At 42.9% G+C, this 137,500-nt stretch overlaps 13 protein-coding genes and 1 long non-coding RNA gene across 19 annotated transcripts in view; 5 read left to right on the top strand and 9 right to left on the bottom strand.

Moving 5' to 3' along the window:
* Window positions 1-16,324, top strand: part of LOC134087472 (fibulin-2-like) — a 49,779-nt gene extending 33,455 nt beyond the window's left edge. For both annotated transcript variants that reach the window (XM_062540983.1, XM_062540984.1), the window contains exons 8-17: window positions 1,193-1,294; window positions 2,591-2,725; window positions 4,766-4,903; window positions 8,447-8,590; window positions 8,991-9,119; window positions 10,274-10,399; window positions 10,964-11,080; window positions 11,619-11,747; window positions 12,624-12,747; window positions 13,464-16,324. In XM_062540983.1, coding sequence (XP_062396967.1) covers window positions 1,193-1,294; window positions 2,591-2,725; window positions 4,766-4,903; window positions 8,447-8,590; window positions 8,991-9,119; window positions 10,274-10,399; window positions 10,964-11,080; window positions 11,619-11,747; window positions 12,624-12,747; window positions 13,464-13,821 — 1,502 coding nt within the window. In that variant the 3' untranslated portion in view covers window positions 13,822-16,324. The remainder of the gene's footprint in view (window positions 1-1,192; window positions 1,295-2,590; window positions 2,726-4,765; window positions 4,904-8,446; window positions 8,591-8,990; window positions 9,120-10,273; window positions 10,400-10,963; window positions 11,081-11,618; window positions 11,748-12,623; window positions 12,748-13,463) is intronic.
* Window positions 16,325-43,948: 27,624 nt separating this feature from the next.
* LOC134087471 (protein Wnt-7a) lies at window positions 43,949-51,247 on the bottom strand. 2 transcript variants are annotated; one of them, XM_062540981.1, is made up of 4 exons: window positions 50,945-51,247; window positions 50,093-50,319; window positions 47,497-47,768; window positions 43,949-45,482 (listed from the first exon to the last, which is right to left on the bottom strand). In XM_062540981.1, the coding sequence occupies exons 1-4, from the start codon at window positions 51,013-51,015 to the stop codon at window positions 45,000-45,002; spliced, it is 1,053 nt and encodes a 350-aa protein (XP_062396965.1). In that variant the 5' UTR covers window positions 51,016-51,247; the 3' UTR covers window positions 43,949-44,999. The 2 variants fall into 2 exon arrangements, with proteins under 2 accessions (XP_062396965.1, XP_062396966.1); XM_062540982.1 differs by lacking the exon at window positions 50,945-51,247 and having other exon boundaries at window positions 50,097-50,295.
* Window positions 51,248-54,539: 3,292 nt separating this feature from the next.
* Window positions 54,540-60,929, top strand: fbxw12 (F-box and WD repeat domain containing 12). The gene is made up of 10 exons (XM_062540980.1): window positions 54,540-54,713; window positions 55,292-55,329; window positions 55,435-55,604; window positions 55,993-56,114; window positions 56,278-56,484; window positions 56,768-56,932; window positions 57,163-57,382; window positions 58,009-58,184; window positions 58,450-58,580; window positions 59,097-60,929. The coding sequence occupies exons 1-10, from the start codon at window positions 54,621-54,623 to the stop codon at window positions 59,194-59,196; spliced, it is 1,422 nt and encodes a 473-aa protein (XP_062396964.1). The 5' UTR covers window positions 54,540-54,620; the 3' UTR covers window positions 59,197-60,929.
* Window positions 60,710-67,765, bottom strand: ptpdc1b (protein tyrosine phosphatase domain containing 1b). The gene is made up of 8 exons (XM_062540234.1): window positions 67,723-67,765; window positions 66,241-66,424; window positions 65,512-65,592; window positions 65,161-65,279; window positions 64,724-64,861; window positions 63,345-64,414; window positions 60,950-61,135; window positions 60,710-60,721 (listed from the first exon to the last, which is right to left on the bottom strand). Exons 1-8 carry the CDS (start codon window positions 67,763-67,765, stop codon window positions 60,710-60,712), a joined length of 1,833 nt encoding a protein of 610 aa, XP_062396218.1.
* Window positions 67,766-70,057: 2,292 nt separating this feature from the next.
* adtrp1 (androgen dependent TFPI regulating protein 1) lies at window positions 70,058-74,136 on the bottom strand. Its single transcript, XM_062540968.1, has 6 exons — window positions 73,935-74,136; window positions 73,584-73,733; window positions 71,954-72,055; window positions 71,615-71,730; window positions 71,141-71,322; window positions 70,058-70,592 (listed from the first exon to the last, which is right to left on the bottom strand). Exons 1-6 carry the CDS (start codon window positions 74,100-74,102, stop codon window positions 70,576-70,578), a joined length of 735 nt encoding a protein of 244 aa, XP_062396952.1. The 5' UTR covers window positions 74,103-74,136; the 3' UTR covers window positions 70,058-70,575.
* A 988-nt stretch (window positions 74,137-75,124) lies between these two features.
* Window positions 75,125-99,237, bottom strand: mybl2a (v-myb avian myeloblastosis viral oncogene homolog-like 2a). Of its 3 annotated transcripts, none has more exons than XM_062540978.1 (9): window positions 99,123-99,237; window positions 86,089-86,176; window positions 81,881-82,133; window positions 81,629-81,700; window positions 79,383-79,475; window positions 78,785-79,005; window positions 78,373-78,484; window positions 78,031-78,099; window positions 75,125-77,756 (listed from the first exon to the last, which is right to left on the bottom strand). In XM_062540978.1, exons 2-9 carry the CDS (start codon window positions 86,163-86,165, stop codon window positions 75,762-75,764), a joined length of 2,892 nt encoding a protein of 963 aa, XP_062396962.1. In that variant the 5' UTR covers window positions 86,166-86,176; window positions 99,123-99,237; the 3' UTR covers window positions 75,125-75,761. The 3 variants fall into 3 exon arrangements, with proteins under 3 accessions (XP_062396962.1, XP_062396961.1, XP_062396963.1); XM_062540977.1 differs by lacking the exon at window positions 99,123-99,237 and adding an exon at window positions 87,788-87,915; XM_062540979.1 differs by lacking the exons at window positions 86,089-86,176; window positions 99,123-99,237 and adding exons at window positions 83,737-84,023; window positions 84,713-84,773.
* Window positions 89,994-91,882, bottom strand: LOC134088281 (uncharacterized). The gene is made up of 2 exons (XR_009939943.1): window positions 91,559-91,882; window positions 89,994-90,736 (listed from the first exon to the last, which is right to left on the bottom strand). It is a non-coding gene; the product is annotated as an uncharacterized LOC134088281 (long non-coding RNA).
* Window positions 99,238-100,914: 1,677 nt separating the features above from the next.
* Window positions 100,915-106,177, bottom strand: sgk2a (serum/glucocorticoid regulated kinase 2a). Its single transcript, XM_062540976.1, has 13 exons — window positions 105,917-106,177; window positions 105,143-105,204; window positions 104,963-105,027; window positions 104,717-104,774; window positions 104,448-104,531; window positions 103,646-103,777; window positions 103,411-103,523; window positions 103,267-103,303; window positions 103,081-103,167; window positions 102,684-102,779; window positions 102,273-102,428; window positions 102,085-102,174; window positions 100,915-101,714 (listed from the first exon to the last, which is right to left on the bottom strand). Exons 2-13 carry the CDS (start codon window positions 105,158-105,160, stop codon window positions 101,553-101,555), a joined length of 1,098 nt encoding a protein of 365 aa, XP_062396960.1. The 5' UTR covers window positions 105,161-105,204; window positions 105,917-106,177; the 3' UTR covers window positions 100,915-101,552.
* Window positions 106,178-106,483: 306 nt separating this feature from the next.
* l3mbtl1 (L3MBTL histone methyl-lysine binding protein 1) lies at window positions 106,484-116,987 on the bottom strand. Its single transcript, XM_062540971.1, has 22 exons — window positions 116,893-116,987; window positions 115,947-116,105; window positions 115,695-115,861; window positions 115,336-115,462; window positions 114,962-115,157; window positions 114,637-114,769; window positions 113,719-113,767; window positions 113,419-113,510; window positions 113,070-113,174; window positions 112,822-112,957; window positions 112,462-112,553; window positions 111,625-111,776; window positions 111,162-111,238; window positions 110,980-111,065; window positions 110,033-110,143; window positions 109,499-109,637; window positions 109,048-109,150; window positions 108,457-108,651; window positions 108,223-108,272; window positions 107,848-108,005; window positions 107,469-107,531; window positions 106,484-107,381 (listed from the first exon to the last, which is right to left on the bottom strand). Exons 2-22 carry the CDS (start codon window positions 116,080-116,082, stop codon window positions 107,247-107,249), a joined length of 2,502 nt encoding a protein of 833 aa, XP_062396955.1. The 5' UTR covers window positions 116,083-116,105; window positions 116,893-116,987; the 3' UTR covers window positions 106,484-107,246.
* On the top strand, window positions 108,388-126,365 carry snx21 (sorting nexin family member 21). 2 transcript variants are annotated; one of them, XM_062540973.1, is made up of 5 exons: window positions 122,017-122,147; window positions 122,241-122,339; window positions 123,582-123,861; window positions 124,136-124,293; window positions 124,387-126,365. In XM_062540973.1, exons 3-5 carry the CDS (start codon window positions 123,597-123,599, stop codon window positions 125,212-125,214), a joined length of 1,251 nt encoding a protein of 416 aa, XP_062396957.1. In that variant the 5' UTR covers window positions 122,017-122,147; window positions 122,241-122,339; window positions 123,582-123,596; the 3' UTR covers window positions 125,215-126,365. The 2 variants fall into 2 exon arrangements, with proteins under 2 accessions (XP_062396958.1, XP_062396957.1); XM_062540974.1 differs by lacking the exons at window positions 122,017-122,147; window positions 122,241-122,339 and adding an exon at window positions 108,388-108,657.
* Window positions 117,322-121,935, bottom strand: srsf6a (serine and arginine rich splicing factor 6a). The gene is made up of 6 exons (XM_062540975.1): window positions 121,741-121,935; window positions 120,738-120,916; window positions 119,406-119,524; window positions 119,058-119,260; window positions 118,570-118,671; window positions 117,322-118,251 (listed from the first exon to the last, which is right to left on the bottom strand). Exons 1-6 carry the CDS (start codon window positions 121,845-121,847, stop codon window positions 117,747-117,749), a joined length of 1,215 nt encoding a protein of 404 aa, XP_062396959.1. The 5' UTR covers window positions 121,848-121,935; the 3' UTR covers window positions 117,322-117,746.
* Window positions 126,366-127,095: 730 nt separating the features above from the next.
* wfdc2 (WAP four-disulfide core domain 2) lies at window positions 127,096-128,441 on the top strand. Its single transcript, XM_062540970.1, has 4 exons — window positions 127,096-127,200; window positions 127,540-127,683; window positions 127,846-127,983; window positions 128,144-128,441. Exons 1-4 carry the CDS (start codon window positions 127,110-127,112, stop codon window positions 128,275-128,277), a joined length of 507 nt encoding a protein of 168 aa, XP_062396954.1. The 5' UTR covers window positions 127,096-127,109; the 3' UTR covers window positions 128,278-128,441.
* Window positions 128,442-129,073: 632 nt separating this feature from the next.
* Window positions 129,074-135,685, bottom strand: pigt (phosphatidylinositol glycan anchor biosynthesis, class T). Its single transcript, XM_062540969.1, has 12 exons — window positions 135,257-135,685; window positions 134,792-134,969; window positions 134,523-134,650; window positions 134,036-134,136; window positions 133,499-133,585; window positions 133,178-133,265; window positions 132,396-132,493; window positions 132,080-132,236; window positions 131,504-131,704; window positions 130,966-131,131; window positions 130,644-130,727; window positions 129,074-130,371 (listed from the first exon to the last, which is right to left on the bottom strand). The coding sequence occupies exons 1-12, from the start codon at window positions 135,654-135,656 to the stop codon at window positions 130,122-130,124; spliced, it is 1,938 nt and encodes a 645-aa protein (XP_062396953.1). The 5' UTR covers window positions 135,657-135,685; the 3' UTR covers window positions 129,074-130,121.
* A 1,058-nt stretch (window positions 135,686-136,743) lies between these two features.
* The window catches only part of phactr3a (phosphatase and actin regulator 3a), a 29,222-nt gene continuing 28,465 nt past the window's right edge, over window positions 136,744-137,500 (top strand). The window contains exon 1 of the mRNA XM_062540967.1: window positions 136,744-136,924. Coding sequence (XP_062396951.1) covers window positions 136,819-136,924 — 106 coding nt within the window. The 5' untranslated portion in view covers window positions 136,744-136,818. The remainder of the gene's footprint in view (window positions 136,925-137,500) is intronic.

Here is a 137,500-nt window from a genome sequence, read left to right as displayed (position 1 = left end):
AAATATCCCACGATAATCCACTCGGACTTTTCACAGCTAATAATAAATCACTCCGCGATACAATGTCAAGTTGTGAAGTGTAAAACGAACTGTCACGTTGCATCCAAGCTGAAATACAGACACTCAGAACGTAGAATATGACGGAGGTGGATATTAGCTAGTTGGATGGCATGTAGGCTAAGTAAAATAGTGATGTTTCAAAGCTAAAAGCATGTCCTAACCAGACGCAATGCGAGCTAACGTTTATTAGGCTACATTGCTTGACAACGGGAGAGATAGAACTAACGACTGGCTTTTGGCCATAGCAACGTGCTTTTAGAACTAACGACTGGCCTTTGGCCATAGCAACCATTTAGAACTAGAAACGTGGCGGAGAGAAGTAGTTCTACAAACAAGACAGTTTTAGCGATTTAAACGTTTACATTATAATGGGAAATTAGCGCAAAAAACAAGTGCTAGAATTGTTGTATAAAAGCAATATAGCACTCGTGATCGTGGGTTGTTGCTGGATATTCCCACGGGTGTTGTTGCCTGCGCCACTCGGCCTCCGGCCTCGAGGCTACGGCCGAACAACACCCGTGGGAATATCCAGCAACAACCCACTCCCACTCGTGCTATATTGCTTAAATAATACTCATCTTCTGTGACTTGACTGCCTTATTTTTTCGGACGCCTTGCATTACAATGACATCCCTGATATCATGTAGTTATTGGACAGTGACATCTGGTTTTATCCATTTATAAGATGTAAAAATATGGTAACCAACTCTAAATTATTCATGAATTCAAGAACACCTATCCATTCGCTTTTGGGTGGCCATGAAAAGTGTTGCACTGTACTTATTGAACGGAAAACATGACTCACAATTCCTCTTTCATAAATCTTTGAGGATATGAATAATGCTTTCTACGATGGATTGTTTCTGAGTAAAGGTCATGTGCTATTTGTGCTAGTTTGGAGTGTTTGTACCGTGCGCGAGGGTGGAACCCCAAGTGGGTTGTGTCAGAGTTGGGAACATGTTGGAAGTACAGTTCGCCAAGGCCAAGGTTGTTTAGAGGAAAGAGGAAACGAGAAAACAATTTCTGTAAATCACCCCAACTTTTTATCGCACACGCCAAGGACCAAACACAGGCGTTATTTCTTGTTCTTTTGTTCAAACTAATTGCCATGACAACTCTTGTTGCCGTTCAGGAAATGGGCCGTGCGCGCAGAGATGCACCCCGGTGGAAGGGCGTCCACAGTGTTCCTGTTTTCCAGGATTCTCTCTGGCAGCGGACGGCCTCTCATGTGAAGGTACGGTATGCTACCGTAGAACAGCACCACTTTGCTACCAGCTGTGTGGAGGAGCCCGTAATGACATTAGGGAGAAAATGTCAACTTACGGGCAATCAAAAGAGTTATTTTAACCTGATAAAGCACCAGCACTAATCAGAGGATGAAGAGACGCATGGTCACGGTCAGTCATAAATCACCCCACAAGCTGTCATATTCGTAAACACACACACACTCAGACACGTAAACAGACAAGCACGAACACACACATACAGACGCATAAACACACACACACACACTCACACACACACTTGCCCACGTACATTACACAAGTCACACAAGGTCAAAAACAGCTGGTCAAAGTCACACAATCCATCAAGCACACATTAACACATCACCGATACCTACACACACACACACACACACACACACACACACAGACGCTACACATGCTCACACAAACACCAGACATGCATAAACAGACACTTGTTGGGTTCCAAAAGACACAACACCCCAGTGTTTTCCCCCATAGACCACGCTCAGGCAGTCAAGCAGTTGAGCCTGCTGAGGAATGTGAATGCTTTGGCTCTACTCTCTCTCTCTCTCTCTCTCTCTCTCTCTCTCTCTCTCTGATGTTTGAAAATGCCGTCCAGACTCTCGGCGTTGGCCTCGCCCACCTGAATACCTGCAAAGCCCCTCCACTAATCCCTCCATCTATCAGCGGGCTGATTAGAGGCCGCGTCCTCTCCTCGTTTATTTCGCTCCCCCCCCCCCCCCCCTCCTATATAATAGCCGTTATTAAAAAAACAAACGCCACAGAGAGTCTCCTCTTATCATCCGCCCTAATTTGAAGGCCGTCCCGCTCGGACTGAGTCGGCTGGAGTTGGCCCGGCTGGAGTTCCCGCAAAAACGGGGAAGCGAAATCCTTCTGAAATGGGGGTGTTGTTGTGACATTCTGAATTGGGCCGTTTTGCTGACAGATTGTGTATTGTTTGGGGGCTTACAGTGCGGAAACGCTCTCAATTCCTCAGTGGAGCGCAGTGTGTGTGTGTGTGTGTGTGTGTGTGTGTGTGCGGGGCTGGTGGCGGGCTAATCTGGCCAGGGTCTGCCTCTCAGTCCCACTGATTTAGAGAGAGGCCGCACTGGGGACGCTACTTTTTCACTAATGTTGCTGTCCTCTCTCTCACTTTCACTTCTACTCTCTTTGTCTCTCACTCTCTCTTCCACCTCTCCCTCACTGTATGTCTTCTGTGTTTCCCTCCCTGCATCTCCCTCTCTCTCTTTTCTTTTTTCTCTCTCCCTCTCTCCCTGTTGTAGATGTAAACGAGTGCTTGCTTATGTCCCATAACTGCCAGCTGAATGAGAGGTGTGTCAACACGGCTGGCCAGTACTTCTGTGAGAGACTCATCGTCTGCCCTGCAGGCTACCAGGAGAACAACAACGTCTGTGAAGGTACAGCCCTATGGCAAACATCAGACTTACATCTGTCATTCACTCCAGAAGACAACAACAACAACAACAACAACAACAGGATTAATGATCATTTTGATGATAATAATAATAATAATAATAATGATACAAATGATGATAATAATAATAATGATAATAATGATAATAATGTGGAAAATGTTCTGGTTTCTGACATCTATTCATGGATTCCATCATGCAAAATTCGAGATTCTAGGTAAATAAACACTAAGGAAATGAAGTTAAAAGCCTCCCAGAAGAGTTTTGAGGCCAGTTCTGGTACATGGAAGATTCATTGTGAGCTCCACAGGCGTGTAGGAGAGTTGACGGTGTAGGTGGGACACAGATCCATTTCTCATCATTTCCATGAGGCCCACGCTTTGGCCAAGCCTGCCGAGCTCAGCTCAGCTCAGCTCAGTTCACAAACACATTCATTGTGTTTGGTTGCTGCCGAGGCATTGTAAAGAAAACACACACACATGTTTACCTCCGCCAGGAAGCAGCCCTGGTGTGGGCTCGGCTAGGACAGGAGAAGGCGGTCCAGTTCTTGTCCAGTCCGGTCCAGCCCAAACGCAGGCGGTGTAAAGGCCACTGCTGGGTGAGCTCATGGCCTATAAGTGGCACCAATATGACCAGATGAGGTGTGGTCATGTGGGACACACCCGCTTGGACTCCACGTCTCCCACAGGAACGGCTTGGGGAGGGAGAGCTCTCTGTGTGTGTGTGTGTGTGTGTGTGTGTGTGTGTGTGTGTGTGTGTGTGTGTGTGTGTGTGTGTGTGTGTGTGTGTGTGTGTGTGTGTGTGTGTGTGTGTGTGTGTGTGTGTGTGTGTGTGTGTGTGTGTGTGTGTGTGTGTGTGTGTGTGTATACAGTATGTATATGCACATGCATATGTATATCGATATGTGTAAGTGTGTGTGTGTGTGTGTGTGTATTAGCATAAGCATATGCGTGCACGCCACGTCATGCCACGTGTTCTGCGTGCATGCTTGTGTGTGTACGGGCATGCAGGGCCGGCTGCAGTGTCAGTGGTGTGTTTCCTGCCCGTGAGCTGTCGTGCTTTGGCGCGGCTCATCAGCAGCAGTGCCAGAGTGTTGTCAGCAGCGCTAAGACACTTAATGGCTTTCTGTAGCTTAAGCGCAGCACTCCCCCAGGGCCTCCTCCATGACTGGGGCTGCTGCTGCTGCTGCCTCCTACTGCTGCTGCTGCTGCTGCTCCTATTGCTGCTGCTTACGCCGCCGCTGGTGCATCTGAACTCCGGTTAGCGTTTACAGAGGCCACGTAACAACAGATGTGCTCCTGTTGACTGACAGGTCCAGGAAAATCCCCTTTTAGATAACTGTGTGTGTGTGTGTGTGTGTGTGTGTGTGTGTGTGTGTGTGTGTGTGTGTGTGTGTGTGTGTGTGTGTGTGCGTGTGTGTGTGTGCGTGTGTGTGTGTGCGTGTGTGTGTGTTTGTGTGTGTGTGTGTGTTTGTGTGTATAGGTGTGTGTGTGTGTGTGTGTGTGTGTGTGTGTGTGTGTGTGTGTGTGTGTGTGTGTGTGTGTGCATGTGTGTTTGCGTGTGTATGTTTTCAGTAGGTATGGATGTTAGGCTGCTATATTCTCTTAATACGATGATTTTGATAACAGTGTTATGTGTGACTTTACGGTGCAGAGATAAAATCTCTATCAAACGAAGCAGAAATTGCTATTTTGCTTCTAGCTCCTCTAAGGTAGCGGGGAACCATATAAGTGATTTATCAGTCTTAGGAAACCCACACTGCTTAGGTGGACAACACGTATAGAGAGAGAATGAATGTAGAAGGGCACATTGCAGTATCTTTGATGGTGCTCTTGTGATATATTTCCACGGCTTGAACCACAGTGCCACCAAGTGGTGGTCCTGCACAACACACCGAGTATCAGCCATCAAACAGTAGCAATCCAGCGCTGTTATGTTGCGTGAGAATAGAAAATGGCAGTGTTATTTTGGTCCTTCCCAAGCGGCTTGCTAACACGTTACCTGCTCTGCGTTGTTTGGCCTCAGATATCGACGAGTGCGCGCAGAGGACCCATAACTGCCGGATGGGCTACGAGTGCCGAAACACGCCGGGCTCCTTCACCTGCCAGACCATGGCCAGGTGCTCCAGCGGATTCACCCAGGACGCCATTGGGCACTGCGTTGGTGAGAGCTGAAGTCTGACTGTGGCCCGTTTTGCTGTGTGTGTGTGTGTGTGTGTGTGTGTGTGTGTGTGTGTGCGTGTGTGTGACAGTGTGTGACGGTGTGTGTCTGTGTGTGTGTGTGTGTGTGTGTGTGTGTGTGTGTGTGTGTGTGTGTGTGTGTGTGTGTGTGTGTGTGTGTGTGTGTGTTTGTGTGTTTGTGTCTGTGTGTCTGTGTGTCTGTGCATGTCTGTGTGTGTTGGCGTGTGTGTCTGTGCCAAGGTTGTCTTCTTGGCTTCACCATGGTTGTGTTCCTATCTCTGCCCACTCTTATTTAACTGTCTGACTTTTCAGACTAGCTCTCTCTGACACTGTGTGTGTGTGTGTGTGTGTGTGTGAAAGAGAGAGAGGGAGAGGGAGAGAGAGAGACCAAGAACGAGCTACAGAAAGAGAGAAACCTTGGCTGTGATTGTGACTGGTTCTATAGGTGACTCTTGATGTATTGTGGTGGCTTTGAGCTTGTCCTCCAGGCTCTTGACGGCTTCTGTGTGACTGTGGCTGAGTTTCTCTCCAACTCTAACTGTGTTCCTGTGCTTAACTCTTTTCCCATCTGTGTTCCTGACTGACGGACAGAAGCGTTCCCCCTGCAGTGACTGTGTTTACTCTATTAGGGGTCAAATTGGGTTGCTGAAATTTTGAAAATCACAATTCCAAATTTGACTAATTGGTATACATCAAATTAATGGTCCTTTAGTCAGGAGTGACGTTATGAGCTTGGTTGAGACCATACAATAAGGGAATTTATTATTTTTTGCCATTTTCTTAACTATGTCAAGTAAATGTGTCATTACCATCACATCATCAAAAAGATATAAAAAATGAAGCTTAAATGATAAATCAATGCTTTTAAAACATTTTCTGGTTTCTAATGAAATCTATTTCATCTTTAGCTCAATGGTATTGTTGTTTTTTACTTGCAAGATGAATTATAGTCATTTTAGTATCTACATTTCTGATTCATCAATCTACCCTAGTTTTGAATATAAGCTTATTTTAAGGAAATGCCATAAATCAAAACTTTTTTAATACAGTGATCATTTAGACTGTCAAACATTGTCAAAATATATAATTGTTGGATAGTTTTGTAATTTATACCTAATTTATTGGCAAAAATATGTATGTGATGGTGATGACACTGCAGCTCTGGTAATGACAGTTTGATGTGATAATGACAAATCACTGATAGTAAACTAATACAGTGATCATCTAGACTGTCCAACATTGTCAAAAATACATAATAGTTTGATATTTTTGTAATTTATACATCATTTATTGCCAAAAATATGTATTGTGATGGTAATGACACTGCAGTTCTGGTAATGACATTTTGTGGCGGTGATGACAAATCACTGATGGAAATGTGCTGGTAATGACTGTGCTGGTAATGACATTTTTGTCAAAAAACTAGCTTTCCAAAGCAGAGATGATGACTAAGCAAGTGTAGCTAGCTTTCTATGTGTAATGTACACAATTTAACTATTAAAGTGACAAAAAATAATTAAAAAAATATTTAAAATACAGAAATACAACACGTATGGTAATGACGCATAATAAGTGTACATGCCCAACACGAAGAATAAAGAGTGGATTTAGTCACTTTTCTGGACATTAGGGCATCTGTCTTGCAGCTTGAAATCCATGTGCTCCACTATGATATTATGTTACCATGGCTACCAAATACATTTTTGATGAAAAAACAGTAGGAAAGTGCCTCTATGTAGAGTGTGATGGTAATGACGGCAAAACCATGGGACAGGTATAAATAGAGCAAAATAGAGTATAAAATGCATATATATGCTTAATCTGTGGATGTAGTCTATTAGTTCAGGTAACATTTAATTCATATGCATACTTTTTTTTATCAATTTGTGATAAATAATGTTTGAGATATGACGTGACATCTAAAAACTCTAGTGTGGGACAACACCAAAACATAGTTTTTGTACCATAAAACATCAATAAAATGTGTTAAAATCATTAGTATGAGCAACCATAAAAAAAGTCTATGCTTGGTTTTGTTTATACTAATTAGTGGTGCTCAAATTTATTCGATTTAGTTTGTTTTTCATATAATTACACCCAGGGGACATAAATTGACCCGAATTCTGGGAAATGCCCATACGCTGTTTGACTCTTTGACTGTTTGCCTGCATCTCTGTTTTCTGCATGTGTTTGTGTCTGTGTTCCCTTGCCTTCCTGCTCCTGCCTCTGACAGTGTGTGTCATGTGTTTGTGTTGCTACACTGATCCTGACTATGGCAGAGTGTGTCTGTGTATGTTTGCGTGTGTTTTGTGCTCCAAACTCTTCCTGCCTACTGTGTGTTTGTGTGTGTGTGTGTGTGTGTGTGTGTGTGTGTGTGTGTGTGTGTGTTTGTGTGTATGTTTGTGTGTGTGTGTGTGTGTGTGTGTGTGTGTGTGTGTGTGTCCCTTCCTGCCTGTGTGTGAGTGTGTTTGGGCGTTGCGGTGTCATATCCGTGGCTTCGTGTGCCTGTCTGCTCCTCTCTGATCCTCTCAGCCTCTGGCTCAGGGCGTCAGATCAGGTCTGCATGCACTACCCTGGGCCCTTCTCTCTCTCTCTCTCTCTCTCTTTTGCGCTCTCTCTCTTTCTCTCTCTCTCTCCCTCTCTCTCTTCCCCTCTCTCTCTCTCTTCCTCTCCCTCCCTCTTTCTAGCAGAGCTTAATGAGTTAAATACCACACAGGCAGAAAGAGAGAGAGTGTGTGTGAGAGAGAGAGAGAGAGAGCAAGAGAGAGAGGGAGGGAGAGAGCGGGAGAGATGAAAGCTGAAGGCGCGCGGGGCCAGGCGGCGGCTGAGGCTGAGGCTCTGGCTGCCGTGGCGGAGATGAAAGAGCCACTTTCTCTTCCTGCATTCTGACGTCTCGGAATTATCCCCCCGGGAAGGGAACTGGGGCATGTCGAGGCAGCCCGCAGTGAGAGAGAGGGAGAGAGAGGGAAGGAGGGAGAGAGGGAAGGAGAGAAAGGGAAGGAGAGAGGGAAAGAGAGGTGTTGGAGGGGAGAGGCGAAGCCAACCAAACAGATTAGGCACACAATTAGGGCAAGCAGAGCACAGGGGATGTGACACTGGATCTGGCCGTGGTGATAAGACAGAGTGTCTAAGATGGTGCCCATGTGCTTGTGCCTTCTTCTCCTCTTTTCCCTCTCTATCTCTCTCTCTCCCTCTAGCGCTCTCTCTCTCTCTGTCTCTCTCTCTTTCTCTCCCTCTCTCTCTGTCTCTCTCTTTCTCTCCCTCTCTCTCTCTAGCGCTCTCTCTCTGTCTCTCTTTCTTTCTCTCCCTCTCTCTCTCTGCTGTTCGACACAAAAAACATAAACACTAAAACAAGCAAACACACATTGCAGTATACAGTACACATGAACACCTCCACACACACGCTCTCTCTCAATTCAAAGGAGCTTCTCTCTCTCTCTCTCTCTCTCTCTCTCTCACACACACACACACACACACACCCCGCTCCTCATGTGTCGGTGTTGTTTGTGTGTGTGTGTGTGTGCAGATGTGGATGAATGCAACACTGTTGCCCAGCCCTGCACTCCTGGGTTCAACTGCATCAACACCGTGGGCTCGTACACCTGCCAGCGCAAGGTCATCATCTGTAGCCGTGGTTACCACGCTAGCCCTGACGGAAACAGGTGCATAGGTGAGATTCTGACCTCCTCAGAAGGTCAAAAGGTTAAGGGCCTTCGCAGAGCTTTTGTTAAGCTGTCAGGTAAAGACGTAGTAAACACAGGTGGCTTGCTGGGAGAGGCCAGCATAGTCAGGGCCTATACCTCTCTAGCAGGTCTCTCAACTTCTTTTCTGACTGCTTTAGAAACGATTTGCTATTTATAGATTGGCTTAATTACGGAAACAAAAACACTTCAGCAAGTAATTACTTTCATCGTCCTCAGAAGGTAAATAAAATGGGTATAGAACAGAACAGGTACCCGACTGTACATTATCTTTGTCATCATCATCAAGCTTCTTTATTAAGCAGACGCTGTGTTTTTTTTTTTCTTCCCCCATCATGAATCTCCCCGCTGTGGCAATTCCTTGTCCAGATGTGGACGAATGCCAAACCGGAGTCCATCGCTGCGGAGACGGGCAGACGTGCCAAAATCTGCCTGGCACCTACCGCTGCGAATGCCAGCCTGGGTACCAGTACGACATGTTCCGCAAGACGTGTGTGGGTATGTACTGTACTGTACTGTACTGTACGGCAAGAGGGGGCAGGATGATGAGCTGAAGTGTTTATATTTACATTTGACGTGCGACGCGTCATTAGTCTCACTGCACCTTTTCACCCAGACGAGCTTACAGGACAGGGGAATTTAGTGGGTTTTTTTTGGTGTTTTAACCCCATCTCCACTCAACAGGGAACAGTATGCAGTGCACCATCATCATAATCGTGATCAGAAGTGTCTTGAGATCAAACCCAATTCTGACAACAGATAAGAAGAGGATTTTTAGATGACTGAACCCCTCTGAGTAACATTGTAGTGTACTTTATAGTCTCAATACTAGCAGTAGCATATCCCTTGGAAGTCACATTGCATAAAAGGGACACGTCTCCCATGTCCAAGGATGAAGGCCTTAGTTAGTTGAGTGCCTGCCCTCTGTACCCTCTCCAATGCTTGTGTGCTATGCAGATGTGTGACTGTTGGCAAAAAACGCTGCCAGACACTAAAGTTGAAGTTGGTCTTTCTCATAATGTTTCTCATATGCCATGTCTACACCCGGTCCACCCCACCACACCCCTCCCAGATACTGTATGTGACTGTTGGCAAAACACTTTCAGGCACTAAAGCTGAAGTTGGTCTTTCTCATGATGTATATGCCATGCACCCCCAGATGTGAATGAGCGCTGGCGCTACCCAGGCAGTTACATGTCCCTTAGAAGTCACATTGGATAAGGGGGCGCTGTGGTGCAGCAAGCTACTGCGCCCGTACCATTTTACCGGTCCGAGTGCCTTTGGGGACGAAGGTTCGAATCCGGCCTGCGGTCATATCCCAATCCCGCCCCATCTCTCTCTCCCACTTGTTTCCTGTCTACCTCTTCACTGTCCTATACTAATAAAGGCAAAAAGGCCAAAAAATATACTTAAAAAAAGAAGTCACATTGGGTAAAAGAGACACGTCTCCCTTGTCCAATCATGAAGGCTTGCAAGAGTTACTAGTGTCTGTACCCCCCACCCCCCCCACCCCAGATGTGAACGAGTGCTGGCGCTACCCAGGCAGTTACATGTCCCTTAGAAGTCACATTGGATAAAAGAGACACGTCTCCCTTGTCCGAGCATGAAGGCTTACTAGAGTTACTAGTGTCTGTACCCCCATGCCCCCCCAGATGTGAACGAGTGCTGGCGCTATCCGGGCAGGCTGTGTGCGCAGACGTGCGAGAACACCCCCGGCTCCTACCAGTGCTCCTGCACCGCCGGCTTCCGCCTCGCCAGCGACGGCAAGAACTGCGAAGGTATGCGCTTCAGATGAGGCAGAGTTGTAGAAGTGTGTGTGTGTGAGAGAGTGAATGTGTGTGTGTGCGTGTGTATGTATGAGAGGGAGAGAGAAAGAGAGATGGAGAGAGAGAGAGAGATTGATGTACTGTATGTGTCAGTGTGGTACTGTGTGTGTTTTATGTAATGCCCAATTTTCTTTCTTAATCCATTTGCACAACAAACACAAGTCTGTCAGCACTGTGTCACTGTTATTGCAAATTTAAAATGATTGTGTTGCACCATTCACAGACATTGATCCCATGGCACACAGCCATCGCAAATATTACCAAATGAATCATAATAGCCTCTCATTATTAGACCTACAAAGTCTTCCTCCACTACTCTTTTAAACCACCCACTGGCATCAGAGGACTACCGTGTTTCAATAGACATTGACTGCCTAAAACCAATAGACACTCAATGACATCTGTATTAAATACATTCTTTGGCACGGCTTAAGATTCATTTCCACGGCACAGTGGTTAAGAAAAACCTTCCTGAAAGTCCTTCCTGAAAGTCTTCCATGTGTTCCCCTGCTCCAGATGTGAACGAGTGCCTGAACAACCCCTGCAGTCAGGAGTGCGCCAACATCTACGGATCGTACCAGTGCTACTGTCGCCAGGGCTACCACCTCCAGGAGGACGGCCACAGCTGCGATGGTGAGCCAGCGTGTCACCCAAGCACAGTGATGTGGGGCCACGGGTGGACCGGAGAAGGATGTCGTCGTTAGAGACGAGCGAAAGCATCTCGCCTGTGGCGTTACTCATTTCCTGACATAGTCATTGTTTATTCAAGGAAGGAGTAGATCCTGTGCGCTTCTGCAAACAACTGGTGCATCCACGGCAGGGGACAAGCTGATCAACTGAGGAAGGCTACCGGAGCAGCACAGACGTTTTTTGAGACTTAATTTTCTTATGCAATGGTGCACAGCAAAAAAAAGACAAACTTTTCGATGTTGATTACGTCTTCGTCAGAGTCACGACGAAGATGTAATCAACATCGAAACGTTATTCTTTTTTTTGCATTTTAAAATGAAGTCTCAAAAACGTCTGTGTTGCTCCGGACCGGTATCCTCCCTCATAATCATTGTTTATGTTTTGTAATTATTGATTGTAATATTGTATTATGCCTCACGGAAACAAATCCACTTTCTTCTCACGAGCGGTTTGATGTAACGCTATACTCTCCTCCCCACAGACATTGACGAGTGTTCCCAGAGCATGGGACACATGTGCACGTTCAAGTGTGTGAACGTTGAGGGCAGCTACCAGTGTGCCTGCCCAGAGTACGGCTACACCATGTCCGCTAACGGCCGATCCTGTCAAGGTGAGACGTCACCACCGTCACACTCAAACCCCTGTTAGGCCACACAGTGTCAAAAGGTTGTTGTAAGAAAAATTCAGACGGAGGCAGGTTTAAAGAAAACATGGTAAGACATGTATTAGTTAACAATGTGTCAAATCTACGAGCCCAGAGGCCCAGCTCACCTCTTAAGGCGATAGCCGACTGCGTGTTCTCTCTGCATTTCTTGATTGTGTCAAGAGGAAAGGCCTCATCAAATGATCAGAAGGTCACAAGAGCAGTTGGTTGACGAGGTTTTGTGTGATCGAAGGCTGGTGGTCATGAATAAAGCAAATGATGAAATATTTCTGCAACAAGGTTTTGTTATTTTCAGTAAAATTACACTTCAGTATCATTCAATAAGTCACCAACTTGGTTTTCACTAACTGTCAATGCACATTAACAGCATGTGCAATGAATGTGACATCCTAGGCGGTATGAATAATAGTCACTATCAGGTCATTGTATATCTATATCAATGGAGATTAAACAATATCTATTACATTAATTGAGGGTTCAGTTAGAATGTTACCTAACCTTTTGTATCATACAGGCATGCAAACTCCTTACCTTTCGGCGAAATTCACCGTTCGGAATCAGAAATAGGTGATTTACATGATTTGTGAGAAAATATTGTGGGGGGGGGGTCAATGTGAATTGAATTTACAACTGAGTTTAAAAATCACGTGCAGATATAAAAGCATCTTGAGGTGTTTCCAGAGCCGCATTTAAAACGTGTCTGATCAGCAACGAATGGGTGAATGTAGCCCCTATGCGTTTAATACAGTATCACATAACAGGCCCATATTTTCCACCCACAGCCCTGTTCACCCTCACAGTTCTGCTGACTCTGTTTTGCAGATATTGACGAGTGTGCTATCGGGACTCACAACTGCTCCGTGTCAGAGACCTGCTACAACATCCAGGGAGATCACCGCTGCCTGTCCTTCCACTGCCCCGACAACTACCGCCGCGTCTCCGACACGTACGTGTGCCACAGAAACAGTGACAGTGCACACACACACGCACGCACGCACGCACACGCACGCACGCACACACACACACACACACACGCACACACACACACACACACACACACACACACACACACACACACAAAATAAGTCTTTTCATTACTGATAATGCAGGCATTGTCAACACTGCCGGTGTCCTACTGCTGTGTTTGAGACCTAGAGGGAAATAAGACAGCTGGGCTTCACAGCTACTGCAGGCTTTACTGCGCTTTAGTTGCCACAGTTCCTCCTTTCTCAGTGTACATGTATGTCAGGATTCAAATATGAAATTGTGAATAGCATTTGAAGGCTTCAGGACATTATACATTGTATTCAGCATACACAAAGAATAAGTAAGTTAGTATTTGGCGGTAAGTTGACAGAACCGTATTCTGTTTTGTCCTACAATAAATACAATGAAAGTAAAAGAAAAAAACCTACATAGTATTAGGAAGCCCTAATATTGCCACTATAACAGCATCATTCATTTTTTTCAGCTTCTATTGTCACTATTGTCATGTCTATGTCTATTCTATGTCTGTTGCTGTCAACCATATTCATACGTGAATTGGCTGTAAAACATTCCTATTGTGTATCTTCACTATATGGCAATAAATTTAACCTTGACCTTGAAAGCCTTTGTATTTGCACTGCTGTAATTGATCATTTTGTGTTTCGACTGTCACAGACGGTGTGAGCGGATGAACTGTCCTAACTTCGTTGAGTGCCAGAACTCTCCTCTGAGGATCACCTACTACCAGCTGAGCTTCCAGACCAACACCATCGTTCCAGCTCAGATCTTCCGCATCGGACCGTCGCCGGCCTATTCCGGAGACAACATCATCATCAGCATTCCGCGCGGCAACGAGGAGAACTACTTCAGCACGCGCAAGCTCAACACCTACACGGGCGCCGTCTACCTGCACCGACAGCCGCGCGACCCGCGGGACTTCCTTATCGATGTGGAGATGAGGCTGTGGCGTCAGGGCACCTTCACCACGTTCCTCGCCAGGATCTACGTCTTCATCACAGCACCTGCCCTCTAACCGACATATCCCTACGCCTTCATCGCAGCACCTGCCCTCTAACGGACATATCACTACGCCAACAAACTCAAGCCCTCTAACCGACATGCCACTACGCCTACAAACTCAAGCCCTCTAACCCACATGCCACTACACCTACAAACTCAAGCCCTCTAACCTACACGCCTCTACACCTACAAACTCAAGCCCTCTAACCCACACGCCACTACGTCAACAAGCTCAAGGCTTCTAACCAGCTACCACTACACCTACAAACTCAAGCCCTCACCAATCCACTAGCATGCCACTATGCCTTTGAGCTGTGGCTCTCAGTTACCCACATTCCCAGTTTTGGTGATTAACCTTTCTCCCTCTCAGCGAGCTTTCTGTCATGCCCAGCTCTACATAACAGTGGAGCTCCCTCCTGTTCTCTAAGTTCTCCATCACACATGCCTGGCCACGCCTGCTCGATCTACTTTCAGGAAGATACTAGTCTGGAACATGATAGTTCAGAATCAGAATCAGCTTTATTGGCCAGGTTTGCGTAAACAAACAATGAATTTGACTCCGGTTCATCTTTGCTCCCAAGTACAACACTCAACAATAACATAAAAAAAACAGTAAGAATAGAATAAGACAGTCAGAAAATTGGACAAACGCACAAAAACAAACAAAGTACTAGAGAGCTGCATTGGGAGAAATGCAGAAATTTATTTACAGCAAAGCTCGGCCCACATGTATTGTTTACTGACTGATAGTGCTGTTTATTGTCAGTTTGTAAAGTTTAGGCCGAAGTACAGTAGCAGGTCATTTTAGGAATATCTGATCAATGTTATTGGTAAGACTGGAGCAATGAATTTCAAAGTTCTACGCCTGTCATGCTAGCTTGTAAATCCCAATTATGAGTGAGCAGACTCTATTCACTGGTGAATGAGTTGGGTTTTCCAGGCTAGTAACACCTAGCTGACACCTGTAATACCTTGCTCAAAAGAGAGAATCTTTAGAACGAAACATGATCACAAGAACAGGGCACAAACAGGATCACAAGAACAGGGCACAGGGCACATTTACCATCCCAGTGTGTGAGCAAAGAGTAAAGACTGACAATATACCGAGGAAACGAAGGGTTTAAATTCTTTGGGGCTAAGTATGAGGGTTTGAATGCTCTGGGGGGCTAATCATGACACACACCACAAGGTGAAACAAAATCAGGAAATGAAAAAAAGGACCAACAACAGAGAAACCAAGAAAGACACCTTCCTTGAATCTCTATATTGAACTTCAGGCCACTGGTGGTGTGATGACGAACATCATTCTGATGAAGAGGCTTGTAAGCTCGAAGCATCACCCTTCTTGTGAGAAGTTTAGTAAGAAATTTCAAAAGAGCCCTGCACTAGATTTTCCTTTTTCTTTTTCTCCTGATTACGCGGTTCTCACTTGATTGGGTTAATCAAGGGCATCGTTATCACCCCACGGTATCACTCTCCGTAGCTGTAGCACACAGGGATATAGCGAGAGCAGGTTGAGCGCAGGAAGACCCTAGGAGGTGGATTGAGAACCCCTTTAATCAGACCAAAGCCCAGCAGGGCAGCGCTGGCCCAAAGGACATTATGGTGCAAACATGTCATTGTGTGGTAGCAGATCTGCCGCAGTGATGTCACTCTGAAAGGCCGGTAAAAAATACACACACCAATGTCCTGAGTCTTTGGTTTAGGACTTTATGGGCAGGATAAGACCCATTCACTTTGTCTTCGAAGGCAATGAACAAATCCTAAACCATATAATCAATATTTACAGTACACGTGGAACTATTTTAAACATCCTCCCTTTAGAGTTTCATTATTACTTTTTTGTCTAGAAGTATTTTGGCAACTCAGATTACATGTTGCAGTAATCCTGGACTGGAACTCTCAATAAAGAACTCTCCTCTCATTGAACTGTTCTCCGCCAGGTTATAGGAAAGAAACCGTCCAGGGGTATTTTGACTTTACCCGTTAAGACCGGATGTGCCTTACAAGTGTTTCTCCCTTTAAGGCCGCATGTGCCGTCAGAGTGTTTCATAAAATGCTTAGGCTTTAGGGAGCCTTTTCAATGGGAACTCTATCTTAATAGGTTAAACCAGCCTACAACTGTTACCTGTTATTGTCTGCCGAGATTATGATCATATGCCTTTAAGAAGTAGATTGTGTACATTATATTTATGCTGCCTACTTTTCTTCTTACCTCATAAATGGAATGATACTGGAAAGGGGAAGGCTCTTAATTTGAGATGTGTGTTGTTCAAGATGAAAGATGAATATGTTTATAAAATGGGCATGTTGAAACTTCTGCTATTTATCCCCAGCACATGCACCTCTGTCCTTAAAAAAGCTTTCGAGAGAATTCTTTTGCTAAATATTCTATTCTGTTCGCACATGTATTTGTGATTTCTGGCACATTATCATATGGATGTATAAAATTTTAAGCTGTTTCCATGAATTCTTATGATTTTTGGTAAAAAAATAAATAAATACATTAAAATGTAGTCTCATCACAACTTGCCATCATTTTAGACGGAAATGTACCTTTTTTTTCACACAATAAGCCCTGTTCATATCGTGATAAATACAGACAGGCTGCATTATGAAATAGTTTCTTATGTTTTTATAAGCCATAATCCACAGGGATCGAGAGCATTAATACCCTGATGACATTTGATAAGTAGCATATCAGTGGCACTGGCTCAACTTTCAGCCGTATTACACACAGAGCTGATCCTCCCCATGTCAGGACATGTCTGTAAAGCAATGTCATTTGGATCTACCATCATCACCTATGGAAAGTTAACCTCCACATTATTAACATTATTTTACTTTTCAATACTAATTTGACTGGTGATAACCCCCCTCTGCTGATACTGTGACATTTAGAGGCCTGTAATATCTACCGGCAATAAATCATGGCTTGATACACTGGTGTGTACAGTATTTGCATAGTGGATGAGATTCATTCTGGAAGCTTCGCACTTGGCTTTTTTCTACTAAAGAGTAACATTGCCCCCTGCAGGGGAATCTGTGCTCTGCAGCAAATAGACAGACCCTGTTGAAGAAACATACCGCTAACTGTTGAGTGTTTCAGAACAAGTGGCCTAGGTGATGATTCCTCCATCTTGACTTAAATAGGCGTTATCCCCTGCATAATCACTATTTAGATGGCTGAACTATAATCAAATCAACATCACCATAGCTGGGAAGATCAAAACATCAGACCGCAATTATCCAAATGAAAGATATTAAACTAATTTAATTAAAGTAATAATTACTTCACTTCAATTTTGCTGAGTTAAAACCTTGTCTGTTTAATAAAGAAGAATATAAATATAAAAATATATACTGTATAACAGTGACTTAACATGTCCAAACAATGATTCAAATGTCATCTAGTCTTATTACCTCTTTGACATAAGGGACCTCCCTCACCATTGTAAATATCGGAAAGGGTGTGGGCCACGCCTTGACAACAGAATTGATGTACACCACACATCCAAACACAAATGAGTGCCAATTATCTGCTCTGAAGAATGAGTTATGCCAAGTAGGGTCATTACAACAAAAGAGCCTTAATGGCTTTTTTTCTTTTCTTCAAGCGGCTAATTTTAGCACTGACCCCTTTCAAGTGACTGCTTGCACAGTAATATATATATCATTATTCCCCTCCCTGTCATTCCCAGCAAAACTGCAATAAATGTATTGTCCTTACGATAGTCCACCGTGGAAAACACAAATGCAAGACTAAAGGTTTCCAGTCTAAGGCCAGAGCAGGCACAACCCTTATCCTGATATGAGACAGAAAAAGCACACAAAAGAAATGAGAAGCAGGGTTAAAGGTCAAACAAATATCTACGATATAGAGACCCGGAGCAAAGAAAAACCAAACAACCCAAAGGCTCTTAGAAAATGGTGTGAACTAGTATTAACAAAGTACAGGAAAGAAAAGGAATAAACTCCAGGCCTCAGCCAGCCTACATCTTACAATTCTGTGAATGCCTGAAAGTCTTTAGCCCTTTTCAGACAGAAATAGGCTATGATGTAAATTTTGTGATGATATGGCAATCATCTAATCATAGCCTACATATCACATAACCTTAACAATACTAAACCTTAAATTGATTGGCACGAGGCATGCCCGGGTCATGGGTCAATCCCGAATTCTGAAATGAAAGCGTCACTGTGTCTGTCTGCTAGTCAATTGGAAATACACAGGCCTGGCTGTTTACTCTACATAGAGACGTTTGACACCGTGCAAGCAAAAGCACGATCAGCAGGTTGAGCAGAAGAATCGAGCTGGCCGCGTGCCGTGGTTCTGGTCGGTGAGTCATGAGTCGCTCTTTCCTCCTCGCGCTCTGAGCACTTCCGTCTATTCAGGTGCCATCCCGCATTCTGTGCATATCTGCGCGGGAGCGGTCACCCGTGACGAATGATCCCCTTCCCCAATTAGCTTTATCATCTCCGCGGCTCTCGACAGCGTTTCAAGGACCACACATCTAGGCAGACAGAATAGCTGAAGATGGACACAGTTATTAGTCGTCTCTGGAACTCGGAGACTGAAAGAAGGAAAATAAATATATTTGATATTTGATATTTCTTTCTATTATAGGCCTATCGTTATTACATTTTACTTATTTTTGCAGGCTCCACATGCAGGAGTAAAATAAAAACCATGAAAGCATCGACCTAGCCTTCCATTGTAATGGAATCCTTCCATTAAAAAAGAAGAAAAACAGCTCGGTATGACTACTGTTTGTTGTGGTGCAGGACCTTTGAGCAAATGCATACAGTAACGCACAATCCGGTTGAAGTCTACAAGCAGTGCTAACATCATGTTATTATGCTAGCAGCCCCTCTTAGGCCTCAGGGCACATAGTAAGGTAATATCAGTCATGGACTGACTGCTATGCCGGCATATTTCCAGCAGTGAGCTCACAGGCTAGATGACTATCAGCAGACTGGGGAAAGATGTGGTCTGGGGAAGGATGGGGAAGGGGGGGAGGTCGAGGGCGAAGCTGGCTTTCATCTCAGGTAGCTGCTGAGTGTAAGACAGGTCTGGCCCAGATGTGGCCCGGGTTAGCGCCAGAAGAGGGGCAGAGCCACTTTTGAGTCTGTCACTATCTGGGTTCCTTTCCTTTGATAGCTCAGGTGGTCATCACCTGAGGGTGGATTCAGTACAACTGGGCATTTTCAGAGAGTGACATGATCGGGCGTGTACGGTATTGCTTTTGCCATTGATCTGAACAGAGGAAAATGTGACATTTTGCAGGGTAGTCTTACCCAATACAAACATGGTTACAAACATTGCTTTGCTTGTGTTGAGATAGTTGACTTGGTTGTCTTTTGGATTAATCTCTGTAAGGTTGTTTGTTGAATCAGCATTTTTCTGCCCATGTGTCATAGCTAGATGCACTATGACTGATGTGACGGGGTTTTTTCCTCTGTTATGGTTTTGTCTCAAAACTCAGAAAGCGTGACATAGGTTAAAATGAACCACTTCTTTGCAATGATAACAGAACTACAAAACAAACACGTCTTAAAAACAAATTCCATATATGTGTGTCATTAGTTGTTTAACTTGACGAAAAAACTGAGGTAAGACAATATATTCATTTGAGTTATTTTAACATTGCATGCCTCTGATCTCATAAACAGGAACGTGTTTCAACATGAGCTTGGAGAAGGTCTGGGGAGACACTCAGGGCCGTAATTCTACATCTAATTAAACAGACAGGCTGCCTCTCTCTCTCCCTCTCTCTCTCTCTCTCGCTCTCAGACGCGCACACACACACACTCTTTCTCTCTCCCTCTCTCTCTTTCTCTCTCTCTCTTTCTCTCCGACACACACACACACACACACACACACACACACTGTAGAACCACAGAGAGGAATAGCCAAACTTCAACAGCCGAACACCAAAGTGTGTGTGTGTGTGTGTGTGTGTGAGAGAGTGTGTGAGTGTGTGAGAGAGAGAGAGAGAGAGAGAGAGAGAGAGAGAGAGAGCGTGCGTTCGTGCGTGTGTGTGTGTGTGTGTGTGTATAGGGGGTTTAGAGATGCTGGTCCCAGGGGAAGGGTGAGAAATGAGTGGAATTTGCCCAAAAGGAGAACGTATCAGGTATGTGAGGAGGATGTCTGTCTGTCTGTCACACTCTCCAAAGAGCTCCACCGCAGCTTCCCCCATTTGTGTGTCTGTGTGTGTGTCTGTGTGGGTGTGTGAGAGAGAGAGAGAGAGAGTGTGTGTGTGTGTGTGTGTGTGTGTGTATGTGTGTGTGTGTGTGTGTGTGTGTGTGTGTGTGTGTGTGTGTGTGTGTGTGTGTGCGTGTGCGTCTGTGTGCGTGTGTGTGTGTGTGTGTGTGTGTGTGTGTGTGTGTGTGTGTGTGTGTGTGTGTGTGTGCGTGTGTGTGTGCGTGTGTGTGTGCGTGTGTGTGTGTGTTGACTGGCAGGTGGGTACAGTATCTCCACACTAACGGGGCCTGCAGGAGTCTGGCTTTTACTGCAGTGCGGGTGGGTGGGATGATTTACTGGGGTCCATAAACTCGGGTCCACACCCCCTGAACAGAGAGGTCTGCTCCTCACACTGCTCAGAACAAAAGCTTTATCACTATTGGAATCACGGGACTAATTCCGGTTCCAACCCCTCTTAGTTCTGTGCTCATACTAATTAGCAAGCTACTGAACAGACAGGAAATGTGCCATTGCAGATAAACAGCCAATAAGTCTTACAGCTGCTAGACTGAGAAGGCAAATGAGAGTCTATAGGTGCTTCTCATGCAGCATTTATACGTCCTCCCTCGCTCCTCGGGCCTCGATCCTCACTGATCTGCATAAAGAATGATGGGGCGGCAACAATCTTCTATCTTTCTTTATGTAGATCAGTGAGGATTGAGGCCCGAGGAGCGAGGGAGGCCGTATAAACGCTGCATGAGAGGCACCCTATGCCATAAGCCATAGACTGTGTCACCTGATCAACCATCAGCATCGAGGTATGTCTACATACTGGCAGTTGCAATCCGAATAGCTAATGTGAAATTACATCAGTGAAGTCTGGCCTTTTCTTTAATCATTCCAAGTAGAGGTGCTTTTTAGCTTCATTGGATTAATCGATATCAGTTTTTTTTTTATCAATCAGTTTTATTTGCAAAATGAATCTTTCCACATTAGTGGTCAAGTAACTTAGTGCCACCTACTGGTAGGGAGTATTGAAAAGTCCGGCTGTTTCAGTATATTGAGTTAAGTGCACTCTGTATCTCTTCATAATGTGACTCAGTGACTAATAACACGGCATCCCCTAATAACCATTTATTGACTTCCCATAATACACTTTGGATCCATCATTCCCACTGGGACACAGTGAGTATTTTAAGATATATAGCCTGGTTGCATTAGGATCATTAATATTTCAGACGTCACCACTGCACAGCATGATTAGAAGGGTTTATTTGTACATTGTAGTTATACTTTTATAGGTCTAGTGTGGCCAATGTCAATTTCTGTTTACTGATGATGATGACCTCGCAGGGGAATATTCAGGTACAGGAAGTGCTGTTAATGTCTGTGTGGCTCGAGGAGTGAAATAGAGAACAGAATGAGGGTATCTTATGGAAAACTTTGGATGTTGCATGTCATATTCCAGAAACTACACTTGCAAGATGCAACAGGTAGCGCTTTTCACGACTGCCTGCATACCATGGTGACCGCAGTCTAACGATTGCTCCTTCATCTCCCCCCTAAGGCTCAGTGATAATATCCTGTGTACTCCTTCCAGAAAGATCTCAACTTCCATGATATGCATTGATTTGTTTGTGTTTACCCCTAAAGCAAGTTTTTTTTTTTCAACACAATTTAAGAGGGATTCTGCAGTCGCAGAAACTCTTGGCGGACAAATATACTTGATTGGAGCAGTTTGCCTTCTGCTGGTAGTCTTGCCAAATCATCTAAGAACCATTTGCGTGTTTTCCGTGGTGAGCAGAAGAAAAAAAAATTGCTACCCTCAAGTGATCCCAATCAGCCACAGAATCTTCAAACATCACAAAGACAAATAAACATGTGGACTTGTTTATATTTGCTGCCCCTTCGTATTATTGTTCACAACCACAGTGGTTATGATTGATGTTTTTCCATTTGGTTAAGATAACAAACAAAGGTATAATCAAGGCAAACATGGCATTAAAAAGAATCATGTGTAAGATATTCTCATTAAATCTCTCCGCAATTCTTAAAATTTGATATCAAAAAGATATCAGATGTTGTTAGCCCCTAATTTTCATATCATGCGAATAAAGCTTATATTGAAAGCATACACTTAATGGCCTGGGAAAACATGGGTTTAAGAATATGCCAGAAGCAAATATCCAAAGACATATCAATCACAAACTCCTGTCTTGCACAATGCACAAAATTCTGCCTTATAGTTGACAAAAAGATGGATGACAATTATCTTACCAAAATCAGTCATTCTCCATGAGCTGCTGTAAGACTGTTAATTCAAACTGGCTCAAGCTAATAGAGTTATATTAATGGCCCAGTAAGCGATTGTCCTCAAACAATTTGTAGAAACAAATATCCAACAAAAGTAATTCATATTACATTACTGTACCGTAATTTCCCGACTATTAGTTAATTAGTACATTCATTTTGCTAAATTTCTTCAGCTAGGAGGCTAATACAGGGGGGCAGTTAATATGGTGTTAATATGGTTTTGCTTCTTTTAACCTGCATAAAACACTGTCCTGTGGCTTATACAAGTTAACCATACAATAATAGTATGACTGTAACCACATCCCTAACCTTAACTACAGATCTAACCAAATTTGGTTTGATAGTCATAGTCCATAAAGAGGGTTAGACCCTGATGGACACCTGACAGGTTTATTGGATGATGTGGCATGATCATGATTGGATGATTTGACACTAAAAATCACCTTACTGTACTGTAACTGACCCTTGGCAGATGGGTTGGGCCCTTGAGTCGTGGATCTGTCCGAGGTTTCTTGCTATATGTATCTCCCATTCTAGGCAGTTTTCCTCGCTGCTGTCCCTCATGGGCTCTCTCTGACTGATAGGGAACGCTGATGATGGGCTAGACCCAAAACGTTTGTTTCCCATTTGTTCTGTCTTTGGCTCATTATATATTTCGGTTTATGTCTTCAATACAAGTTCTATAATTCAGCTTTTGTGTGCGACTTCTTCTCTTTCACTGTACTTACTATTTTTTGGAGTTACGCACCAAGCGACACACAAAGAAAGACAAAGGCGCGGACGCCACTTTTACTTACTTTACTCTCTCTGACTGTAACACTCATAAAGTGCCATAAGACATGTGTAATGTTTTGGTGAAAAGTGAAATGAAATTAAAAAAAAAATCATGTTATGATATTGGTATGAATAGAGTTTGTTGTTCTCATATAAGATTCAATGGTTTGTCTGTTAATGACAGGCCATCTAAATATACTTGTGCTTATGCCTCTCGAGATGTGAGGCTGGTCCAGTGGCGGTGGTGGGTGTCCCTAAGCAGCACCTAAGCAGCCGTACTGGGACTGGGTGACCATGCTGCACCGCCGGCAGCAGATGGTGCTGTCCTGATACCAAGGGCTGAAGCCACAGGCCCATCCATGGGGGCAGGAGGCAGGACCACACACAGCAGCAGGGACTGTGAGGGTTCACTGGTAGCCATGTCCGTCCGCCGGACAGGACCCCAGCTGTCAGTCAATCAATTACGCCAATCAAACATGGCTGTGTACCAAAACCAATGTAGTGTAATTTGAGCTTATCATTTTGAAGATGATTCTATGAACTGGGTGATAAATGTACTGTGTGAGAAATTGAACAGGATCCACGACTAATGGTGTCCTTTGAGAGGACAAATCAAACAGCTGTCAGTCCATCATGACAATGAGACATGACTACACCCAGACACCAAAACCAATATGGAGCAATCCGAGCTAATCATTGTGAATGATTAGGACAGTGAATATCTGGGAAACTGGTAGACTCAAATGGCTATACATCAGTGTGGCTGCTAGTGTAGTTGTTGATGCCTTACATATGGTTAGTATAGCCTGTGTCCGATTTGGTTTGGTAAATGTTGCTGTCGTTTTGAATTAGCCTGCCATTGTGTGGGCATTATTTACCTGGGGGACTACCTCACCCTGTCGGAGTGAAAATGAGGTCAGGTCTCAGCCGCTGCATTTTAACAAAGGCCATACTTTGGTTGAGGTGCGCGTATTACGCTATGAAAGAAAACATTCCTCAGATAAAAGAGGAAAGAAAATGACATCTCATGAATGTGATCATTGTTTCCCCCCTCCTCCTCCTCCCCCTCCCCCCTCCCTCCACCTTAGCCTACTGCAGTCTCACATCATAAACCCTTCGGTATGCGGCCACATCAGCGTTTGAGCTTCTCCTAAGATCCATTCTCGTTTGCTTTTGTTGTGCACTGACTCGCTCGCTCGCTCACGTCGCGCTCGCTGGCTGCGGCGGCGGCCTCCCTCTCCTCCTATCGGCACTCGTGTGATGACCCATGAGCCTTTGCTCCGTTGCTGATAAGAGGCGGCGGAGACTGTGATTCCCATCTTTCACAGCCCTCTGACACGCTTCGCTGCGGCCAAAAGGCACGGTTTTGTCACTCGGTTTTATTATCATTTCACTACTGAGACGTTTGAGGTTTGTGTGCGTGTGTTTGTGTGTGCGTGTGTGAGTGTGTGTGTGTGTGTGTGTGTGTGTGTGAACGCGTGTGAATGTGTGTGTGGAAGGGTGTGGTTTGTATGTTATACAGTATGAATTTGTGCGTGTGTGTGTGTGTGTGAGCGTGTATGTGTGTGTGTGTGTGTGTGTGTGTGTGTATTGCCATAATACCATACCCACAAGCAGAGCGATCACATTCTTTTAAGCAAGTACATTTCTTTAATGCCAAACATACTTACAATGTGATATCTAACAGATAAACCAGCCAAAACAATGACTAAAAAAAAATAATACTTCTAATTCCAAAGAATATGATGAACTTGACTGTCAATCAACTTTGAACAAATAATTATTGCTTTAACTACCCTATTCATGCACTTTGATTGATTGGGATGACATTTTTATGTTAAATGTGTTTTCAGTTCAAGATATACTCTTATCCTTTAAGGCCGTACGAGCAACAGTAAATCCCCCTTCCTTAAGACTTGACAAAGACATTAATTTATACATCTTCATTCTGACATCCATCAGAGTTTGTGGTGACGAGCTTATTGGGTGAAGTAAGGCTTGATAATTAACTTTAAAGGAAATTCCCGAGTCCAATTAGGGAAAACCTCAAACCACACTGTTTGCTTCGGTAGAGTTTTAGTCGAGATGTTTACTCTACGATTTGCCAGGTGCGAAGCCTCATTAATTGTAGAAGTTTGGTCTAAGGCTATGGTGACGCATGGGGATTTCCTTAAACAACTTAAAAAAACACGACCCAGGTTACATATTGATAAATTAATCTCATGAATGCTGACTTTAATCATGACTCTATTCAAAGGGACTTGAGCCTTCCAGAATGCGGACGACTGAGGAACGGTTTTGTGCCAGATCAGGGCCAGCTCTCTTTCCACATCTGCCCTTATCTGACAATACACTGGGTGCTACTAGCATCAAGTAGACCACCAACACATTGGTCAGAACATACCACCAAAAAAACTATAAAAAATAATTGGAATTGTTAGGGAAATGTCACTAGATAACACTGAATATTTCACATTTATTCTACGGGCTCTATACAAATTAAATTGGAGTGTGTTTGATCACGTAACAGCTGTGAATATTCTGTTCATTCTTGTTGGCTGTTTAGGCATGTTTGTTAGAATCATAGCTGTATAGTCTTTGTGCAGTCAAATGCCATGTCGTGCAGCTAACTTGGGAGGGACCTTTGGGTAAAGAAAAGATTAGCTTGAAGCAACAAATTAGCAGCAGAATTCAAGGCATGCTGAACGGGCATTATGCTCTAACCCTATGCCCTGACTATTATGAATTATTTGAGTTTGTATGTATTGTTTCTCTTAATTTGAGAATCACCATAACCCTTCGTTTTCTATTATTATGACCCAACCATGTTCATGTTCCATGATATCTTATTGCTATCTACAGATTCCATGCAACAGTTCCTGTATCCAGTTATCCTATGATGTAAAAACAAACACCTCTGATAACCTTTGACCTTTTCCGTCTTCTTGAAATAAGCGAACATTGTGCCCTTGTGTTTTTGAGCATGGTGGTAGCCACACGGAAATTCTTGATATAAAGCTGAGTTTCAGACACTTGGAAGGTTTAGCGCTGTGCGTTAAGTGAAGCGTTCTTCCTTCCACAAAAGGTTTGGAGCCAGCTTGGAACAAACACGGCCTCGGGGTTCATCAGCTTGCAAAGCACATTCCGTTCTGCCTGAATTAAATAAAGGCTCATCGTTTTATGAATTAACATCATCAAACGATGTGCATTTCGTGATTGTACAAGGAAACAAGCGTAAAAGCCAACGCGTGATCGCTCTCCTGACAAGGGTGGAGTGGCTCGTGATGTCGGAAGACATGAGCGTTCAGTCACCCAGCAGGCCTTGTTGTCGGAGTGCATTGGGAACGTTACACAAAACGGTGTGAAGATCTGAAAATCGTCAGACCCTTTTTTTTCCCCCCTTCCAGGCGCTGCAGTAAGCCATACACACTTCAGTAGTTTTAACTCGCTAAAGTATTCAGCACTTTAGACCTTTATCAAAGCACATCTGATGGTTGCATGTGCTCAGACGGAGTGCCTGTACTTAAAAACAGTGTATGCATTCAGTGAACTCAAGGTCAGAATGATAAACCCTTCTGGTGTATGCATGCATGGTTCACATAGTCAGAATACACCCATATGCTTTTGATAGCTATCACCTACGCCACCGTTCTGATAATATCAGGAGTGCAGTTCAATTTAGACAGTGTCATGATTTATTAAGGATGCTTAACGCAGCAACTGGGAATCAGAACAACAAACACATGGATGATTACAACGCTAAAGATAAAAGAGTGATTGTGTGCAATCAGTCATCACTTTACCTGCGTCCTAAATGCTGCTGCCTTTTAGTCACCGACGGCAACTTGCGTACGTTGCATGCCGCGCTGGCGTAGCCCACCGGTGTCCATGGAAACGAGGACCTGTACGGCAGCCAGCGGCCGCAGATGCGTATCTGTCCGACACTGGATCATGGGCACACCTGATTGTGCACGCATTGAAATGTGCTTCACTGGAGCAGACCGAGAAGAGAGGACCTGTATGCTGACTCCTCTGTGAGTGTGTGTGTGTGTGTGTGTGTGTGTGTGTGTGTGTGTGTTTATGTGTGTGTGTGTGTGTGTGTGTGTGTGTGTGTGTGTGTGTGCAGAGGAATTCTGGTGCCCCTTGTTAAAATTGCAGGGAGGGAATAGCAGCAAACGAGGTAGTACAGTGACTAAAACATGTATCCCCACCGTTACAAAGGAGAAACCCAAAACTCCTTTCACCATCTCTCTCCCTCTGACTCACTTCTGTGGGGCTGCCTGCCGTTACAAGGAAAGTACACATCCAGCCGTGCCAAACTGCAACCCAGATAGCTGTCAATGTAAGTGGCTTTGGCACTGACAGAATAGCAGCGCTGGGTGAAATGGCCTGTTCGGGATTTTGCTGGTTCTCTCTGGGCAAACAGGGGAGCGTGCTCATATTTACTTTGGCTTTAGGCTTATCTGCCTCCCATGCGAGCTGCTATGAGAGACATATTTGTGGGTGGCCCCGGACAGCTTTGCGGTTTCTTCGAGTTTCTTTGATACAACTGTCCCATCTGGATCATTTTCGTCTTAGTAGAAAAAAGGCTTTGATGTTGGCCCCAGCCAGAAGCTGGAATCAAGCAATCTTTTGATTCATTGCGCTCGCTGTACAAGATTACCACTCAGCGCACTGAGACGTCAGCAGATGTGATGTCATGACAGAGAGTGTTGTTCATTTTAAGGCTCATTTGGGATTAGAAGTCAGACATGCCGTACCTGTGTTAGCCAACCGCAGGCTCAAAAACATCACTTTGGTGTGAAAAACACAAACAAACAAACAAAAAATATTATATGTTATATATATTAGAATAACAATAATACAACAAGATATGTGTAATTATTCTTAAGTAAAGAGCAGCATGCCAGTTTGAGCAATCTTTTCTGCTTCTGCTCTGGGCACAAGCCCTTTTGGGTGTGCAGAATTTCTCTAGTCACAGTTACACACAGACACACTTGTACAAGTAATGCTTAAAACAGTTTATTGAGGCTTATTCTCTTTATGATCATCTTTTTATTAATTTTGTCAATACAGTGAAGGAGGACGAAGTGTCATACTCTTAAGCGGTTGTTCAATCGTTGCCCATAACAGAATGACTGATGTAGCATGCTGGTTGTTGAGGCCACAGGAGACACACAGGCAGCCGCAGCAGTCTATCATCAGCACAATTATGCTGTGTGCAGCAGTCTGACTGGCCGTGGTCAGGTGATGAAAGACCGGGGTCAAAGGGCAATCCTCCCAGATGTTTCCAGGTCTTGAAAGTGTTGTAATCCCAGTGGTAATTTTGGACTATTGTTTGGTGATTGAGAGTGTACAGTATCATTGCCTGTGTGTTTGTGCTCAGTGCAGCTAACAGGGTGTAGTGATCAAGGCGATGCAGATCCTGATTTTAACAAACGCACTGCATAAATATGTTGATGATTTATGGACATCTTTAATAAGTGCACATTTACGTAAATGTATGATTTACACTGCTACAGTGGCTTGTATGTTGCCAATAGGAAAGTGCAATTAAGTTATTATGGTTATTTATATAATAATAATAATATATAATATATATATTTAGCTCTTAGTATTTACACTTCTCTGATTGACTGCAGAGCTTAAAAAAGTGAGCATTCCTCTCGTGATGGATTACTAAAGTCAGACTTTGCTGGGAGATAATCACTACCTGCAGGGCTCTGTTTTCCTCTTCTGCCTGAGTGCGTGCCATATGGGCTTCCTCTCTTGCCTATCTCCCAACTTGTTCCCACAGGAACAGATAGCTCCAACACTGTTTAAGTGCAGTCTGGAAGTTGAGGAGGCTAAAGAGGAGGTCTCTGTTGTGTGAGCTGACGGTGAAGTGCGTTGTGTTGTTGTCGTCGTCGTCCCCGAAACCCTCTCTCGTGAAAACAAAAGCACTAAACTTCAATTTGGTCGGTGCGAAAAACACTTACGGCCCACTTGTGCGGGTAGGAATGCTGTGACATGTGTTACAGTGTGCTCCTGCAAGAACATGGCTGCCTCTCTCTCTCTCTCTCTCTCTCTCTCTCTCTGTCTCTCTCTCTCTGTCTCCCCATGCCCTCCCTTACTTTTCCCTCTGTCTCCGTCAGTCTCTCTCTATTTCTCCATCTCTCTCTCACACACACCCAATTATATGTGTGTAGCTCTCTCTTTCTCTTTCTCTCTCTCTCTCTCTCTCTCTCTCTCTCTCTCTCTCTCCTCAATGGCATCTACAGTATTGTTTGACTCTGCTCTCATCGCCAGGTTGTAGACATTCTTGACAAACTCTTCTGCATTGTTCCAGCCTTGAGTAACCAGGCGGCGGTGGAATGTCTGCTGCACGGGGACGCGACAGGAGGCTCATAAATTGTCTGCTGCCACGCTGCGCTGTGCCACGCTGTTTCATAACGAAGAAGAGTTTGGGCACGTCCGCCCAGCGAGATCATCACGATGACGACGCAGCCGACGCTCAGGATCACAAAAGAGCTCTTCCGCAGCTCTCTCTTATCCTCAAAGTGCTTTATCATAGGCCCAACTGAATGGCCTGAGAGTTGGACCTATATATAGGATAGTTGCACTTTTGTTTCTTTTTATACATATGAGAAAACACTACTCATCCTAACATATTACTGAACTAGTGTAGTAGTTACACTAGAGCACAGTAATGCTGTACCTGTACTAAATACTTTTTCACAATACAGTGTTAAGTGTAGGCCTAGCCTACATGTGAAGCAGAATGGAAGGTCAAAAGTGGTAAATGGGGTGAAAGGTCACCGTGCAGTGACATCAGTCGCCAGATGGATGCCAATAAATCTGTAAGGTCGTGACAAGACATTGGTCAGCCACTAAGAAGCACAGATCTTGGAGAAATCTGTCAGTCAAAAAAATAAAGACAGAAATCTGATATTTTTGTTATTGACACTTCATCCTGAGGACTACAAGTTGATCCATTAGTTTGGTGAAGATCTGGCCATATTTGATGGATGATTGGTTGTTAGATCCTACCAGATCCCCACCTTTATTAGTCCTTCCTGGTCAGATCCCTTCTTCGGGTCAGCATGGTTTACCTGAGCTGTTGCCTTTCACTCCCCCCCCCCCTCCTGTCCTCTCTCACCTCCAGCAGGATCTCCCACATGGCTCAGGTCAGTACTTGTGGTTAATGCGTTTTGTTATGACTGCTATCATGCAGGAATCTCGCTGCTGCTCACCCGGGCGAGACAGGACGTTCCAATAAGCCGCTGCTACTGTGGGAGGGAGTACAGGTAGCCTACTCAATAAAAATCAATCCGAAGATGAAAAAGCCCCGAGACTGGCCTCAGCCCTGCAGGCCTGGAGTCGCCGCTATGCCATGGTGCCATCATCACGGGCGCCTGACGGTTTCTGCTCCTCTGCTCTCGTATCTGGCGCTCACACCGGCGGCCAGCTGCTCTTTAATGGGCCTCTCTCAGCGAGCCCACAGAAACGCTTATTTGTAGACGTGATAAACACGGAGCGGAGGCCAAGAGCTCACTCAGGACACTCTCACTGCAGCTCAACAGATTTTCATTGCAGCTCAACAATACTCTCACAACAGCACAGCAGATTCTCACTGCAGCTCAACATATTTTCATTGCAGCTCAACACACTCTCTCACAACAGCACAGCAGATTCTCACTGCAGCTCAACATATTGCCACTGCAGTTCAGCACACTCTCACTGCAGTACAGTATACTCTCACGAGAGCACAGCATATTGTCACTGCAGTTCAGTATACTCTCACGACAGCACAGCATATTCTCACTGCAGCTCAACAACCTCTCACGACAGCACAGTATATTCTCACTACAGTTCAGCATATTGTCACTGCAGCTCAGCACACTCTCACGACAGTTCAGTATATTCTCACTGCAGGTGGACATACAGTACTCTCACGACAGCACGGCATACTGTTAGTACAGCTCAGCATACTCTCACTGTAACTCAACACACTCTCACTAGCTGCGTTTCCATTGACCATTAAATTGCGCAAATTAAGATTTGCGAAAAGAAATGTGGTGAATGGAAACACACACATTTCGAAAAAACTCACATTTTTCGATAAAAAGTTTTTGCGCTAGGGTGAGGTGGTATTTCGAGCGTATCGAAATTTGTATATTTCGCAAAACTGCAATGGAAACACTTTTTTCGCATCTAACGAGTCACGTGATCCAACAACCGGATGTTAGGAGGAACGAAACCGACGAAGAAGACTGTCGACAGGAAGTGGCACCGGGAGAATAATGTAAAAAATATATTTTTTTATTCATTAAAAGTGTCTCGTGTCATTCTAAAATGTTGAATCCACACTCTGTGAACTCGCCAACACTTTCTCAAAAACGCTGCATACGCAACCGCTCAACTAGTTTTGTTTACCCATATAACGTTGCTATGCTTTGCTGGTTTAACGTGATGAGAACGGTGCTGAAAGAAATCTAGATTTTAGATTCTAGTTCTAGAAACTAATCAACTGGGCTGATCTACGAAATATTCCACTGACATGGCTGTGACAATTTGAATGCATTTAGTGTAAATCTGGGTTAAATGTTGATAACCTAATGACTTACAGCACGCGAGAATACACGAGATTTTAATTAAGTTAGCCGAATGTAATGGAAACACCGCAATTGCGAAAATTGTGATTTTCGACATTAAGACAATATCGACAAAGTTTTTGCGCATATTTGTAATGGAAACGCAGCTACTGCAGCACACCTGACCATTTATTTTCATGATTCTCCCCAAAAGCAAAAATGCGGTATATCTTATCAGTATTTATAAACCATATTAATAAATTGATTGAGTGTGGTTAGTGGTATTTTTACATTGTAACTACAGTCTATGACAGTGTAACATAGTGGTGGTCAGTAGATCATCAGAAGAATGTAAGAGTGTGAACATACATTGACATTTATTTGGGGTAGCCTAGTACAGTGTATGGCGGTATGCCGCATGTAATTACAGTGTAACCATGTGGCGATAAAGATTGACAAATGCCTATTAAGTGATAAACAAATAGAACTCTATAGTGATTGAGAAATAAATGAAAAGCTCTTGTCATGTTATTTAATTGTGTATTTCAGGTAATATCAATAAAAGAGCAGTCGTGTAGATAAATCAACAATAGTGAAACAAAAGATTCATGAAAATGCATTAAAATGGGGGATTTAACGATTTGGAAAAGCTCTTCAAATGTTCCTATTACTATACGATATAATAATGGCAAATCATTTTTAAATGACTTCCAATTCTATGGCTGGGATGGTAAATAATTTCATGATAAAGCTGATGATTTGGCAAAAAAAATGATAAAATAAATAACACCCAGACAAAGGTTTAGTCATCTATTTAGCCATCTATACAGGTGATATGTTGCAGGTCCATTTCTCACACTGTACAGACAAGATCAGACTTTCAGAATGACAGACAGTGTTCATAGAGAAGTCAAGGTTTAAATCACAGGAGACTGTACAACAATCAATTTAATCCCTACTCACACTGTCCCCTGAAACTTCTCTCTCACACACACTCTCTCTCTCTCACACACACACACACTCTCTCTCTCTCAGACACACACACACACACACACACACACACAGAGACTCTCTCTCTCTCTCTCTCCCTCTCAGTTATGCCCAAAAGCCCAGAGGGACTCAAGCAATTTTTCACATAATTACCGCAAACCTGCCTGACAGGCTTTGGTGAAAGGCCCTTGACTTTGTGCTCTCCCAGCAGCAGACACACACACACACACACACAGGATGTGCTGGCGTACTGTATGCAACGCACCGTGTGTTTGTTTGTTTGCTTGTGCTTCTGTTTTGTAATGTTGCCTCCAACATTTAGGGACAAACGTAACCTCTTCAAGGATGATTTACGACTTCAGGCAGTGCACACTTTAAGTGGTGTATACGATCTCATTTGACCTCAACATACTACGGCCTTTCACATAAATATAGAACATGTCCTCGCTGTTTACTGCATTTCTGTAAGCTATGTTTGAGAGGCTCTGGACGGCCTGCATTGCTCACTTGACAAACAGCCAGTAGCACATCTGCAAACCATCAAATACCTGTAAAATAGCCTTAACCCCTAAGCACCTGTCAACTAATTGTCAATTGACCCCAACCAAAATCTGACCCTGACACACACTCGACTCACACACACCACAAACTTAACCCATAGCATACCTTACACTCTATTCAACACACACACACACACACACACTGAAGATGAGACTACACACAGACTGAGACTGTTCATCACACAGTCAAAATATTATGCAGCAGTGTCATAATAATTTGGACTTAAACATGCTACCGCAATATAATGGGACCAAAAAGGTTTATTTTGAAATGAATTAATCGACTCTCCATGTACGCAACACACTCCTACTCCCCCTGCTTCTTTATTCCAATGGATTCAGTTTCACATTTACTCTAGTGATCGTGAATCATCTTTAATGAGTAAAGTGACTAGACAGAGTTTGGAGTCATTACGATCCTTCACGGCAAGAAAAGACAGGACTGAAATATGTCCTTTGAAAATCTCCAGCTTATTACTCAGAATCCTTGCAGGCACAGGACACAGCACAGACAGCATTGACCAAAGGTTGTCCGGTGGGCTTAGTGATTACAGAAGTACTCTTTTAGTATACTGCTAACATGAGGCAGTCATAGAAAGCGTGTGGCGGGGGTGATGATGAAACCGGTGATTGACTACCGGAAACCACCAAGGTTGCGAAACCACGTGTAGCAGGCCTACTGTAAAGAATAGCAACAAGTCATCATCGTAATCCACGTAGGCCTGCCCCGTGTGGCTCATCTCTGAACAATCGCACAATCAAAGGAGCCTTTTCCAGTGGCTGCCGTTTGAAGTGGGTGGTGATACGGTCGGGTGGAGGGCTGCCGGGAGCGGTCGGAGCTGCCGCGTTGAGAGAAATACACACGTGTGGGGAGGCTGAGGTGAGGAGAGGAGGAAGGAAGAGAAGGAGACCAGAGAGAGAGGGGGAGAGAGAGAGGGAGGGAGGGAGAGAGAGGGGGAGAGAGAGAGATAGGGAGAGAGGGAGGGAGAGAGAGAGAGAGACCTGAGGGCGAGACAGAGGCCACCTCATGAGTGCTGGGGACTGCCTCTAACCTGCTGGAGGCTCCGTCTCTGTCTCGGCGAAGGCCTTTTGTCTCTGTGGTGAACACTGAGAGGATTTTATAGCAACACGAGAGCAGCAACGACAGGGATGCCTGTGAGCATGTTGTCTGTTTTAGTTTTTCTCAATCACACCTTCAATAGCTTGGAATTTCTACAATAACAATGATAGTTTATAGAGAAGACCAATAAATGTCTTTATTCCCGGTGATGACAACCCGTCTTTAAGAATGGAATCGTAAACTCGTAATCTTAACATAACAGCATCATCTCTTACGAGAGAGAAACACAAGGGCCCGTTAATCCATAGTTAGCTCGTCGGTAGTGCTCCTTTACGATGCGTATTAAACCTGAGCAGTTGGATGGGATTGCCTGCATCTCAACCCCACCTTTGATAGTCTGCCATCAGCAAGCTCCCGCCTGTCATGGGGGGACCGGAGCCAAAGCAGACTTCACCTGGAAGTCAGCACTTTACGCTTCATCTCGCAATGAGCTTAATTTTACTTGCCAGTCTCCTCCGCATCATTTTGCCATAACAAGTAAGAGCAGTGCTTAAAACCGCACAATTCACTGCCAATTCCCGAGCGTATCGCACATTCCAAAACAGATATCATGGAGTCAGAGTGACACACAGCTGAACAGCTATCGTTTTGATGTATGTCCAGGGCTTTTGGTTGACAGTCAAAAAGTATTAGCTTGACTTGGCCGCTCAGTTCTCTCCGCCCTCTCCTCTTTTTTCTCTCTCCTCATGAATGATGGCTACTGTAGCAGCGTGTGGAAAGCTAGCTTGTATAAACCTGCTTAATGTGCTATGATACAGTCTATCATGATGGATGGGATCTTGAGGAGTCCCGAGCTTCTGACTGTCACACACAACACCGGCTAATTCATCAAACTTCAGGAGCTCTGGGAACTTCCTGGAGATGTTATGATTTCGGTAGCATCTGGGTGTCCGCTGGGCCTGCCTGGAACACTGAACACCAGTGGGGCTTTTTTTGTAAAACTTAACAGTTGAGAGACAAAAGTCATGGCGGGCATACGTGAAGAAGACACGCTTAATCTGGGAGGAGATGATCAAAGCAAGACCTCTCTGGGAGAGCAGACCGGCTCTGTCATCTCCTGATTCTGGGATTGTTGGCATTTAATTTCAGCGAGGTACTTAACAGAGTCTCACACTCTATCTTCACCCTCACCCTTATTCCAGAGAGTTGATTTCTGATTGATGTGCGATAGCTGCGTGATTTAAAAAGAATGTATCGAGATGGTTTGAGATGATGAGATCACATCTGTCATATAATGCAATTGCTATGCCCCACTTCCTTTAAAGAGCTGAAAACATGTTTGTACAGTAATATCTCTGTGGGGGTCACCACACACTGACTGTTTGAATGCTAGGCTAAGTCATCCTTTTTATCTGACCGGTGCAATCACCTCGGATGCCACAGGTCTCTTTCAGAATCATAGGGATTGTCTTTGGAACAGACAGAGCCGGGATTTATGTCCCCCAGCCAGCGAATGCTTCCGCCCGCTGAATTTGTCTCTGTCTGGCATTGTATTGGAGTCTATTGTTTACAGGCCTCTTTTGACTGCCCTAACTCAGCTGCGGAGCTGGACAGGCTATAAAAGGATTGATAGCACGTATAAATGTGTGTGTGTGTGTGTGTGTGTGTGTGTGTGTGTGTGTGTGTGTGTGTGTGTGTGTGTGTGTGTGTGTGTGTCTGTGTGTGTCTGTGTGTGCACATTTGTACTTGCGTGTATGTACCAGGATATGTGAGTGTGCAAGACTGTTTATACTGTATGTGTGTGTGTGTGTGTGTGTGTGTGTGTGTGTGTGTGTGTGTGTGTGTGTGTGTGTATGGATGTGTGTATGTGTGTGAGAGAGAGAGAGTGAGGGTATGGGTGCTGTGATCACACGTGTGTGGGCGAGTGTGTGTGTGTGTGTGTCCGTGTGAGTGTGTGTTTTAAGGGTTAGTATTACTCATCTGGTAGGGTTGACGAGAGGTGAAGCTGGCTCTCTGTTGTGTTTTGTTTCTAATAGATAACAAAAGGGCTTATTTTCTCAATCCTCCTTTATGCCACGGCCTTTGTTCCATTAATTGTCCCATTACCATTACTTTTGCCGGATCTCACCGCAGTGCGTCCAGCTGGGCTCCTCTGACACCTCAGTTAACCTTTGACCCCAAGATGACCTGGTGACCTATCCAGTGAGACTGTAACCCTCTATCCCCAGAGCAGCTCAGAGTAGAAAAATTCAGCATTTGTGCCAGCCAGTGCATTTTGTTGAGATGGAGATTGATGTAACCATGACACCACCACTGTCCTATTGTTTACTCTGTAGTTAGGCAGCATACAAGCGGACAAACTCGTATTCACCATCAGCTGAATCACCCGGAAGGTCTGAACCGAATCGAGATTCCGCTCTTGTGACCAAGGAGGCCGTCAGAGCAGACCAAGGCAAATGCAGGCACAAGTTTTATTCTGTGTTTGTGCTTGTTTTTGTATTGACATCAAACGTCAATGCAAGTTCAAGGTTGTATTGAAGATTGATGCCATTATCATAACCAGTGTCCCATTGTTTGAGTATATCAAGGTGCATATCAGTGGCCAAAATCACATAAATTCAATATATGCTGACAGACTCACTACATGGGAAACTTGGGACTGAATCGAGGTTCCACTACTCTAGCCACAGAGGAACTCAGAGTAGAACAAGACAAATTCAGGTAGTTTTTTTGTTGTTGTTGTTTTTGTTTTAATGTTGAAATGGAGATGAAAGAGAAAGCTGGTGGACATTGTAAATTCTTCCTCTGAGATTTCTATGATTGTGTTGAGGCTGTTATTGCTGACCCCTGGGGTCACCCTTGGTCATTTATCTGAAGGGAACGGACATGTTAAAAAACACGGGTCATCTCACTGCACTCGACAGGAAAATATTGATGTTGGTTAGATATTGCTTTCCCTTATCATCGAGAAACAATATGAAAACATGCAACCGAGGGGCCCTACTGGAGGTGTCCATGTCCTTGCTGTTCTCAAACAGCATCTGGCAGAGAATGTCAAGTTTGAGCCTCGTTTCTTTTTTTCCATCCCCTTCTCCTCAACATCGATCACTTGTTCTGACTTGTTTTCAGTGTTTCATCGCAGAAAGTCATGAAACGATTTCAGCGCATACTGCCAGTTTAAATAACTAAACTATGGGGTCACAGTCATTATGCTATTAATCTTCTCCCCTCTGTGCTGTGTCACACCTACAGTAACACATGGGGAGACGTTCAACCTTAATAGGCACGTTCACAAAATAAATGGATGCCTAGTAAAGGCCTACCGGTATTATTTTATTTTCGAACTTACAGTACATGGTCATAAAACAAGGTCTGGGAAGATGTGGGAGGGAGATAAAAGCATCATCTCTCCTATCCTCTCCCTATCCTTCTTAGAGTACAGTAGACGTGAGCAGGAATCCTGTTCAGACTGTTCACAGGCCAAAAGCTCTAGTGTTAGAGATGTTTAGTGTAGGAATAGTCAGGGATAATCAGGGTCAGGAACAATACTGCTGTGTTGATATGATTTTACAAGATTTTTTTTTTTTTTTTTTTTTAAGAAAAAAAAAGACAACAGCTCCCCTCTTAAGTCGCCCTTTGATGAACTCACAGCCAAAGTACCTTATCTTTCATAAACCTTATCTCTTCTGACGCTGTGTGTGTGTGTGTGTGTGTGTGTGTGTGTTTGAAAGAGAGAGATAGAGAGAGAGAGAGAGAGAGAGCAGGCATGCATGTGTGTGTGTTTGTGTGTGTGTGTGTGTGTGTGTGTGTGTGTGTGTCTGTCTGTATTTGTGTTTGAGTAACTATAAGAGTCACCATAGCTAAGACCCTGGTTCTGTGGAAACTAAACTAAACGCAATGCTGATGCCCCGTTTACACTGACTGCACTCAGGTTACATTAGGAGCACACAGCCTGTTCAGGCAGCCGTTCTGCTTTTGATCCCACAAGCTATTACATTGTCAATCAGAATGACAGAAGCTTGTATAATTAAAAGCAGACATAGCTGTGCACTGAATGACAAACTCTTTGATTAAAGTTAAATCAACAGAGCATTCCTGAGGAATACCTGATAGCTTCTGATGATGATGACTATATTTAGATGAAGTTCAACTGTGCACTTGGACAATATTAATGTTTTATAAATATTGCCCTGCTCTTGTTGATGTAGATACTCCATTTTAAAATTCTTCCTGTCAGGCCGCAGAGGTATTTCCTTTCTTTTAGTCATCATTGCGGGAAATTGTGGGAATGACTGTTGGCAAGGAGACATGTTGGAAATGGACGAGTGATTGTCTTTCGTTGCTTTGAGGGTGACAGTGAGTTCTGTGTTTTTGTTCAAAACATCTCACGTCAAGGTACAAATGCGGTGGCAAGATTACTGTAAGCTTGGCTTCCTGTGACAAAGGCAGCTGAGGGATGCTATGAAAGAGTGATCTGTAAACATTTTTTTGAAGAATTCAAGTTGAGAAAGTCTGTAAAATGAATTGATGTGCCTTTTAAGTATGTATGATAACAGTGTCATTGCGCCTTTTATATGTAATAGATCATACTATATACACTATACAAAAATATACATACTATAGATGTTCTAAAGACGACCTACCTTGCATGATGAAGCATCATGCCATTTTAGTATGAAATGCATATGTTAGCTTGTTACCAGATGTATCATGCAAGAATTGTACATGACAAGAAGGATTGTGTACTTTACGTATCATTTTCCCTATTGGCATAAATGTGAAAAACTCCCAAGCGATGTACAGGAACAGTACACATCTCAGTGCACATCACATGTTTTGGGTGCTCTGTGATAATGATAGCATACCTCAAGAGATCTCTCGACCACATGAGACAGTTGATTGACATGGTTGCCATGGGAGTGCATGACTTTGAAAGTCTCAGAACAATCCCAAACTGGTTTCAGTTTACAAGACACTTTTTTAATCACTTTTTTGTTAAATGATTTTCTCTGAACCATTTTAGTGACACAGGTGGCAAAAGGCAGAAGGCAATCACATTAACATTGGTCCCGCAACAATATTCCAAGTGTAGCATATATGTCCTTCTTAAAACACAACTTGAGACATGAGACATGTCCACGTCTCAAGCGCCTCTGTCTCAAGCATTTCTCAGTTATGTTGTTGAACATCGGGGTCTTAAGATGGCTCTCCTCCCCTCTCTCTCACTCTCTCTCTCTCTGTCTCTCTCTCAGGGGGGCGCATAAAGGGCGTCTTGTACTCAGCAGTTTACTGAGCACATCTAAGGTACTTGTGCATGTCTCAACCAGAAGAAAAACAAAAGTAGCACTGATGGAATTATGTGCCGGGTGATTTATAGACATAGCGAGTGAAAAACATGCTGCCTTTGCTTCCCCTTGTGCCTCCATAGCCAATTATTGTCTTTATTGTGGTCCTCTGATTTGCTCCTGCTGGATCCGGTGCTTGTTGCCTAAATATTGAATTAGACACAGTAGAGTGAAGTTAAATTTGTCTTTGTGACTCTCTGAGAACATTCTGAGAGCGCTAGTCGTGTCCTTGGGTCAGGAGTCGACGTGAGTCCACGTCCCATATTTGAAAAAGACTTGCAATCTTGGGTCATCCATTGCTCAACCCAGCAGGATTGTAACTGAACTCCGGTACGCAACGCATCTGGACCGGGTCCGGCCCAGTTCCTGACCGGGGTCAGCTGATTCTGGAGGAGGAAAACACAACTTTTGGCTGTTTCAGCAGCAGGTCACAGGCGTCAATGCGAAGCCCTTTGGCTGCTCTCCAGCATAAACAGTGTGATCGTAAATCTGGAGCTCTGCTAGGGATTCAGATAACACAGGTGCTCCCGTCAGACCTCGTCGTACTGTATGTTTGTAAATATACATCACCCACCAGAACAAAAAAAAAGAGAGAGAGAGAGAGAGATGAGCCACACTTCAAGCAGGCAGAGATATTAAACAAGGTGCTGGCAGAGAAACGTCTTTGTTTATAGGGAAACACCCATAAGGCCATAATTATCGTCTCAGTGATCGTTTAACTACAGGTACCGTTTTCGGTATCAAAGAATATCAAAGGAAATTGCAGCCTTTGCATGGAGCGCTGGGATCTGCTGTGAGGCGGTTTATTGAGGTTACAGGATCTGCACCTGCCAAAACGCCAATTTTGAGGAGTGTTTCATTACACAGATGAAACCAGAGAGGCCAAGAGGCTAAGAGAGGGGTACTATAGGCCTGAAGCTGGGCTCTGCCAACTCTAAAGCAGTCCATTCCGACACAGCATTTAGAAATGGGGTTAGCACCTACTTTTGATGCCATGGTCTTCATGCTCTGCTTGTTCTGAGACAGAGCCACTCTTGTGCCAACTCAGCTAGTGTGAAGTGTGAGGGCTTCCGCCATGCTGGAAGTATCACTTACCAATCACCACTTGTGTCTCTGTTTTGCTTCCTCTCCAAATCGCACACATATCTTTTTACTTTGCGGCCACTAATGGCATTATTTTGATGCAACAAACAGACGAAGAAGGTCGTTGCCTAGATTCACAACAGACTTGCTGACTTGATTCACAACAAACCGGCCTGCTATTTGTGTACCTCAGCTGATTTCGTTCCTGACTTTACTCTTGTTGACCCAACTATAGCTATACTGCACAGGTGGCAGGATGGGGCTTACACGTTGTTTATTTCAGTCCTGAAGAGAGACACACATAAGCACTGGGAAAATCTCTCTTTCCATCTGGGCTGTGTGCCCCAAAGGCATTATTTGTCACCATAAAGTACACGTAATGTATGAGCACTTAGTCCTGAGCTCAGAACCAACACAGGCTGAGCCTCAGGCCATCTTTTGCCAGAGGACAGCCTTAAAGGGATATTCCGCCATTTTTGGAAATACGCTCATTTTCCACCTCCCCTCGAGCAAAACAATCGATATTTACCTTGTTCCCGTTCATCCAGCCATTCTGTGAGTCTGGCGATACAACTTTTAGCTTCAGCCTAGCATAGATCACTGAATCGGATTAGACCATTAGCTTCTCGCCTGCTAGCTTCATGTTTAAAAGTGACTAAGATTTCTGATAATTTTCCCATTTAAAACGTGTCTCCTCTCAAGTTAGAAAGTGCAATAAGACCAACTGAAAATGAAACCTGGCGTTTTTCTAGGCTGATTTGACATGGAACTACACTCTCATCTGGCGTAATAATCAAGGCAACTTGCAAACATACCATAGGCGCAGTGATATCGGACGCAGCATCTGAAAATAGTCCCCATAGACATCAAGCAGTAGTAGTGCCAGTAGCTGCAAGTTGCCTTGATTATTACGCCAGATGAGAATGTAGTTCCATGTCAAATCAGCCTAGAAAAACGGCAGGGTTCATTTTCAGTTGGTCTTATTGCACTTTCTAACTTGAGAGGACACACGTTTTAAATGGGAAAATTACCAGAAATATTAGTCACTTTTAAACATGAAGCTAGCAGGCGAGAAGCTAATGGTCTAATCCGATTCAATGATCTATGCTAGGCTGAAGCTAAAAGTTGTATCGCCAGACTCACAGAATGGCTGGATGAACGGGAACAAGGTAAATATCGATTGTTTTGCTCGAGGGAAGGTGGAAAATGAGCGTAATTCCACAAATGGCGGAATATCCCTTTAAATGAACACTTCACCGTTTTTTCATGTTAAACTATGTTATTCCCTTAACTAAGACGAGTTGATACATACCTCTCACGTTTCAATGCGTGCACTCACTGGCTCTGGCGCGCGGTGCAACTTTGATAGCACTTAGCTTGCCCAATGTATTCATTAGGATCCAAACAGAGATGAAGTTAGAAGCGACCAAACACCTCCATGTTTTCTCTATTAAAATACAGTTACACGAGTAGTCACACAACCAAGTATGGTGAGACAAAATAAAACGTGGTGCATTTCTAAGCAGGTAAGAGGGATACCTATATTGGCTGGGTTTCCCAAAATTGTTAAGAAGCTCTTAAGTGCTAAGAACTTCTTAGGAGCGTTGTAAGAATGTTCTAAGAACGCTCCTAAGAAGTTCTTAGGACTTAAGAGCTTCTTAACGATTTTGGGAAACCCGGCCATTGTGTGTCGCAGTAATATCCTCACTCTTGCACTTTCAATTTCACTTTGGAGTGAGGATATTACTGCACAGTCTAAGTGCTCCCAATGTTATTCCGCCACACAACATAGTTATCCCTTTTACCTGCGGTGAAGTGTTCCTTTAATCTAAGACCAGAACACTGACTGCACTTACACAGTCTCTAACAGTACAATAGGATATGTAAAATTACCTTAAGAAAGATATCTGTGAGTGTGGCCAGTTAAAATGAGTCTTTTAATAAAGGAGTCAATGTGTTTGAATGGGTGATACACATCAGTTCTCCAGGAGAGTCATTTGTGGTGAGAACAGTCATTCTTTTTCACTCTCCAGCCTTTTCAAACAGCAGATAATACAACATGTGCTGTCAAGAGTCCCCTAGTTTAAAATTAACCCCATCTTTTGGGAGCCTGGCTCTTTGCCCTGTTGGGAATGCCTTTCTTTGAAAAGAAGTTTGGATGGAGGGCTGTTGGCCTGCAAAAACTCTGCTGCGTCATGCTCTGAGATCTTTCACTTTTCTCTCACGACGACTTGTGAACGGCACTCTTTTGCTATTCCTAGTCCACAGTAAGGCACTGTGCACACAGCGCCCAAATTGTCCTTTTTTCCGGCATAGTTAACATTTTGCTGATGGGTAGCCCTGGCTCCTCCGGGCCGGTGGCTGACATTTTTCTCGCTCACTGTAGAGTTGTTGTAGCAACTAGTGTCCCTGGAGTTGAATGAGGCAGATGTCAGGGCAATCTATCACCGTACACCTCCCCAAACTACCCCCCCCCCCCCCCCCCGACACCACCCCCACATCCCAAGCCCAGCCTAGCTTGAGCAAGTCATCACCGTGACACCCTCCGCAACAGAACTCATCAATTACATCAACACCCCACCATACAGGCACAAGCCCCTCCCCTGGCTTTTATTCCTCGTCTCTCAGGCAGCGAGATCTCCCCAAAGTGCCCTGCAATTAGGCACTGCCAAATCCCGACTCCAGCCACTGTCTTCATCACGCTCCTTGCTCCAAATGGACGATGACTGGGTTTGGGTTTTGCATCGCGGTTCACTTTAGGGTAGCAGTCATGTCTTCATGTTCACTTTGTTGCCAGGTATTTATTTTTCTTTCTTCGTGATTTAAGGGGTTGAAGAGTTTTAACAAGCCAGAGACATAGCTGACACACCTTTGTTGTGCATGCACAATTTTTTTCGGCCCGCAGGCACTCCATGCAAGAGGCTGCTTCTTTAGTCTCTAACTTGGTTCCAAAGGAGTAGATCGAAATACCATTAAACCTGACGGCAGACAAAACAATCACACTCTGCAGAGTCATGCCATTTCAAATGTGAACTTCTTATCATCTGGTGACTGATCCCTGTATCAGTACATCTTTGTTTTCAACTTATTGCCATTGAGAAACCCTGATGTTTAGTTTAGTAAATGTTGAGCTAGATTTAGTCATACTGTGTTTACAAATACTGTTAGTAAAGAATGAGAATGTGTGTATCAACGATGAATCAATGATGAATCAAATCACCAGCAGCAAATATTTCTTAGACCAAGCCGAAGTAGGTTTATCAATACCAGCATTTAATGTCACCCTTAATTTTGGCTGTAACAGTAAAGAGAGAGAAAACTCAGTAACAGTAGTGTTATGAGACGCAAAGTAGTAAAGTATAAATAAAACATTCATATAAAAATATTCTTTCACAAAATATACTCTCAACTAACATTTTCAAATGAAAAACAATGTGTCTGAGTTTGACTACTACGCCCAGTTTCAGAAATCAAGTTGTCATATTGACAACCAGTAACCAGTGGTTCTACATTATAGCATATGCAAGACTCCCATACTAGCAGCAACAGAAGGGGAAAACCTATGAGAGAAAGTCGTTGATGGAGTCAACTGGCAAAACAGGCCAGTATGGTTCAGTAGCATATTATCAGTTCCAGTGTTTCTCTATGACTGTATGCAATAACGTACAGTATGTCTATTCAAACATAGCTCATTTCATAGAAAAAAGAAATCAGTAGTTTCCTCGTTAAATAAATTAATTATCATTTGAGTGTCTACATCAAGAGTTAAATATAGTCCCATCAATGCTATATTCCATTGCAACTGTTTCCGTTGAGTGATTCATTCTCCCATCAAAGTACTCATAAACAATACGACTATAGACAACTGTACATGCACATATCAATGGTAGTCTGTCCATCTGTCCAGCAGTCAGTGCCCATTGAGACAGCCCTAACGCGATCCACCAGGAGCTACACCCCAACTGACCACATGATGTAGACTCCATGGCTGTGCCATTTCCATGGAGCGCACCATGCATATGGATGTAGCCTGAGGGCTGTATGTTCCAGCGTTCAGATCCAGACTTCCTCTTGTGGAACCCATGTCTCTCAAAAAATGTACTGTTTTTTGAAAACAAACCAAAAAAATCAGGGTCGACAAATAATCTATTTCCAGACGTTCCAGACGTGTGCAATTCAAATTTGTATTTAAAAAAAAATCGCCAAAAAACGTCTTCCGTCCAGAAAAGGCCAGATAAAAATGCTTACCATGCGCGCGGTAAGAGAGTCTGACCGAAGAGAGAGAAAGAGAGAGAGAGAGACGCCTGGCTCACTTGCACGTGTGCACCTCTGTCCTCTCGCTGCAGGTGTTGCACTTGACGTAGCAGCACCAGAGGAACTTGCAGTTGCACTGCCAGACGCGCGAGTACTGGTGCGTGTTGTAGCCGCGGCCGCAGCACATCAGGTCGCAGCCGCTCGTGTGGTGCTGCAGCGTCTTGTTGCACACGCGTCCCTGCGTGCCCACGCTCCCCGTCAGGGGATCCGGCTCGCAGTAGTTGGGCGACTTCTCGATGAACACCAGGTCGGTGTCCATGGGCTTGCGGTAGGACTGGGGCTTTTTGATCTTGAGGAAGGTGGGCCGCTTGTTGCGGCTGGCCTTGACCGGCTCCACGTGCAAGGCCTGCGAGTACTTGTCCTTCAGCGTGTAGCCCAGCTCGCGGAACTTGGGCAGGGTAGTCCAGCAGGTTTTGGTGGTGCATGACCCCGACACCCCGTGACACTTGCATTCTAGACGCATGTTTCTTTCAAGAGCCTGGGGAGAAAGAAAAAAGTGCTATTACCGTAATTTCCCGACTATTAGCCGCGGCTTATACATTGATTTGGCCAAATTTCTTTAGCTATGAGGTTAATACACGGGGGCAATTAATATGGTGTTAATATGGTTTTGTTTCTTTTAACTTGCATAAAACACTGTCCTGCGGCCTATACACAATGCGGCCTGTATGCAGGAAATTACTGTAATGTGTCATGTTGATTTGTTGATTTGCTTTTTATATCATCCTGTTTACATTGTAGTGTATGTTGTGTGTGGTGTCTTAAGCTGCTGGGACCTTGAATTTCCCCTTGGGGGTCAATAAAGTATCTATCTATCCTATCCTATCTATCTATCTATCTATCTATCTATCTATTAAATGTGTATGTCATCAAAGCCTGAATTACAGGATTTTTAATCCATATTGCCTAAAGAACAAAACATTTAATAGATTTACATTTCAGCCGAATTCTTGTTTGTACTGTACATACATTGTACATACAAATATTCACCAATTCACTATGCACTAGCTTAGATTCAGCTATAATTCAGCCTCCATGAAAGCAAAGGTCTGAAATCTACTGGGTAGAACTGTGTGTATGAAATAGGCTTGATGTGGAAAATTATACTCTGACACACAGGTGTCCCTCCTTGACAGTATCCCTGACTGAACTTGTTGCATCTTGTATTTAGCCTCGGTTGATGTAAATGAATCTCCTGATCTTTGCCAATTACTTTGATTTGCATGTATAAAGGAAGGAGGGAGGGAGGGAGGGAGGGGAGGGGAGGGGTGGAGGGTATCCCAACAGAGAACTCTTTTAGCCAAGAGAATAGCAATCGAACAGATACGGGGAACAGAGTGAGCCACTCTACAGTGGGAGCACCAGAAGGCACTGGAGGCAGGCTGGCCAGATAAGGCTCTGTTGAATGAGGCCGCACAAAAAGCCTGAAGTGAAACGCTCACGCCGTGTCTGAGAGTGGGCTGCTTTGAGGGTGGCTCTGAAATGAGTCACTGTTCTGCGGTAGTAGGGTTGGGGTGAGGTCAGGTGGGATGATTCAGCCCTCATTAAACAAACCTGAATCAATGTCTCACAGTGTTTTACACTCGTCCTGCACACTACATGGCACTGTGCATTAGACAGAAAACACTTGCTGGGGGTGCATTATTGCTTGCACTGAAACAACAAAAAAACCCTCACTTTGTGATGATACAATACTAACATCCATTGATTTGAGCATGATCATTGCCTCTCATAAATAACCTGTACTGAGGCTATGTTGATCAATTGATCAAATACTGTTATATGTTTGTAAAACTGCCCATAATACCCTATATACCAAAGAACAAATGAAGGTGTTTTGTGTTTCAACTTTTCACAGCCAGGTAGTGCCTAACAATATGTCTTTGAGATTACTGTACTTCTAGGTAATGATGCGTTTAAACAAATCCCAAATAATTATTCCCGTGAGGCGGTGTAACTGTAATACAAACTGTAGTTTCAAGACGTGAAAACGGCATTACCTAATGCTTTCAAATAGTCCTCTCGTTTTTTGGTTCAGAGACTGTGGTTGGTAATTGAAGACGAACACTTCAACTTCTTTCCCCCTGAAAGCCCGGAGTCCTTCTTTTCACTGGCCGTTTAACTGTGGCCTCAGTGGCCAGGGCCTTGGCAAGCGGTGCAGGCTCCCGAGCATGACAATCGCTATGCCAGGGGCCTCCGCCACTAAGCCTTACACTAATCCATCCTGGCTATTAAAAGACAATTCCTCCCAACTTTTTTTTTCTTTCTTCTGTTTTCTTGTTGATTGGAGTCAAGACTTTGGGGTGGTTCACATCAATCAGCCACAACATGCCTTTTGTGTTTTGTCTTCGTTTGGAAACTAATGTTCCCTAATAAGTTCTCTCATTCATGTCTTTTTGAGACTTTCAAAATAAAGAAAAGAATTTGAAAAAAAACCTTATCTGCATGAGAAGTTAACATTTTTCCTTTTTCAATTTCCCTGCGGAACGTACCTTGCGTCCCACCTCGTTGTTGTGCAAATTCATGAGTGTGCGGGCATTCTGCTTGATCTCCCGGGCGTCGATGAACACCTTGGAGAAGCCGATGCCGTAGCGGACGTCCGCCGAGCAGCCGCCCCACTTCCACCCGTCGCCGCGGCCGTAGAAGCCCTGCTTGTCCTTATCGCAGCTGCAGTCGCTCAGGTTGCCCTGCGTACAGGCGGCCGTGATGGCGTGGGCCACCCCTGCTGCTATGATGGCATAGGTGAAGGCAGCCTCTTTACTTCCTGAAACAGAGCGCTCAGAGTTAGAACCGTAGACATCAAGATGGATTATGGATTACTCATGTCATTCTGTGCTCAGTGCAGACATTTCAACAGTAGGACACATCCTAATCATGAGTCACACTTCCGGTAGCACAGTGATTATATGGCAAGTAGCAGCCTGTGTCGTAATATCAATGTGTGTTTAATGGTATTTAATATTGGCCATGTCAACCATTACGAACTGGCCAATCAATAGATACATGGCCGGAGATAAAGCTGTATGAATGAGGAGACTGTTGAGGAGGGAGAGTTATTGATCAGTTCAGTGACTGGTACATTCTGTGTGCTCATTCTGCCAAGTTAAGTCCACCCATCTTGATGCGGAGGTTATCGCTCGCTTACTCCTGCAAATCAATTATTTGCACACCCTCCTTGGTTTGAGTCAACTCAACTGCCAGTAAGACTCACAAAGGCCATTTGGATTGAACTGACAACAATTTGTTAACGTTTATCTGGTCGTCTTCACTTTCTGCCATCTCTTGGGTATGCTCTTTGTATCTGTGACTTCTCCAGTGTTGTTTCACTGAGTTTCCCAGACATTATTAGCATTGCAAAATGGAGGTGGTATCAGCAGAAGTGGATCAAAGTGGAAAGCCAACATGCAGATCCAGGAAAAAAGTCTCACTTTTGCAGGGCCGAGGAGAAAATCAATAGAGAAAACATAACTATCAGCACTTGACTGGCATTTGTGGAAGACGACATCACTGTGAACCACTTTTATCTTATAACAAAATACTTTGAGAACCGACTGAGACTTGCTGTATCTCCTCAGCAAAAGCAACAAAGCCAAACATATTTGGGACTCATGTACATGTAGGCCTACAGTTTGTATTGTACACCTCACAGCTCCGCAGCCATTCCTTATGCATGATACAAGATAACTGTAATGCTCGTCAAGCCGAAGATGTTAAATGTTCATTTCTGTGTCATATGGGCTAGACCCCCCTGATACACACCCCTGATACAGCCATTTAAAGTTTCAGCACCTTCATAACCATATTGTTACATCTCATCAAGGATCTTGATCTCAGCCTAAGTAGCCTATAAACCATGAATTTAAATGAAATATGAAAATGTATATAACTGCAATGCAACCTCATAAGGAAGCTACACATAAAGTGAGATTATTGTACAGGTTTGGTCATTGCATATGTATCAGGCGGAAGCCTGATGGCCACCCAGCTCACTGCCTGACACCTTTAACCCAGCTGTCATTTGCATGAACAACAGCATGGAGATGTGTCCAACACTGTCTTCCTCTCTGTCATCTTCTAATGATCTGTAACTTATACTCGTGGTAAGAACCAATATTCGGCCACTAAAAGCCTCAGAAGGGTTGGAGAGATAAGCAAGGAAATAACAAAGGTCCCTCATGAGACCAGCCTCAATAGATGGGAGTTCTTTCACGCTGCTTGTTTTCGATACTGTACCTCGGGCCAACAGAGGGTACTCTCACTTTTAGCGCACTGTTCGCACAGCCCTTTGAGAACGACACTGTTCCACCTGTCTTACAAAGCGCATTGAATTGAGCAGGAAGTTAAGATCCCCCAGAATCAAAGGCCTGCTTTTAAAAACCCTTGTGTTGTTAAATGTGACTTTGGGGAGTTATAAAATTAGTTTTCTTTCTCTTTCTCTCTTTCTCTCTTTCTCTCTCTCCTTTCTTTCAGTCTCAGTAACCATCTGCAGCTAAACTCACCCATACAGTTCAGGTCGATGGATAAAATGCCTTTAGAGGTCGATTGGCTGTTTACTGTAGTCAGTACCCAGGTACGTTTTTCACATGACTTGAGAGACAACACATTGCCGTTTTCTTCTCGACGCACTGCACAAGCTGACTGACAGCTCAAATGTTATTGGGGTGGTCAAATACCAGATATCACTAGACTGGATCCGGCCTTCACCTGAGCTAGAGACGGATCAGTCACACACACCACGCCAGCTGCGATCCAAGTAGCCTTCTCTTTTGTAGCCTACACGTCTGCGCGTGCTTTCATGACCCCAGGTATTAAACAAGTGCTCATCTCATCCAGCAGATATCTAAGGCATGTAGGTAGGAAGCTTTAAACGCTCGGAGCGTTTCACTCTCTGAAGCGTAGAGCATTACAGTGCGCCAGTGAGTCTCCAAAAAAGTCACGTAGAGACTGATTGACAACGTAGACAAAGACGTTCAACATTAAGCGTTGTATGTAAGTAATGCCATAGCACATTTAGTAAACGTTGGTTGTTATATCACCATTTTGATCAGCGTACATGTTTTGGACAAGGTTAAAAGGGTGTTAACATACCCACTTTCAATTCTTTCCCGAAGGCGGTTCTCTCTCCCAGCGCAGAACAATTCCAGCGTCCGTTTCTGAATTGGTACTGACATTCGTTTATTCCCATCTGAATTCCTTCTCCAATGATAATAATGGCATCGGGTCGACTTTGGCAGATGATCCGCTGTCGAGGCGCCAAACCGGGAATCTTGTTACATATTATGCTTGCTCCCAGGGCCACGACCGAGGAGAAGCCACTGTGATAGATCAAGATAAGATCATATCAGTGACAGTGACAACATTTTACCCCAGTGAAACCTTTTTCTAATAAAATGCAGGTTGGACTTGGTCAGTGTAATATGCATGCGTGAAGGATAAGAACACAGAAAGTCCTGAATATTCAAGAATAAGTTTACAGGTCAATGAAACACACACATTATTCCATGTAAGTTAATAGACCATGGGTTAATTAATAGGCGTACATTCTGACAGATCTATTGACAAGAGATTTTCCGGTAGCAATTTCATACACAACTTGTCCGCCAGATGTGCAATTACCACGATTGCAGCTCACCTGGTAGACGTGACTGAGCTGAGGTAGTACGATATTATGCGTTGGGCTGTTTTGGTTACAGTAGTAACTTTTTCAAACGACTCATGTCGTAGGGACAATTACCTACATTTTAGACGGATATATTCTCTTTTTATACTTCATAAGGGTATCCTTCAAAGTTACAGTTACACTTCAATCTACTCTTTCGTTTCCTGCCACCGGAGTTCGGGACTGGTAGCCTACAGAAGTTAATAAACTATATTTAAACTTCTTATTTCTAAAGAATCGAAAATTTAATTAATTCAAAAAGATGAAAGGTAACCACTCACCCAATTTTCAAATAAATAATTCCAAGACACAGAAATACACGGAATATCCAGCGTCGTGTTTTTCTGCACATGATTATCCTCAGTTTTACGCGTGCGAAATCGAGCGCGACTTTTTTCAGCTAAGTAAGATCATTGTCCAAGCAATGCCCGATCAGTAGTGTAGGAATCCATAAAACCCTTTGTAGTTCCCATATAAACGACTTCAGTTGTATCCTTGATCCTGTCATGCGTCGTGAGTCTACTTACTCGTCTGGCTTCATTGCGAGAGTGCACAGGTACGAGTGGAGATGGGCTAGATTGCTGCGCGGCGCAGATGTCTTGGACTGAGATCTATATAAGCTACCTCACTGACTGGGGCGTGTTTTGGGAAGAAAAAGCGCTATGATTTCGCTGCTGTGATTTCACGTGTTCGTTAATAGTGAGGAATGATGGAGGGGGTGTCCTACAATCTACCCGCAGAAACCGAGGCTTTTGCCTCATATGAACACCTATTGCACACCTTGACATGATGTGCCCGTCATCATTAGGTAACTCCCAATCAAGAGCCCTGATGATGGTGAAACTGATCTAATTAGACTATACTGTAGACTCTATAGCTTCCCTCGTCCTTCACTAGGACACAATAGGAGTGAAAGTGTCTTCTGTCGTTTAGCCAGATCGATATCTCTGGCACAGGCTATTAGCCTCTTTTTAAAAAGGGTAATATTTGAAGGAACACTGCCCATATTCAATAGCCTATTAGCCTATATTAATATAAATATCTTAAAAACAATTTTATTTACAAAATTGTCCTGGTCCCTCTTCTTACATATAGCCTGAAACCTGTTGTCCTATTCAGAAAGTTGGATAATTGTGTCCTAGATAATTCATCAGACAGATAATATCCTTACTATAAGAGCTCTGAATGAAAATCAAGCGCCAGGCAAAAAGGGCCTTTGCACTGTACAACAGCGCCATCTCCTGCGCGTTTTTCTAACTTGTATGTGTGATGCCCAAAGTCTACTGGCAAGATATTTCAAATTGGGTAGACCATAGCATGCAAAAATGACTACTGCTTTTGTCGTTGTCGCTATTGTTGTTGTGTGACTGTTATGGTGTGCTAACAACAGCATGGCAGACTACAGCCTACCAAAATTCTTTAGTACTGCATAATGACAAAATAAAAAATTAAGAAACTTATTTATGTTAATTAATATGAGGTTGGGTTTTCACACTGTCTTTTCCATTTAATAGTCCAATGCAAAACAGTGCAGCAAACACCACAAATATATTGCAACATTGTTGCAAAAGTTTATTGCAACGTTGTTGTAAATGTTTGTCACAGCATTGTCAGTGTTGCCATAAAATTGTCACAAAACCTCGTTGTAACATTGTCGTAAAAGTAGTGTAGGCTACCATAATGTTGTCACAACACTGGCAAAACTTGTAATGCAAAATGATGTACAAGTCACGTTACTGTTGCAACAGGTATATTGTTGTAGAAGTATGCCACAGTATTGCAACATTGTAGCATAATATTGCAACACTGTCACAATGTGTTGCAACACACTGTTTGTTGCAACAATGTCATACAGGTTTGTTGCAACAGTGTTGTCCCTATCTGGACACAGAGAAGTGTTAAAAAAAAAAGTTGTATTATTTTCAACACAAGTTGTGTTACTGTCAACACATATTGTGTAACAAATAAGAAAGGCAATGTGTTGGACACAACACAAACTGTGTTGTCCCTATCTGGACACAGATATGTGTTGTTTTCAACTCATTCATTTTAAGAGGGAAGAAGTCTGCCATAATATTGTTGGTGTGTGTCTCAACATTATCCTAAAAGTTTGCCTCAACAATATGCATTCCATCCAAGAAGAAGTGTGCCATAATATTGGCGGCACATTATCACAAAATGCTGTCGCAACACTGTAGGGGGCGCTGTGGTGCACCAATCCACAACACCACATTCGGGTCCAGCTGCCCACAGGAACTCGGGTTCCAGTATAACCTTTATCATTGCCCAATCCTCGCTTCCTGTTTCTCACCTCACTGTTTTGTCGCAACAAAGGCAAAACAAAAAAAACATTGCCAAAAAAAGAAGTGTGTCATGTTGTAAAAGTATTGAACCCCTAAGGGGACATGAGCAAAAACAAAAAAAAAAGAAAAATTTCAGTTTGGTTTCATGTGCTGACTCAAGCTTTACTGTGCACACGCAAAAGTTTCAAGTGCGCATGCAAAACTTTAGTGTGATGAAATCCGGCCATGATGTAGCATTAGGGCATAGGCCTACTGGAGACAGTGCCAGTTTAAGAAATACTTCCAGGAGTTTAGTTTACTATTTAATCTTGGACTTAATTTTGAAGACATTGCTGTTTTGCTTACAAGTCGTCACCATTATATTTTTTCCATATTACATTTAAAACGAATTTGAAGTCTTGTAATCTGTTCTGCCATGGGATACATAAATAGATTGGTATCAGGCAATTACTTTCATATGCACACTTATAAATATCTGGCCAACTCCGCATAGGCTATAGTTGGATGTGGCCTACTCAAAATGAAAGGCGAATTAATGTATTAAACATAAGGAAAGGGGATGCTCGTTGAAAGGGGATGCTCGTTTTCATTCTAGAAAAGCTAGACCCAAGGCGTATTCAGAGTAAGGAGACTGTCGCCAAAACTACAGTCTTTGCTAAAGGGTCTTATTATAAAGGGTCTTATTAGGCTATATGTGGCGCAAAGACTCTCATAATAGACTTGTTCGTAAACACTAAACAAACACAGACAGACATCATCCTTTCTATGAAACGGATCTCGTTGCTGACTGTGGCAGTATAAGCCTGTAGCCTATTCTGCATAGTCGGTAGGCCAGACAACTAGTGGGAGCACATGGTGCAAAGCCCTCACGCTCTCGGCGTAGCCGCGGAGGAATCAATATTTTCCATGGCTCTTGCGTAGAGCCCACATTCGCTTTTACATTGATAGTTTAGTATGATGCAGCATAATGTTGACTCACAAGCAAAGTCTTTATAGACAAAAAGCCTTCTGGTAGCCTACCGTGTAAAACCTACAAAGCATCAATAGGCTACTTTCCATGTGCTCACGCCTCACTCTAAACGTTCAGGTGTGCACACAAAATATGTTCATGTGCGCACATGAAGGTTTTGCATGCACACAAAGATTTTTGTGAGCACATGAAACTTAACTTTCACTTTTTGGCTCCATAGGTTTGTCACAACATTGTCGCAATAGTAAATAAAAAAGAGAAATTAAAAAAACAATTGTCACAACAAGCAAAATTGTCAGACCATTATAGTAAATATTTCACCATTCTATACTGTATGTCTTAACAATTTCGATTTGCTTGACAAAGCTAGGCTAGCCTACATCTTAGGCCTACCTGTATCATTACATAAACATAGGCTTTGCCGTGTCTCAAACCGTTCAAGCACGCAACTTTAACGTCGGAACTTAATGTAATTTAATCATGGCCTACTTCTTCAACATCGACACATAATTCTTCCGGTGACGTCCGGTTTGTACCTCCATGAGCGCCGTAGTGAATGTCAACAAATCGCTGTCAAGAGTTGAGGACGAGGTTGCAGCAGCAACGAGTTTTGGAAGCTGCTGGGCAGACCAACGAGCGATTGTAGGAAGTCTGACTGTATACACTGGTTAGCCGTCTGGACAAATGGACCCACTTGACCTCCCTCTCGATTGCTTAATTTCGATATTTTCATACTTACATGAAGAAGACCTAGTAACAGCATCACATGTGTCTAAGGTAGGCTAAGCGATGCAAAGAGTCGAGTCGAGTCGATAGTCAATAGCGGAAGTAACATTTCCCGTGGGTGGTGGTGGTGTGGTGGAGGCATAGATTATTAAATTATTATTCGGAGACACATGTTTTATGCATGGTTCTATAAAATATTACTGAATAAGGCAAATGTCCCAAGTACTTCACCAAGTCGTTTAACCAATTGTGAGTTTCATGGTTAGTTTGGAATGTTTCAGGTTGTGTACATCTTTCCATTTGGCCTTTGGGCTTTTGAATGCTGTTGTGAACGTTTTGTCATGCGCTGCTTCTATAGGACATAATAACCCTCCTTAGCTGTATTATTGCAATAGTCTACCAAACTTGTGTTCACATTTTGCTGCTCATATTGCAAGTTAAACTTGGCTAGCTGTTTGGGGAGGGACATGACTGACTGTTTAGAGGCTATGGGACAAATGGTGGAAAGGAAACACAGCATAAGCCTCACAAGGCAGTAGTTTAGCAGTTGCAGTAGATGTATAAGCATGTGCCAGTATATCGGAGGTTCCTATTTCTTACTGAATCTGATTAACTTCTGTCTTGAATAGGCATGGCATGAGGCAGCAGAGACTCCATGGCTTTGGCGGTAAGCAGTTCTACATGGTAAACCAATCAATCAACCAACAACTTAATCAGTCAACCAATCATCATTTTCCCCTCCTCTTCTACTTCTGAACTCCATCCCATTTAGAAAAAAGTGTCTGCAGAGATGGGGTTTCTGCAATATCGCCAACTTTTTGTCTGACATTGACAAGCAGAGTTGGAAAAGCTACTACCTGCGACGTGCCCTCTTGGAGATAGGCATGAAGGCTGGAAGGTCCGGTGGTGACTACATCTGCCAAAGTCTGCGAGGCCACAATGGTAAAGTAGATTGTTTGTATGCATAGTATTAGAGAGAGAGAGAGAGAGAGAGAGAGAGAGAGAGAGAGAGAGAGAGAGAGAGAGAGAGATCACAAACTAGTTTATCCAAAAGACGCACCGGATCGTTGGTCTGATTGGTTGAAGGATTATCCAAGCGTACGGACTACGGAGTCATGATTTGAACGATGCCAATAGAGCTCGACAGTCCTGCAGTAGAAATAAAGCGCAGACTTCCCATACTAATTCTCTACCTTAAAAGATTGAGTTTAGTATAGTGATAGCCAGACTAATTCATATGGCAATTAAAAGTGTAATAATCTACGATTATATATGATATTTGTGATATTTGTAGTAATTGTGTGTAATTAATGGTCTGTTTGAACCTCAGGCAAAATCATTGGTGTTGTGTATTTGGCTGGGATCAATCCAATCTCTGAGTTCTGGAGCCAGTCCTCCGTAGTATGCAGTGCCTCCACAGATGGGACAGTGAGGGCCTGGGATGTTCAAAAGGCAAGTCACTGCAATACTTGTGTCACTAACGCAATCATGGAGTCGCAGCATCTCCAAAGGAACTCTTTATAGTTTGTTTACCTTAACATGTTGGCTTCAAACTCACTTTGATGATACACTGATTTACATTAAGGAGTTTGGCATCTGTTTTTTTTGTCAATAGGCCACCCAGCTGTGGTCAAGTCCTGAGCAAAGACAGCTGTGCGACATTGTGGCAGACCTGCAGAATAACATAGTGGTCACTGTGGATGACACTGGAACAGTGAAAGCCTGGGAGGGCCCGACAGGTGGGGAAGTGGCCTCTTATTCCACGGGCTCAACTAAAAACACACTGTATGCATGCAGCATCAATGACAAGCCAGTCATCATTGTGAGTCCCCACCTTCATTCATGTGGATTCGGGTGTTGATGAGAATGTTTTGTTGCAAAGATTTGTCATGTTAAAGAAGGCACAAATAGAGGATTACAGATGCAGGACTCAGTTGGCAAAGAAGTCATTTTTAAACTGATCTTTTAAAATCCGAATTCACCCTCTGTGCCTCTGATTTCTTCCATTTGAAGCTCAGTTTACTTAATTAATGCTCACATTATAATGCATGCAATAAATGCATTATGCAGGATTAACAAATCACTGTAATCACGTTGTTTGCCAGGTTGGGTCAAATAATGGAGCTCTGCATACACTGACAAGTCCATCATTGTCAAAGCTCTCCAGTCATGTGGTGTTTGACTCATTCAGACTGGACTTGATTCTGTCATCCCCTGACAAAAAGTGGATTCTGACGGCCTCAAAGGATTGCTCTGAATACAGTCCAAAGGTAAAAAACAAACAAACATGTAGTACCCTTCTTAGCATTTCTGTGTGACATCACAACATGGAAATGATAATCAATCATGTTGTTGATTGATAAGAATTGTCCTGAGAGTACCAAATATAGTGCTAGTCAACATTGTGTTCTATGTATAACTTGTAACAGTTTAATCAGTGCTTGCATGCTTGTGTCTTTATTTCTATTTGATTTATTGCTATTTTATCACTGCCACTTAGGTTTTCTTCAGTCCAAGTTTGTGCAGTGGCCCTGAGGGAGAGGGTCCAGTCAGTGTGAGTCTGCCCATGTCTGTCCGTAGTGTCTATTCTGCAGCCTTCCTGCCGTCGCCCTCACCCAGGGTGGCGGTGATCCACAGCAGTGACCTCTCACAGAAAAAAAATCTATCTATCTTCGACATCAGCATGGCGAAGACCAGATATGATGACCCCGCACCCGCAGGTAAATGTGCGTTAGTGGGATTGTTGTGTTTGGTTTTGCGCCCCCAGGTAATGTACAGGAGCTGGACACAGGTAAAGTAGAAGGGAAAAAAAACGAATGCCTAAATCCATACTTGTATTTTGGGATGTTTATCTCTAACAAAGCAACAAAAAAAGCCAAACTCAGTATTTACCTGTACCCAGATGTAAAGTAACTGGATTGAATGAACACTGGAAAAGTGTGCCTGTAACTCAACTGGAAGAGGAAGTTACCAACAATACCAAGATAGTGGGTTGCATCCATATGGCACAAATGAGTGTGTGTGTGTGTGTGTGTGTGTGTGTGTGTGTGTGTGTGTGTGTGTGTGTGTGTGTGTGTGTGTGTGTGTGTGTGTGTGTGTGTGTGTGTGTGTGTGTGTGTGTGTGTGTGTGTGTCTGTGTGTGTGTCTGTGTGTGTGTCTGTGTCTGTGTCTGTGTCTGTGTCTGTGTGTGTGTGTATATTGCTTTGGATATTGTAAAATGCTTCACCATCTGCTAAAATTGATATGTAATTAGCGCACATGTAAATGAATGAATAGTTGAACATGAATAAATATGAATTTCCGAGCCCCTCTGAGTGCCACTGTAATAAGTACATCATATGTCCAGCTCAGCAGACGGAGTCCTCTGAGCTGGACCTGCCGTCCACAAACGTCCTGCTCCAGGCCAGAGACAGCAACACACTGGTGGTGGCTGCAGGACACCAGCTGAGTGTCTACTCTGTGAAAGGAGCGCTCCTGCAGAGGATGGTGGACCACACAGGGCCCGTCACGTCCATTTGTGTGGTGAGACAGCTGCTGATTGGCTAATGACTAATGGCTAGAGTGAATGACGCAGCCTTTTGGCCAAGGGAAATATCTGTAACTTTTGGCTCCGTCAAGTTGAGGAAAAAAAGAAACAGTCAGCTGTTACAAGCTGTTGAGTACTGTGGCTGCCCACCAATGGGCTTCACTCCTCATATACTACATTACAAGTGAGATATAGTTGTAACTTGTACATGTCCTTTTTGGGTTTTATCTATGCATACGTAAATATTTATTTTTATTGCAGGACAATTTCCGTGTGGTGACTGCTTCTCTTGATCTGTCTTTGAGAGTACTGACATGGAATCATGAGAATGAGAAGGAACTCTCTCTTGACAGCCAGTACCATCTATTGGGAGGCTCACACACAATGTCAAGGTGCAATACATTGTCTATTTGTATTTATTTTTCTAATTTCCTTAGTATTTGTTGCTAGAATACGTATTCAGGAATGGGTGTGTTGGGAAAGATCCCAATTGTAATTGTAATTGTAATTGTAATTGCAATTCCACTTTCAGGCCAGTAGGGGGCGTAGAGGGGATAACAAAAGTGTTACAGTAATGCAAGTTCCATTGCTCAACTGACCCAACTCTAAACCATATCATCAACATAAGAATGCCTTCATAGTCATACATGTAACACAGAAACATGTCTTTACAGATAATATGTCTTTATGTTTTTTTTTCTAAAATAAATAAAAAATACAGGGGATCATACATTCCATCTGGTTCATACTGGTCTTACAAGTCATTAGGTTGCAGAATTCTATTTGAGAAATGAATCGGGGGGGGGGGGGGGGGGTCAACGGTGAAGATCACCAGAATTCTGGCAAGAAATATATCTTATCAGAAATCTGTCTTAACATCTCATATTTCCTTGTATTTTTATCCACAGAGGATTCACCGTTGTGGCCTGTGACTACATTAGTATTGTGGGCTCAGTGGCGTCTGTGAATGGCAACGACGTCCTGAAGGCCTACTCTTTCAACACCTGATGAAGGGACCATTCCTCCGATACTAGGGAAGTGCACAAGTGCTTTTAGACATGCTTGTTTGATGTCCAAAAAATTGAGAATGCTTCTGGGCTCATAATGATGATGTAACTCTGATGGCATAATATATACACATTCTTTCTTTGTGTATATATTGTCAACTGTCAACTATATCATTATTGTAGGTCTAGGAGCTTTTCAATTTCACAACAAAAAAATACTAGCTGGACCTGTATCAATTTTGATAGTCCTCCTCCCCATCCGTGCTGTGATGCCAACCATGACCAAAAGGTATATTCACGCCAACTCTTGCAGCTATGCTATATTAAGTTACGTTTACATGAAATGTTTACAAGGTTTGAGATGACAACTGACATTGTTTTTGTTCCACCTTTAATTGTTTGTGTTTTATTGTAACATTCATTTTACATATAAATGATAAATTATTCTATAGCCTCTCAATTTCCCTGAGACAACAATATGACTTGCAGAACAAATAAACAAAAACGTGTAAAAAAACCCAACAACTAAATAACTGTGCAATCAATAGAAAATCATTTGCATTCACAAAACAAAATGGCACAAAATCTTCTTTCCCAAACTTGAACTCAAGTAGACATTCGAAGATGCTGATTTTTTTTTATCCAGGAAGAGGTAGAACTAGAGTTAAGTATCAATACGCTGACAAGAAACTGCTGATTTGTTGATTGAGTTAGTCTGTATTGATCTAGTGTAATCCAGGCAATTGTCCATACATGCTGGAAAATGGCAGTTTTTCTTCACTGCAGTTCTAGCTGCAGCCTCACTGATTTTCTCATCTCCTCCAAAACAAGTTTCAAAATTGAGTTCATCGTGTCATACACCTGCTTGCCCTCTTGTGAGGTCTTGTCAATCTAGAAATCACAAAGCAGTACAAAAGAGGATTGTTTGTAGACTATTTACAGTAAATTGCTTTACATACAGTACTTTCATTACATTTTAAAAGGATGAGAGCTCTGGATTATCTTAAGAATTTTGCAATCAGCAAATTCAGACAAATGTCACTAAATAATGTTGTTCAGCTCTAGTGTTCACTAGATAGTTCTATGGGTGCCTCTCATTTAGAGTTTATACGTCCTCCCTCGCTCCTCGGGCCTCGATCCTCACTGATCTACATAAAGAAAGATAGACGAAGGGATAGACTATCATTGTTGCCGCCCCATCATTCTTTATGTACATCAGTGAGGATCGAGGCCCGAGGAGCGAGGGAGGACGTATAAACTCTAAATGAGAGGCACCTTGTGTGTTCTTCTAGTGGGAGTCTTGTGTACCCACCTTAGTGAAAGCCTTTGTGGTTCGTTCCAAAAAGGATTTTTCCACTTCCTCAGTGACCTCCAGTGCATAGGCAAAACATTGCAGGATACATGTCAGAGTCTCCTTCGGGGCCTGAAGTGGATAGGGTACACAAACAGCTGAACAGCACTGACAAGTCACACTCACTGAACCATATGTGTAGATGACTATCGTCTCCTCAGTATTAGTGAGTAGACTATTGAAGATCAGAGAAAGTAGAAGTAGAAGAATTGAAGATCAGAGAAAAAGATGTTAAGACATGATAAACGGCAGTGTTTCAAAATCCTGCCATGCGTTGCATGCACGTTGTTATTTTTGAAAAGCTTATTTTTACACCTGTTTGTTTTTTGACGCTATGGGCCTGCGCTTTGATGTTCACTGATAAAAATTCTGCAGAATTGCAGCATGAACCATAAACTCTGACCTTATTCAGTCTGTTGAGGATGGTGTTTGGATCACAGTGGCCCTGTCCCAGTATCAAGACATCCTTTGCAGTGAGCACAGGCTCCTTCAGCTGTTCTAGCCAGGACCACATGAGGCCGGCCAGGATGAAGGGGTCCCTCTCCAGGCACAGTTGCTCCCACACACCTGCCCCACAGTTCAGCTCTTTCTGTAAGACCCCACAGAGGACAGAGGACTTTCATTTTAGCAGACACCTTTATCCAAAGTGACACAAAGAGGAACACAAATCATAGTAATTTCTATTTTATCATTTCTCTAAAACTGATCTTAATCATTCCAAATCAGATCACATCATCAATCATCACACAGGGTTTGAAGATACCTTCCCAGTAATTTTTAAAGTATTACTGTGGAGTTTTGATTTACAATGGTCAAAAAAGTATGCAAAACCTTTTAAGCACCATCCAAGGCCTTATTGGCCATCATAGAGGCTTGCTTACATAAGTTGTATGTCATCAATGTCATGCTGTGAAATATATTTTTTTTGTGGTCTGTTCTTATCCGGAACGCAGAACTGTGTTCACTGAACACTATCTGTTCCACACATTACCATATAGCATCAAATTTGATTTTGAAGATGATACTAAAACTAGTTGACTAATAAAAACATACCTCAGACAGTGGCAAATTCTTGCATAGTGGTGCTTTAATCTGTTTACACAAGGTTGTCAATCCCTTAATTGCCCATATATTGTAATTTAACCTTAAAGCAACACTAAAGAGTTTTTCACACCTTAAAATAACGTTTCCAAAATCATTTCAGCGGTTCATCAACTCGTAATAGAGTGAACGGCATTTTGCTTTCACTTCACGGCCCCCTCCCTATCGGCTATAACCACACTATGTAACTTTACGAAGTGAGGTACTGTAGTGTATCTGTAGTTCGATTAAATGAGACATCAGAAACTACAAATTTGACTTGCTTCAATGTCGCAACACATCATACTCATAAAATCATGCAACATATTCTACCTTGTCTATTATTTGCTGGATAAACAAATAGCGTGTGTGCAGTGCGACAGAGGTACAGTGCTTTAGTGTTGCTTTAATTGTACCTGAAAAAATAAACATCTATACTGTAAACAGAAAAAGTCCAGCTTCAGAAAGTAAAAGTCCAACCATACATTGGTTTTACCTGTGCACTTAAAGAGACCCCATGCAACTTTTTCATAGTCATAATATCGCTTAGAAATCGTTTTTTTGCTTGACTGACCAGTTGTATCGAAAACAGTAATATTTCCTCCCGCCCCAGTGTCCCTATATCCGCTATTGCAGCCTTTCAGTTTGTCCAGGAGGCGATCGCTCCTTGTTTACATCTGGAAGTCTGAGACGCGTAAGGAACAAGAAGAACCACGCTTGCAATTTATATATTTATATATAGCCTATATATGTATAAATATACACGCTAAAGCTGTCGGGGAAGCTTTGCAGAGAAATATGCAAGCATAAAACGAGCGAAAACGAAAAACGAAAGCGAAACCAGAGATGAAATCGCCAATCCTGCATTGTTCCTCTTTAACACTGGTGATCTCACTAATAAGCTGTTCTAACTGGCTAAAGAACTGTGCTAATTAGAATCAGCTAGTTAAAGTGACAGACTGGCACAGATATCTGGTGGGACTTTTTCTGATGCTGGACTTTTCTACCTCTGCCAGTAAAAAAAAACCCAATCGCCAATCCTGCATTGTTCCTCTTTAACACTGGTGATCTCACTAATAAGCTGTTCTAACTGGTTGAAGAACTGTGCTAATTAGAATCAGCTAGTTAAAGTGACAGGCTGGCACAGATATGTGGTGGGACTTTTTCTGAAGCTGGACTTTTCTACCTCTGCCAGTAAAAAAAAACCCATACAAGTTAATAGCTTATTTTGTTATACGTGTTCCGTGCTCTACCACCACTTCCCAGAGGCGAACATCCCAGTTCAAGAAAGTAAAAGTCCTGCCATATATTCTTCCTACCTGTGCACTTACCACAGGCGATGTCACTAATTATCTGATCTACCTGGCTGCTAATTAGGATGAGCTGGTTTACTAAATGGTTGGATCAAATACTTGGCTGGACTTTTTCTTTCTGAACCCGGGATGTCCGTCTCTGCCACTTCCTGCTTGAAAACCGCAATGAAATCACCCACTCTGTGTGATTTATAGGGCCCTTCTCATTCGTCTTTTCATCTATCCTCCCTTCCTTCCTTGGTTCTCGTTCCCACTGATCTAGATAAAGAATGGGAAGTCTATCCAGTGTTCTTTATAGATCAGTGGGAACGAGCCGGAAGATCGAGGAAGGAAGGAAGGGAGGATAGATAAAAAGACGAATGAGAAGGGCCCACCGTGTGCAATATATTCCAGCGCCCACTGTACCTGCCAGGCTGCCACTCGTTCCATGTGGTCGTTCTGCCCGTCCACCTCGAGGTCCAGTGCCAGGGCTTGCGCCAGCAGCAGGTGGCGCGACTCCAGCGTGAGCTCCGTCTGCAGGGTGATGAAGGGCACCTCCGAGCGCTCGGACCATTCCGACTCGGTGCTGACCTCGCCGGGGCCGTTCTGGAGCGGCTCGTCGGAGTTGCGCTCTGCCTTCCAGGCCGACACCATGGCCAACGGGCTGACCCCCGTGCCGTTCCTCTTGTCGGTCACCGACTTGCTGCGTTGGAACAGAGAGTTGTTGCCTTGCTTGTTCAGGACCAACGCGCTGCCATGCTTGTCCTTCTGCGTCTTGATGTCCCACACGGAACCCTGGGACCCCGAGGGACTCTGGACCATTGGGGTCCGGTTCCCCGGGACTGTGACGAGGAAAGGCTCCGACAGGTTCTCCTGAGATGACGAGTGTTTGTGCATGTTGGCAAGAACCTCAAGGGGGTTATCCGCCAGATCCAGCTTGGCGGCCAACCGCTGGATGTCCGTGTCGCTGAAGCTAAGGCTCTTGCGGGCGAAGTGCAGGGGGTGAGCGGGGTCACCGGCCGTTGGCAGCCCTGGCAGGCGTGGGGGCAGGCCGCTCAGCCCCTTGGTGGCCTCCCAGCGCCGGCTCTGCTGCCGGAAGGAGTAGATGGCGTTCTGCATCTCCTCCTCCATCTCCTCCGTCAGGTCTTCCACGTCCAGGATCTCCTCGGCGATGATCTCTCGGTTTTCCGCGATGTCCGGGAGGAGCTTGGACACCAGGTAGATGAGTTTTGGCACATTCCGCAGTTGCCGCGCCTCGTAGCCGTGCAGCATGTTTTTCTGTCGCACCAAGTACTCGTCCAGGGTGACCGCCCGGACCTTGGGTTCCGCACAGGAGAAGACGTTTCGCAGCGGCACCAGGAACTGGCTAAATTGCCGCACACACTGCAACTGCCCCCGGGTCTGGATGGAGTTGGGCCTCCTGTCGCGCACAGACAGAATGGCCTGGTCAGCGGTCATTCTGGTGGAGAAGACCAGAAAGCAGGCCAGCAGCACCCCTGCAACAGCACGGCACACAGACCAAAAAACATCAGATTTTTTTTTTTTTGTCTCGTAAGTTTGCGGTGCTCAAAGACATTTCAAGCTTTAGAATTTGTCCACGTGAAGCCATTAGATCAATCATACATGAAAATTCAATTCGCTTGCTTAAAAGAAACACAGTCGTCTTCTTCTTGAGAACTACTCAGACTGCGCAGTGAGGCTCCTGAGGTTAGAGCAGGTTGTGATCACAAGATTAAGAAGTCCAACCAGGTGAAATTCTTTTGTAATCCCTGGTAGTGAGAAGTCCAATTTAGAGATAGTCTTACCTGTCCTCCCTAACCCAGCATGACAGTGGACAGCCACCTTGCCCTCCTGGACAGCAAAACACATCACTTTCACAATATCCAGCAGTGCGGTGAGGGACGTTACGCCATAGTCAGTCCATCCATAGTTGTAAAAGTATACTGAAGATGACAAGAACATCGGTTTCATAACGAGCTGCTCATGACAGACATCAGTCAAACACACAAAGTGGAAAATAAACAAAATACGCAAGAGCCAATTCATCTGGAATTTAATTTATCTGTTGAATTTATTTAAAGTGTTTTGTCTAGCTTTCCAGAGCAGGAAGATTAACCACTTCTTGAATGGTCTCTCTCTACAACAACCTGTTTTCACTCCTATTAATAAAGTAAAGTATTAATATGTCCCCCCCTTGTACTCTCCCCATTGCATATTGAAGAACTGATCATTTGTTACATACTGCCTGCTTCCATGAAGGCCTCTGGGCAGTAGGTGAAGCCGCTGTCTGGCTCCAAAGGGTTTCCACAGCTGGCATGCTCTCCGGGCTGCTGAAGATTTATGACCGTCCGTACGCCATTCCTTAATGCAGACAAAAACAGGGTTATCTGCACCCAGCCCACGCACAATACACCACACTGGGGAGTGACCCACATAGTCACCACCACTCACTTTTAAGACAAAGTGTTGCTTAAATTAAATTTCGCTTTTCCAGAAACAGATTTATCAAAAGTGATTCTGGGGCCATGGGGTCATGCGTGATGTTTTACTTTGTGAGGTATTCATGATTTAATACACACTGCTTTTGTGATACCTGCGAAACTGCTCGATCATATTGAACTTCTCAATGACTTCAGTTGAAGGTCGTGCCATAGCCAGCAATTTATCAGTTACCCTAAAAAGAACAATACAAAAAAAGGTTACACAAGTAAACTAGTACCACTTGACATTAGAACCATCATAAATATTCTTAATGTAAATACTTAATATCCCATTATAGCATTCCATATGAGATATATTTCAATAGGTACCTACTTGTATCATTCTGAAATCTTTTTTTTTTTTTTTTTTTTTTTAAATGGTCATCCGAGTATCTGTTGGTGTTCAGCTAGATGTTTTTCAGTTGTTTTGTCTCCAAACTGGCTTTTTACGTGCCAGAGCAGAACATGTTCTAAAGCAGTGGTTCTTAACTGGTCTGATCTGGCTTTGGGACCCACAATTTCCTATGTTCATAAAGTCGTGACCCATTTAGCGTTCAATCCAACAGATAGGGTGAGCTACATGGTAACATACAAAGTGCCTGTGGACCTACTTGTCTGGAACATGCACAATGGCATTACATTGTTTATGTCCATGGCAATGACTAACATTGGCTACGAATAAAGCCTGTTAAAATAAAGGTACAGTACTAGATCTGACAAGGAATCATTTTGAATAAAAGCTCCGTGACCCACCCAGAATGGTTTTCGCGACCCATGTTTGGGGTCCCGACCCACCAGTTAAGAAACACTGTTCTAAAGTGTCAAGTCAAGCCGCAGTGTACCAGGATGAGTAGAGTCCTTTGATGGCCTGCTGGTCCTCTGTCCAGCGGGTGGGGTCCTCGTACTTGCAGGCCTTGCCCCCACAGCCGATGGAGCACTGCATATGACTGGGGATGACATGCCTCAGTGTCTCTCCGACCACTGTGTACTTGGCTGTGGGAACGCGTCTCCGCGCTAGAAAGAAGCCTGGAACCACAGGTCAAGTGCAAAATGACAAAGAATGACTCGCTTGTTGTAGAATACGTTTGGTTAGAGCAGACACTTGGGTTTTTTTCGTGCTTTATGTCTTCGATTCCGTACTCATGATAGAATGTCCTTGATAGTGTGGATCTGTATTATTGGCTTTCCCAAAGTGCTGAGTGAATTTATTTAAAAAGTGAATCACTGCACAGTAGTTACTCAGAATAACCATTTTAATAACAGATACCGATGGTTTGACCAGCTGTCTTATACCATCGGTATATATATGTTATCAAAATGTTAATTTGAACACTGAAGCCAGATTTGTAGCATTTAATTTCCATGTTGAGTCATTATGAATGGAAAACACTTTGGACTAGAACTGGTCTAGAATTCAGTAAATTCACCACATAAATGAACTTGATTAACACTTCTTGACACAAGGATTTGGCGTTATGCACCAGACACCAGCCAGGGAACAGGACATAGTAGGCCTATCCTTTCTTAACCCTTCACCCCAATCACAGCCTTTCGTAAAAGATCCAGAGTTCATCTGGTGGCTTCTTAAAACAGAAGGGTCCAGGTGAAGCACCTGTGTTGTAGCCACAGAACCAGACGTCAAATTACATCAGTCTTAGATTAAGTGCTCGAGATTACCCTTGTCTGGAGGCTGTCCCAGTCATGGCAGAGCTATCCTACTTCTAAAATAGTAAAGCCCTGCTTTAAACACTGCAATGGATAATGTATATTTAGCAAGAGCAACACTAGCTGTTGTAGCATTATGCAATGTTTGCAAAAAAAAATCTATTGAATATAAAATTGAATTGAGGAAATTATACAATGTGTGTTCCAAATGGGTGAAATATTTTTTTTCTCTGTACCAGATTCCATGTCTGTGTGAAGAAGCACTTCTTTGTCCACAAGCAACACTTTAGGAGATTGACATCCACCTCCATTGCAAGGCCTGTGGATGAACGCATTACAGAGCCAAAATCAGAACTGCATTCCAGTGACTGGGATACCTTGTTCTGATAAAGAGCCTAAACCAACCATTACTTGATTAAAAGTTTCAAACATGGATGCCAGTGATAATCCACTGAGGTTCAGGAGACACAGTAGATAGATACTTTATTGATCCCCAAGGGGAAATTCAAGAACTAATGATTTCATTAAGGTTTAACAAAAGACAAGGATGTACAAAGACGTTCTACCGATGACAAAAATGTATTCTGAGGCTGAGAGACTGCTCTCTCTAAGATCCATAAAACCACTGAACGAAATGAAAGCACAACTGTGTGGCTTACCTCTGACATCAAGAGAAGTCTGTCCATCTGACGACCCAGTCATCAAAGCTTCAAAAGTACCCCGGCCCCCGAAGAACTCCTGATCTGTTCGCTTTCTCAGTGTTTCACGGAGATCATCCCGTCAGCAGTCTTCCCAACCACGGCAGGACTAATAGACCTAATCCTCTCCACTAGTCAGAGCCTCTCAGTCGGTGACATCACACCCAATGTACTCGCCCGCGGCTTTATTAAGCAGAAAGCGTCGGTCCATGACCCTCATCCATGCGCGTCTCCCCCTTTTAACAATATTACTTCTGGACAAACAGGAGACAAACACACAGTTGTGGCATTGGAAAGCAAATGTTGATGTGGAGGTAGAGAGAGGTCTGTGGTAGGCTATCTTTTAGGAGGCGAGAAAGAAATGTCACAAGATCCAGGCGAATGTTTGGCCAGCATCTAATATACACACCTACTGTTTAACATTACACCTGTGGATTGGGCGAAACTAATTATATGGCTATTTCAACCCCCTCTTGGATTAACCGCCTAATCCAATAGATTAGTGCAAATAGGCTCCTTAGGGGGCTGAGATGCCCCCTGCCACATCAGAGAAAAGATCATTCAGACAATAAGGGTCCTATTTTGAATGATGTGCTTGATAAACCTTTTTTAATAACTGGGCAAAATGAATTTGCTAATTCAGCATCATGGGCAAGATCCTAACATCCAACAGTGATGAGTCAACTTAATGCCCCCACATAGTGACACACAGTTGCTATAGGTCACAAGAACTTTGCCTGTTGAAAGAGTGGCACCATTTAAATTCAAGAACCAAAAGTCTGATTCTAAAATCCACTAGCTATACATTAATGGCAAATATTTAAGATGAATTGATTGATTGTTGACTAAATTCAAAGTGTACATAATCTTCACTCCATGAGTTCCATTGTTTAAGCAAGACAAGTTGAAACTAGTAATGAAACACATAGTCTCTGTGTACTTCACAGCAGTGGTTGGCTCAATTGAATTACAATCAATCTGCTGAGCATGTTTGGAATGTCCTTCAGTATGTCCTTAGTTGACTCCAAAGGTGCTCCATCCTCAGTGTGAATTGTGTGAGTTACTGTATGTGTAGGCTGCTTTTTAAAGACTGGGCAATCAAACTGGGCTCTCATTCTTACTCGTGTTGTGTTCACACTTGGTGACCTGTATTCTTTTGCAAAAGACAAAGCATTGACGATTAGTTGCTCTATGGCACAGACTGGGGCCAACTAGCGCAAGCGATGATTGGCTCAGCCCTCATCAATCTGATTACCGCTAGGATCTCTAAGTCGGAAAGGTGTTTAAGCGAACAGCGATGACGCTAGCGCAATATCAAATGATGTCTGTTGAATCCACACTGAGATCATAGATGAAAGTGAAAACGTCACACATTTTTAGAAGTGGCCTTAAATATATTTTTAAGTCTGATGTCACATTCTATTTACACTATTTAGTTGTTAAATATAGTTTATTCTGCAATAGCTCTCTTTGTTTCAATAATGTAGGCTACTATCTCCCTCAGGGGACTACACCCACACTAAAAAACAAAGACTATGTCAAATGCCATAGGCCTACTACCACAACATCACATGCAGTATGACTCAGCACACTTGTGGTCTGTGGTAAACATAGATGTCCCAATGCAAAGTCTTGTTCCTTTATAATGGATAATTCCAATGGATCAACAGACATCATTTACAGCTAATGGAACAAGCTTGTGATGCTACATCTTGTTTGATTTCTGAAATGTCTTGCAATGTATAAAACAAACCAAAAATAGAAAAAAAAGGAGACTGTCATTCACACAGCTGAAATATTAAATGTAACCCCTTAATCGTCAATGCAGTAAGCACTAAGCCATGATGTGCTGCCTACATGAAATAGAAACAGAAGACGCCTAAAGACACCACAGCAGATAAGATACCCACAGTTGCGTTCAACCTGGAATGTAGGAATCACAGGTTTGGGATAGAAAATAAGGGCAGTGGGGTATCAGATATTGTAATGCTAGGTGCAAAATCATCAACCATTTCGGTTTGTGTTTCACATGGCCAGGGTCTCACGTAAGAGCAATCAGCTTCTGCTTTCCCATATTATTCTTATTTGCTGTTTTTAGTTGTTCACTGTTCCCTGTAGTAGTAGTGAGCAATTGCTAGTTAGTAAGAACAATCAGGAATTAGGGATGCATTGCAGATTGGAGTTAAACACTATTACTGCTGGGATTATATCCCTAATGACTAATAACTAACATGTTATTATAGTGCAATACAAAATGGTGTTATGCAGCATAGTAACAAACAAGTCAGAGATCTCCTTTAAACCATTTCTGTAAATCATATTTATTCATTCAAAAACACCTTGATTCTACTTTAGGCAGCAATATCAATATATTAAGGGATTTCATTTTAATGTACTTGGGCAATTAAGTACAACACAGCACACATGGATTGAACTGGCCAATATAAAATGTAAAAAACAAAAAACTAAATAAAAAAATCAGCATCTTAAGTAATCAGCATTTATAGAATGCCTTAATGTGACATGCTACAATGCACGTGCAAACCGCACATTTTAAAACAGCAAGCTAACTAAGCTGTTGCCGTCCTCATCCGGATTCGTGTCTAATTGATGTGTTACTGTTGGGCATTATGAGTTATGACTGTTCAGTGCTAGGAAAAGTATGTAGCTTAATAGGAAAAACACCTGAGTCCCTCGGTCATAGACAGCACTGGTTTAGATGCTCTCAGTGCCTTCCTATGTTCTGGTCCATTCCACTCCTGGCTTCCTTGCAGGATCCCGTTCGCCGAGGTCCATTTCACAGCCAAACAGTCTCTACTTCTTTTTCTTCCCTTTCAAAAGGCAAAACCCCCCCATGTTTATTAGCAACATTTTAATGCAAGGAAATATTACTTTTTTCATATTACAATAGCAACAATTCTAAATGGCTTTGGGGCAATCTCCTGTGCATAGAGAATGGAGAAAGTTTTGGACTAGTCTTAAAACGTGCAGAAAAAAACAAACCTATACTTAAAGCAGCATCTTGGAGTTTAGATAAGTGGACAAGCTGTAACCTTCCAAGTGGTCCAGTTGGCACAAGTGAAAGCTTGCCAACATGTTAGGCTAACTGGCTTAGCTGGATGGGAAAGTTGTGCTGTTAAGACTTCTCTATTGTCTCAGCATGTTCTGTTTCGGACTACAGAACCACATGATGCGTAGTCTCGGCAGATTGCTGGGAAATACTGGTGCATTTAGGTGCCCTTACCAGGATACACATATCACACAAATCAAAAACATACCTCAAAACTGAGTTAAATGTTCCGTGGTGTTGCTTTACGTCGTGGATCATACAGTACATGAAAAAAAGACCTTATTTGAGAGGGTCAAAAAACAGACTCACCTTTTCCACCACCACCTCCCCCCGATGTCCCGCACTTGAGCTGGTGCATCTTCTCGCCCAGCAGGTAGAGGGGGGCCATGGAGAGCGAGGCCACCCCCAGAAACACCACCAGCCCCACGGGGCTCAGGTGGGACATGATGGGGTACACCCAGATCCCCGACACATGGTGCACCCAAAGGACCCTGAGCATGACAAAACAGCACACATATGTTATAAATATACCACCCTATTATACTGTATTTGTGCATAAATATATCATATAAAATGTATCAATATAAAGGTAAATGGTCAGGTAATCAAAACGTAGATTCATTTCTAAAGACAGTAGTCATCAGACATGACTATCCTGGAAGATGAGCCATGAAGAGATCTTACGGAGTCCTACAGCGACTACCGAAAAAGCCCAGGCTTTAGCTAGAAGTTAGCCCAGGCTTTAGCTAAAAGTTAGCTCAAGCCATAGTAGCAGGAATTTACCATGTCAGGTAAAGAGCCGCAAACAAAGCCAGGCTCAAGATGCCTTTGGCTCTGCTGGGGTACTTGTGAACCTGGAGATACATCTGCACCAGGAGCAGAGGCATAATGACGGTGTGCTAGAGAAGGCAGGAGAGAGAGAGAAAAAAATTGAATCATTAAAGGCTGATCTGTGTATGCCTATGCATTTTATAACTGAAAGGGAAATAGAATTGTGCAATGAGTAAGGAATGATTAGGGTTCAAAATGATGCAACATTAACCTTTGTTCCACAACCACAACCCTTAATGAAGCAATATAAGGGCAAGGGCAGTGTTGCAAAAGGCAGCCTGGGCTACTCACCAAGGCATGGTTGAGCCATGTTGGAATAATATCATCCAAAAACTTTGGATATACCAGCTCACGGTTGTAGGTGTAGATTGACCAAAATGATGCAAAGACAAACTGTAAAACATAAAACTGAGTCAATATAACTAGACCACAAAAAGCAATTTCAATATAAGGTTAATTGCATGTTAGCAGGGTAATTCTACGAAACAGGTGCTTTTTCCACTATATTTTTTTTAGTAGACTTCTTTTCAATTTAGCCACATCATTAGACATCACCATCCAAAAAATTATATTTGTCCACCTCAGGCATATATTTTCTTTTCATGAAATATAGTAAAATGGGCTGAAATATAATAAATGTGACAGGGTGGTAAATTATATGATAAAATGGCTCTAGTTATCCAGTAACAGTCAAGTTATTGACTTGACATACATGCAAATGTAAGCAAATGTAATTTGCTCAGTAATGATAGTGTTGAGCGTGTAAAATGGGTGGGTGGATGTTGCGTGCGTGGTGGGTGGGTGGATGTTTGCATGCGTGGTGGACGATGTGCGGGATGCCTCTTCGGGTTTAACTGGGTAACCTATTCCTACGCACCTGTCCCCACAAAAGAGGTGTGTAAAAGCGTTTTGTAAACCCTCTATAGTATAACCATTTATATCACCATTGATATACTTATTAATACTTAATATGACTTACAGTAATACTAACACACTCTATTTCTCTTCCCTTTCCCCTATACCTCACCTGTGAGGTAAACCATTACCAGCCATCAACCATCTCTGTGCCTGTCCCTCATCACACCTGAAGTCACATCCCTCTGACTGCCCTACCATCGCCATTGCCTTCGCCATCCCTATGACTGCTCTAACATCGCCTGCTGTGGTTCCCTGCCCGAATCTTTGGCCCTCGGATCCCAGCGACCCATCACCTTCCGAAATAACTAATGGATTACTAATGGACAATTTATTCCCTACACTGGACTATTTGAACTTTCATTGTCATTGTAACTTTCAAACTACAAATGACTGTACTGTAACTGACCCAAGGCAGATGGGTTGGGCCCTTGAGTCGTGGGTCTGTCTGAGGTTTCTTCCTATATGTATCTCCAATTCTAGGGAGTTTTTCCTTGCCCCTGTTACTCATGGGCTCTCTTTGAATGTCTAACACTCTGTAAAGCGCCTTGAGACATGTCTAATGTATTAGCGCTCTATAAGCGACATTAAATTGAAATTAAATTAAAATAATTATTCTGTCTAATTTCCGTGATGGGGTGGTATGAAATATTTACCAAAATAAATGGCAATTTATTCTGAATAAATATGTCAAATGACACTAGGAAAGTATATTTCATTTTGAAAATAACATGCATGGTGATATTTGTGTAAATGTAATGTTCAATCCAGACACATGGAAATGGACATAATCATGCACTTATGAAAATGGTTAAAAGTAGTTTGACACGATTTTCTTGTCCATTATGTAAACAACAACCCTTTTGAATTATTATCTTGGCTTTAGAATCACACTTTTGTGCCTTTTGCATCTAATCAAATGTTCTGAACGCAAATGGTACACTTTCCATAGAATGACCCAACAACATATTTTTTCACTAAAATAAATCTGGGAGACAACGCTTACCATTCCAATTGGAAATGCCAAGACGGTAAATATATAATCTCTAGTTCTTATTAGGAGAGACGGAAGTCCGCTACGAGCAGCTTTAGTTGACACTGCCATGTGCACAACATCAGTCACAACACATAATCCAAAAAAGACCGTCTGCATCACCTGGGAATAAAGAGGAATGTTAAGTTAATGGAAAGATCTGATGAACACGATCAAAATGATAACACAATGTTGGTAACGTTATAGGAACGATCCAGAAGAATATGAAAGAGTCAGTGAAGTTCATTCATTCAAGTGGTCGGTAGACAATTCCATTGAGTGACTGGATTATTGTTAGTAGCCATTGGCTAGCTGTTTACTAACCAGGTTTATAAAAGTAAGATATTTCCATCGTCCTCCGTATGTTCGCGCTCCTGGATGTCGATCTGTTATTTCTAATGAGCAATTACTCCATACTGTGAAAACATACCATCCAAATATCGCTAAATGAACACAGAAACACGACCTCCAACCCATACCCATTGCAGCCATTTTTAGCCAATGTTACTTCCGTATGAGCGCAGACGGACTGTTTGAAGATTCCATAATGAGGTTGCCAGATTGTTCAGAAATCCGCCGACTCAACCCCTTCAAATAATGGTGTCATTCTGTTATCTCATTCATGTTCCCTGGGGATCCTATAGGCACGATGGAAACATTTCAGGGAGCAGTTTTAAAACCCATGTCCATTGTCTATTTTATGTTAAATGTTCCCTTTGCTTTCTTAAATAACAAAATGTTGCCTTGTTTTTTATGGTTTTCAGGCAAATTCCGGTAATTATTAAAATTATATGTAATTCTAGGTAAATTGCAGGTCAAGCACCACTCTGAGAAACCTTTGATAAATCAATTTAGAATATTAAAGGCTCCCGAATAAACCCCCTTTATTTCAGTCATAAATGGTGACAGAGAACTGCTTGTATTATGGGAAGTACAGTAGTACATGTGATCACATGTGAATGAAGAGAGCATGAAGAAGAGCTAATAGCAGGTAGACGCTGCACATTTACAGATAAATACAGTTGAGAGGTCCGAATCTAGTCTCTTCGCAAGACATAAGTGTACCAATAAATATTAGCAAAGAATAGAGTTTTCTGACTGGCACGATGCCTAGAAGGTGAAAAGACATCCTCAACCGGAAGTTTCTTAATGATGCTTCCCTGATCAGGCAGGAGTGTCCACAGACAACATTGCATAATGTCTGCACTCTGGTCTTGACTTGGCCTGTGGATTGTTACAAATATTTGGTTAAGTAACACATCCAGGGAGAGTTAACTTCGAGTAAAGTGGTAAACCTCCCAACAGAAGAGACCTCCGGCTTCATTCTCCTAGCAAAAAACTCACGTGGCTCACGTTAGTCACTAAACCACATTTTAAAATACTTTATACTTTAAATACTTTAAAATCCCCAGAGCATAAATTCCAAGGAGTTTTGGTAACATGATTTTATCATAGACATCCTTTTCATTTTCAGATAATATTTACATTAACATAATGACAATAAATGCAGAGAATAATAACAACAAAATGCCATGATTAGATGCAGATCATTTATTCTGCCTTACAAAAAATATTTCTCAAAAACTGTAAATATAAAAATAAATGAGAATATGAGTTTGTGATCTTCAAAATCAACATTACAGTCATTGTATTATCATAACAAAGTACCTACAACTAAAATAATGTACATATTTTCATTTTAAACAGGATGCCTTATGTACAATGTCCATGTCAAGGGCACGCTGTGACTGTGGATCAGTTTTGCTGGAGGTAGGTAGGTGGCGGGAAAATTAATCAAAGACACAAAGAATGAATGAATAAAACATACTTAGCCATTTCAACAACAATGGTATAACTAGTCAACATATTTGGTTCATATGTCCTAACATAATTCATGATATTGATTATCAATTCAATATTTACTAAAGTTAGAGGAAAATAATCAATATGATATAGTGGTAGATGAGTGTGAAACTACAAGTTCAATGGCAGCTTATTTAGACTGAGGATGGACACCAACAAAAAGAAACAGCTGTGATTAGACAATAATGTTTCGAATGAAATACAAGGCAGTTAATTGATGAGTTTATGTCATTCATTAATTTGAGGTATTTTTGTTTGTGTGTGTGTTTTTGTGTTGTTGCCCTTTTGCTAAGCTGTAGCATTCTTTGACTTTAGAGACTCTCTATACAGTAGCAGCCTTTCCGTTGTGTGGGGCAGTAACCTGCTCCTTCTGGCCCGCACGATACAAGATGCCATTGGAAACAGACGATCAAATCCCCCGGAGGTTGCTGGGATGGCCAGGAACTTGCGAGAAAGGTTCTGGAGCTGTGAGAAATGAGTAGCCTTTTTCCAAAAAGTCAAAATGGATGCATCACCATCAAGCAAGGGTTCTGCGAGGTAGATGTCAAGCTCGGACAACTTCATGGCCTTGGCAGCTGGCTGTAAAAAACTGAATATCTTCTTGCGCTTGATGTTTCCGTCCTCAGGGCTGGCCCCATCACTGTCCTGGTCATCCTCTTCCTGTTTTACGTCTTGCTCTACCTTTATGATGCACATGTCTGCCTCGCCGATCTCAGATGCAACTAGGCTTCGAACTTGAGCTTTAGACGGTGCAGTTAAACCTGCATCTTCCTCCTCATGCTTTGCATCATCAAAGGGCTGAAGCTTGATGCGAGGATCCAAAATGGTGGCCAGAATCAGGTCCTTCTGCACTATCAGGTGCTGAAAGTGTGTGTGAAGCCCGGAACGCAGCTCCTTGCAGAAGTGACTGTAGTTGGTCTGCCTGGTCTCTAAGGTTTTGTTCAGGCCAATAAGGGATGGAATGATGAGGGAGAAGGTCGCCCCTTCTGCCTGGAGCACTTGGATGGCCTCTTCGAAGGGCTCCAGCAGGCCCATGACGTCCAGCACCTGGTCTCGTTTGGCCCTCAGGTGGGGTGGGGAGGTGGACGAGTCCTTGGCCTCCATCTGCGCCTGCCCCAGCACGGACACCACTGTGTCCCAGGCGGCCTCGTGCATCGTCATCCTCTGGATGGCCGCAAACACCGAGTTCCAGCGGTAGTTGCTGAGGTTACCTGGTGTGGCGAGCGAGAGGCCACACACCTTCCCCAGCTCCTCGTTCCAGTAGGCGTTGCCGCGGAAGAACGCCACCACGTTGTGCACCTGCAGGAGCACGTTCTCCACGACCCTCGAGTTCCTCAGGGCCTCTTTGATCACCGAGTTCAGCTCGTTTGCCACGCAGCTCGACTGGGTGCCGTACGGGACTTCAAAACAGCTGTTGCTGTAAGGCACGTCATCCAAATAAGCCACCAGTTCCTCTTCATCCGGATCGTTCCTTTGCGGGCAGCACATGATCTTGTAGTTGCAGAACAGATCACAGGTAGCTATGGCGTTCTTCGCCTCGTTCAAGAGGACGTATCCAAGGTTGTCTGGAAAGAGGCCATAGCTAAGGAGTACAGCCTCCAGTTCCCGAGCCACTGCTGACGCCAGGTTCTTATGACTCAGGTGTCGGACAGCCACCAGGGGGCGCTGGATGTTCCAGTTCTCATCGAGAAAATGCAGCTGTACCGCGATGACCCGGTCAGTACCCTGGCTGGACCACAGATCCATAGTCGTATGAACGAGGGCACTTTCGCTGGTCAAGGCGGCGCAATTCTTCAACTTGCGGATCATCTGCGGTTTGATGACCTTCTCGACGTCGTCGTACAGCTTCAGCCCGATGGAACGCTGCGAGGGTCTGGAGTACTGTGGCGCAATGGCCGTCATGAAGCTCCGGAAGCCAGCCCCTTCCACAAAGCTCAGTGGGAGCATGTCTTTGGCAATCATCCGCAGCATGGCTTCTGTTATGTTCTTCTGTCGGGCTGGCTGCTTGGTGTTGCTTGAGCCAATCTGACCACTGACGTTTGTGGGACTGCTACTGCCCCTCTTTACAATCAAAACCGGCGCAACGTTGGTGGGACTGCTATTGCCCCTCTTTACAATCAAAACGGGCGCAGCGTTGGTGGGACTGCTATTGCCCCTCTTTACAAGCAAAGCCGGCGCAACGCCTGTTGCCGGTTTGGCTTTGGGCACAGGTTTAGGTTTCTCCATCACTTTGTGCTTCACTGGCTCTACATGCACAGTCTCCAATGGCACAATGGTGGTAGTCTGCAAAACAGAACATTTTACATATCACATTAACAAGAAGGAAAGCAGCACACACACTAATAAGTCACAACAGTAAGAGTGACACATAGGCACTCAAACAATCGATATGAATTAGAATGGAAATGACAGTCACACTAGTGTAGGTTTTACATAGGATATAGGATATGTCAAGTCATACTGAAGCCAAAAACACATGTTTCTTGTGTAAGTCATGCGTGTAAATACAAATTGCATTTCAATAAATGTTATCTGAACAGATCTAAAAAAAAATTACCTTAATCACTTCCTCCTCTTTGTCAGATGCTGGTTCTGCATCAAGAACAACATCACAGCGGAAATCGATCTGAACACACCAATAAAGACAAAATAATAATCATCAGCCATCCGGATCAAATCTACATTCACAAGACACACTAGAGGAGAACAATTTCTCAAAACCAACAAATTGAAAAATAAATCAACTATGCAAATAATGAGCATATGATCACTTTAACAGATGCCTTAAATTGTGGATGTATTGAATAAAAAATAAAGAAACACCACAAAACAAAAGGCAAGTCTATCTACCAACTTGAGGAAAACTGAAGTAGTACAAAAGGGAAAAGTGTTCTCTGACCTCTCCCATCTCAAGAGGTGTAAGTGGTGTGATGTCCTTCCCATCATAGGCACCCAATTCCACTTTCCTTTTGATAGTAGAATTCCAGTGGTTCTTAATAGCGTTGTCTGTCCTGTTGGTATTAAGAAAGTATCAAACAGGTGGGTCTCAAAAAATAAGATCATGAAAAAGTTAAAATGTCCCCCCTAATTTATTGAATACATTCTAGATTCAATAGATATAAAGTGAAATATTTCAAGCCATTTTTTTGTTTTAATCTTGACGATTATGGTTTACAGCTCATGAAAAATAAAATTCACCATCTCAAAATATAAGCATACTTTGGTACTTCTGCCCATGACCATTTACATTAGCATTTATATAAAAGCAACTGAAATTTTAGCTTTTCAGAGAAATGTTGCATCTCTGGTACCTTCCAGGCAGAAGTTTTGCAATCTCAGCCCAGCGGTTACCAAGCACGCGGTGGGCTCTGTAGATGGCCAGGTCTTCCTCTAAGGTCCAGGATGTCTTCTTCACGCCGGGGTCCAGGTGATTGTGCCACCGCTCACGGCACTGCTTGCCATGTCTACCTTTGAGGTGCTTGGCAATCACTGTCCACTTCTTACATCCATACATCTCCACCAGTTTCACCAACTGGTAGGAAACCAACAGCTAGAATGTTAGTTAACGTACTTCACTCACTATCTATGTGCACTTAGACTTTCTAAAAACTAAAGGCATAGCAATATTACTCAAAACCTAAATTTACCTGGTATTATCTCAATTATAAATCAATTTGGATAAAGCATCTGCTACATATGCTAATGGTGCATCTATCAAATCTGTTTACAACCAGATCTAGCTTGTTAAAGGTTCCATGAACCTTATGACAATACGGGTGACATTATATTCAGAACAGAGAGAAATGTTTACGTGCAGGGAGACATTTTGTGTCATACTGCACTCTAGTGGAAGAACATCCCATAACGTATTTAAACGTAGCAGCATTTGAACGCTCAAAATATGCTGACCATTTCATCCTCGGCTTTCGTCCAGCCTCCTTTGACCAGTTCAGGATCAAGCACTCTCCTAAAACGGTGGTGACAGTGGAATTCTGAGCGTCCCTGAGGGGAAAAAGGGAAGACAAAGAAAGCATATAAATATTCTGAAGTAATCTCAAAGGTCCAGACTTCGACTGCTAAAAAGACAAACAGTGGCTAGATTTCCATGTACACCATGTTCCGGTTTTATTCAGAATACTGACAGCATTCCGACTGTGCATCTAAACTAGAGGTTTAGGGCCTGGTGGCCAGATCAGGCCCCCCAGCAAGGTTCATATGGCCCCCCCAGATGTTTTGGGCAGGAAGGGAAAATATTCACATCCAATTGTCTTCAACAATGTGTAATGAGCAAATTCTCTATATGGTAAATAAATGTATTCAACCTAGCACCACAAACCATCCTCAGAAAGGAAAAGGCACACTGAAGGTTATTCAAAGGAGAAAGAGCAGTATCTGGCTACAGTGCATGATTTGTACTTGTACTAAGGAGTAGATCATCAACACTCTGATACCCATGCTGAAAAATGCTAATAACAATGACGGCCCTCACCAGGTGTCATTCCAACAAATTCGGCCCACTGCCTATTAGGACTTTGACACCCCTGAATTCTCAACTTCTTATTCCAACCGCCATAACCTCATTACGGTCACATTCTGAATAAACCGGAATAACACCCCAAGCATACGCCTCTCAATTGGCATATTCTGGCTTGCAAACACATTAGTTGGAAAATTCCCTTTTCAAAATATTCATTCTGTCCATGTTCGTGCAAGGAATTTTCATAGCTTGGTTTGATGTCCTGACACTTGGCAAACATAGTGAAGTGTGGCTAAATGTTTGCACTTCTACAGTGAAGACTAGGTCAATTTATGTATTAAAACCTGTACATTTCAATGTCACGATGGGCGAAAGCATCGTAATGCTCAAAGACACAGGTTTTGTGCACACTGCTGACAGATGAAGAATCGGTGGAAAGCTCTTGAAGCAGCATATTATGGAGCTAACATTCAAAATATTTGCAGCTCTAATCACCAATTCAAATATTTTGCGGTCATGAATGGAATTCAGGGACAGACACTATTGAGACGTCATGATTATACGACTTTCAATTCGCTGCTTTGTTCAGCATATGTTGATTAACATTGTAGTATCAGAAAGTTCAAATAGTCCACTGACTGTTGTCGTTTTGGATAAATCCATCAGATAAATGACTAAATGTAAATGTAAATGTAAACGGCGTGAGAGAGTATACAATGCTGTCATAGAGCTCTGTGGTACTAGCCTGGTCCTGCCCGCCTCTTATCTCGATTCATTTCCATTTCACTGGGACACTAGTCTGGCTACTGTCATTGCGTTTGCTTCTCCCTCAGCCACCAAGGTGGAGGGCCAAGGAGTGATGAGGAGGGATGGCGTTAGTTTCAAAATTGAGTGGCTTATAAACGGCAGTAGCATCGCCTGCCAGCTTTTTAAAAATTGCAGTCGAAGAACGTGTACGTGTAACAGTAAAGACATACACTGTCTCCTCACTGCCGATGAGGTTTATTATCGGTTTGTAAAGGGTAGGAAAAATAGGAAGTAAAGTAACTGATCAATGTGATTGGTTAGACTGGACCAATGAATTCAAAGCCAAATTACGCCTGTTACAATGCTAGGGTTGAGAAAATGTCCTACTTGTAAACAGCCAGACTCTCTCGGCAAAGTGAAACAAAGTAGTGAGTCTGATAAAACCAGGCTACCGTGCTACTATAAACAGAGCTACTGTATATCTCCATAGCATAAGGGCTACAGTAGCTATGGAAACTTATTTTTATTCTGGTCTGAGCATAGTCATAGCATCAGTATCAGGTTTTAGTGTCCAGTGTGATGGACACATACCGTAATTTCCCAACTATTAGCCGCGGCTTATGCGTTGATTTTGCAAACTTTCTTCAGCTATGAGGTTAATACACGGGGGGCAGTTAATATGGTATCAATATGGTTTTTGTTTACTTCAACTTGCATATAACGCTGTCCTGTGGCTAATACACAGGACATTACTGTAGGCATTTGTGGTCTGCATTACACTGCTTTGAGTAGTGAACAAACATTCACTGGTATCCTGTATGACTTTACAAGCCTTACAAGATCACTACTTGCATCAAGTATATACATTTTGTTGATGGACAAAAGATGTGGCAGTCTATTGGGTCAATACTTCTCATGCGCTCATACTCACAGGTAAAAAGGTAGCAATGGTCTTCCAGTCTTCTTGGCCAAAGTTCTGAACCAACATTTTCAGGGTTTCATCCTGGTGTAAATGTATAGGAAAACAATCAGAAAAAAAACATGATCACATGATAACGAGAATACTGGAGCAGATTTGAGCACAAATATTCTTTCCGCTAAACCTGAGTCTAATTCAAACACTAATTTGTGGTGACAAAGAGAACAATCTTGGACTACTGTGGATTCAAGTTAGTATACAGACCTCTTCACGTGACCATCTCGCCTTCCCTTTGAAACCATCCTTCTGTTCAGCCAAATCAGAGTCTGTGTCAGGCTGGGAGATTTCCTGAACCGTGATGTTATTAACAGCGACATTCTTCACCGTGATGTCCTGAACAGCAGCGTCCTTAATTGCGATGTCCTGAACCGCAATGTCCTTAATTGTGATATCCTTTACCGCGATATCCTTAACCGCAATGTCCTTAACTGAGATTTCCTGGTCCTCTTCTTTCACACTGAAAAACAATTACACAAGTAAGACATTCATTCTTCAAATTCTTTATGTGCATGTACACAACATTGGATATATATAGGCATACAACATGCCTTTTAGTGTTTGTCAAAAAACAACGGAATAGGTCATGATCATATCAGTACCAGTGTTGCATATACTGCATTTATGCATTTCAGTTGGCTGGCTATCCCATTTATGAGGCTTATTCCGATTTTGACCATACTCATATTTATGAATGACCCGGCATAAGCCACACTGTCACACTAACCAAAGAAAAACTGGCAATGGATTATTAGGCTTATCTTGGTTCTGATTATATTTTGGGGTAAGGTGTTAAGTCTGCAGAGATGCACACCTGTGCAGATTTAGGTATTTTGGGGCAACTGTAGAGCTCCCTCTAGAGTCGGGATGTATTTATATGTTGCTCTGTTATTGTAAATAGCTAACTTCTCACGACTTTTACCCCCTGTACACAATGCAAATGTTGTTGTTGTTGTGGAGGTGAAGGATTAACAATAGGCAAACACTATCTTCAAAGAGCAAGGTAATGTTTTAGGATTCTCGCGAGATTTGGCTGGACGCCGTTATATGAAGTTGCATGATTTTAGTAGGGACTCGCCACGTCTCGTTCACATAAAGTTAATTTACCATCAAACTGGCTTTGTAAAGGTGGAAATTTTGCATAGTGCAAATCAATCAATAAATAAATAAAAACATGTGTAGTTTACATATTGGTATGGGGTATCGGCCAAAATGAGTTAAATAATAGGCATACTGAATATCGCCAGAAATATTATATTGTGCATCCCTATCCACAGTTCATAAAACTTTTCTTAAATCCTCAACCATGCAATAACATAGGCTTCATCACATGACTGTAGTCTACTCTTGGCATAGCTATTCAACCTTTTTTTGTGTGTAGGGAGGCTAGCCTATGCGACTGAATTAAAAAAAAAAATTCACATGGGAACTCCTCCCCCATTCACAAATGTCCGTTAAGGTAAACGTAAACCGCATGGAAGCGTTTAAGGTCTTCGGAAGTTGAATACAGCGAACACGACATGTTCAGGTTTAGAATCATGGACTTATTACGCATTCCCTAAATGTAGCCTACTGACATTCTGTTACACTGGCTTGGTTACATTCTAGCCAGTGCTTCCCTGCACACTACAATCCAACTGATGGGTACAATGAAACGGCTACCGTGCAAGCAAGTGCAAAATAAAACAAAATATCTATACAATGTTGTCCACGCGCAACTTGAATCGCAGAGAACGTAAAAAGTCAACTGTGGTCCATTCTGAAGCCTTTAGATTTGTTTAAAGGTAGCAACTATTAACACACAGCAGTCGACATCAACTGTTTGATAACACTAATGTGCACCACAGCACCCGAACAACGGCCCAGGCGGGTAAAACATGTTGACTAGATTTCCGTTTGTAACCTAACGTATGCTTCGAAATTCACCAACGTACACACGCCCATGATATGCTTACAGTAGCATGAATTCCTAAATCTAATTTAGAGCAGCAGAACATTTCATCACAAAGTAGGCTGAAGTATGAGCAAACTTTCATACTAGTCCAGAGGCTAGCCTGTCTTACCCGTTCAACTCGGACATTTCCTCGGTGTTCCTTCCAGAGGTATTTCTCCAATAGCATGTGCTAAACAGTAGCCTAACTTCTAAATACTTCCTCGAAGTTACAGAAGATCCTCCTTGCTAATTTGGCGTTACTATTGCACGTCTATTAAGTGTCTTTAGCAGATGCACATGAGTGGAAGGGTAGGTCTGCTACATCGCCTTCAGTTGGCTACCAAATGATAAACACAAACAGACTGAATCAGCCCATAGATTACCGCGCGATGAATGTCTGTTGAGAGTAGGGTGTCGCTGAATGTGACCAGTAAAAAGGGATATTCAGGGTGTGGTTTAAACTTCGACGAATGTAATAGTCAGTGATATATAACTTTCCATACATCTTTCAACCGAAATGAACTCGCTTATACAACACGTTTTTAATATAATTCACGGTATCATAATATCAGTCTGCGGTTAGATTAATCCAATGTAACTGTTCTGAACTGGTAGGCTATGCTGCCACAACAGTCACTGCTAACAAATGATGTAGCCTATTTGATCCATGTTACCTGCGTCTATCAAAAACAATGCTCCATAGAACTAAAACGAAATAGGATAGAAATAATCGAGGCCAATCGTTTGTGAAGTAAACGAATCGACAAGCATAATCAGACATGTTCTGTAGCTACGTTTGGGGCCTTTACACATACTGGAGTAACAAACAGCACTAGCCATACTACTCATTTTGCTTGTTAAGTCAAGCAACATGGAATTTTGTAATGTCTACAAAATACATCAGGCCGAATATTACTGAGTGATCACTTGGTTTTCATACGTTTGCAAATGCAATGGTTAGTTTGACAACATCTGGCTCAGGCTGGCTACATTAGGTAAACGGATAGCTTAACGTAGCTAACATGTAGCCTATCTATCTCCAATTCTCACAGTCAACGACTCTGTTAGCCTGCAAAGTTTCAGCAAAAATAGCATTAGTAGCTTACCTAGGCTAGGCAACAGTGTTACAACTAGCAAGGCCATGACTAAATAAGCAGATTTCCACAACCTTCAGGGACAATAGCAACGCCTGATTTTGGAAACAGCAACATGGCCTTAAAAGACTGCTGAATAAACTGTGGCGACGTGGTCTTATTGAAAATAATTTAAGGGAAAGTATGTATAACAAATAAAACGCTTGGAGAAAATACAGTTCATTATGTAGCCTGCGTTGCTTTCCCAGGTTGTGAAATGTTGACACATTGTTGAAAATGAAATCCTACCTACCCCCTTTCTAAAACATAAAGAGCACGTAGTCAAAACAACATATTAACCCTTGTAAGGTTTTTGTGTCTGTGGGACCTGTTTACATTGTTTGCTGAAAGAAAAATAATAATAATATTATTAATTATTATTTATTATTATTAATATTACATTTAATATTATTTATTAAATCTTCAAACTCAGATTCATTGGCCTAGCTCATTCTGTGAAGACCATTAAAAAATGGTGCTACCTTAACTATGTCCTCCTAACTGGGCCTTACGTGTGTGTGTGTGTGTGTGTGTGTGTGTGTGTGTGTGTGTGTGTGTGTGTGTGTGTGTGTGTGTGTGTCTGTCTGTGTCTGTCTGTGTCTGTGTGCGTGCATGTCAGTGTGCGGTAATGTCTTTCTGCACCTGCTATTCCCAAACAAAGCTGCACACTTGTTACATTTCAAGCACTTGCACCTGTTCTGATTAATTAAGTTCCAAGAAATAATCGATAGGCTAGTTCAATCGATAAATCAATAATCATCAAAAATCTTGTTTTGGCATTGGACATTTAAGCACGACCCGGCGTCCCACCTGGCGGAAGGAATAAACAACCTGGGAGAGTTTGGTATGTACATCCACCATCTTTCTGATAAGGAATGGTTGCAGTTTGAAGCAGAGGAAAGAGCTTTCCGAAAAACCCTTGACATGAAGCTGATCCTCTACATATGGAGGCGTAGGTGTCACCTTTACCCTTAGTGTGCATGATGGACTGTATTATTGGCTGCTGTTGCACACCTTTGTATCAAATTTGGATTATGCCATGATATATGCTTATCTTCTAATCCAAATAAAGAATTTAAAATGTGTGTGTGTGTGTGTGTGTGTGCGTGTGTGTGTGTGTGTGTGTGTGTGTGCGTGCGTGCGTGCGTGCGTGCGTGCGTGTATATACTCTGGACAAACAAACAAAAAACAAAAAAATCGGTACAACCCAGCTTGATTTGCTGCAGCCACCAGTTAGATCAGGCAGACAGCTATAGTGCTGCACTATAGTTGATTGATTAATTGCATGATTAAGTCGTGTCCCAGTTTTCCTAAGAAAGGGCTCAGTGAGTGTATGACATGACACAGACCTTGCCATCTTCGCTGTTGTGTCTTGGGTGCGATGAGAAAAAATAGATGGAACAAAATCTGGACTATCACAATCCATGGATGGTTCTCCTGATAACATAAAGAGAAATAGTTTGGTTAATACTTTAACCAACATTAGTTTGATATCATTCAACACTGCTTTTATCACTATTAAAAAGCAGGAGCTAAATAGATCTAAAAATAAAGCAGGTTGACAAAATGGTTTGAATCAAAGTCAAGACAATTTTCCTCAGTGGTTCCTTGTTCCACACAAACAATAGACTTTGGAGATTGCTTTCGGTTTGAGATTCAGCGAGGGCCACCCTCCACATTATGCCACCGAACTTTTTTTTAAGTTACAAATATAAAAAAAAAATACTAGATAGGCCTATATATTAACAAATTAGACCAGATAGAGTTTGCTGTTTCGCTGGTTTGACTTTGCTGGTGATCATCATCAACATCAACACGTGAACATCATCACACAATCAAGACATAAGGTAAAACATACAGGAACCGCAAAGATAAATTGAATTGAAAAAAAAAAAATAGGAGACTGTCTGAATGGCGGCAGGTCTACTAAAATGTGTCGGGTTGGCAGCATGCTGGGATAGGGGCATGTCTGACAAAAAACATGCCAGAGTGGCAGCAGCATGACAGACTGGCGGCATCTAACCAAGATTAGGCTACTGGCCGAAATGAACAAACCGTCACGTTTAGTTATTTTGGACAATGGATTCATGGGTATTGAGGTTGTCTGAGTTGTGTTTGTTTAGCCTACACAGACTACTAAAAAATCAACTAAAGGAGGCAAAATGACAATTTTAGTTTCAAATGGAAGGACAACATGTTTCGTGGCAATTGTACATAACTCAATGTATATTGTTTATCTTTTCTGCTTTATCGTCCCCTAGAACATGTCTGAAAGTGGAAAATTCTACAGTAATACAATCGTATAAATTATACTGTCATCTGTTGGGGGAAAGCTATAGGGGACAATTGGGTGCTTCCTCGTGATGTGAAGAGGTGCCCCCAAATTAGTGGGGAACCAGTTGGGGCTGAAGCCTCCACTCCATTAATAGTCCACTCCTATAGTGTGGGTTCCCCAAGTGAGCAAGTTTGACACCATTCAGCCCCCCATTTCGCCATGCTGAAATGGGTGGCATGCAGAGCCCATGGCGGACTGGTCTGTGTAGATGTGATCTACAAAACCTTTTCTAAAAAAATCAGTGAATTTTTAAATTAGAAGACAACTTAGTTGGCCAGTCAGGCTTTGATCTACTGAATATGATCTATCTACTTATAATCATTGGTTATAAGGTTTTAGGCTAGGCACACCAAACCAAAGGTCAAATCAAAACTCAAAATATCTAGCAATTGCAAACAATCATACAGGCTAGGCTACTGAGCTTGCAGCAATCAGGAGAAAGATACCAACAACTTCACATCATTAAATAAAAAAGTGAATATCTCACTAGCCTAGGCTAACCATTATAAGAAACTGTTAGCCTCCTGGTGCGTTTAGGCTACCCCTAACCCCTCTAGCCTATTCCAGTGTGGAATAAGGACTTGCATGTTTGAAGTGAGTAAAAAGTGAGTAGGCTAATGTGATCTGTAACTTGTTCCTGATTGGAGATTGATTGGATGTGTTACAACCAGGACCAACCCGTCTTACAACCATCCCTGGTCTCCCCTACCTACCTGATAGGAAATGGGTGCTACAAATTCTCGAGTTGTTCGTTGGTATCCAACCATCTCGCGTGACAGCAGCAATCCAAGCATCACGCTGATGTTTTTCTTTTGGAAAACGGTAGACCTTAATTTGAGACAGTAAATTTGTTCCTGGTCTAAGGGAACATCCAACCACAGAACAACACGGTCCTCGTACTAGTGTTGACATTATCGTTGAACAAAATCCGTTAACGTTACAACGTATTAGAGGAAGCGGAAACCTTCTAGGAACAGGTGACGTCAATAGCTTAATATAATGCATGGAAGTTCCGAAATTCATTGGAAGATCAGTGGGTCTACCAGAGATGGTTGATGAAGTTAGCCTGACTAAAGAATCCTTGTATCTAGGCATAGGCTAATACAAAAGAGCAATCGTATTATGTCAGAATTCAACGGCCTCGCTTTACCTCGGCACACCGTTAAGAACATAGACATAGAACCCTAGACGGAGCAACCGACGTTCTGGCCAATGGAAGCAAACGAGACGCGAGGCGGCCATCTTGGAGAGGTGATTAATTCCACTCCGTGTAATCGCTTTGGCTGGAGAAATTAATTGTCAGACCATTTTAGTAATAATTCCTCACTACATAACAATAATTTTCACGTTTCTTTTTTGTCATGTGCAAATCTATGCTAAAGGACACACGATTATTTGGTTTTAGAGCAAAATGTTGCAAATTTCGTGATTAAAACCTGCGTTTTGACCAAGCGGCAACATTCTAAACTGAACAATGAAGCCTACCCGGAAGTTCGAAAAACTGCAATACCTCGAAAATCCGCTGGGGACTGGTCCCAAAACAGAGCAAATTTCCATAGACGCCCATGTTAAAATGTCCGTTTTCACGGCGTAAATTGGTGTTTTTAAAGCCTGGTCCCATGGACTTTTATTGTATTTTTCGGTAGTTTCCCGGTCCCTGACAACTGTGAGGGGGGTGAATTTTTTTCTAACTCGTTAGTTTGGATCGCATTTGGATATAAAAAATTAATGACGTCGTCAACTTGATTGACAGCTGACCAATGTCGAGGTTGACGTTGCCAGCCGAGTGGACGTCTCAGCCGTGATCCTGAATCTTCATCACCGTATGCTCTCTGAACATTTTTATTGAAATATCTCTGCTGTTAACTGTACTAACCGACACCAGAAGAGGACATCACTCTAGTTTTCCGGTAAGTGACATTCCACTATTATTTCACGTAGCTGCTAGCTTATGTGAACGTTAGCCTTAGCATCAGTAGCAAGCTAACGTTAGCATAAATCGCTAGGACAAATTAGCGTCTGTGGTATGTCTCTGGTTTAACCTACCGCAAACATGCTGGCTTACTATCGGAAATCCCCACGTAAGTGTAACATTAAGGAAGTAATGAACTAATTTGCTTATTGTTGAAACCTAATGGCAGAAGCACCCACAAACATTCATTTAAGAAATGTAGTGAAAACCGCTGTTGTGAGTTAACTTCATGTTAATGTTACTAGCCCAGGTACTTGAGTTAGCTGTAATCAACAAACAGACTGTGTAAGGGTAACATATGTGTTTTCTTCAAAAAACCTTTAGGGAATACTTAGTCTGTTGTCAATTTACAGCCTCGGTTGTTGCATTTAAGATCACAACGTTTGTGAAGACATTAGCTAACCTAAGCCGAAGATTCCTCGATCCTCACATTAAACGGCTTGCTTTCTTCTTGCTGAGGTGAACCGCTATGAACCTGACTGTATACTTTGAACACGGGAGCTGTGATAACGAGCGACATCTAGTCAACATACCATTGTCAGTTATAGGTTAGACACAAGGAAACAAAAGTGTACTGTAACATATGCGTGTGCCAAATCAATATATGCAACACAAGAACAGACTGATATGTCCCACATTGGAGTGTAATTCAAATAATTTGATTATAACAATGATTAACAATATACCATTCTTGCCTGTGTCAAGTTTCTCTTTAGGTGATCCAGCCAGGCTGAACCAGTGGGTGCTGAACATGAGGAGCTGGCTCCTAACAGTTCTCGACCAGTGACAACTTCTGATTTCAAAGACTCTTCACCAGCAGACCCCTTCATGATTACCTTATTTACATCTGAGTTTGCAAAGCAGTCTATATACTGACTATTTACTAGCTTACAACATTGTGTTATTTACCTGTAATGCTCAAGACATAAGTAAAAATGCAAATGTACTTCCGCATCTGGGTCTTTAATTCAACCTACTGATTGTTTTTGCTCCCACTGCAATTTAATCGTAAATGTTTGACAGCATAGACAAAACTGGTTTGACACAAGTTAAATGTAGGTCACAGTTGACCAGAAAAGTCCCATAAACATTTGTGTTTTTATTTTCAACTTCAGTGCCATCAACAGTAATTTTGTTAATGAACAGACATTGGTTTTGACATAAGTAAAGGAAAGGGTGTAACAGTCCATCAGTATCAGTAACAGCATCTCTTAGAAAAGTTCCATAACCATTTGTAAGTGCAAGTTCAGTGCCATCAAAATGCAGGTTGCCTACTGAATTCGGCTGGATACAGACATTCAACAATATTTTAAAAATATTCATTGCCCCAGACAGATTAACCTGGTCTCTAAGAAACAATGCAAAGTTGTGTGGATGGGGCATGAGACCCAACACAAAGCTGCTGTTCACCCATACTCGATCTTCTTGGGGTTTGTGGATCCCCATCGATGACGCAGATATGATAATGGTCATGTGGGGGGGATGGAGATCACACAGGTTCTGCTTCATCTCTGCGGCAAAATCCACTCTTCAGGGACTAGGCAAAAAGGAGAAGGATGCTATGCCACCTCAGTCGACCCCAGTCAAGCCATTTCACCTGCATTTAGTCCCAGGTTAGAGCTCAGGGACCTCCTTGCCACCTCCTCTCCACAGCAAACATAGCAGTCTTCAATGATCCACACATTAGGTACTGCCAAAATAGAAAGGTAAACATTTAATTACATTCATACCTGTGTAACCTACAATGAAATGCAATACAAGTACAACACAAGTGTCAACTAACAACACTTGTAATCACCAGTATTCACGAGTGTGATTTTGACAGTAAAATTACATATTGTGCAAATCATTGCTCTAAAATTGTATTTAGTTTTACTCATTGCATAATCCATAACACAACACCCTTGTATATTCATTGTTTTCATTAGGTCCCTTTCCACAGGTGTATAAAATCAAGCACCTTGACTATGCATGCAGACAGCATGGTGTTTGATTAATACACCTGTGGAAAGGGACCTGATGAAACCCATGATTATTGCTAAAACATAAAACACATCAATGATGTACAACTAATACTAGACTAAGATTTTGTCAATAACTTGACGGAATAAAGCGAGCTTGATGTTGACATAAATTATTGTTAATGTTACAATGAAATGACAGCCACATTCATGTCTCAGGATCATACGTTTCAACGTTTCATAACTACATTACCAATAATAAAATGAGAACAGAGATGGGTAACGTTAATCACTAAAGCTAAAGATCAATGTATCTGTAGTGGAGTCTAACTTTCTCTATCGTTTATTGTAAATGGGGTAACGTAACGTTAACAGCTAGCTTATTTCACCTGCTAGAAGGCGCAAACACAACTCCGTTCATTATAGTAGGCTAACTTGTTAGCAGCACTAACTATTCACATGAGTTTACCCGGTTAGCTTGCAGGATACATAATCATAAGATGTCTGAACACATGCCTTTAAGAGACATACATGAACACGGTTCAACTTACCAGCAAATTCAGGTGGGTTAGACTCAGTCTTCGACTTCGGTGGCTTCGCAGTAAACGTAGCAGTAGCCAAGCTTGCCAGTCTCGTAACGTATTAGCTGCTTAGCTGAACAAGCCGAGCAGAACAGAACACCTGTTCGGCTCAGTTTCGCACAAAGCCCGCCCTTTCACCCATTTGATTGGATTGGCCAGAATGTGGGCGTGGTTAGGATTTCCCAACGTTTCCCAAGATGGCGCCGCCCATACCCCCCATAAACGGCTTCATTTGAGTTCTTCAGAAATCTATGGGTGACGTCACAGACGCTTTGTCCATATTTTTTACAGTCTATGGTTTTGACCCACTGCACCATAGGCCTACTACATCACTCACCTTAATATACTAAATTGCCCAAGGGATATCACCGGGCTACCTCTTAAATCTTAAAAAGGTACCCCTAGCCTAGTAGATTCTGCAAAAAAAAACCAACTTTAACCGACAAAACCAGGTTCACCTAAACTATTGGCTGCCAGACTATTATAAGGTGGGAAAGGAGAAAGAAGGGAAGGAATCCTATTGAATCCTGGTTGAGACAAATGCAGAGAGCAGATTTAGGCCTATTTATTTATTTTGGATATGGATAATAGTTCATTAGCTCCAATCCTTTGTTTGTTGTTTTATTATGGTTATATTTAGCAGACACCTTTGTCCAAAGCGACATACAAATAAATAACAACACAAATTAAATTAAACAGTGAATAATTACAAAAATAGGGAGAACAGCAATATTATCAATAAAATGGTATAAAACAGTTGACATTTTATCATTCACACTACACTGTTAGGCCTATATTTCATTCAGCTTGCCAGAAACCTATTGCAAGGTCATGCATTGCCTGTTGGATTCAACTGCAACTCCATAAAAAGGTCAGAGTGAATACAGCACACCACATTGTAATAAATTTTTTTATTAAATCACCCAAACTTTCAAGGGTTTAAGGTAGAAATTGCTGTTACAACACTGAAAAGATTAACACACACACACAGACAGCAGCGGAGCAGGTGGACGCTGGACTTACACCAGATTGTAATACATTTTTTTATTAAAAAAAACTTTCAAGGGTTTACGGTACAAATTGCTGTTACAACACTGAAAAGACACACACAACACACAACACACCACACACTCGACAGCAGAGGACCAGTTGGACGCTGGACTGCAGCAGCAGAGGAGCAGGTGGAGGCTGGACTGCGGAGGAGCAGGTGGAGGCTGGACTGCGGAGGAGCAGGTGGAGGCTGGACTGCGGAGGAGCAGGTGGAGGCTGGACTGCGGAGGAGCAGGTGGAGGCTGGACTGCAGAGGAGCAGGTGGAGGCTGGACTGCGGAGGAGCAGGTGGAGGCTGGACTGCAGAGGAGCAGGTGGAGGCTGGACTGCAGAGGAGCAGGTGGAGGCTGGATGCTGGACTGCGGAGGAGCAGGTGGAGGCTGGATGCTGGACTGCAGAGGAGCAGGTGGAGGCTGGATGCTGGACTGCGGAGGAGCAGGTGGAGGCTGGATGCTGGACTGCAGAGGAGCAGGTGGAGGCTGGATGCTGGACTGCGGAGGAGCAGGTGGAGGCTGGATGCTGGACTGCGGAGGAGCAGGTGGAGGCTGGATGCTGGACTGCAGAGGAGCAGGTGGAGGCTGGATGCTGGACTGCAGAGGAGCAGGTGGAGGCTGGACTGCGGAGGAGCAGGTGGTATAAAAAAAATAAAAAAAAGTAAACTAAATTAAAACCCCTGAAAGAGGACTGTTTTGCACAGTTTCTTTCTTGTGCTTCCTCTTTGAAGTTCCAGAGTGGCAAGCTTTGCAACGTGGTGCAGTCTTATCCTATGAAACACAGACACCACCAATGATATCAAGTCGGAATGGTGGTTGTCTATTCCAAACTGTGTCTCCTCAATGTGCTCCCCCAGCATAAATACATCCTCTGTTCCAATTTCACCTCGGACGATGTGTAGGACTGCTGACACCGTTTGAGTTTGAGTTTGCATTAATGAAGCTTGGCGAATCACCCTTTCTGCAGCTCTCACCACCTTACAACAACAACAATAATAATAATAGTAATAATAATAATAATAATAATAATAATAATAATAATATTAATAATAATATACATTAATATGTATGTAGTGATTTACACTGTGCTTAAAGACACTACAGAACAGAGAACATAACAAAAGCAACGTCAGTATTTAAGGACTAACAAATAAATAACAAGATATTAAAATCAAACCTTCACTGTGCCTAGTGATGGAATCACTAGTCCGCCTTTGTTCTTCAGGGTGAGAAGATGGAAGTTTTTATCAAATGAAGCTGGCAAAGCATCTCTGACCAAGCTCCAACGGCACATATCACAGGACAGCTTACGAAGAATCTGCCTGACAACAAATCCTGCAATGTAGACGAGAGCATTTTCCACCAGTCCACCAAACCGAGTGGGGAGGTAGCTGTGGTCAGACACCAGGGCCGGAATATTAGCAAATGGACATGGGTGCTCTTCAACAGATTCAACAGAGGACATCTCCACTGCAGACAGGGACACTGTGTTATCTAGGGCTGCCACATTGCCTGTCTCACTAGGCGACACACCACAGCGAACCATGAGACGACGGAAGATGGCCTGGAACTGCCGTGCCGTGGGATTGTTATCCCATCCGCCTTGCATGGAAAACAGGCACACAGTACATACATATTCACAAGATATAACAAAGACATTCATTAGGTACACTTTAACAATGTGTTGCAATGTAAAGAACATCAACCCTACCTGACGCTCTGATCGAATTAAATAATAGCTCCAGGTGATCCTGGCTGAACCTGTACGTTAATACATATCGCTGAACCTGGAGCAGTTCAGGAATCAACAGAATGAGTGTGTCGATGTTGATGACAAATCCCATCACTGACAAGTACCTGCAAATGAAAAAACAAAAAAAGTTGTATTGTTTTGATCATGGTGAAACAAGGCACCCCTTGAAAGCACATGGTGCTTTCAGTTATTGAATTTTCCGTTACATCGATCTATCAGTAATGTAATAACCTATACTTGTAGACAATGGAACAATAACTTGGAAGAATGTTCCAACCTACCAATACCTACCATTTTTGACACCTACATGTACTTGTACAAATACATGTAGGACCTGAAACACACGGAATACAAGATAATTCCAACAGAAACAAAATTGAAGCAGTTAGGAGCATCTTAGGAACTTGATGCTTAACAGAACAACAGAGCATCTTAGGAAAGCGATGCATGACAGAGCGCAGCGCATCTTCTGAACTCAATGCATATGGGAACAACGGAGCATCTTAGGAACTCGATGCATATGGGAACAATGGAGCATCTTAGGAACTCGATGCATATGGGAACAACGGAGCATCTTAGGAACTCGATGCATATGGGAACAACAGAGCATCTTAGGAACTCGATGCCGAAGGGACTAGACTGAACTTAACAAACACTATTTTAATTGACCTCTTTGACCGGTGAAGGGGGGCTCCATCCTTTGTCACCAAGGTGAGCAAGTACTCCCTAGCTCTAAGGAAAAATGCTTTTCGCTCCATCCAATTTAAAGCACCCAAGGGAGCTTTGTATCCTTTGGCTCGAGGATTGCGTCCATTCATTGTGTCAAACAGCCTGTCAACAATCTATAAAGACACTTGTGTAAACAATAAGGTATCAGGTATTTCTAAACTGTAAGCTCAACATGTAAGGGATAACAGCTGATTGGGTGTGCTGTTATGCAGAATGGTTGCTATTGGCCGATGTAAGCAAAATCGATGTTTTCACCTGGCGTGTCTCGCCTTAAAATAGAAAACAAGAAAAGAAACAGGTACATGGTCCTGTAATCACTAATTGTATTACCTCAATGAATTCTGCGGTTGCCTCACAGTCTTTAAACTGAGAGTAGCAAAGATCCATCATAGTGCGGAGAGCCACTGCCACGGAGCGACTCAGAGTTTGTGCAGCCAGGTTCACCCTCATCTTGTGGTTCTCAAAGTAGACATGCTTGTCTGTTATTTTATTGGCAGCATGCAGTCCTGACTCTTTTTGCAAATCATTGAGACGATTAATGTACCTCCAATGGATCTGTCCAGTGGTCGTCGCAATTGGACTATATGCCTGCAGAGTAAGAATCAGACACTGCTCAAGTACAAACAGGAAAATGATCATCGTGTCCAGCCATAGCTGTGCAAATGGACTGACCACAATATCTACATAACTTTTCAGCAGCAGAGAAACTTGCACAAATAGGTCTACAATGTTCATTTACCTGCAACATATTACGTGTCAGCTTGAGCATATGGCAAGCATCCATCATTACAAATACTTTCTCACCAGTCACCGGATGTGGGAAACTGGTTTGAAGTGGCTCTCGTGGGTCCCCCTTCAGGTCACAGCCAAGTTGGTTGCACATACTGACATTGGTGGCATGCCCATCCATTGTAACACATACCACCCGAATTCCCCGTGCATGCAGTTCCTCCAAAGCCTGACTGAGAAGAACCCCTTGTGGTTCTGGAGAGAGAGACTTGGTCAGGAAATATGCAATGGGTGTTTTCCAATGTCCTTGAAGGCCAACGACCATGAACACAAGAGCCTCTGTAGCTAGTACAGTCTCATTACATCCATCCCCCAGGTCTACAAAACCAAACATGGATTCTGTATGTGGATTGTATTGGATATGCTTCTTGATAGACATGGCATCCAACATGAGGGAAACGATACCATATTTATCTGGATCTCCCTGGCATCGTCTCCCCAGCATATCAAGCATCATTTTGTTCAGTCCAGGCTTGGCATCCACCGAGCGCAGCCACCTGTAAAAATATTGATAAGAACCGATCACATGTTATATCAGTATGTAACGGATAGCGGATGACATAATATTTGAACATCTAAAAATAAACACACATTCAAGGTTGTACTGGGAAGTTCATTATCCTGCTTATTCTACCATTGCTACACTATTTTATATTTATGACTGAAGCAAAATGTACAGAACGAGGCTATTTCTTAACAGGTTTTGTAAAGTTACAAAGACAACTGTTACTAGCTCTGCATGGCTAGTTGCTATGATTATTATCATTATTATTATAGAACAATAATGCAATTGATATATTACGGTCAACAAAATATAACTACTTCAGAATCGTGCAAAATAACCAATAATTGCACATTCTAAAAAAGGCTTCACAAATGAAAACTCAAGTGGTAGAATACTTTCCAAAAATTCAATCAGACAACATTACGCCTTCCTACCGTTGCAATGTTTTTGGATGTGGGAGGGGAAAGTTTCGGGTCTCTCTGAGGTATTTGTACGCTTTCGGACCATGAAGGTGGAGCGTCAGCACAAACTCTCTGCAGTCCTGTGTGTACTCAAGGCCCTGCTTCGGTATGAAGTCCATCTTAAGATCTGAAAAGTTATGACCAAAGATGAATTAGTCCCCTTCAGATATTAAGCAAGGAGTTTAACAAAGAGAGAGATAGAGAGTAACAATAACATTTACATGATTTTCAAAGTGCTCATTTTCTCTTACCTGAGTAGAATGAAAGCTTCTCACATAGCTCTTCATTAATGAGGTTCTTTTCCCTCAATTCCCCCAAAACACACTTCACGGTCGTCTTTGCCCTCTTTTCCCTGGAGATGGCATTCTTCTTTTCTCGCTCAAGACTTTCCACTCTTGCCAAGGCTTCATGGAGTTTGGTCTTTAAAGCGTCCAGAGAAGCAGGCAACGCATAGTCATGCTCCTAGTAGAAAGAGGGAGGGATAGATAGATAGATAGATAGATACTTTATTGATCCCCAAGGGGAAATTCAAGAATGAACATTGTTTGAGCAATGTTTTAGCAATGTGTTCACAAACATCACTTTGACACCACTAGTTTATGGCATCATCAGCTATCAAAGTCAGTCATTTTTGAGTGTGTTTAATGAGTGGTAGTGAAACAAATTATATTTTTATATTTTCCAGGAACATCTATCTATCTGAATCTACATCATCACCAATTCAACATGACAAGTGTCTTGGAAAACATTGTTTGTATGGGCATTGCACTTATTATGATATGATGTTTGAAACAGAACAAAATTCACCTTATTAGGCTGAGGTTGTTGGGTTGATGTTTCCGGGGAATCCTCACAGGCTATGAACAGGCTTTCCTCAGCTTTTCTGGAGGTAGATGTAGCTCTGTCCTTCACCGGCTGAATTGAAGAAACATTACGCATAAAACATAGTGCAACAGCAGCAACAATATACATATTTGACGATAAAATAGTTACATATATTCGAATGCCAATAGCCTTATGATGATACACCTACTTTTTGGAGGTGAACAGGAAAGCTGAAAAGGGATGGAATAACTCCATCCCGTAGTCTGACTATCTGACCTGTCCTATCAAAATCAGCCTGCCTAAAGTGCTGACTGCAGAGAATAGAATGAGTTGTTGCAGTGAACCCTTCTCTCCTCAACGCCACTTCCCATTTCTTTTTCAAGGATTCATCTTTGGGAAACCTTCAAAAGTGTCAGACGTAGTTTTGGTCAGTGCTGGTTACATACATTTACATATATTCTGGTTCATCATTTTTAATATGCGTCCCCACTCCCCATTTCAACATGATCTACTCAGAGTGTGTGTCTGTGTCTGTGTCTGTGTCTGTGTCTGTGTGTGTGTGTGTGTGTGTGTGTGTGTGTGTGTGTGTGTGTGTGTGTGTGTGTGTGTGTGTGTTGGGGGGTTTATTACACGGAACTGCTCATACTAAGGCCAGTCGGTGCAATGACACTGAGGGTCTAGGAACAGCAGTCGACAGTTAGTCAATTCAGATGTAATAGTTCAACACTAATCCCAATATATATTACCCCACTCCAGGTGTCAAGTAAGGTTGGAAAGGGTTCTTCACGCATTTTTACCACACAACATTGCATTAGAAAGCTATAGCAGCTACTGTACTAGACACTGTCCATCTGATTGTCTAACGTTAACGTTAGCAGCTACCTGCTGACTAAAAGTTGTTAGCTAACAACTTATCCCCCCAACTCGACGTGGACTGAAATTTGACTATTGGCTTTTACAATATTTATCTTCCATCACTTGTTTTAACTTTATGATGTTCAAACATGTCATGTTTTAATGAGTTTAATTGCCAAGCAAGTCTAGCTACTAGCAGCCTAGTAACCTAGAACATCGATAGACGTTAGCAGCTAACCACTTCAGTATCTTTGCTCCTTCTCAACTCTCTGGTAATATGATAATATGCTGTTTACAAAATACAAAAAATAGTACAGTAATGTTAAATCTTACTTGTGAAAAGTTATCCCCTGATTCCTCAACTCCAGCGTACGTTCGTTCGAGCAGGCGTATGCGGCACACCAGCCCGGCATCCTGTCTCTTCCTTAGGTTTCTCTGGTGTGGACTCTCGACGTTCACCACTCCAAGATGGCGGCCGTATTTCTCGCGTCTCAGCAGCCAATGCTCCGTCTAGGGTTCTATGTCTATGGTTAAGAAGATAAGTGACAGCTGACAAAATCATAACATAGGCCTACCAGACAGGAAGTGAGCGCTGCAGAGACTCTGGCCGACTTTAGGACCATCCGGACCCCAACTAGGCCTTTTAATGGCCTGGATCCATAACCTCCTTCTGTTCTTGGCAAAGGGATGTGATCCCCCCGGAATATTGAACATTTTCCATCCATTTATTTGACGGTTGGTGCAGTTAACGGCACAACAGCTCCGTGTCATCTCTACTAGAATGCTGCCCTCTAGCGTTGTTTTCTGCCCCTAAGTTGCGCGCGCGTCTCTGATGACGTTGCCATAATGAAATTGACACCCTATTATGGCAATTTGTATTCTGTAGCCTATAGGCCTACGTTTGCAGTACTTATACTTTCTGCCAATGCAATGACTGGACCTTATGTTACCCCAAATTACAGCATCTTTACAAGCCTTTGCATTTAGTTTCCTAAAAGAGCCTCACAAATCTCAGAAAGCATTCAAACATTATGATGCAAACTCATCAGCAGTCAGTTTAGATCCCATGCTAGTTGCATTTGTCTTACAGAGTCATCAGCAGAGTGACTTCTGTGAATATTCAAATATTTAGTTATTTGGGGCTTATATGAATTGAAAAATGCTATTTGACCAGCAGAGGGCACTATTGTATTTTAAATGACATTTCATCCACATACTGTAGTGAATATGTCTTTCCAAATGGTAATTTCCCATGCCAGCCCTATGGTGTGGGCCCATCCTCACTGTCTATGGTGAATTTACACTGTGGACATGAAGAGAAATGTCAAAGCGTGGCCAGCCTTACTGTCACACTCCTAGATCTCCTTTGTGAAAACTGTTTTTCCATGCACAGCAAGTGAGATTGAAGATGTTTCAGTAGCCCTAGATATCATGTAGCCTAGGCCTATAAAATATACTTATATAGCCTATATATATATATATATATATTATAATATCATATAATTTCCAGAGGCATGTGATTGATTTTACCTTAAAGATTTAGTTTGTCAGAAAGTGATATTTAAATCTTCAAATAATGTGCCCCAGAATATTAATGGTTTGCTGGTAATAGACAGACATCGTTGCAACCCCAGATTGAATTCTATGCATGCCAGTGTAGGCATTTCCTGGATTTGATAACCAAAAGAAAATAATTTGAAATGGGTTTCATCTGACTCTGAACTGAGTCTATTGTGCCAATGATTTTAGTAAAGCACAGTGCTTGATCTGACCAAAGATATCAGAGTGCAGCTCCATCAGCCAGTGCTTCCCATAGAGCTGGCACTGTTCAGGAACACTGGAGGGTTTTGAGTGCACACGTAGATGGATAGCAAGACAAATGAGATTTTGCTCACAAAACCGTGTTATCAAAATGAAATCACAATCAAAGAGCTAATATTGTGTCTAGTCAAGTAACAAAATTAGGTTTTTTAATTTAATGCAATCTACTGAACATTTCTATTACTCTAATACTGTATATGCCAATCCTCAGGAATGGCAATGGATTTGTCAGTGAGGCATGATGGAGTAATTTCTGTGTTTGGATCGCTTATCAAAAACAAAGTCAGCTGTCTTTTGTTTGATTTTCCTTTTGTTGTTGAAAGCATTCACTCATGAAAGATCTGTCTTCATGGATGAACACATTCAGCTTGTTGGCACTCAAGAGTAGTGTATGACAGGGCACTCTCCGTCAACAGCGATCAGTACAGATCCCTGCCAGTGTTTTTGTCGAGATTGCTATAAAATGCAAGGCTATTATGTACAAAGTCCAGGTAAAACATAATTCCTACCCGAAAATGAAATAGTCAAATATTAGTCAAATAACAGTCACTTATTGTAAATGCAATGGTTGTTAAACATTAATAAACAGTTTAATACAAGATTCTTATATACACTTTTAGAAGTCAGCCACCATCGTTGAACACAACAGTGACTATTGTGTTTTTGTGTGCAGAAAATTAATTTGGTCACTATTTGCAAAGCAGTCTGACAGAGTATGGGCCATACTTACAACAACACAGTTTACAAATATTGCACTCTAAGCATGTGGTTCAAACAGTGTTTACCAAGTGACAAAATATAAATTCTTCACATGCTCACATAAGGCTACACAGTGTCCTGAGTTTGCTTAAACAAAATTTGTATAAAACCAGTTCAGGTTTCAATATTTTACGGGAAAGTCATATGAAAGGAATAGCTCTTTCATCATGCCAACCCCGAATTGCTTTGTGACACAAGAACACAATTCTATGCACTAATAAGCTGAATCACTAGTTTCTATGGTAACCCTATTCCTGCCGACAGACGCACACATACTATTTGTAATTAACAGCTTTTATATTCATGCCCTTTTCCTAGATGTCCACAAATGTGAAGTTTAATGAAAAGCGCTTTTAGTGTTACTCGGTTCTTGTGCAGCATTATGTCACAGCCCAGGTGGATGAGTGGTTCTGAGATGAACACCCTCAGAGAAAGCTGTCCTCACCAGAGACATAGGAGAAGCCATTAAAAGCATTGGAACTGCCGGTGGCAAAACTAGAGGCAAGATCTGGAGTACGGCCCACCGAATTGGGTACCATCTCCCGGGTGAACTCTGGATCGATGTTCTGTATATCAGCTGGACCTTTCTGTGGAAACACAACAGGAGTGATGTTTTTTTCTTTCTCTTCACTTAATTGAGTGGAGGTCTAGAATTTACTCTGATAGCGCTATTATGTATTTCTTATTGTCATCATTGATTGATCAAGAGTCTGATGCATAAAATCATGTAGAGCACTGAATGACCATTGTGTATTATTATTACATCTGAGGACGTAACAATATGCTATATGAATATCAGTCACTTTAGTTCATTATTACGTCTCCAATTCAGTTAACGGCATTGTGGTTACATTCTTGCGATAAACAATTCATCAACCCTAAAGAACTGATTGTACTCTCCAATGGGTTAAGAGAAGAACAGCAAGAGCGAGCACACTGTTCAAGTGCCACACCTACCACATTTGGCTTAAATGGAGGAGTGATTCTTTTGTGATAGAGGTCATCCCAGTTGATGGGGGAGAAAAAAACATGGTTTCTTATCTCCACCTGAAAAACAATGAATCAAATTGTGACATACACACACATACATGCATATCATATGCTAGTTTTGAAAAAAAAAAAGAAAAGAAAAAGAAACCACTCACAAAATCAGAAGAAGCCCCTATGCGTTGATGCTGGTCTTTCTGAAGAAGCCCCAGAAGGAGGTGGCAGACAGCATCGGACTTCCCCGGCGGCAGACGTAGGGGCCTGTGCAGAATACCATCGTACATCTCCGCCACATCCCGGCTGTAGAAAGGAGGCTGTGATGGATGTGTGAAAATGGCATCACAATCAAAGAGCTAATATTGCTTCTAACCAAGTACACTGCTACCCACATGGTTAATGTATCTAGCCTGGTTGTGACACTGGTATCATGCATAGAGTCAATATTTAAAGAGCTGACGAAGACAACCTCAGCTTCCATGGAATACCAGGCCTGAAAAAACGCCCCGTTCACCATAGCTCCAGGTCGCCTTGGAGCACATTGGTGGCCAAATTGTTGTTGTTCTACTCACCAGGCTGTACAGCATTTCATAAAGCACAGTTCCGAGGCACCACCAGTCCACGGTGCGGTCATAGGGCTCCTTCCTCAGCATCTCAGGGGCAAGGTACTGTGGAACGTGGGCAGCACGGAGACATCAGGAGACACACACAAGCACTGTTCTACTGTGCTCACAACCTCCTGGCTTTACTGGGCTTATGGATGAGATCTATCTCTATGGATACTACTTAAGTCAGCACACTAATCATTGACATCACAAGGTCGCTGAAACTCACTGAGCTGTCATGGATTGAGGGAACATTGAACAAGTGAAGACCTTCATGGTTCATGATGGAGAGTTCTCTTGAAAGTTAATGCTGTTAGTATATGTTGAGAGAAAATCCTCCTCCTAGATGTGTTTGAATTCTCACCTCTGGGGTACCACAAAATGTAGTTGTAGTGGCCTCTGGTTCAAGTCCTTCTTTACACAAACCAAAGTCAGTGAGAACTACATGGCCCTGGAACAAACCACAATCACAAACAGTGAATACAGATACTGCAGTTTTCCACAGAATGCCTCAAATGAGTAGCCTACATATCAATTGAGATGTCCTTACCTGAGAGTCTAACAAAATGTTTTCTGGTTTTAGATCCCTTTTTGAAGAAAATAAGTTTATTTTAATGAAATGAGCTATAAACATAGTACCAGATATGAATGACTAAAATCCATCATCAGTCTTGGACACACGGCGATTACCAACCTGTACACAATATTGAGAGAATGCAGGTAACCAATGGCACTCGCTAACTCTGCAGCGTAAAAGCGAGCTCGTGGCTCAGAGAAACACCGCTCTCTTTGCAGGTGGAAGAAAAGCTGGAAAACGGAAAGAAGCATATGATTGCCACCATTACAAGTACTGACCAGGTAACAACTTGTCATTCAAGTAAAAACAAATTGTAAGAACACAAGATGGCTCTACTAATCATTGGCTGTACCTCTCCTCCGTTGACATAGTCGAGGACAAAGTAAAGCTTCTCTGGTGTCTGGAAGGAGTAGTGTAGCCCGACCAGGAAGGGGTGCTTCAGACTCTTCAGCAACACATTCCTCTCGGCCATAATATTCTTTTGCTGCAAAAGGACAAAAGCAGCATTGAGGCAGCGGACAAGGCGCAGAATGTGGAGAGCGGCCAGTCACCAGCCACGAGACAAGGAGACCACCGACACAATGCTACTGTTTGCTGAAGGTAGCAGAGAGAAATGCGAACGGACATCTGACTAAGACTTTTTTCAGACAAGTCGTGTCCACAGAAACGAAGCCACAGCTTCCCCGACTATCCATCTTTGTTGACATTAATAGTGCGCGAAACATTGAAATGGTACTATAATCTAATCTGATATCGTCAAATCTAATAATGAAATCTGTGGTGTAATCAAATCAGTGAGCATAATCAAATCTGTTTATGATTTTCCTGCTTACAAATTGGGTGGCAACATTCATTTTAAAAAAAGAAAAAAAAAGAATCAAATCAATATGCCCTGGATAAAATGTTGACAGTGTCATTTTAGTTGTACATATTCAACATGTGTTTAGGGCACGGCAGAAGCTGTGTGGGGCAGAAGCTGTAAAAAAGGATTGTCTCGGTTCAAAGAGCAACAGAGGAACATAAGATTAGATTAGATTGTATCTCAAGAGCAGACGAAAGTGAAGAGTGAACTGATAAACTGGCAACATGGCTTGTAAATACATTATTTGTATGCAAATTAATAACAAGTGACCGTGATTTGGTTCAGTGCACACCTCTTTTTTCTTCAGAATGACTCTCTTCTGCAAAACCTTCACTGCATAAAACGTTCCATCTGATTTCAGTTTGGCAAGCAGGACCTGAAATTAATTTGACAGAAAATGTGCATGAGTCCAGATACTTAACCAGATCTGTCCAATGAGTTCATTCAAGCCTTTTGTAGTCATTTCAGTGAAACCTCAACAAACTTCCATTTAAGGTTAATAATTTCTGAGAGCCGTAGGTGCAGCCCTTTGAAAATGAGAGGCTGTGCAGACTCCTTTACCTTTCCGAATGTCCCTTTTCCAATAACAGCAAGGAAATCAAAGTCAGTAGGCTTAGCGCTGAAAGTACAAAGACATGAAGATTTCAGCAAAATGTCCTTTTAATGAAACAATGATAAGATAGTACAAATTAATTCAGTCAATGCCTTTTCAAGTATGGTTTAATATTTCACATGTCAGAGGTATATCTCTCATTGCGTTATGGAGGTTCTATATGCTTGATTAAGGTGTTAGGAACAATTACTCACTGGGGATTGGCTGAAGCCCCTAGATTGACATCGCTTGGTGATGGTGGCGGTGATGGTGGTGCAAGCTGAAGAACAAATGTACAGTAAGATGTTGGCAAAAACATTCATACAGTTCTGGCAACAGCAACTCCCCATATCTGATGCATGGGATACTTGTTGGTGTACAGTTAAACAACTTACTTGATTACAGTGTGCCATGATTTTGGTCCATTCCAGTTGTGCAGACAAGACTTACATAGGAGCTATGATGAAACATGACACATGTTAGGACTTTTTACTGCATCGATAGAAATCTGCTGAGGTACGATTATCCTTAAACTGGATATTCTGGTGTGTAACATAAAACGTACATTTCAAAGACGAAATTTCGGCAAATCGAGACTTCATATCAGTGAACATATTTAGTTTAACATTGTGTTGATGTAAACTGATCAAATCTACAAGCAGCCATGATTGTCATTTTGTTCTTCAATTGTGACAGGCGGTCCGCTAGCCCCATACAGTCCCTATTTCACCTGCCTCAGTTTTTAGTTTTATTGATTTAGAGAGGAAAAATAGGCAGAAACCACAACATTAAAGGTTTCACCAAATCATCGTGATGCAGTTCAAGTCATGTCAACATTCTGGTATTTACACCAGAATACAACACGTCACAACGCCTAAAAGACTGTGCCCTGAAATCTGCCCAAGCCTTGCGCTTAAAATGCACTTTTTCATTTGATAGGCTACCACAAATCAAACAATACGACCTCTTTAAGCTGTTAACTGATGACTGATTTAATGCAACTTAGCCTACTGATATACCCTGACAGTATGGACTCTCCAAAGTTACTTTAAAGGGGAAAAACTAATACAATTCTACAAGACGTGGCACGCGGTACGCAATTGGAATTACGCACGGCTACATTTTGCGCGGTGGCTATGAAAATGGAAAATTTGAATGAAATAACTTACCTGTCGCAGTTAACGACTCACAGAGAAAGGTAAAAGTCAGTTAGCCTTGGCTACTCTACAGCTGGAGGAAGAACTTCGCACTCGCATTGCAGAGAGGCTGTCTACACTGCATCATTACATTTCACTGTGTGTTGAAGGTCACGTCACACACACACACACACACACCACGAAACCTGTCCCGTCCACAACAACTTAGTCAATCATTAGCAAGACCTGAAAGTTGTCGACCTCAGCCTAGCCCCGCTTATGGACGAAGGTGGAGGCGTGAAAGTGTGTGCGGCGCACGAGCGTCTTTCTGTTCTGGCACCAAATAACTGCCTGCTTATGAAATCGTAACTTCAGTTCATTTCACTAACCAATTCAACTTAATCGCTGGAAACAGCCGACATCTTCCAAGAATCAACCTTGTCTACAGCACCAAGAAGGGTAACACTTCTAGGAATGGCGTTCTATCCCGACTTGCCGACTTGGTTATCTGAGACCACCATAGGGAGGGCTGCTGATATGACACATTTAGTCTTTCGTTGATAATGGGTCTACTGCACAAATGAGCAAACAAGCTATACATAATTGCTACAAGTTTTAATATTTTGTTTAGCAACCCAGTTATGAATTCGGGAAAAAAGAACCTCCATTCAAAGATGGCATGCACAATAAATTGACATTTAACATTTATTGATTTCTTGAAGTTGATGTATTGAATGACATTTTAACCAAGAATAGCATCGGGACAAAATATCTCCAACAGAGAGAGAATTTGGTCCTATAAACAAATTTACAACATCAAAAGTTGGTTTTGCTCTCAAACCAAAAATATTCCCAAATACCAAACCGTTTATTTGACCTAATATGCCTAAGTGCTTTCCAACCATTATCGAAAACCAGACGTCGATAAAAACAGTTTGAAATATGGCAGACATACTAATAACAGCTAGATTTATTAAAACTAACCTTGCGGGACTTGGAATTTGCTTCAGTTGCCTCGGGATGCGTATATGCTCCACCCAGTGGATGAAAATGTAAAGTGCATCACTAAATATATTCACGCTGCTGTACAGACACATCTTAAAGTCGGTTGTTTCCCTCTCCTCTCAACGTGAAATTGCATTATTAACATTTCACATTATTGAATCAATACGGTACTTAAAGTTGGCAGCATGTTTTTTTTTTTTTTTTTTTACAGCAGAGCCTCTTGAAAACATGTATGACATAAAATGATTCTCTCTCTGAGGGGACTTGAGGGAAATACCAAATGAGTTATGGGAAATGACTTGAGAATGAATTGGCACATAATGAAAATATATCACATTGATCAGAATGCCAAGAACAATCACTTGAGTCCTTCGTCAGTACTCTTGAACATTAAAATGGCGTTGTAGATCTTCAGGGCAGGGCCCAGTTTGATGCTCATGATCTTGACAATGTCAGTTTGATTCAGTAGTAGAAACGCTTCTCCGTCGATACACTAGAAGAAAAATAAATTAACTCTTAGTTAGGGTGATAGGACAAGAACGATATCAAAAGAAATGAGTTATACAAGAAATCCTCTCACCTCATCTTTGAACAGACGAGCTTGCTCCTCACACCCTGTTAGATTATGTACAAAGCCGAAAACCTGAAAAAAGTTTTAAAACACACAACATGTATTTAAATGAATGTTATACAAAACACAATTCTCTGTTTTAAAATGCCTCCAGTATCTAAACAAATTAACAATGGAAATCATCACCAAGGTCATGCCAAGGTGAAACAACTCAAACTACATAAAAGTACCACAGTTAGAGATGAATACAAATGTTGGCTAAACTGTTGCTCTTCCTCGATCCTGTATAGTTTCTTGATACAATGACAACGCTCTCACTCCCAAAGCTACATGATGGTGCGGAGATCTGCAGAGGGCCCCAAATATAGTGACCAGTCCAGCATCTCACCTCCTCCACGCTCCAGCTGGCCACCTGACTGGCGTGGATGCCGGCCACTCCGGGCAGCAGCTTGCAGTGTTGCTCCCAGCAGAGGGACAGAGTGCGGTCCTGGTGTGCAGACAAGGCCGACATGAAGAGGGAGGGGTACACACCCTCGGTTGTCACAGCTGCTGCACAGCACACACACGCACGCACGCATGCACGCACGCACGCACGCACGCACGCACGCACGCACGCACACACAGGTACAGAGACAAAACACAGACATAAATAAATAATTTCACCAAGGTTTCATATGAGTCATCAGATGGTACAGCATGAATTTCTAAATGCATGAAATTGAGCACATGGACTCAAAAAACAATAAAAAAATACTTTGCTCACTCTGATAGTTCCTCTGCTGGTTCTTTCTATACTTCGGGGGACGCCCAATCCTGATAACGCATGCACAAAGAAAAAGGATGTGGTCACAACTTATCAACGCAGCCAGGCAAAACAAAAAAACAAAAATAGGTCCTCTTTCAGCGCTGAGCTAAGTCAAAAATTTGTGAGAGTTGAGTGTTTTGCACGGCGTGCACAGCACAGCGTCTGACTGAAAAACAGTGGTGTCACTGTCACCTGCCATGGTAGCGTGATTTTCTGGAGCGCTGACCGAAGACCAGAATGTTCCGCTTAGACCCCTCGGTGTCGGACAGCTCGGTTTTGAGTCGGCCCTGATTCCTTTCAGCCAGCGGACATCCGGACAGGCAGTGGTGTGCTGTGAACCGGCCAGTCACGTGACCAGAGCCATCACACCCAGGCGTTGGACACTTCCTGTAGGTAAGAGTGGACAATTTTATGTATTCCACATGACACCTACAGTTAAGCCCAAAATCATTCATATCCATCTCAAATTTGGATTTATGGTGCATTTCTATTTGACCAGTAAGTTTTGTCTGCCTAGAAGGGACGTAAACATGAGGCAACAGAAGATACATTGAGCCAGAGATACAAATGAACAAAAAAACATATTATTTTGGCTGTTTCTTGGTCTAACCATATCAATACCAAATGTGTCATGCGTATGACTGTGCTTAATTACCACACTGCGAAGGTGTTCTGTACTCAACTGACGGCCAAAGGAGCGCGCCTAAAACGGTGCATGAGTGCGGTGCATGAGTGCGGTGTATGCGTGCAAGGAGTGCTCCAGGGTGGTGCTACGGCGCTAACCTGTGGTGGAAGCTGTACTTGGAGGTGTTTCGCGAGTGGCTGATAGCTTTGTAGGGCAGCGGGGAGAAGTTGGACTGCCCTACTGGCGGCACTTCTAGAGCACCTAACACCACAGACACACGTTCAGAAACACAGCAGCAAAAAGAACAAAAATGCAAGACCACATACAGCAAACGGAATTGGACACATCACTATTATTTTCAGCGTTGTAATCAAAAAGTCACACACAGCACACAGCATATCCTTCAGTGAAAACCACCCCAATTTAGCATTGACAATGTTTGGTTCATAAAAGGTGATAGAAGTAAAAATAACTGCAAAATATTGCAATATAAAGATTAGTTATGAAAAGGTTCATAATAGTACACTACACTACTGTGATACTACGCCACAATAACAGTATAAAACAGAGGCATTGAGAGAGAGGTGATGGTGTGGCCGATGCTGTTACCAGGTTGTTGGCTGCTGGACTGGCATGGTGGTGCCTTTAAGGGATGCCCTGTGCCTTCGCACCAGCCCGCCGGATGGATGTCAGGGTTGTCCGAGTCCACCCACTCGTCGTACACATGACTCCAGCCATCGAAGTGAATCTGAACATGCCAGGGCCAGGAAGTTAAACATTACTTTGCTAAACATATATAAATAAAAAAAAAAAGAGAACGTTCAATTTTTGCATCACTGCAAGGTGCTCATACTATCCAGTTTCATAAAGATGACTGACTGTAACATAAATCATCTGTAGTGTCCATGCTCAAACAAAGAAATCAGACAAATGTACAGACTTAAAATGACTAAAATAATGTCTGCTTTGTCCATTAGGAATATATACAGGTGAGAAACCGCTGCCTCAATTTCCTAGCAATAATGATGCTAATAAATCTTACTTATAAATCAATAATTATCTTACTAATAAATCAATAATTATACTACAAATCTTACTAAAACTGTGCTAATCAACTAAAAGCACGGATTGTAGAGGGCAGACCTTTATTCTGTGAGTCTCCACTTCCTGTACCGTGGCGACTCTGATGAGGGCGGGGCTTCGTTTGTCCACTGCCTCCAACTTCATCTGGGCCTGGAAGCCATGAGCCGCTCGCTGGACAGACACAGAGGGGACACCAAACTTGTAGGAACATGACAACTTTTTTGAAAACGCCGGAATAGGGTTAGCCTATAGCTAGGATGACGCTATAGACTAACTGGTTTAATCCACTTCCAGTGAATTATGCTAAGCTAGGCAATGGTTTCAGATTGGGAAATTGCATGCATTGATAGAAAGATAAAAGTATCCTAAGGTGTATCCTATCTTACTCTGGGGTAGACGGCAGATAAGCTTCCCATAAAACGTTTAAAAGAAGTTGCAGTGTTTGTTTAAGACTACAACAGAATCCACACACGCCACTCACTTGGACAGACACAGTGGGGACACGACACACCACATTTAACACTACAACAAAATCTACATGAGCCGCATGGCGAACAGGGACAGAGACACCACACCACATTTAAGACAACACTTAAGACTACAACAGACACTACTTTTACTTAGTTTAAGACACAAACAAAATCTGCATATTTCGTAAAACTGTTTTTTCAAAGCAACTCACTTTTTTTTTGGTTAGCAGCTTAGACTTGTATGTAAACATATTTTTGCGCAAACACATATTTACATACCCAGTTCTCTGGGTCATCAAACCTGTGACACTTTGTGTTGCTAACTTCCAGCTGAACTACAGAAACACAGTGTATATATATACAAACCGAATTTGAATGCCAGGACTGAGATATTTCAATGGTATAGCTTGAAAGAGAAATGACAGTCAAGGAGCCAGATATTCCTCCGAAAGTTAAAGTCTACAACATTCTAAACACACCGGTGTGATGGTACCTGGCTGACAGGTTAGAGATGAAAGGGTGAGGTTGGGTACAGACCACTTTGAAGTTCTCCGCCGGAACCGCAGTGGAGCCTGTCTCCTCAAGGTACCGTTCCCAAGCGAACCTGCCAGGGTCGGGGTAGTCTTAAACAACACATAACGCAAAGTCAGACTGAGTTAAAACTGCCACTGATGAATAAAAACACGTATTAGTCCACACAGGGACTGGCGGGCTCTCACCTTGTGGTGGAGTAAGGGGCAAGCCTCTCTCCTGGCACCAGCCTATTGGATGGATGTATGGGCTTGTGGCATCACACCTGAGGGGGAAATTATGAATCATCCAATTACATTTGTGCTTTGCCAGACAAAAATGGCGATAAAATTATTTTTTTTGAAGTACAGTCTATTAAAGGCACCCTGAACAAAATTTGCTCTCGGGGTCCCCCTCTAGTTCAGAAGCGGAATCATAAACAAACTAAATGTGTCTTTAGCAACAAAGTATGAAAATAACGCTATAATGTAGAGGGACTGCATCAACAGCAGAATTCCTGTAGCATAGCAGCTCTTTTGTGTTTCGATTTCGGGGGGGGGGGGCTCTATAGAAGAAGTGCTGTTCATTATGTTCTGAGGTTATGTGCCATCAAAATGATTTTGGAAAGTTATGTTAAGGTCAACAAACTGTTAAGGGTGCCTTTAAACTGACCAGTAGTCATAGGTGTCGTCCCAGTTGTCAAAATGAACAAGGAAGCGATCATCCACCACATCAGTCACCGTGGCGACACAGATGAGAGAGGGGTTCATGCGGTCCACAGCCTCCAGCTTCATACCAACCTCGAAACCACACTCCATATCAGTCTGATGAAAAACAAATAAAGAATAAATACTTAGAATGCAGTATATTGAACCATAACAACATCACGCTTGACCCCAAGTTAGAATAATACATCAAAACCACACTCCACAATCATCCAAAATATATCTAAGCACTGTAACACTGTAATCATTTGCACCATAATCACTGTTGGCTTGCTTTCCTAGTTCAGTCTTCAAAAAGTGGAGCTGACAGTTTTCCTTATCAAAGGTACAAATGCCTTCAGACCGACAAAATGATGATGCAATTCTGTAGACATGAGTGAAAGACAGTTTTCCGGTATTCCTATTCATACCGTGTATGCTGTTCCAATGCACAAGTTTATACTTAAGCATCAAACTAACATGTATCTTACTATACATTTAACAATAGAGAAAGCAAGCTTTACTACAAATGTGTAGATAGAACCTATGGCTATCACTGTTGTGACTATAATTAGAATGTGGTGTTCATTTCCATTCAATTAGTTCTTCAGCACATACATTTATCCAACATGATCAATGTCCAAATCAGTAAAACCATGCTTGAAAAAGGGCAGGATAGAAGAGAGGACAGAGCTTTGTTTTTTTTTATTGGATTCCAGGTGTTCCATTGCAGAACTCCTTTAACAACACTAGCTCACATGCCGTGTGAACTAGGCCATTTCATATTTATACTTAGCAGACTTACCCGACCAGCGCTTGCAAAGAGCTCTTTGGGGGCGGCTTGTGCTTTTGTGAGCCTCAAATAGCTGGACCATGAAAACTCTTCCTCCTTGCACCCTGCAACATCAACACAGATTAATGTGAATCAATACTGCACACTGACACGCCATATTAAAATGCAACAGATGGAGTATGAGGGGGTACGTACGCCAGTGTATTATATCACTGTATGAATAATGCCCTATATCTTGAATTTCCCCTTGGGGATCAATAAAGTATCTATCTATCTATCTATCTATCTATCTATCTATCTATCTATCTATGTTGACGAGTTAAAGAAAGCTATTAGAGAATATTTGCTATGGTCAGTGAAATAACCTCTCACCTTTGGGTGTGTAAAGTTTGTGACCTGTGCTTTCACACCAGCCTGCCGGGTGAATGTCTGGACAGTTGGCGTTGACCCAGAAGTCGTGGCAGTCCGAGTACCCATCAAAATGGAGCCGTAATCTATAGCCACACACCTGCACAGCAAAAACCCAACACTGTGATATAACACACCATATTCAAAAGCAGGAGGCTAAACGATAACATGCTGCTAATCTTATGCTACTTTAAGTCGCTGTTAGTATCTACCTCGGCCACTGTCAGAACAAAATACATGGACGGATGCTGAGGGTCAATTCCCTCCAACTTCATGCCTTGGCGGAAGTTGTTCTTGCACTGTGGAACTCTGTGAGACTAAAACACAAACAAAAACACATAATGAGGAACTTCAGCTCAAAGTGGCATCCAAATTCAGACGCCAACTGAGCAACAACATCAAAATGTACACTGTAATTTACCCATCTTCCTTGCTCACTCATGTTTAAGTAAGACCATTTTGACAGTTAAATTAAAACACTCTGCATTGCAGACAAGTAGAGCATATATATGTCTTTTACAATTATTTATCTATTATTATTTAAATGATGGCCCGCCATACCTCTTGAAAGAGTTGGGCTGGAGCCGCCACTGTCTTCTGTTCATCCAGATACTGACCCCAAGACCAGGACTCAAGCTTTCCGTCGGCTTGACCTCCAATACATAAAGACATTTAGTTATGATTAATACTTTTTTCAGCTTAAAGAAAATCAATGTCCCTGTTATTTTAATGCGCATATATAAAATGTCATAACTTTCAATCCAATTTTTTATATAGCATACAGTCAATAAACACTTTGTCCAATGTGAGTGACCTGTGCAGGAACATGTAAATATCACAAAGTGACTTTTAAATGCCAACCTGATCTGTTCTGTCGGCTCTCGGTCTTTGAGTCTTCACTTTTCTCCTCCTGTGAATATAACAAAGAACCTTTTAAATCAAGCCATCAAAGACACATGTTTGATTTTATATCTTTATATCTTGTACATCCATGTGAAACTCTTCCATTTTAAAAGCACTGTACTGAACATGTTCACTTAAACATGACTACATTTGGAATTGGCTTACTATACTGCCTCACCAAAGGTTATCATATTACCGTATTTGGATGTGAGCCCACTGGTTTGCTACTATTTCAACACATTTCAACAATAATTACTCAAATGGTGAGTACTGGTAAAAGCTGGATGTCTCCAGGCTTGGGTAGGAACAATTTGCAAACAGACAGCCCTATCGACTTACATCATTAAACTTCTAAGCAGTGATTTACAGGAAACTCTTTTTTCAATTCCAGTTCCTTCCAAAACTTGCCAGCAGAAGTGTGGAGAATGATTAAAGCTAGCATGAGAAACCTAGAAAAATGTGCCATGGCAGGTGTAAGAATCTTAAAGAATCAAGAGCTAGTGTGCACATCCAACCAAAGTGGAAAAAAGGTATCTGACACAAGTAAGCGTCATAAATACAGGAACCAAGACAGACGACCACAGACTGCAGTTTGTGCTCCCCAAAAATTAAACTTCATACACAGGTCTAACTGTGGGAAGTTAGGACTTTCTCACTCTTGTGTGTAGATATCTGTCTCTGTGTCAGTTTGCAAAACGCTTTTGCACACCTCTTTGGTAGGGACAGGTGTGTCGGAATAGGTTACCCAGTTAAACTTGTGAAAGAGAATCCCGCACACTGTCCATTACGCATGCTTACATTTATTTACAACGTTTCGGTCATAGACCTTCCTCAGGTGAATTTACACATCACGTTTCAGTACCATGAATGTCCTACCATAGTGTCCATTTCCGACTCTTCTTCTGACGGACTCAGGTAGTCCCTCCTCTTCCTCTTCTTCATTGGCTTTAGCAGCTCCGGGTCAAGGGTCATCACTCGGCCCCCAGGAATCTTCTCTCCGCTTGTCTGTCTGACAGACAAACAAACAACAACAACAACAACAACAAAAGCAACAATAAATCAACACTCCTTCTTCACTCCTTCCTCATGTCATAAACAGCAATAAAAGAACAGGAGCACCAAAAACAGCATATAAGAGGAGCATCACAAAACTTCTTTCACGAAATTGGTGAACATGAGAAACAGCAGAGGTGCTAATTACTTATCAGGCAGAGGCTCTCGCCGTAACTCTTCGGGGTAGGTCCTTTTGGGTGCCGGGGGGTCATTGGTTTTGCACTGGACAGACACTTCCTTAGGCTCTGGGCTTGTTTTCACTGGCCGCTCTGTTTTGACAGGAGCTCCACCAACTCCAACGACTCCACCGACTCCACCAACAACATTTAGGGCAGTGCTATCTGCTGTCAATTGACATGCATGGATTTAAAAGCCAAAATACAAAATGTCAAAAACAAAACAGTGAAACAGTGAAATGCACACATACAGTATATCACTGATGTACACAATGTACTCTCAATGCAGACATTGAGACTCAATTGAGGACTGTCGGTACTAAAATAATGTGAAGTCAAAGATTACCAGTTTTTTCAGCTTGCCTGTTCTCTGCATCGGTCACCTTTGCAGATAGCCCCTCAACAACTGGATTGGCACAACCGATTTTCCCTTGACTTATCACCTCCAGCGTTCCCGTATCACTCACACAAAACTGCAAAGGGTTTAGACCGTATTACTCGCCATGTTCATAGCCTATACAATATTCAAACAGTGATTCACTCCTTGTGAGGTTCTGGATTTAACAGTTTTAAATCCAGAAGATTTAAACCAGTAAAGCAATGCACCATCTAAGCTAGTAAAGTGAACAACAGACAAGCAAACATCAAAGATGACAAGGACCTCTTGACACTAAAAGAAACAGACATGCAAGCTGGCCTGATTACCTTGAGATTGCTGCCTGGGAGAATGGCCATGCCCTCTTTCCATTCGAGAACATGCACAATACTACAAGTTCCACCCACTTGAGGTGACAGTGCTGTGGTCCCTGGGTCTACGGTCACATTTGCTTTGGTGACCTCAACAGCATTCTGAGGTGTGTCCACCTTCCCTGCTGGGTGGCCAGAGACAAGGTTATCCTTTCGTTTTTAAAATCCGAATCTGCCAAGCCATTTACACTTTACACATAACACACTTACCTGACAGAATGAGTGCTGTGCTACTGTGCGGTTGTACTTTTTGTGGCAGGATGTCACTGGAAGAACGGACATTGCTGGTGTCTGTGGCAGCATCTGCATCTTTGGGCAGGACTTCCAGGTCCACTTTGGCACTCATGACAAAGGTTCACTTGTGCCACTCTTGAGATAAAGTTAAAATCAAAGGGTTACAACTACTGTCTGTTTTACAAACGTTTCCCAATTCAAAATTAAGATCAATAGGCTTAGCCTACATCACTTGTGTGGCCAAAGTGGTTACACAATAAGACATAGATTATGACTGCATCTTTTCCTGTGAGTAAACCCCTGAGATTTATATTGAACATATGCCATGTCACAAGGTACATCCTCGTGACAACCCCATATTCTGTTAATTTTCTCCCTGTATCAAGTTAAATGAATGTCCCTAAATTTCTCAAACGTTAAACAAAACATTAAGCAAACGACCTAATTTGAATTTGATGGAAGCCAATAATCTAGGATGACGCTGGGTTCCATTAGACTACAACACTTGTGATACTACACCTTTTCCACTACAGCCTTTCTTGTCATCGCACGGAGCAAGTGAGGTTGGGGGAGCAGAGTAAAAATCTGAAAAATTGCTGCAAAATGGCGGGGAGGCTTAATCTTAGAAGCACTTTGAATCGAACACATAATAGCTTGAAATCCAAGACTGGCTACCTTGTAACGCTTCCTGACTTGATTTTGAATGAATGGACATCGCTGACCAGCGTGCTAAATAATGTGCCTAGTCAACACAACCATATCGCAGGGCTTATTGCATTCTAAAATAAGAGACTGCATGTGACACAATATTAGAAAAATGATATTTTTAGACAAAATTGTCGAAGAGGCTAATTACACCCTCTTGCTGGTTTAGTGTTAAATTGGATAAAATTAACATAAAGCGATTAGCTGCAGACCTTACCCTACAGTCGAGCTGTCTTGTAGTGTTGCACCTTTTGCATTAAAATGTGCATGGCAAATACTAAATGTTGCTAGTAGTATGATAGTGATCAATTTTCCCTTACCAGTGGTTCGTCCTGCGGTTCAGAATTTTGCAGTGCGCATGCGCCGTGCGCTTGTTCTATCCAACAGTCAAATAGACATACACCGTACTCCTAATTCTCAGACACTTCAGGCTTAACTGGGCGCAGATGGACATTTGTATAAAAAGACGCATGACCTTAAGAAAATGTGCGCACGCGGGACATTTTTGTTCAGACAACACATGGATTTATTTTATGTAATATTAATTACTCAACACTGATCAGTAATGTGGTTTTCATAAATTGACCATTAGTCAAAGGAGGCTAAGAAGCATTAACAGGGAAAGACAAATGAGGACAAGTAGACATAATAGTAAGAAATTTTAATAAAAAATGACAATGTTACAATCAAATACCTCTGAAGAAGCAAGCGTCATGCCAACACCAATCAAAACTGAAAATCAAAACAAAACAAAAAAAAGACAGAGGCAGTGATCATATTGCAGGGGTTGGCATATACTGCTGTGGCAAGTTCCATACCGAGAACCTGAATCCTAACATATACACCAATCAACAAAGTCATGAGCTGATTTCATCAATGCCATGCCTTTGATAAAATATTTAAGATTACCAGTTAAAGCGAAGACTGTACATATGCACCTGGACACAACCGAATATACTGAAATCAGGACAAAACAAAAAATGCTCCGACAAGCCCTCACATGGACGAGTCAGCAAATTCAATTTACCCCTACAGAGATTGTGGACAAAGCAAGACTGCAGGCTCTTGATTCTAATCTTGGGATGCAGATCTGGAGCGAGAACGAGAGTGAGAACGGGATCGAGAGCGGGAAGGAGACTTCGAGCGAGCAGGGGATCGGGACTTTGAACGGGACGCTGATCGCCGCACCGGAGACTTCGACATGCTCTTTTCGGCAACAGGGGACGGGGACCTAGAGGCTGACTTTGCATCTTCTTCCTTTCCGTTTTTCACAGGGGATGGTGATCGGCTGCGGGACTTCTTGACGGCAGGCTTCTCATTGGAACGACTGCGGGAGTCCCTCTCGGACTTCACCTTGGAGCGGCTTTTGGATCGCGACTTCCTGTTGTCAGAGCGAGAGCGAGACTTGCCACTAGCAGAACGGCTACGGGATTTCCGGGTGCGGGACCTGGATCGAGACTTCCTGGGGCGGGAGCTGGATTTCCGGGTGTCGGACTTGGAGCGGGACTGGCGTCCTGATCTAGAACGAGAGTTGCGTCCAGACCGAGAGCGGGAGCGCCTCCTCCTGGAGTGGGACCTGGAGATACACACACACGTTGGAAACTAGACTCTCATGCAACATACCAATGCATTAATGCCTGCTATAGAATCTCAACTTATAATTTGCCGTTCCTTTTGCCATTCCTATTTACGATATCCATTTATAAGAGGTCACAAAGGAATTCCATCTACTTTGATGATCTTAACCAGTTACTTCAACTGGTCAAAACTGAGGACTTCTGTCGAGATGCTTTGAAAATGAATCATCCCTGACATTACATTTAAAAAGGGGTGAAAAGCTTTGTCCAGGACAGAGCTGAATCCCTGGTCTGAGCATTAATCCATGCTACATCACCTGGAGCGGGATTTGGAGCGCGATTTGGAGCGGGACTTGGATCGGCTCCTGGAACGGCTGCTCCTGCGGCTCCTGCTTCGAGAACGACGGCGGCTGCGAGACCTGCAAGGCCAAAAAGTATGGAAATGTTATTGATTTTATCATTTAAAAGAAATGTGGTCTTCTGGACATAATTACATTTGTAAACCATGAATTTGCAGACCATGTGTGTTTGCATGGAACTGAAAGCAAACAAAAAACATTTATAGCACTTACAAACTTCATGCATAAAGCTATAGTGCCTGCTTACCAACATAAAATCTTTTTTTTTTTTTTATTTAAAGCAGACAAAACTTTTCGGCCCCTCAGCAACCCATAGACCATTACTACTGCTGCAAATAGCATTTTTTCTTCAACATAATGTATTCAAGAAAACAATAAAACAAAAACAACTCCAGACACCTACTCCTAGAGCGACTGCCAGAGTACGAGCGGCTACAGAAACCTACCTAGAGCGACTGCCAGAGTACGAGCGGCGACGGCGGGGTTTGTCCTCAACCAGACGGATTTTCCTCCCGTTGATGTCCGTGCCATCGAGCTTGTCCAGTGCTCGTCTCATGTCGGACTGAGAACGAAACTCGATAACCCCCTCATTGGTGCGTTCCTTATGTGCGTCGGCATAGGTCACCTCTCCTGCCTGTCGCATGAAGTCCTAAAGGAATAAAACACAAGGAACAATTAACAGCTTGCTGAAAATTAGACTTAGCTGAAATAAATGGCTGAAAATACACTAGCTTGTACCAACTGAAAGAAATTAAACCGCAAGGCCATGAATGGAAACTCTAAAGCTTACTTACTTTAAGGTCTTGCCAACTGCAGCGGCTTGACAGGTTTTCTACAATGAGCCTGTACTCCGTACGGACGGGTGGCCCGTACTTATCCCTGCCACTGCGACTTCGGCTACTGTAACCACTACCTTTTAACAATAAAACAGACAGACAAGTTAGAATCAACAAAATACAGACATCAGAAAACGAAAATTAAGCACACCACAAAAAAGTAGAGGGCAGAAAAAAACGGCACGAGCACTGGAAAGAAAAAAAAAGTTGTAAGAAGAGATGTTACAACTTGAGAGGATGTGGGTCAGGATTTAAATGTAATTACAAAGAGTCAAATTGTCATCTCAGAGCCTTTAATGGATTGATTTCATAATTCTAAAATGTGTTTGACAATAGCAATGGCATTAAATAAGTGGTCTTCAAACTATAGTCTGACACCACAAGTAGGCTACATATTGTGTCACCTTTAATCCTGAAGAACAAGGAGGCTTTTTTCCAAGACTCCGCAGTGATATGAAACCTAGAGCCCTAGATTGCTTTAACAAACCCTCACCAATCCTTGCCTGATCACTTAAGTGATAAAGAGTTGACAGGTGAATGGAATCGCTTCCATGCAGGTAACAGGACAGCTGCAACACACTTTTTGCTAATGCTGTGCCTTTTCATTCTTTTCAACACAAAAACCAATGGGAATCCTCACCATCACCCCTGGTCTATTGGCAAAAGGCTGTTGTCATCTTGGCTTCCGGTAAGGTCAGCCAAAGGGTCAAGGGGCAAAGGTCACACACACATAGTAAAGGTGAAAGCCAAGGCCAAGCGGGACAGGCAGTCATCTTAGCCTCAAGGGACTCGGACTCAGCCTCTGCCCCCACTGGACACTTTTGAATTGAAACATCAAGGACTTTGTTAATGTTGAAATAAAACTGAATACACATTGCATGGGTACATAAAGCTAAACTTATCAAACTAAACTGTCAACCCTCCACATGTTCCGTTCGGTGGGAAAAAAAAACGTTTGAATATCCAGGATATCTGAATCATGTACTTTGTGTGAGCAAACTACACAAAAGCAGCAGACTCTACAAGCTGAAGGAGAGTAGTCACTCCTTACAGTACCCATACTATAAAAAAAATCATAAACTGCTTACAAAGTCGTGTGAAGACCTGTGGGAGCATTTTAAAGTCTGGCCAGAGGTTCAGCCATCCATCAAATGACTTCAGAATTAACGAAGCCAAGATATGATAGTCGCGGTTAACTTCTTCCACCTTCTCAAACCCACCTCCCAAAATAAATACAATATCAAACAAAAAGGAGTGCCGTATTAATGAATAAAGGGAGACAGCACTTACTGCGACCGCCACCGCCACCGCCACCGCCACCCCCATAACCCCCACCGTATGAATCTCGGTCACGTCGGGGTCCCCGAGCATGTTCAACAACAACACGCTCTCCACATAGTTCCTTGCCATTGAGTTCATACACCGCGTCGTCTGCATCGCGGTTATCATCGAACTCAACAAAGCCGTACCTGTAAGAAAGAGCAAAACTACATTAGACTAGTCAACAACGTTACATTGTATACACATGGACACAGCACTGTTGGTCCAATGGACGGAATTACACGCAGCCGCTTTAGCCAAGGTCACAGCGGAATGACACCATAGCTACTACGAAAACATGATGATTGGACCCTAACACCAACTAATAGCCTGGATAGCTATAATGTTTGGTTTGAGTTAGCAAGCTACATCTGCGTGCGCGGGAGATTGAGGCCTGCCATGCACGCTAGCTAGCCGATAGACCGTCTGCAATAACGCGAACAAAACAATCTCACTTATTGTAGCCATTTCGCAACATGTTTAGCTGCATATCCAGAACCGTTAAGACAACAAGCAATTATCTTACAACCGCGTGAAGTACAACATTTCTGCAGAATTAGTTTCCTGTCCGTTGCTTACAGGTGGCATTATATAAGTGTATCCAGAGCGGCCATTTCGCTCATGCGGTTCATGGTGGCTAACATTAGCTTTGTGTAGCTAGCACATTAAAGTGCATGACCGGTTCACAGTAACTTGCATTGCATGAACACATTAAGTGCCCTTTTTCGTCAAAGGCACAAGTAGCTAATCAACAACAACTGCTAGTTATCCACCAAATGTAGGTGTACAGCAATGTTTTCTACTATTACGAGCACCGCCAGTGTATACCGATATATGAAGCGTAAGGCAAGTGGGATATTACTGCCAACTACATCTGGATACTAAATTGCTAGTGCTAAGTCAGCAACCTACCGTTAGCTTAGGTTAGCTAACTAGGTTGCCATGACTAAGTTCGACACAATCATTAACTCACCCATTTTTTAGATCGATTTCTAGGAGCTTTCCATATCCACTGAAAAATCTCTGAATGTCCTTTTCGCGGACATGATAACTTAAACGTCCAATATAGACCCGCGGCATTTTGCTGGTCGGTTTGTAGACGTCTGGAAAAGGTACCTACTCAGCAGCACCTCGTTGTCCGAGAGAGGCTAGCTGGCTCCAAAGCATGCAAAGTTCCCAAGGCACGTGATTCGTGATGTCATTTAAATATCGCGATATGTCTTAAGTTTTGGCTACTTGGAAATGCTTGCAACTTGCATGTATTCTTTCTAACTGTAAAGCTATCCATGGCAACATTATAGCGAATCAGATTTGGACTTTGCCTCTGTAGTTAGCTATCGAGATACATTGTAGAGTTAAACGATGAAAGCCCACTTTTAGGTAAGTTGGACCTGTAAGCTTATCCATGGCCAGCTAATGGTGTCAGAAAAAACACGCCTTCTGTAACACAACTCCCATCTATTTCCCACTGAGGAATCTGCCATACAACTTCAAATTGTGCGTCAACAAGACAATCCATCGAATAATTTAAATATGGAAAACGAAACATCTGAGTGACCCACCACCATACCAGTAAGTACGCACTAAATTATTTTTTGTTGTGGGACTCAGTAAAGCCGTAGCTACATACTCGAACGGCGAGCTAACTTGGGAAGAGGATGAGGTGGTGAACAACTATTTTATAGTGTCATCCCGGGGACGATTACTAATTTATCTACATTGATGCATGTTGTTTAAAAATAACCTTTCTTGGTTTCTACAAATATTATATAGTCATTTGTTTCTATTATGCTTTGTTAGGCAAATCTGTTAAATGGTCAAAGTATTATTATTAACAATACTTTAGCCTGCTAGCTGATGTTCACGGGTTAACTATAACTTCAGTAGCCTGAACAGCTAGGCTACTATTTGAAGTAGGGTGTAGCTACTACTCAGTTAGATTGCCATTTTCCCAACTAGATGTTGAAACTTGGAATTGTGGTTTATGTCATGTATCAGTCATTTACTGAATTCCAGGATGAACACATTTCCTCCCACTCACAGGGGCTGCGTCCAGCCCTCTTCACTGTCATCTCCCATGACCATATCCACTCCTTAAACACTACAGTAAAGTTTGCTTGTAAAACAAGTGGGACATAACAGTGGGACATATCTGGCAATGAGAAGACCTCAGATAGCAGGTCCAACATTTGGTCAAGTGGTGTAATTTAGACCTGAACAGCACAAAGCTAAACAGATCATTGTGGGGACTTCAGGATAATCAGGTAGTTCATACATCCCACATTCTCGATCACCCCGTGCCCTCCTGTTGCTATTTTGGACTGAAGACTGTATTGTTTTTAAGATAACAAGGCCTAACTAATTGTGCAGAACTGTACTGTACTGTACTGTACTCTACTGTTTCCACTGTCACTGTTTACCCGTTGCATCTATGTGCTGCCACATCAAATTTGTTTTGAAGCGGAGCATGGCATGGAATGTCTGCTTGGTGGGAAGTCTACATTGAATCTCTGATCAGAAGAAGAATCTTATTGACTCCATTACATTATATATTTACAAACCATTTTCCGGACTCAGGTGACTGCCACAGTTTCCATAGCCTATCTGGTTTCGAGGATAAAGGGTGTCAGTTGCAGTGTTGGTAGTATTTGGACTCTGGTTTCTTCAGTTGATCTATTATGGAGCGAGCCAAAATAAGTCTGCCAGAGTTCCATGGTTAGCTTAAATGAAAGTCAAAACTGTATTTTAATTGGTCGAAGAAATACTTTCGTGAGCCCAATTTTTGTGACCGTTGGGATAAATTTGTTTTCACAGTGCAGTGTTGGTGGGATGGCCTCCAAGCTGTTGGACAGACTTCGACGCACACTGTTCAAAGAAGGAGAAATCCCATCTGAAACAGAAGGTATTGATGATTTCCCAGAGAGCTCCGAACTTGAAGATGATACGGACTGTATCTCCGCAAGGCTGGGAGGAACCCTCTGCTTTGAAGGCGATGGTGCTCAGGAGTCTGGAGAGGATGCCGGAGAAGGTTCAGGGCCTGAGAGTGATTCCGATTTCCTGGGAGAGTCCATGGATAATGCCTGCAGCAGCACAGGTATTTGTTTGATAGGTACAGTTGTCATGTTAGATTTATACCTGTTGCTGAACTGGTAGAGCGAGGTGATATCATTGCCAAGGGGTATAGATTTGATACCCAAGAACCACACCTTTTAATACAAAATGTTAATATAACCTGAGCTGTAAGTGACAGGAAATAGAAGTTTATGATTCATTAATAGAGTGCTCCTCTGCTGAAGGATTTAGCAACTCATGCGCATTCTTGGGCAAGCCCATTCTGTGTTGGTCAAAGCTGTTTGTGTTGGTTGCAGAAACTAGTCCCGTGGGTCTGTCCCCAAAGGGCTCGTCGATGTTGACGCGTCAACTGCAGGAGAGCTGGCGGAGTTTGAAAACACGCAGCGTGCCTGAGAGGCTTGTTTTTGAAGTGACCGATGCCAGTGTGGTCCAAGAGGGCAGTTCCAAATATGTGGTAAGGCACTTATGAAGTGGTTTAAAACATTTGAAAAAGTCATGGACCATCACGACCGACCAGCATTGCTTCAATACCATCTCTTCTTCTCAGCTCTATACCATTCAGGTGCTTCAGTCTGGGTCATTTGACAAGACCCCAGGCCTCATCACCCGGCGCTACTCTGACTTTGAGCGTCTGCACAGCCGCTTGCGCCGTCGCCACGGCGATGAAATGGAGGGCCTGTGTTTTCCACGCAAGAAGCTGCGCAAGAACTTTGCGGCCGAGACCATCGCCAAGCGGAGTCGGGCGTTTGAGCAGTACCTGTCCCATATGCACTCCCTAGCTGGCCTGCGGCGCTCACCTGTCTTCCTGGAGTTTTTCTACCTGGGCGACCTGAGGGCTGGGCAGATGCTGATGCGTGTGGGCCGCTACCAGGATGCCCTGGGTGCCTTACTCAATGCGCTGAGGCTCCAGGAGAAACTGGGCTGCCAACAGATGCTGCAACAACACCAGCACCTCCACCACCACCAGCAGCACCAGCAGCAGCAACACCAACAAAACAGCCCACAGGGTGTTCACTGGCTCTTCAACCTGTGTGCCCTTGTGAGCTGCTTCCAGGACCTGGACCAGCTGGAGGAGGCTCAGGAGCACTGTGACCGGGCCCTGAGGGACATCGCCCCTTCCCAGGAGGCCCTGCAGCAGCAGCAGCAGCAGCTGCAGCTCCACCCTCTCCTGATCCCCCTCCTGCAGTACAACGTCAGGCTCTCGTGGAAGATCTCCAAGGACAAGCGTCAGTGGGAGGCCCTGCTCCAGGAGATCCAGGACCTGGGGGTGGACGTGGGGAATCAGCCCAACCTCAAGGAGTACCTGATCAAGGAAGTGCTGGAAGACAGCGAGGGGGACACCAAGTCCAAAGTCAAAGGAGATGATATCACTTAATCATTTACTTGAAGATGCACACTGTTTGGTTGCCGTGAGGGTGTGGGTTTTAAATGTGCATTTTTTTCTCTCTTTTATTGCAAGGACATTAACCCTCACACACTCCAGCGACTGATTTGTACTGAGTAGACTGCAAACCTCTGAGGCCTTTTCCTGAGTGCTTTGGCCAACTGCAACTATTAGATATGCTGGCTGCTTTTTTATTGCTCATGCTATTTTGCAAGTAAAGTGCAGTCAAATGTAGGTGATAGGTCTCAGGTTGATAAATGCTGTCTAGTACAAAGCTAGATCATATATTTAGCATAGCTGTGTCGAATTATACAAGGTCATAAAGTCAGCCTACAAACTGTTATTTTGTTTGTTTGTGAGAAAGCACACTTTGAATATAATCAATTGTAAACAGTTACATTCAGATCCAGAGAAAAATGTGTATCTAAGTGCTATGAATCCAACCCATGACCCCTAAGGAATAGATGGCATTTATTTTTTTTTATATAGTAGTGAAAATCTGTCTGCTTGATTCAATTCTATGAAACTGCGATTTACTGCAATTCACTTTGATGACCTGTGATATAAACTTAAAGGGCCCATATTTATTGAATTTTAATAGTGAAACATATGTGTTTGTCAGTCTTATGTTTTGTCTTTACTTTGCTGTTTGGTAATGTTTTTGTGTTGTTTTGGTGTTGTGACTAACTTGCACATTTCAGCTTTTTTTTTTTTTTTTTTAAAGACACACTATATTGTAGCATGCTTATTTTACAGACACAGCATGTTATATTTGTTACAGTTTTATTCCTGACACAAATGTATAGCTTAGCCTGTGGGACACAGATGTTTTCTTGTGTAATTCTTCACAGACCTTTCAATATAAAACTACCACTCTGTTTAGGAGTCCTGTTAAGTCTGCTTAAACAGATAGATTTTTTTAAAAACTGATCACTAGAGTTGTTTTAAAAGTGCCTTTGCACAGACCTCTCATATTTGTGATGTGAATGGAAATATATTGCTAGCTGCTCCCTTAATTATTTTATACTAGACACTTGGATGGAATATTTTCGTATAGAACTGAAGTACTGTGTAGAAATGCATGGATTTGCAAAAGGGACTTAAGGATACTTTTTGAGGAAATAAATATTTTGAAAATGCAAGAGCAGTCGGCCAGTTTCTTTCACTTCATCTTTCCCATGCTTTTCTCGTTCTCATAAAGGTGAGGGTTTACACTGTAAGCATGTAGTTCTAGCCACAGACCTCTGTTACTTGGAAACATGCAGGACATCAGCAGAAAGGGTAAGTAAGGACCATGGGCTGAGTTCTTGGGTCTCTTTTGTTTTTACATCACTGACCACTAGATGCCAGTGCGGCTTATCATCTACACTCCCAAAGTGGTATGGATAGTATTGAGATAATTGCATAGGCCTCTTTGTGAACATGGGACTTTAAGAAATAAGTTTACATGTCAAAGATTTATCGAAGTTGTCAGAGTTTATAACCGAGTTAGTAACCGTGTTGCCTGTTATTTTAGTGTCAAAGTGACCCACTAGTGAGAGACAATTAGCTTTAAATCACACATTGGAATGCCTAATGACATTAAACCATATTAGAATATTGGACTTAATGATCAATTCTCTCACTGTTTAAAAAAATCAAAACAAAATAAAACAAGACAAATTAGGCAAAACTAAATAAGAATACCTGAGCAGCTTGTCCTGAGTCAGCTATTTGTGGGTGTTTTGTCAGAGCTAGCTGATATGTCGACGGCGCCAAGACCCAGTGGATAGGCCACAGAACTCCACATTCTTTCTTTTCCTCCGCCCTCTATGCTAATCCAGGCAATTTGAAGTATGTATCCAGCAAGTTCGGTCCTGTGATTGTAAAGCACAAGGGCTGAAGAGATGAGACAGCTAGCGCGTTGTGTGTTTCCCTTTGTTATGATGATAATATGGATTGAATTTACAGAGGCTGCTACACAACAGAATTCAACAGGTGAGTAGGCCTACAATGTAATTGCATTTCCCAGAAATAAAAAACGATCAGCAAGGCTATTGTAGCAATACATCAAACACTATCCGCTTAAATAAATGTATAGCCTAAGTTATTACAAAACTATGTTGCTGAAATGTTTGGATGTGTAGGTGTTAATTGGTGTTGTACTGTCTTGAATGGTCAGCTCTGCGTTTTTTCTGACCAACTGGTTAGGCTACTGTAACATGCCGGTAATGTCAAAATGATGAATCTATCAGTAACAGGCCTATCAAGTGTCTCAACTGTCCAATTCAACCCAATAGTTCCCTTTATATTGTGACCTCTTCACCCCTTTTCCAGTGATCCGGTTGAAAGCGGGTCACTGCCCGCGGCGCTTGGACGTGGTGCCGTCCGGTCGTGGATGCGTCTGTGATGACGATTGCCCAGGGGATGATAAATGTTGCATCTTTGACTGCGGAGCTGTCTGCGTGCCGCCCGCGTTCAGTAAGACATTCTCGAATCTCTTCCATGCCTTCCTTGGCAAGCAGAAAAAAAGAAACAAACAAATACAAAACAAAACGAGAACAGATGTGACCAGGGCTTAAAACATTACATTCCTTAAGGCTGAGGATCTAAATTAATCCCTCCCTGTTCTTTTACTTGCAGCTAAACCAGGCGTGTGCCCGCGTCGGAGCCGTGGAGCAGGGATGTGCGCTGAGTTTTGCGCAAACGACAGTGACTGCCCCAGTAACGAGAAATGCTGCCACAATGGATGTGGGCATGAGTGTATCCCACCTTACACAGGTCAGGTTTGGGATGTGTGTGGGCTGATGGATGCCTAAATTGAGTCTGTGCTTGTTTAATCCAGCAAATGGCATCTGCCCTGAGTACAGTTTGGTTTACAGTTTAGAAAGTTTATCACATAGAGATTGAAGTGTTTGACTGTGTCATATCTGTGTCTCAGTGAAACCTGGTCGCTGTGGCCTGCCAAAGGGGACCCCGATGTGTGCGGAGTACTGTTACCATGACGGCCAGTGTCCAGAGGAGCAGAAGTGTTGTCGAACAACCTGCGGCCACTCCTGCAGTGAGCCATGCTGATTGAATAATGCTGGTAGCCTACCACAGGGGCGCAGACCTCAACATTTCATACTTGAGTTTTGTTTTACGCGTAGACAAAATAACCTTCCATTGGAATGTAAAGTGCATTGTGGATGTCTTGTTTTTTTATATACTTATAAGTAAAGGAGTATGGATTCCTGTTGTGTAACTGTGTTATTGTCTCGGGACTAAATCACAGGGGCCACTGGACTGAGTTGAGGCAAAGGAAAAGAGTCTGGCCCAAGAGGTCTAATCTGATGTTTATCTGCATACCTCCTTAGTAATGAGACCTCAATACACACGAGCTTAATGTACCCCCCTCCACCTCCCCCCCCCAAATCTAATCCATACTAAGCTGTTATGCACACCTCAGACTACCCATACCGTAGCTCTGTCTGTATCTGGGCCTGACCAGGCCCGTGTTTGAGCCAGATCCGCTCCAGGAGCCCCATTGCCCTCTGGGACCACCCGAGCCTGAGTGGGTATGGGCTTGATAGCCAGCTAGGGCCATCAGCGTTTTGGAATGCAAACACCCATTTTCCATGCTCGGGTGCCAAACACGTGCAGTAAAATTTGCTCGGAAATGAAAGGGAGCTCTGTCTGGAGTCCCCCTCCAGGAGCTTGGCTGCAGCCAGGCTGGGCTTGTTGACAGAAAAATCGGAGGGATGCGAGAACCTCCGCGAACCTCCGCGAGCCTCCCCCCCGAGAGCCATTCAAATGAAATACAGTGACGCGAGGCGAGGGCAGCACAGCACGGTGCAGAACAAGAATCCAGACTCAAGAACGGAGATCAGTCAAACCTTCAGATTTAAAAAAAAAAAACCTCCACATTTTCCCTTTAATCTGTGATCTCTCACTTTGCAAAGCTTTCAGGTCAAAATAACAAAAGACATGAGGATTAAGACAAGATGCTTGTTAAATCTGGGGTTGCAAGGGGTGTGACTTAAGACTGAATAGCCAGACTATAACATCATTCAACTAGTGGCTGCCAAATGTTTCCACACATGGGCACTTCACTCCCAAAATAAATGATTTTGGAAGCCAGATGAAACCTCACCAAATTGCTGTGTTTGCTTATTCATCCTGAAGTGGATACTTTAAGATCAATTATAGTTAGCAGTTTTTCAATGTCAAAAGTCATACGTAGCTTTTTATGGGATGTTGAGTTAAGGGGGTCATGAGTACAGTCAGAGTACAGTCAGAGTACACGACGTTCAAGTTGGAAAGTGGCCACCTGCTGTGCCTATGTAGGACTGAGAAGAGTTTTTAAGAGACTTAAAGATAAATAAAAAAAAAATACATAAATGCAACATTAAGTAATCCCATTCACCCATTTTCATTCAAAATAAACAAACAAACAAACAAACAAACAAAACAGTGCAAAATGGTGTGTAACACATTTCAGTAGCAGTAGTCAAGCACTCTGTGATGGTAAGCTCTTCAGCACACACAATCAGTGAATAAACTGACTATGGAGTGTCTTCATATCACCATGGCACATATGTTTTGCCTGTGCTTCTTCAATTTCCACTGACGTGCCTTTTTCCAAATAAACATCAGTGGAGACAAACAAGGCAAAAATTCACTCCCGCAGCAAGTCGTAGACATCATTACCCACTGGTTGTTGAAAGTCTTCCCTCCACAACAACATCCAATATTATCCACCATTCCATGCTTTACAGTCCTCCAAAAACATCCAACCCCTCGGTCTCAGTTCCTTAATGTTTTTCTGTCATCAATCACACGAGTTCAGCCACAGGGCTCCCCGAACTCCGTCTCCCAACTGGATGCATACTTCTTAAGGAAACGCTGCTGTTGCTTTTGGCTGCCTGAGCTGCCCGCCTTCAGAGCTGCGGGACTCCCCTCCACCTGCGGATGACGTTGGCCAGGCGCTTGGCCAAGCCGGCGCTGGGCTCCTCCACTTGGAAGGTGCGCGTCAGGAGGTTGTAGAACGAGCCGTAGCCCACCGCCACCACCGTGCAGGTGAGGCAGATGACGTTGTAGGGCATGCTGAAGTCGGGCGTGGGCAGGTTGACCAGCAGGGGCTCGGTGTAGACGCGGACAAAGTAGCTGGACTCCTCTTTGCAGGGGAAGCTGTGAAGGAACCACAGAGGAAGACAAAGAGTGTGAGACTGTAGCCAGAGCACAGCACAGCACAGCACAGCACAGCACAGCACAGCACAGCACAGCACAGCACAGCACAGCACAGCACAGCACAGCACAGCACAGCACAGCACAATACAACACAATAGAGTACAATACAATACAATACAATACAGTGAATGTGTAATTAAGGAAGTCAGATTGCTGTGGCTGGGCTGTCCTTTACTGTAAATAAGGAAGTCAGTTTGCTGCTGTGAACTCACAAACTGCTGAAGAGAGGACGCTGCTGGGTGTTATTGGTATCCATGGCCACCATACTCGGCACAAGGCCACTGATCACTGAAGACCTGTAAATATGGAAACAAACAACAACAAAAAAAATCAATTAACACAAACAGCTACAAAAAAATGTGCATGTCCACTAATCTATTACACCATTATACATGATCTATTTTATATCCAATCTATTATACCATTATCTATCATACCATTATCAGAAATTCCTCAAACTCCAATTATACTTCAGCAAGAAGAAGAAGAAAAACAACAACAACAACAACAACAACAACAACAGAAAATGCTTACCCAACATAGAAGCCGTGGTTGGGATCAGGTGTGTACTCGGTCCACTTGAGCAGGGCTCTTTCAAACTGCACGGTCACCTCCGTCACAGAGTTGGGTGGCAGCTGCACCAGCATCTCCAGGAGGTGGGGACGCAGTCTGTCCTTAGACGGCTGATAGTGGATGTAGCCTTGGGGACGGATGGGAAAGGAACAACTGGTAGGAACATCTTCATAAAATGTCTCTTTCTGTAGCTTACAACTTTCAATGAAATCCATTTTTGCCTTTTCCATCTCGAAGGGTATACAACTTCTGCTATTGTTTTCAACATCCTTACCACATTACAATAAACCGATGTCAATTGTGTTTTGTAAATCACTCAAGAGAAAGTAATGCAGATGTATTTTAGGATTTAGTAGTATTTAACAACAGTAGTACACTACTAAGCACTGTTTTAACACTCATGGTAAGCATTGTAAGAAATATCTTATTGGTCTCCTCTACAGGAAACCGGTCCTACACATTCCTCAGTACTGTAGTACATAACATGACAGGCACTCACTGGGTTTGTTGTCCTTGTTCTTGCTGGTGACGGTGAGTGTGTGGATGTAGAGGCGGAGGTACCAGGGCACCGTCTCCATCAGCAGCACAGGGAAGGCCCGGTACGGGTGGTAGTTGTAGATGAGCGTGTGGATCTCGCCCGTCTGCAGGCCGAAGCCGGCCACGTAGCGCTCGCTGTGCAGCAGGGGGCGCATCATCTCGCCTGGCACACACAAGCAGACAAAGATACTCGCTTAAGAACTTCAGAAATTCAAAAGCTTTTACACTGAAGTGTGCTACCTTACTGTAATGGTTACGAGAAAGGATCAGAAGGACAAAATGAAAAATAACTTCAAAACAATTTTTGAAATTTTAAATGTGAAAATGCACATGTCCTCAGTGGAAAAGTTTATGACTGTATGCCTCTGAGATGGATGGTCAGTCACCACTAGAAAACACTAAATTCCAACTGAAGTACCACAGTCTTAGGACAGTGTAGCGTTGTGTTTAAAATAATAGCTCTTGAGCTCTTGTAGACACAGGCCAAATGGGCCTATGCACAGGTCCCCCCATTTTTGGCCTGTGACGGGACACTCACCACCGTCCGATTTCCAGCGCACCAGGACGTTCAGAGATCGAGTGCTCCCAAAGGTGTCTTTATTGGTCAGGTCATACGTAGCGTAGGTCCGCCGATCTCCAAGCACCACGGCTTGTGTAAGCAGGGGAGAGACTGGAAGCAGATCAAACAGCTCCCCCTGTGGGAAAAGAAAGGTCATGTCAATGACATGAAAGAAGGGCAAATCCAGGACTTTTTGGGGGGTTGAACAGTCCACAAGCTTTTCTCCCCTAGTGAAGAAAATTATGATGATGCACATATATGGGAGAATGGTGGAAAGACAGAAAATGGTGCCAACCTCGGGGTTATCTGTTACATCCACATAGACTTTACTGGAGGATGCAAGAGGACAGGCCTCCGTCAGGGTGCGGGAGAACATCTTGAACAGGGACCACTCTAAGAGACAAAACAGGGAACAAGAACAGGAAATAAAGCATATGCCTCCCATTGTCTCCCGTGGTGATCCCATTGGAAAAACTAGAAAAACACCCAGAGAGAGAGCGCAAACCTCCGCCAAGCGAAAACATAACCGCCTACTGGATACAGACTGTGAAATCCATCCGTAACTTTTTGACAAACCACAAACAGACCGACAGTCAGACAGACAAACAAGCCCTTGGCGGAAGTGACAATGGCAGGCAGCAGCAAGCATAGAATTACACATTCATATTCATATGTGATGCCATGAAAACGAGTGCTTTTCTCAAGTCTGGAGAAGCCTAGAGGGAGGTGGGTTAGCTTAAGCGTCATGGCAGGTGGGAGTTTGTGATCCTTTTTCTCTTCCGCTCTAAGACAGCTAATCACCTGTAGCCACAGTGGGAGAAGTGCACTCTTGCATTTACACAAATCTCACAGGGATACCGGGAGTGGGAAGCAGCAGCCAGTGTTTTATGAAATAAGAACAAATATAAAGGCTTCACAAACAAAACCCAAAAGGAAAAAACCCTTCAGGTTCTCAGTGGGTGGCAAGTCTGGTGGGGGTGACTTAACAAAAGTGCACACTGAGTGTATCTTATGCGCAATATGCTCAGCACATCAAGGCAAGACACGTGAGTACGGTTGATATAATCTTGGACTCACCTTTTTTCCCCTGGCCTGAGGTGTGCACATCAAATACAACATTCAGTGTCTGTCTCAGCTCCCATGACTGTGCCTTACATTCCACATCCTGTAAACCATGAAGCCCATTAGCACACTAGCACATTAGCACATTAGCACACAGCTCATAACAAACCAATGTGACACTGCCCTCCTGTCACTCACTCCGTAGCACAAGGGGCTAATGCAAACAACACTAAACCCATGGTTTCAGTACCAAGGGAACAATAGCTGATAAGATATGGGCTATTCAGTATATTGTTGCTAATGTCAGAGTGCGACGGTGTCTGACTGCTACCTCACCTGACACACAGGCCGGATATGTACAGCCTCTGAGTGGAAACTGCTGTGGAAGAGCTTCTCTGACTTCATCAAAACCGCCAATCCAGCCTGAGGAGCAGGAACAGAATAGAACACTCTGACACTGGTTGTCATGGCACAAGTGAGAGACACAGTACCAGAGGAAGATGGATTAGCTTTTAATTAGTCGACCAAGAACAGGAGAGGGAAAAAGAGGCTAGTTTTAAAGGCAAAGCACAGATGTGGCATGACCTTTTCTTAAATACAGATCTGACAATCTGAAACGACCACACAACACAGAGACAAACTCAAGCAAAACATTATTGAACAAAACAGGAGTACATAAATACTCCTATACAGCTGTAAAAGGAGAGTTGACTGTTGTACATAAATATTCCACTGATCTATTTCAGATTTTTCAGATACAAAAATACCCGTATTACTGCATCAAAACTACAGTATTCCTTGTTTCTTCAAAATGTATTTTACCTCCTTGAAATTGAAATAAAAAAGAAAGGTTTCCATTAGGAGTTAATCTACCTTAGAGCCACAAGGCAGAAGCTTCTTCCAGGGCGTGAGATTCTCAGTGCAGACAATCTCACGTGGCAACATGGCGTAGCGCAGGAATTGGGGGTTTGTAACTGCAGAAAGATTACAGGGCAGATTCACTGTGTTTCAAAATGTGTGTTTACATGGCAGTCTGGTAAGGGTAAATAACAACATCAAAAATGCAGATACAACAATTTTGAATCTCTCACTGATAAGACATTGTGAAAAATCGAAGTGTCAGGTTTTGACTGTTTTTTCAAGTTGTCTTTTAATATGTTTATTAAGAACACTATAGAGAAATACATTTATTAGAAATTTGGGCAAACATTTAAAAGACTGTTATTTGCCATTTTATATGTAGGCCTGTGAAATTGGCATGATATTTATTGGCCATCCATGAATGTCAGTATAGAAACATGAGGATGTGTGCTTGCGAACAGATGTTAATCTTAACTATAATGTGTGTAAGCAAACTCACCATTCTCAAGACCTAGGGGTTTAAAAGAGGCACTGGGCTGCACAGTGTTGGTCGAGTCGATGAAATTCAAAGAGGCGCAGAAAATCCCAGACAGGACATTGGTCAGCTCTTTCCAGGCACCATCAACACTGAAATAAACAACAGACAGTCCTTATTTAAGCATTCAAACCTGTTAGGCACCATCAACACTGACATAAACAACAGACAATTGTTCAAGGTTATTTTCTTTTTACAAGACATATTTTAGGATTACACAAGAAGGCACTAACTCGGTGACAGAGTCCTGGAACCAAACCCAGAGTTCTGCCCCTGGAGGGGAGGGCAAGTAGGGCTGCCCCCATTGCATGGTCCTCCAGTAACCCTGGGTGAAGGAGATGTGAAGTTCCCTCACGGAGAACTTGGAAATGACCTGGCCCAGGGACTTCGGGAAGAGATGATAGTGGGAGACTGGAGAGACAAGCAAAGAAGAAGCGCCAGCAGCATGTTAAACACGATGAATTAAGGGAAGTGACGTAGTGGAGGTAGGCTATTAAAGATGTAGCCTACACTGTATGGGATGTCCCATTGAATAACATCAACACAAAAACAGCATAATATCTAGCTAGCTGTCAAATGATAAATTGTGATCTATTGTGTATAGAGGATAAGATGTTATACAAAATTAAACAACTCAGTCCAACATAAAACAAAAAAGCTAGCTAGTTAGCCTGCTTCCTGACAAATGAATTGCCTACCTCTTTTGCCTTTGAGGAAGTCTGTATCCCAGAGAGTGCGAAACTGAAAGCTTGCATAAATGTCCCCAGATTGCAATGGCCTAATCACCAACTCTTCTTTAAATTCGTCTTTAAACGATGGAGGAGGTGCAATCTCCTCGGTTGGTTCGGGTTTGACCATTGATTCCTCAGTCGCTTGCCAATGCTTGTCATCCTGTTCTTCTTCCTCGAGGGGATCAATATCGGAGACGATGGGAGGCACCTCGCCCGGTTTCTCTAATTTTCCTTCAGCTGGAACTTGAGGCTCGACAAAGGGTTCTCCGCTTTTTGTCTGGTCAATATCGGCAGACACATGGCAAAGTTGCAAACAACAAATAGCAGCAAAGGCTAATAGTAAGGGAATTGAGCTGTGAGCTGCCATCTTCGGCACTTGCTGTGGAAGCAACGGCACTTCCGTGTCACATGGACATGGCTTGTCCAATAGCGAAACAGCATCTGTATGTTGAAAACCTCTGTGCGGTGACTGCGCGTGAATTTCAGGCTGAATGAAAAAGTCACAGACGCTTGTATTCAGCCTTAAGCTTAGCGTAAACAAGTATTTGCTATGTAGGCTATCTATCATTCTAACCAGCTTTCTTATTTTATTAAGCTGTGAACATTCAAGTCGTCATTTTCTGCAGGTTTTATCCTGAACCTTTTTAATAATAATGGGTTGCTCAGCCCTACGATATACTACACATTCTACCAGCTTTTATTTGTATTGTTCACAGCTGCTGTGGCTTAGCCTGTGCATGCATAGGCTTCACAGTTGTTTCATCTTCCTGAAAGCATAACGCGAGTGGGCCTAAATGTAGACATAATTGATTAATAGCCTAATAATTGTGAATCATCTGTTCTGATTGGACCCAGGCTACTACATTATTACATTTTATGGAAACACAATCTGTAGTCTCAAGGAGCCGGGCCACATAGACAAAGCGCAAGCTACACAAAGGCTGCAGGGCTCTTCTCCATAGGATGCAGGCTAGGCTGATGGAGAGGGTAGGCTATCGCACTTAATACAATCCGATTTGCTTCTGCCACCCCCATTTCAATTCAGACATTTTTTTTAAATCGCACCCTCCGCCTCTTTCGCCGACGGGGAAGATGCTGACAATTATGGCACGATCGGAGTGGCAGTGATAAGCCCAGATGGTAGCCTATAGCCTATCCTACTGTCTGACAGAAGGACGCAACATATTTAATCAATGGAAGAAAATATATTGAAATAAGAAATAACTGATTTACTACAAATCGTCAACGGTGGGCTCATAGCCTACGTAGTCTACAGTCACTGGGTACCACCGTCCCTTTCACTGCCCGGATACACATATCCACGTCTCCCTCCCACAGAGACACGCGCGTGCACACACGCTCCAAACACATAGGATTTACTTCCCCCCTCACGCGCGCTGGATGCTGGCGGCTGTCAGACTGAATAGCCCAATATTCGCTCGGCTGCTAGTCGGTCGGTGCTGACCTTGCTCGCCTCAAACAGGGGTTTCAATATTTTATTCATAATTCTAGTACGATAGGCTGCCCCTATGGCTGCATCGGATGGAATGGAGCCATGCATTCTGCAGCGAGGCAGATCTCAAAGTGACCCGAACATCCTTACCGAGTCGAGCATCGATCTATCGCAGAGCACAGGTAAGCGAATGCAATGTTTTATTGTCTGGAGATTCCATCAGGAAAGGCGTTTCATAAATGCGACGGCCGGAGTGTCCAAACCAAACCCCAATTCATCCATGCCATTCAAGCCCACCGTGGATCAAGAATAGCGCGCGTCTTCATTTTGAAGCAGGAATGGTTAGGCTATAATATTGACAATTGAAAGATATGACGCATTTGCCTTCAAAAATGTTCAGAATTTGTGTATAGTGGCATGTGTCTTTCGCCAACACCAAACAAATTTAACTGGAGTATTTCTCAGAGCGAGTCAATAAACGCTATTTATAACCAGTATTCCCTTTGCAGGCGATATAATTGCCGCTATCTTAATCAGTGCAGACGTAAAGATCTGAAAATAGCCATCTGAAATGACACCGCACATTCCCTCTTCGCCGTTGTGATTGTGTTGTTGTTATTATTCCATAACATCTAGCCAATGAGCTGTGGCCCACTGCTCCATTTTTAATGTCTACTGTGTTCATCACCAAAAATAGGTTACACGTTGCTTTAGAATAGGCTTATAATACAAAACAGCGAGAGCGTTGGTTAGGAGGT

This window comes from Sardina pilchardus, chromosome 7 (genome assembly GCF_963854185.1).
Source record: "Sardina pilchardus chromosome 7, fSarPil1.1, whole genome shotgun sequence".
Lineage (NCBI taxonomy): Eukaryota > Metazoa > Chordata > Actinopteri > Clupeiformes > Clupeidae > Sardina > Sardina pilchardus.
This window is presented reverse-complemented; position numbering and strand designations above follow the sequence as displayed.

Excerpts from the sequence above, each read along its gene's own strand:
- LOC134087471 (XM_062540981.1), bottom strand. The coding sequence starts at position 51,015 with ATGTGCAGAAAAACACGACGCTGGATATTCCGTGTATTTCTGTGTCTT. Across the intron at positions 50,320-50,944 it reads ATTATTTATTTGAAAATTGG|TGGCTTCTCCTCGGTCGTGG; the intron begins GTGAGTGGTTAC and ends GATCTATCACAG. Across the intron at positions 47,769-50,092 it reads CGGGAAAGAATTGAAAGTGG|GAAGTAAAGAGGCTGCCTTC; the intron begins GTATGTTAACAC and ends GCTCTGTTTCAG.
- fbxw12 (XM_062540980.1), top strand. The coding sequence starts at position 54,621 with ATGGACCCACTTGACCTCCCTCTCGATTGCTTAATTTCGATATTTTCA. Across the intron at positions 56,485-56,767 it reads ATGACAAGCCAGTCATCATT|GTTGGGTCAAATAATGGAGC; the intron begins GTGAGTCCCCAC and ends GTTGTTTGCCAG. Across the intron at positions 57,383-58,008 it reads TGATGACCCCGCACCCGCAG|CTCAGCAGACGGAGTCCTCT; the intron begins GTAAATGTGCGT and ends TCATATGTCCAG.
- ptpdc1b (XM_062540234.1), bottom strand. The coding sequence starts at position 67,765 with ATGACTGGGTCGTCAGATGGACAGACTTCTCTTGATGTCAGAG. Across the intron at positions 66,425-67,722 it reads GACTTCTCTTGATGTCAGAG|GCTTCTTTCTAGCGCGGAGA; the intron begins GTAAGCCACACA and ends CTGTGGTTCCAG. Across the intron at positions 64,862-65,160 it reads GGCCTTCATGGAAGCAGGCA|TATACTTTTACAACTATGGA; the intron begins GTATGTAACAAA and ends TGTCATCTTCAG.
- adtrp1 (XM_062540968.1), bottom strand. The coding sequence starts at position 74,102 with ATGGCTGCAATGGGTATGGGTTGGAGGTCGTGTTTCTGTGTTCATTTA. Across the intron at positions 72,056-73,583 it reads TGGCATTTCCAATTGGAATG|TTTGTCTTTGCATCATTTTG; the intron begins GTAAGCGTTGTC and ends TATGTTTTACAG. Across the intron at positions 71,323-71,614 it reads GCGGCTCTTTACCTGACATG|GGTCCTTTGGGTGCACCATG; the intron begins GTAAATTCCTGC and ends TGTCATGCTCAG.
- mybl2a (XM_062540978.1), bottom strand. The coding sequence starts at position 86,165 with ATGGATTGTGATAGTCCAGATTTTGTTCCATCTATTTTTTCTCATCGC. Across the intron at positions 82,134-86,088 it reads ACAACAGCGAAGATGGCAAG|TGTGAAAGAAGAGGACCAGG; the intron begins GTCTGTGTCATG and ends ATTGTTTTTCAG. Across the intron at positions 78,485-78,784 it reads GCAAAACTTCTGCCTGGAAG|GACAGACAACGCTATTAAGA; the intron begins GTACCAGAGATG and ends TAATACCAACAG.
- sgk2a (XM_062540976.1), bottom strand. Across the intron at positions 104,775-104,962 it reads GGGGCTTCAGCCAATCCCCA|CGCTAAGCCTACTGACTTTG; the intron begins GTGAGTAATTGT and ends TTGTACTTTCAG. Across the intron at positions 102,429-102,683 it reads ATGAAATGCTGTACAGCCTG|CCTCCTTTCTACAGCCGGGA; the intron begins GTGAGTAGAACA and ends CATCCATCACAG.
- l3mbtl1 (XM_062540971.1), bottom strand. The coding sequence starts at position 116,082 with ATGAGTGCCAAAGTGGACCTGGAAGTCCTGCCCAAAGATGCAGATGCT. Across the intron at positions 112,554-112,821 it reads CAAACTTTACACACCCAAAG|GGTGCAAGGAGGAAGAGTTT; the intron begins GTGAGAGGTTAT and ends TTGATGTTGCAG. Across the intron at positions 111,066-111,161 it reads GCCCCTTACTCCACCACAAG|ACTACCCCGACCCTGGCAGG; the intron begins GTGAGAGCCCGC and ends GTGTTGTTTAAG.
- srsf6a (XM_062540975.1), bottom strand. The coding sequence starts at position 121,847 with ATGCCGCGGGTCTATATTGGACGTTTAAGTTATCATGTCCGCGAAAAG. Across the intron at positions 119,261-119,405 it reads GCAGTTGGCAAGACCTTAAA|GACTTCATGCGACAGGCAGG; the intron begins GTAAGTAAGCTT and ends TTATTCCTTTAG. Across the intron at positions 118,672-119,057 it reads TACTCTGGCAGTCGCTCTAG|GTCTCGCAGCCGCCGTCGTT; the intron begins GTAGGTTTCTGT and ends TTGGCCTTGCAG.
- snx21 (XM_062540974.1), top strand. The coding sequence starts at position 123,597 with ATGGCCTCCAAGCTGTTGGACAGACTTCGACGCACACTGTTCAAAGAA. Across the intron at positions 123,862-124,135 it reads TAATGCCTGCAGCAGCACAG|AAACTAGTCCCGTGGGTCTG; the intron begins GTATTTGTTTGA and ends TGTTGGTTGCAG. Across the intron at positions 124,294-124,386 it reads AGGGCAGTTCCAAATATGTG|CTCTATACCATTCAGGTGCT; the intron begins GTAAGGCACTTA and ends TCTTCTTCTCAG.
- wfdc2 (XM_062540970.1), top strand. The coding sequence starts at position 127,110 with ATGAGACAGCTAGCGCGTTGTGTGTTTCCCTTTGTTATGATGATAATA. Across the intron at positions 127,201-127,539 it reads TACACAACAGAATTCAACAG|TGATCCGGTTGAAAGCGGGT; the intron begins GTGAGTAGGCCT and ends CCCCTTTTCCAG. Across the intron at positions 127,984-128,143 it reads GTGTATCCCACCTTACACAG|TGAAACCTGGTCGCTGTGGC; the intron begins GTCAGGTTTGGG and ends TCTGTGTCTCAG.
- pigt (XM_062540969.1), bottom strand. The coding sequence starts at position 135,656 with ATGGCAGCTCACAGCTCAATTCCCTTACTATTAGCCTTTGCTGCTATT. Across the intron at positions 134,651-134,791 it reads TTCCAGGACTCTGTCACCGA|TGTTGATGGTGCCTGGAAAG; the intron begins GTTAGTGCCTTC and ends TGTTTATTTCAG. Across the intron at positions 134,137-134,522 it reads ACCCCTAGGTCTTGAGAATG|TTACAAACCCCCAATTCCTG; the intron begins GTGAGTTTGCTT and ends ATCTTTCTGCAG.